Genomic DNA, 140,238 nt, shown 5'->3' with positions numbered 1-140,238 from the left:
ATCTCACAAACACACCAAATCATACTGAGTAAATTTTTATTCTGTTTCCAATAATAAACTTTTAGCATCAGTAACATGCAACGTAACAGCACTAACGTAAAATCTCTTACATTAAAAATTACAATCTGAGACATAAGATGAGGATGCTCCACTAAACACGTGCTACGTTAACTTTAAAAATACCCTTTGGAGGGTTTCATTGGCTGTATGTTACTGTGTGCCAGTAATATATATATTCTTAACTAAAAATGTTTCCTATCATAACTTTGTCAATCGACTTTTTACTTTGTTTTTTAGGATAATGGGATATCGTGTCATAAACACATTTATGTATGAGGAACAGAACCAGCATTGTTACCGTGGATATTTGATCGGTTTTCTTCAAACAGTAGTTTTGGGTAAACTTTTAGGGCTCAGGCTTTCAGGTGAAGCGCACAACAACCTAAACCTCTCTGCTGTTCCATGTCCAGTCGTGGATGCTCTTTGTAATGAGGTCAGTGTACGTACCCGAAGCTTCAGACGGCTCTTCAATCATTCTGAGGTTTTTCTACGTCTTGGGTCATAAAGGCTGGCTTTAGACACAGAATGCACTGAGGGGCTGCAATGAGGCCCAGTGTCATATAAAGAAGGATCATTTTGAGTCATGCAAAGCTGTTTTTAAAAGCCTAAAGCTTGAAATGTTTCAATGGAATAAAAAACCTGAAACATGAGCGTTTCTGCTGAAATCCTTTATTTAATTTTGCTGACAAATCGAGGTGATGTACAATACAAACCTCAAACTTAAATATTTTTTTGATCACCTGACCAATTTATTCCCACAGAAGGCTTTGAAGAAGAAGAAAAAAAGTAGTGGGGACATGAATTTTCTTGAAGCTTTTTTGGGGGCTGTTTCATGAAGAACAACTCTGGATTTATTCAAGATCCCTGCAGCCAAATAAAAGCCTGGTGCAATGACAGACCTCAAAGCCACCAGTAGGAATCCAAGTGATGGTGAAAGCGGGACTTATGGCTTCAAATAGACATCTATTCCAACATTAATACTGAACTTAAGAGATTTTGCTCCAAGTGTCACTTTTAAAGGACAAATGCAGCCTTCGCCGTGCTATCAGCCTCTTAACTTTAGGGAAACCTGTTAAAAGAAATTCAAATAAAAGTAAGCATCCCTCCCCACCCCCACCCCTCGGGAATAAAAAGCTGCAGAGACCTATACGCAGCGCCGGGCTGGCGATCGCTCCAGGCTGCTTCTTGTCGGGAATCTGATTACATGAGAATTTGCTTTATGAGTACAGAGAACTTAAGTGCTACGGCGTGGCCTTAGTTGGTGTTGTTGGAGGAGCTGGGCCACGGCTCAGAGCTGCGCCTGCTAACGGTGGGGCCCCACATGCTCCAGGGGTTGTAGGTCCGACTCATCTCGGTGGAAGCCACCACGGCTGGCGGTGGCGACGGAGCGGAGCTGCTGACGAGATCCGTCAGAGGTGTCGAGGTGGTGGTTGGAGGGAAAGGGTTTAAGGCTGGCTCTGCACTCGTTGACCAAATGGAGCTGCCGAAGGGTGTGGTTGTAGACCACGGGTTGCGGCCGTTTCCCAGGAGTGACTAAGGGGAAAAAAATTTAATAAAATCATGAACAGGAAGTCGGAGTATCTGCGAACTGCATCATATCACAGAAAAGATCTCACTGTGGCTGAGGTGGGCGTAGAGCTGGGGGTGCTGGTCCAGGAGTGCAGGGGATCAGTGGGGCTCGGTATGTCCCAGATGGAGGAGGGGACGGTGGTAGTGAACTCTGGCCAGCTCTGCTGAGGCTCAGATGGCTTTTGGAGACTCATTCCACTGAACACTAAAAACAACAGACACCACACACATTTTAGCTGGAAGGCTGTGAACAATCTGAACACGAGGCTCTGCGTCCGTCTGCTTACCTCCCGTCAGGTTGAAGTGGTTGTTGGAGCCAAAAGCGGAGAAAGCGTTGGCCGACTGGTAGTTTGGACTGCTGGTCGTGTCGATTGGACTCCACAGTCCAGAGCTTTAAGATAAAAAGGAACGCTCAGTTAATAGAGCTGGCCCTGGGACACCGATCCAGAGTACTGCACATTACTGTCAGGCCACGATCGCAAGAGAGTGGAAATTTGTGCAGCAGTGTGCTGATCTACAAACAAGGACACAGCCACTTCCTTTCAATCCAATCCAAACATTTGTGGAGAGAACTGACGAGTTTCAGGACAGAACCGAAGCCTTGGCACCTGTTCGCAGCTTTGAGCCATTCACCTGCGCCAATACCATCCTCATAATATCTGCTCTGTCATTCCAAATAAATGAACACTCCTTTGGCAGAGCAGAATATCACCTTGTGCTTATTTCAACACTAATTTCAGCTCAATTTGCAGTAAACTGCCTCTAAAATGAGATATTTGTACTGGTGCACACTTTCCTTCCTGTTACCTGTCTGAGCTGTCGCTTTCAAAGGATCTCATGTGCTCCAGACTCTTGCCTTGGCTGTCAGTTTTACCTGCACCAGAGCCACCTGAGGGAGGCAGAAAACATCCCGTAAACAAAGCACAGTGGGAAAAATGTTCCCACTAACATAAAGGACTGATTCAGCGCTCCATATTCACCTGGGCTTTTGTCATAACCTTTAGTTACAGCGTCAGCAAAGGTGAGGTTCCCGTTTTTGCCCGGCTGCGGGAGGGCTGCAGGCAGTTTATTTCCTGGGGCTTTCTTCTGGTTTATCTCACTGTGAATATACAGCACGTGTTCAGTACTCTTGTTAGAATTGCAGCATGCTTTATTCTGACAAATCAAGATAAAACATGTCCTGTCTATGGCCTTGGCGCCTCTCACTGTTAACAAGAGTCCTAAACGACTGACTGTCCTGCATGTGAATCACCTGTTGCTGCTGACCACACTGCTGTAGGTTCCTCGAGACAGTAAGCTGGGGGAGGTGGGTGGAGGGGAGCAGGTCCCAGCTGTGGCCGATCGCTTCAGGAAAGGATCTGCATTTATCGTCTGCAGGGAGATCTGCTGAAGACTGTCAGCTGCTGCAAAAGGAGACGGGAGTAAAGCAGCTCGTTAGACTCGTCGAAGACCGGTCTGAACGCGAGCTGACGCCACCGATTGGGTCTGGACTTACGGATGCTGTTTTTGGAAAGAGGGACGTCCCACTCAGGTGAAGCGCACTCCTTCTCTCCTTCAGAGCTGCTGCTGTGTCCCAGCTCTGACGCTTTGGGGAAAAAGGAAGGCCGCCCGTCCTCCAGCTTTCCGTCTACTGTGAAAAACACGCCAAAACCACCAAGGTCATTCTGTGGAAAGTGCCTCTTAGTTGCCTGCTGGCCTTAGTGGATCCGACTCTAAGAATCAGCTGATTTTTATTCAGCATGTTACATGACGCCATGCAAAGTTTTACCTTTATAATATGACTGAACTTTGGCACTGCTTATTCGTGTTATTTTTACTTCCTCGTAATTTCGAAGACAGACACATGAAATCTATGTTTGTATAAAGGTATAAAGGAGACGTTTAATATCCTGTAAGTTGTTTTGAGCAGCCACCCAGCCCACATGAAAATATGACCCCGCAGTGAATTTTCAGAAACAGATGAGGGCACTAATGCTTTCTGATTCTGCTCCTCTACATCACAGACATTAAACTGCTGCTTTTTATTCAAAGTATGAGCCCATCATAGTGACGCTCAAAGAAAAAAAAAACCCATAAAGAACAAAAACATGATTATATCTTGGCTTTAGACCATCAGATAGATAGATAATCAGGTGCTACACCCACTAAAAGTTAAAGGACTGAGCGTCTTTAAATGTGTTTTTCAGCTCTGGAAATTTCATGTGAATATCTGCTGTATTTATGAAGCCTCAAAAATGGCAGTAAAAACAACGAGAAACCCCTCATGTACTTCGAAGGCCTGTAATACTGAAAATATTCACAGTATGAAGGTCAAATTCTGGATGGCATAATTAAATAAAGTTATTGTATACAAAACTTACATCTAGGTTTCTGTAGAGGTCTCGTCTTTGTGATGCTGGTGAGAGGATGGAGAGATTTGGAGGGGAAGTTCTTCCGCTGCTTGGTCTCCAGCGGTGTTACGTAGGGCAGCTCGAGAGAACTGAGAACACGAACGATTTGTTCAGGAAGAGAACAAAGTGGAAGCAGTGGCTTGTAGTTTAACTTGTAGGTGACTGCGTGGAGTCACACTGAGCATTTCTATGTGCCACTGATGTTTTTGGTCAGATATCAGACGCAAATAGAACATTAAGAAAAGCCTTCTGTGGAAAATGTGAGGTCATAAATGAGTCCACTGTGTTATTTTAGTCACTTTAGGATGAAAAGTAAAAAAGAAAAGGAAAAAAAAAAAAGACTCAAACCTGGATTTTTCTGCTTGGTTCTCCTTCTTTGTGATTACTTGTTTCTTCATTTTAGGTTTTATAAGAAAATTTGATGTTTCTTCTTTTGCCATTTCCGGGGTTATTGTCCTTCCTTTCTTTTTTACTGGTTCCTGGAAAAAGTGATGCATATTTTTAGCAAACAACAAACAGAGACCATGTGCTGGCACATACTTTAACATTTTTTTACCTCTTTAATGTTTGTCTCCACATCTGGATTGGAGGTCTCTGTAGTCGTGGAGGAGCTGTCGTCGTTGTCGGCGAGATCTTTGAGCTCGTCTCCCTGAGTCTTTACTGTTGACTTTTTCTCCTTCTCTTCCTTCTTTCTCTGGGCTTTTGCTTTAGCGCGCAGCTTCCCTTTGGATTCCAACCCTGCAAACGATATCAGCACACACTGTAAAACGCTGTGAACGACCACAGAGAATTTCTCCTCTCATTAAAAGTTGTGTCTGTACCTTTGCTTGGTATGGACTGAGAACTCTGCTCCTGAAGAGTTTCGGGACTGAGCGGCTCTGGACGGTCGAGGTCGTTGTCCATGGCTCCAATGAGGTTGGCGAACTCGTCGTCGGGGCAGATGCCTCTGAGAGGCAGCGACGGGCCGCCTAAGCTTGGACTCTGGAGGTCAGGCTGTTTGGTGCTGCGACCTTTGCGGTTGGTTACCTGGCAGGGAGCTGGAGGGCCTTCGTTGCCAGAGACTGAACTTCCTTTGGTGAGCTGGGAGGAAGGAGGTTGCATAGGTGGGCGGGTGAAGCTGATCCTGGACCTGTTACCCTGGCCGTCGGAGTCTGGCGAGGGACGGCTGCTGTTCTGTCGGCCTCCCCGAGCTGACCCGTTGGTGGATGCGTATAAACCTCTGGAGTTTTGTGGTGGGTCGCTATAGATGAGTGTTCACAAAGAAGTCTGTCAGTAACTCTGTATATGCACATTTATAGTTTTAACATTTAAACTGTCTCTGGGCGTTGATAAAGAGCGTCAAACACGGCGGTTCAAATCTGTGAAGCCCCTGCTCGCTGCAGGGAGAAGCACCTCATCCTCTGAGTGACACACTGAGCACTAAGTGAGCATTAACAGGAACGACGGTGACAGAAGCTTAACTTTCAGGGGAAAAAAGCTTTTCAAAATCTTATTTTGTGGCAAAATCATCAAACCTTCTCGGAGGTTTGACTGCTGAGTCTATAGATTATTTAAAATAATTTCATAATTTCTTGAAATAAATGCTCAAATAGGCTCCCAGAACGCTTTAAAGATGGCTGCCGAGTGAGAAGATTTGCATGTAGAACTATTTGGTCTTGATTTGAATTCTCAGCTGTACTGAGAACAAGCACAAGATAAAAAAAGTTTATCCGCAACCATAAAGTTTTGCTTTGTGCTCCATCTCAGTGCGCCTCCGATTAAAATTCAAATCGACTGAATGGCCGGCGATAACGGCCAATAAGCTGTTTCAGTGCCAGATATGGTAAAAACTGCAGGAAGCGGTTAGCCACAGGCAAACGGCCATCAGCAACCTTCTTGGCGCGTCAGAGGCAATTAATCCAGTTAAAAAACAGCAAAAATCTTCAAATGTTTGGACATTTTAATGACTGAAGCCTGAAGTTTAAGGAGTGCCTGATTATAAGGGCCAGATCTGGACTGCAGGTCTAAATTTTGAATGAATGAAAAATGACATTACAGAGAAATGATGCTCATTGGAGTAACTACTCAGTGCACGTAGAGCTGTGGGATTAACATGAATTTATTAATCTGTGAATTCTATAAATTTCAATGATACCTATATGAGGAGAGCTCACATGGACGCATGAATGTGTAGAGCTAAGGATGTTAACAAATGGGAAATGCTGGGGTACCCATCATGGTCGTGGTTCAAAAATGTATTTTAACTTCAGCTGCCAACTCTACAAGAAAGCAGCTCTTAGTCTATAACTAACACACACACACACACACACACACACACACACACACACACACACACACACACACACACACACACACACACACACACACACACACACACGCACACACAAAAGGCTTCACGCTCCCGGGGAAGAACAGCTGGAGGTGATGGACAGTCGGTTTCCAGGTTTGGTGAGATCTGAACTATGTGCGAACAGCATCCTAATAAATGACTTCAACATGCTGAAAAGGACTGAAAAGCTGGCTACGGACGCTTGGACGGGCTTAACGTGTCCAGGTGAGAGTCACGCAGGTAAGTGTGCACATGTTCTTTTTGTGGTTAGGAGGCTAGGAGCCAAAAAAAAATTTAGTTTGGTGTGAAAACGACACTAATAATAATAATAATATTACGTTCACCCTCACATTCAGATGTTTAGAGGTTGGACACTGATCCTGTTTTATCTTTAAAAATTGTTCTAAGTTCTGCACACAAACATTTGAAAGGATAATTTTTATTGTGCGTTTGCTGCACCACTTTTACGTCCTCTTTCATCTCAAAAATCAGTTCTCTTTACCAATATGTGCTCGCACCTTTGAACACACCCGCTTGTGCCACGTGATCGGGCTTTGCCCAGGTTGTCACTGAGCATTTACACTTACTTTGAATCAGTGTGAATTTGCACAATGTCCCTGAGATTGAAGGGTCTCCCAGTCTCCAAGGTGGAGTTGGATTCCACGGACACGCGCCTCTTGAAGGGCTCCCATATGCTCTGAGCCTCCAGGTAGGCCGTGGTGATCACTATCAGAAACATGGAACTGTAACACAAACAAACAGCACACATGAACCGTTTGTCAGATTGAGATCAAGCTTTCTGCTAACTTAGTTTAATCTGTATTCCAAAGCCGTTGCTATACAAGCATAACTGAGGCTTATAAACAATCCCATGCAAACATGTGACCTATCTGCAGAACTAGATTAAGTATCCTACCATTAAACCTGAGTGTAGGGTTACAGCGTGAGCGTGACAAGGCTGCTGCTATAACAACACTTTTTGTTTCAGGGTTTTAAACAAACATCGGGCTCATTAATAAAAGTGCAGCTCTGTCTCCAGGTAAGAGCACCTGTTAGCCTTGAACACCACCCTGTTCCCTTTGGGTGTGTGAAGGTGGAGCTGCATGAATAGCTGAGAGCAGAAATGCGTGCACACAGATCCTCTCTGCTGTTTCCTCATCCTCATCTGTCTTTAGTGAGCATACAGTCTTTGCTGTTACTTTTCTGGCAAGCAAATAAAGTTTTATTTAAATCTAATCCTGCTTTAAAATAAAAAGAGCAATCCCAGTGATAAAGAAAGAAGAGCATTGGTTATGAGCAGGAGAATTAATATTAATATTAATATTAAAAGTTACATTAAGGGTAACATAATCTTGATGGCCTAACTGCAGAAATTCAGGTTAAAACCCTGAAGTCAACTCTACAGCTACTCAGTTTTTTGTAATGAATTGATTGTCACATAGAACCGTGTTCTGCATGTTTTGCTTGCGTTGTGCGGCGACACCCACCTCATAACGATAGACACAATGATGTAGAGCTGGAGCTCCCAGGTGGGCCTGGGCAGGGTCTCTGCACATGTGGCTAACATGTGATAGGGCAACGAGGCATTGAGGACAAACACAAATTCTGAGCCGCCGCACGACACCAGCTTCAGCTCCCGGATCACTCGAGAGGAAGTGAAATCGGGTGTAAACCTGACAATAAAGGAGAGAGAGAACACTGAGCAGCCTGTCCTGCGATCCACGTGAAACCTGCTCATGGGAGGAAACACCTGGGAGGTATCTTTATGAGCTAATGAGTTATTTATATACACAAAGATATGTACAGTATAAAGATGAAGGGTGTGTCTGGTTTCAATGTTTCTTTGCCTATAATAAACATCTGAGAGGCTTTTGTCTGAACGTACACGCCTCAGAGGATCCAGCCAAATTTCTCTCTGTGTCCAAATCTTTAAAAGCATCCATTGTGTTTCACCTGACAGTCCTGATCAAAACAAATTATATTTACAGCCCAATATCACAGGTAAACTCTCACCGAGGCAGAAACAAACCAAGGACAGCAAGAAGGTTGCGTACATATAAAAACTACCAAAAATAAAGGCTTGTTATTCAAACTCATCAAATAGGTGGGCAAATCAGACAAATACACCAGTTAGACACGAGATGCATTCAGGTGTGTCAGCACCTGGGTGTTTCTGTGTCTGCACAATAACAACAGCGCCCTGGAAAAGTACAGGAATTCAAACGAAACAAAGCCATGAAAACACATTTATGGAATTCACTCAGCTTATTCTTTTCATATCACACACACACACACACACACACACACACACACACACACACACACACACACACACACACACACACACTCTTTGTGTCCAAGTGCATTGTTCCTATTTGGAATATTCGAGTCATGACTTGCAGGAGTTTATTCTGGAACCCTTTTCACTTTGAATACATTTTCACTTCATTCAAATATATTCTTTTATATTCTGATATCCGTCCGTTTGTACGTTTTCACGGGTGGTGCAACCATAAACAAAACTTATCATAAAGCAAAAAAGGAACAACAGTAAAAATGCTTCGTCATTCAGAGGACCCCCTGAGGTTGAATATGGAAAGATTAATTGCACAATAAAATGCACACCAACGACCCTATAGAAGAGATTTCAAAGTGCTTCTGAAGCAAACTTTTAATGAAGCCTTAATCTTTGAAATTTACAAAAAACAAAAAACCCAACAGGGTTGACCAATCTAGCTTCAACTGTAAACATTATCAAAAACAAAAAGGTTGAAAGCTGATCTATAAAGCAGCTTTAAAGAGAGGGCGACCACAAAGAGCTAGAAATGAGCAGAATAGATTAGCTTTAGCATAAAGTAAGCCTCAAATACGAGTGAAAAAGCTTTATAAACTGTCGTGCCCTAATAAGTTTGATAAGTCATTGTCATAGTGTCCTATATTCCCACTCTTCAGTCTCACTGCTATGTGGGTTTGAGCACTCTTTTCATACACCTGTCAGGGCAGAGTAAAGAAAGGCTACATTTCTGCCTCAGGGCTTCTGCAGCTGTAAATCCTTCTCCAATCACAGCATGGCTCTCCTGGCCACACCGCTGGGCCAGATTCTGACACCTCTTTGTTACATTTTATTTTACAAATTTAGGGAAGCAACATTTCAGTATCACTGACTGTGTTTTTGTAGCATTACTGGAAAAAGTTGAATTAATGCAGGTGTTTCCATTATTGATTCCCCTGCCTGACAAAAGCACTTTTAACTACTCCCCCGTGAAGCTAACTTTCTTCAGACTGGCTAACACCAACAAAGAGAACATTTAAACAGCACTTAAATGAGCTTCTGCGCCTCAGATGGCCATATTAGGGATGGCTCGTGTGGCGAAGGGGGGAATGCACGCACACACGCACAGGAAAACCACTGATGATGGAGGTGTGTGTGTAGCAGTGAGTCCTTACAGTATGACGAGGTCTTTCGAAGCATTTGGCTTGAGTGCAAATTCTTGACAGTTGAGAACTTTGAATCCGAATCCTTCGCAGGCTTGTCCATTGATTTCTGCCGATTTGATGGTGATCGGGAGCAAACCCGTGTTCTCCACTCTGAACGTCCTTTTCAGAGTGAAGTTTGGCTCTTTCACTTTTGTTTCTGAAACAAAAAACAGGGACAATCAAGATTCAACTTAATGTTTCAAAAGAGGAAAAATTAGATAGAACATACTGAAACACACACACACACACAGTAAATGTACTGGAATAAATCCTGTTAACAGCAGGGCTCACTGCGTGTTTGGATATTTTCATTTAGGAAGTTTAATTAATACATAATGTTGTCTTTTTCTCTGTGATATTTTACATGTCTAATCTGTTTTATTTCATTGCATTTATTGAGCTTTACTTTGCACATCTATGAGTTCTCGTGGATGGGGCTGCCTTTGAAATTGAACACTGGCAGATTTACTGATCTTTAGAAAAATAGACCAGCAGGCCAATTACTAACATAATGAGTACATATTCCTGCCAACAGACAGTTGAACTTAAGATGAACCTCTACAACATGACTGGCTCACATTGATTGGGTGACACCGCTCTCTTGCATCGTTTATAAACTCACTCTCTGTGCAGTCTTTCAACAGAGCTTCAGTCATTTTAAACCTCAGCGAGCTGCCTTGTCCTGGAAGCTTCCCTCCGACCTTCAGGCTCTCTGTCGTGCCTCGTCCGTGAAGTATGATCGTGTCGATCACCGTCAGGTTGTTTCTAAACAGATGCCCCAGTAAAGTGATTCATTTCAATGGAGGAGTGCATTTTTGTTTTAGTTTCTAACATTAAAATGTGGTATTACCTGACTATGAGGAGGGAGGAGACGCTGTGGTTTCCAATGGGAGTAAATCTTATGTTGAAAGACTTGACTTCTCCAGGCAGCAGGAGGAGGTTGTACACAAAGGGCCTGGTTGAGCCTTCTACAAAGCCTGTACTGCTCCTCATTAGCGATGTCTGTCACACAAACGGAGAGACTGTTAGAGACAAACAGCTTCCACATGCTGTCAGATCCACGGACAAGAGGACAGTGATTAGCAGCACAATAAGCAGCCGATTCTCCGATTTCCTGAAAAGCCACCAAATCAACAATGGACTTACTTGATTTCTGTGAACCTGGAACTCAAAGGTGTTTGTGTTTATATTGATGTTGGATAAGTTTCCTAAAGGAAACCTGAAAAAGAAAAGTAGTAAAGAAGACTGTCAGCGTAAGCTGAGGGAAAAAAGAATAAGCGGGAGTTTAGTTGTGACTTCTTACCTGTCGGCCAGTTTTCCAGAAAACACAGAGGGGTTTGGTAAAAGCGCCAAGGGGAGTACTTGGACATAAACAGGGACATCTGCTGGGTTCTGCAAAATCACCTCCTCGTCCTGCGGACAAACGATGTCATGCCTGAGTTTGAAACATGTTTAAAACACGCAAAACCTGTGTGCCGTGTCCTAAACACCGACTTCTGTCGGTGCTGTGCTTTTTTGGAAATCGAATTTCCCAGAGGAACCCACCCGAGGGATTAATAAAGTTCTATCTAATCTATCTAATGGGCGAGTACTCACAGAGGAGCTGTTGGTGTTGGTCAGGGGGAACGTGATTCTCTGTGAAGAGTTGACCAGCGAAGGCCACGTCAGGTGTGCGGTTATTTTAGCCTGAACGTTTTTCTGGAGATCTGTGTTAACTTCAAAGACAGCTTCGATCCTTTGGTGAGAAAAGAAGTTACATTTTTACTTTATTTTATCCTGGAAAGAACTTTTATTTCATAGTGCGCTTTGAATGCACAACGTGCTTACTTGTGCACAGAGCGCTCCTTGAGCTCTTTCCATCGTCTGAGGAGCTTCTGGTGAAGATCGACATCGGCGTCCCAGATATCCTCCTGTAACGCCAGCCCATGAGGTTTAGCCTCAGCTGTGGAAGGAAAAAAATAAATAATAAATTAACCACTGAATTCTCAACCATGGGCTCAGACTAGATTTATATTTTAGGGATGGGACTCGACCATAAACCCACATCTCTCGAGGATTAGGGATGCCACGTACTGATGATACTGTGAGATTTAAAAATGACACATCGGTATTATCTGTCTGCTATGCATGTATAATAATATCAGAAATAACACTTCAGTTGTTCTTTTTATATATTTCTGAGCCGACTTCACTGCTGTTGTTTACAGACACCTCACTTCTCCTTTCCTTGCTCTCGGTCTCAGTGTGTACACCTCACATACAGAGTGGAGAGATCAAATAATATTAATGAAGCTGCGATGAAAGAGTCCAAATAAACTAAATAACGAGAGATTGAAGCTGCTGCGGCGGAAAAATCATCGTCTGACCAAAACTTGCAGTCGTTAAAAAAAAAATGACTGCAAACAAAGAATAGCTTCGTCATGCTGTGTTAGCACTCCTGCAGCTAACTTTTATTAAACACAGAACAATGAAATCAACTGAATTGACAGTATCAGACTCAATATTCAATCAAGAGTAAATCCAAATTTACTCTGAATCCTCCAGTTCTCACTTAGCGACATTAGGGAAGGAAAAAAAAAAAGTCACTTCAAAATGAGCAGATGTTGCTCCAGATGGAATTCACCCAAAAGGGCTGCAACGAGTTTGTAAAACTGTATTAAACAACAGTTCTATGGCTACTGGTACTGCTCCATCTCTCTTTAAGCAGATAGTTGTTCAAGCCCTGCTGAATACCTGGACCCCATCTTACCCAAAAAACTACCAGCCTGTCTTCCAGACTTCCATTTCTTTTAAAAGTCTGGGAAAAAGTCTTTCTTCATTAACAGAATCCACTGATAAAAGTTTGCAATGATCTGCTCGGGCTCTGGGGACTGTGCCATCCTCATCCTCCTTGGCTTCACTGCTGCATTTAACAGCACTGACCACAACGCGTGCACATCAGTGCTGGCATCTGCACTACGCTGGTTCATCTTATACCTGAATAATAGATCCTTCTCTATGTTTACTGTAAACTATTCTTCTTCACCAGCAGCACTGTGCTGGTGTAGGGTTCTATCTTAGGTCCCATCCTGTTCTCTCTATACATACTTCCTCTGGATCAAATCATCAGTAAACATCAAAATTTGAGACACTAAAAGGATCCCACCTCCTCACAGAGGCATAAGTCCGGTCTAAAGGGTTTGTTGTTAAAAACACCGACGTGCACACAAACACAGAGTTTAATAACAACTAAAACTTACATTTAAGCACAAATGGCAGGCCCACATAACAGTGATCACCACACTGCAAGCCGGCGTCAAAATAAATGTTTGCCACCTGTAAAACAAGTAATAAAAATACGTTTGTGTCTCAAAAGAAAGCGTGACCCACTTTTTGTGTTGTTGAGGACTGGGAGGATTTTTGTACCTTAGACTTCCGTCTGGGCTCCAGCTCGTCTTTGCTGTTGCGGAGACGTTTGTAATAAAATCGGATGTCTTCTGTCAGGGAGCGGATCTGCTGCAGTCTCACTTTCTGTGTGAAGGAGCTCTGTATGCTAAAGCTTTGGTGAACTACCTTCCCCTAAAGAAGAAGACATGTAACTCAATCCAACACCTCAGGCATTAAACAGGAAGCTGGCTTCTTCTTCTTTTCTTTTTTTTTTTTTTTTAACTTAAACACTCATCTTCTGCATGCTGCCAGCACATGATGGCTGTGAAATCAATTTTGTGTTACTTACTGGAAATGAAGGTGGCAAAATGATGTGTTTGGGAGAGCTGTTTAATGTGCCCACTGCGACGACAGCTTTCACCGGGATGGTTAATATCTGAGGCCAAAAACAACACCAGGTTATGCTTTTATGTTGAAGAAACTGCCTGAAAACTACACACCAGCCAGCCTACCTCATAATCTGTGGTGAGGTGTACAGCCCCGTCGTACGTGCCCTCCAGAGCTTTGGCCACTAGTGTCACTCTGAATGCTGCGTAATATCCAGATGCTAATATAACCTGTGAAAACAAAAAGGTTTTCTGTCTCTCAACACTTTGTGAACAAGCTACAGTTTCTCTAAAGTCCGTCCCCTCTTGTTTTGTTTTCTTTGCACACATCATCAAATTGCTTGGAATAACAATGTTTTATCTCCGATCTTGACACTGTGGTTGAAGAGCTTCCACATCCGAGACAGCAAAACACACAGGCAGTAAATTTCTTTCACAGGTTTCATAGCCTTCCCTTTAAAAAGGAAATGAATACTGAAATGGTTCTCTAAAAGCCAAAAACAATCAAGAACATAGTTTCAATTTGGATTTAAGATGATTAAAATGTTTAAAAGCAAACAACCAAATGACAGAAAAGATTATCTGAGTAAGAAGACCTCTTAGATTCAAAATGAGATGCTGCTTAGAAGGAAAAAGCTTGAAATCAAAGAACAAACAAAACTTAATTATTTGATTTTTTGTGACATGCATACTACTTGAACAATATGATGCATGTCACAGTTTATTATTTTATTTTCATACTTTCCAAACTCTTTTCCCCCTTGAGAGGTTTCTTTTTTTATCATTTTGTTTCATTTTCTGATTTGTTTAGCTGTACGACACTGCGGTTCACGGAGCTTTTAGATAAATTGACTTGAGGGAATCTCTGAGTGCTTCAAACGGTAGCTAGAATGGCTTTCAGGGCCTACTTTACAAGCTCAGCTGGTCTGACAGCCTCAGTAATATGAGAAGATGCTTCTTCATTAATCAGCAGTGGTTCTGCCAACTTCTGCTCAGCGTCTCTCATTTCTACTTTTAAACAACTTCCTGTTTTGTTGTGATCTCTGAAGTACTCACAGTAGTGTGAATTACTAAAAACAACATTAAGTCAGCCAGGCAGCAGCCTGATCTGTGTTACAAACCTCATTCCAGATAAAATCGGTACAAAGAGAGAAACCTCTCAACTTAAAGCACAACTGCAGCAGTTTAATGCCTGTGACACAGGAACAGAAACAAGCGGCAGTGCGCTGTGTGTTTGATCTGTTTCCTGATAACTCTCTGGAGAAAACCTGAAATAGTGCATTTTGGGTAAACTTTCAAGTTTCACATCACCCTGTGGACGAGGTGGGACCTCAAATTACTTGCTAAAAATACAAAAATCTTTTGTACTTGAGGTTTTATAATGCAAAGAGGTAAAATTCTGCATTTTGCATTCATTAAATATACTAAGGTTAATGTATGAATGTGAGTCAGCCGTTTGTGAGGATGGGGGGGCACTGACTGGAGGACACCAGGCCCAGCTAAGCTGCATCTTCTTTAAGCCTTCATAGTGCATTTATGGTCAGCATTGAAAAACAGAACCGGGAGCTTCAGATTAATGAAATACTTTTGCTTATGTTAATTATTAGAGCCAAAAAAGTCCAAATTGTAAACTGTGCAAAACAGTTATTTGTTATTTATTAACCTTTTCATGTGAGATTCATGCTTTTTCTCAAAAAAAAAAACCATGAACATAGATATTTATAAGCTGTCACAATTTTTAAGTTTAAATTTTCACAATTAAATACAGAAGTGGTGACCTTGTTCATGTGTCTCACGAGAAACTCCCGTCCTCACAAACTACAGCCACAAAAGTTGAAGTGAAACTCATGTCGTAGGATTTCACTGGACTGATTGCATCAGACTGAAGCTTGCTCTGCTCACTCTAGCTTCCTGTGGGGATTAGCGTGATGGCGTTCGGGCTGTGGAGGTCTCACCGTTTTATGATGGGAGGCTGAGGTGTTCTGCAGCTCTTCCAGGTGACCCTGGGCCACCGTTGTGTTCCCTTTTTCGGTCTTCAGCAGCTCCATGGAGAGACTGTCTCCTGTGACCAACCAGGACTTAATCTCCAGCTGGAGGACAGAAAAGAACAAAGTGGCGCTTTTTCACTTTTGCCAAGCAGCATTAAACTTTACATGGTTTACACTGTGGAAACAACCTAACAGCCTAACCCTAACCAGCATCCGTTCATCTACAGTGGAGTTTTTAACCAACAAACCGCAACCAGGTTTATCTGAAGATAAGGACACGACAGCTAACTCAGTTTTACTCAGCACTTTGCAATCTTATGAAATTGAGCACGTCCATGGGGGAAAAGCTTTAGAAGCCTAACGACACATAAAGGCCTGAAACTTTCATCCCGAGATGCCGAGCTATGACAATTTACAATCGATCACTCCAATATCAACTTGTACGGCTTCTCACCTCTATGGGGTTACTGTTGACCACTACAAATATGATGCTGCTGGTGTCTGTTGCACTGCGGACACCAAAGTCCAGCAGGTTCTCCTTCAGACTGGGAGGCAGAACCAGAGGCTGTAAAAACAGGCAGTAAAAACAGCATGTTACACACTCTAAAGTAGATTTAAGTACCAGATTCAACAGCGATGTATTATGAAGCTATAATGCAGTCTGGTATTAGTGAACCAAACCACTGAGAGGCAAGAGCATCTATAACTAGTACAGGAGCTTTCAGTGGATATTATTTTATTGTTTAAGAGTAAACAATTGTATTTACAATGATAGACCGAGTTCGCCCGTCTGCACCCACTTCATGTTCACTGCGTACCTCCAAGAAGCCGGTGTAAGCCCGAACAGGCAGGTGAAACTTTGATGCGTTTGTGATGAGCAGGATGTTGCTGTCTATGTGGATTGATGGTCGAACCGGTCGGAAGAGGAGGGAGAAGATGTAACGCGACTCGTGTGGGGGGATGAGGATGGGCGTGCTGAAGTTCTGCACCTAAAACAGAAAGAAAAACATAAATAAATGAAAGCGATGTCAGCGCGATGCTGGAAGATCAGACTTCACAGTCGGGTTGACCTTGGATGGGTCGTTCCAGAGAAATCAGTGAGTATCTCCAACCCGAGACCCGACAAGCAGGTGATTGTTTTACTACAATAAACAATGATAAATTCCATGAGAGCATATGCACAATGCACTTAGAGGCTGTAACGTGGAAAATATTCATATTACGAGGGTAACATTTTACATGTCTATTCTAATTATTTTACCCAAAAAGATTCAGTTGAACTTTTCTCAGCTTTGACTGTTTTACGTTTCTTTGTTTAATGCATTTCTGCTCACATTAAACATTGTTTTGGCCTCTTCGGGGAGGGACACGTTGTGTATCCGGATTGCGAAGCTGAAGGCATTCGTGAGGAAGATGGGTCTGTCCACCGGGTCCACGGGGCTGTCCCTGATGTGGAACAATGTGGCTGTGTGGTCAAAGCCCAGGTAGCTGCCACAAGAGGAAGCACACACACAGCAGTGAAGCTTCAAATTAACTCTTACAGCAACATTTTCATTTGTCTCCTTGTTCATCCTCAGAAAAACTTACCCGTCTAAAACCTCTGCTTGGTATGGGATTTCAAGCTTGGAATAACTCTTCTCTTTTGCTTTAACTGTTATTTTTCCAGATAACTGATATGGTCTTCTGGCTTTTGAGGCTACAGGGGAAAAAAAAAAGATTCAGAGAGCAGATAAGACACTGCAAAACACATCAAAGGGCCTGCAGGAGGAAGCTGCGCAATAGAAAGGAAGGAAATGGAAGGAACTTCTAAAAACTAAGTCAAAGGAGAACAACTGAAGCTTTTGATTATTTATACAGATGTGTATCTTGAAGGTGACGTTATGTTACTTAACATAACTTTATAAAGAAAGCTGCCAAAGAAGCATCATGTTCATGAGTTTCCTCAGGAGGAAAAAACAGCTGATTCAGCTGAACTCTTATGAATGACCACGTCACAGGTCAGTGTTAGAGACGGTGACAAGTTCAGCTTCCTGTGACCTGTCAAGTAAGAGAACTGAAGTAAAACTCAACTTACCATCAAAACTAATACTTGCGACTTTGGTATATCTGTTCTCTCCAGCTTTGAGTGTAACTGCTTTGAAGTCTATTGTGACGGCTTCATTTGACGGTGTTGTACGTACACTCTGAAAAGCAGCATGAATACAGTCATGGATTCTTACAGCCTTGAGATACTTGTTGTGTTCATGCTTTATTTTGCTTTGGATACGCACCGTAATGGGAACATCTTTTGTCCCTGAATTTAAAAGGTGTAGATTCAGCAGCTTTGGACGATCTGCAACACGAGGAAGTAGGAGGCAGAGATCAGAGGGAGGAGTCGGGAGGTTGGTTTGACAAAAGAAAATACTGATAGATGTCGTTTCTTTAAGGAAAGCAAACCTTGTGATCTGAGTGTGCCAAAGTCGAGCATCTCTGTGGAGGAGTATATACCAGGGGCTGCAAACAATGAGTGAAACACGAGTGTTAGAAGGGAATAATGATTAAAAAGAACTGTCGCACAAAGGTTTAGCAGCACACCTGATGTGACCTCCACCTCTACGGGGAGGATGATGAACTGGTCCTCATTGGGAGCATTGGTTTTGATTCTGATGAAAGCCGTGTGGTTGTCCACATCTCTGGACGAGAAGCTGGCTCTCATCACCCCTTTTGTCTCAAATGGGGGAATCTCCTGGAGGAGGGGAGGGTTGGTCAGCGTCAGTGGGACCGCCTACTGTCCTTTAAAAACCTCACTTTGCTCTTATTCCCATTTTACTCTAATCTGTATGATTCATGGGTCAAAATAATCCTTTAGCTACTCTCGCTTTAAGACAACTTTTGCCTGATTGGCTTTAACAGCGTGTGGGTGGGGTTTCCCACATCACTAACAGCATACAATGACCTCATTGTTGGAAACACCGGCCATGTTTAATGTGAACAAGCACAACAGGTCCATAGCTTTAAAATCAAAAGGAGGACTCACCCATAATTTTATAGTGCCTCCTTGTTGGCCTGTGGGAAGCTCCAGATGCAAATCCCCACCACTGGAGTACATCTCAACCACCTGAAGCAAAGACAAGAAGCAGACCAAATCAATCATCAAAGAAAATGTGCAAATAAAATAAACAAAGGGTACAATGTGTCCGTATTACCTGCAGTGGTTCACTGTACGGGTTGTGGATGTTTATAAGAGGTGAGAAGCTGCTGTTTACTGGGACTCGGGCCCCAATGAAGGGTCGCAGTCTGTAGGGGTTTGGTATACCAACCCCGAAAACCTTCAGTTTCAAAGACAGATACGCAACATTAATCACATGTTTCACACAAAAAAAATGAGAGAGAGAAAAAAAAAGGTGTGCCACTTCATTTGTACCTGGTATGTAAACACTCCATGATGTGATGTATTAATAAATAAAGTATTTTCTACATTCCCAACTACTCGAGCAAGAAATACCACATCAAATGATGTGTTCCCTCCTGGTGGTATTATCTGTTGGAAAAAAAAAGAGACATTATAAAAGACATTAATAAAGAGACGCCAAAGAATACAAATCTGTAAAAGAATTAACCCCCCCCCCCTTGTTACATTTGGCTAATTGATGATGATTCTGTACGCTCAGTTTTTATGCTCTAGCACAGGGGTGTCGAATTCCAGGCCTCGAGGGCCGATGTCCCTGCAGGTTTTAGATCTCACCCTGGGTCAGCATGCCTGACTCAAATGATTAGTTCATTACCAGGCCTCTGGAGAACTTCAAGACATGTTGAGGAGGTCATTTAGCCATTTAAATCAGCTGTGTTGGATCAAGGAGACATCTAAAACCTGCAGGACATCAGCCCTCGAGGCCTGCAGTTCGACACCTGTGCCCTAAGCCTGCAGAGGTATGTAGGTGTAGGTGAATAAAGCCTGATAACTGGTTAGTGGACCATCCTTAAAGAAAAACCCCCCCCCCCCCAACCACACACAGGTCAGGACAGAAGAGAAAATACTTCATATGAATATGGCCATGGATCTGTGTCTACTATTTTCTAAATTATCAGATGCAGGCATTTATTTCACTTATAAAAAAGAATATTTTTAAAGACTGAAAGTCGACTGAACACCAGCTTATTACAGATCTGTCACATCTACCAGAGTTCGTGGATTTGAACATATTTCAGCACTTTGTGTGTCATGTTTGTATTCATCTGTTCATCATGTGGCCCTTCACTTCAGTAGCTAAGCCACTCTGACCCTGAAGGATAACGTCACCAACTCCAGCTCTAAAAAGAGAACCCAAACAGATCCCATAAGGTTATTCACATGCACTGACCAACAAACTTCTAACCTCACAGATATCAACGCCCACTTCCACACCACCTGATCGTAAAAAGGTCCAGTGCTATGAAAACATCACAGCTCCATGGTAACTTTAGCATTTTGGTGGGGACGGTTTTTCAGTGGGCGATTGCTCAGGGGGATTTCTGAGGTGGATTCCATCCTGCTGCATTTATAACAACATGAGTAATCCACAGCATGAGCTGCCTTTAAAAAAAGAGGAATAAATTATCTATGTTTGTATACTAAAACCATTCTCAAATATACTCGTATAGACTTCAGCCAAAGCAGAATCTCCTGCTGTTGGAGGTTAAATGTTAATAAAGGGGTGTTAGATGATACGTAATAGGTTAAATAATAAAAGCCCGATCAGAGATTAATCCAAAACGTGCACTTTAAAATGTGCATTATTCGTTTATTATGTGATCAAGTTTTTAACTCTGAACCTTCATCAAACAGGAATTAAGCAGACTTAACAATTTAAAGCTTTTTGTGCAGAACAATCTCTGAACATAGTCAGCTTCTTCCCTTTTGCACAGTGTAGTGGCCTATGGCCATGGAGGGATACCAGATGAAGAGGTATTCAGATTAGGACATTACCCAGATCGTCTTTTCAGTCTACAAACCTTTTTCTGGTTTTGGTGTGTGTAAAAAAATTAGCTAATATACCACTAACCTAATGTTAGTAGGATGTGAAGAGGAAAAACAAAATTTGAGTCCAAAATCCAAAGGTATCCATTCACGTGCAACGAAAAACAGTAACAAATGATTGGTGTTGATCGCCTGACTAACAATTCAACTCTTCCTCAAAACAAATAAATAATAATATGATGTTCTGTTCATTTTTTTTTTTTTTAAACTGTAACTTCCTCTGTGCCGCGTTCAAAGAGACAATACTAAGAAAACAAAAGTGAGGGTGATGAAATATAGGATTTTGAAAAAATGTACTCTACAATATATTCAAGTGATAAAGGCACAGGTAGAAAGTATTACCGCATACCTTAAAGCAGAGACTCATGAGGTTGGGACCTTCTGGCATTCTCTTGTTAGTAACTAAGATTCAAAGTAGGGCTGCTCAATTAATCGAATTTAAATCACGATTACGATCTGGGCTTTCAACGATCATTAAAAATGACTGAGCCGATTATTAGCCCCTCCCTCATTTATCCGCGACACCTTAAAGGCCGGTCCGTGAAAATATTGTCGGGCATAAACCGTCCGTGGCGCAAAAAAGGTTGGAGACCGCTGATTAAGAGGACCCGAGGGAAGCTCGGAAAGCTAAGCAGAAGTTATTTGGAGAGGAGAGTGACTGCTGTTGGTTGAAAAGAGAGGTAAAAAAACTTCAGTGGTGTTGCACACTATTTTATATTATTTTTTAAAGTCATTGTTAACCCTTTAAATCCGGTCAGAGCAGCACGCTCCGTGTTGTGTAACTATTTTTAAATCCCTGTAGAACCTGAACCGTGTAAGCTAGCGCAATAATTTGTTTTGCATATGAAACCGGAGGAGTTGTACTTACAACTTATGCCATCAGCTTGTCCTCGGTCACGGTTTCCTTCCACATAAAGCTTTGCAAAAACTGCATAAAAAGCGCTTGCAGGAACAAAAACATAATACTCCAGAAACACGCTTTGCCGATCCATCAGCTGTTCGTAACACTTCCCACAGTGAAATGATGCACATGCTGTTTTCTTTGCAAATTTGCATCATAGGATTGTTTTTTGTTTTTCCTGCAGTATATAAAAACTGTATCTCCAAAATAAAACTATGAAGACACTCAAAATAAATTTCCTGTGGTGGGAAACTATTTTTTGCAACTTTATTGTATTTAAAGTTTTGAGGGATAAACCTCTTAAATTTCTCCAAGTAGAAATATATGTAAACAAAACAAAAGCGATTTTCAATTTTTTTTGTAGTTTATTGCACTTTTTTGCAATTTATGTAATTACTATGGACTTAATGCATACATATTATTAAAATATGGGCTATAACAGTTGTATTGATGTATAGCAACTTGAAATGCTCCCACAAATGGCACTACAGCATGTACAAAAAAAATAATATAAGCTCTGGTGGACTTGGTTCTATAGTAGGTCTTAAAGGGTTAAATAAATATCGTCAAATAATCGTGATCTCAATTTCAGTGAAAATAATCGTGATTATCATTTTTGCCATAATCGAGCAGCCCTAATTCAAAGCACATGTTGAACTACAGCATGTGATCAGAGGAGGGATCCCCAAACATATCTGCTACAGCAGCACATACAGGCTAACCGCATACAAGCTCGTGTGAAGTTTGTAATGGTGCAGTTGTCCTCCTAAGCTGTCAGATTTCACGTTTAATAGCACAGTTCCCAGCAAGCTCTAACAGAAGAGTTTGCCTTTATCTCAAAAACGTAAAGACTCGCTGATCTCAGTTCACATGTCGTTTCTTGAGGGAAACATAAAGCATAAAGTTTACGCTGCACTATTCTGGTTTGTACATTTGTCGCCCTCTCATCAGACCTGCTCGTCTCCGACCTGCTGATGTGCGCTGCGTTATTAAAAGAAAGTGAGCTGCGTCTTCGGTTTTTGCATAATCTTTCACTCCCATCGGCACATTTCTGCGGTTGCAAGCTCACACCAACTTGCCCCGTTAATAAATATGTTCAAAATGCGACACTTTTCCTGCAGAAAAAAACTAAACAAAAAACCCAAACTTGTTCCTGATTAATGGACACCACAAGAAAGCTACAAATATGAATGAGCTAGAACCTCTCACTTCTGATTTTTTTTTAAATGAGTGGCATCAATGAGTTCAAATCCATTTTAGACACAACTTTAACCAATCAGAGCAATGACATGTGTGACGTAGAGCTGAACGGGAAACGGCAAAGAAGGCAGTGATTGTTGAAGAACTGCCACGTTGCATAAACAGTTATGACTGGCCTGCATGAATAAGGGTGAGTGGAAAAGTCTGGCTGAATGGGAGGGGATGGAATGCACTGAAATGTGAGCTCTCATATTTGTGTGGTTACCTAATTCTGCCTAATTCTCTGATGGTTAATAAAAAAAATAAAATAAAATAAAATCTCCCTGGAGGAGTGAACCTGTCTGGCCTAGAATCAGTAAGCCTATTCAAACAAGCCTTAACGTCGCCTTAAAATCTGCCCTGGCTTCAGTCCCACAGAGCGACTCGGTGTTTCTCAGTTGTACTTCCATTTAAATGCAGCTATTAAAAGGACTTTGATCTTCCTGCTGACTGCTCAAACATACTTTTGTACTCTATGGAAATATTTCCTCAGGTTATGATGCAAGATAACAAAAAAAAAAAAAAAAAAAAAAAAAAAGCAAGCACATTTATCTCAGCAAGGCCTCACTCCATGACAGATAGGATTCTTAAGAATGTGTGCATTCACCAATTCAAAGAATTGCAAACAAAAAGATCTGACTCAGATCCCCCTGCTGCACACCTGTATAGGCTGTTGTCACCACAAACACCTTGTTCTAGAAGATGATTCACTGACAACACCTTAACAGCGTCTCAGCCTCTAAGACACAAACTGCCTATTGTGAAGCCACAGAACAGGTTTCTCATATAAAAGGGAGGACTCTAATGCAGCACAGAAAAGCATTCAAAAAGCACGTACACATGATGCACACACCTTCTTATTCATGGGCTATTCTTTCTTTTTCTTTTTACCATTTTCTAAACACCTAAATACAGCAAAACTACCAAATGCCAAAAGCAGATTAAAAAAAAAAAAAAAAAAAGTGTAAACAAGTCAAAAGTGTCCCGTTTGCCTCAATGACATCTCTGAAAGGTTAAAGTTCCAGCAGCACGTGCCCAACACATCTAGACTTGTAGTCATCATAAAACATTACACACACATTTTAAACAGGACAGGTATGGAGCAGGAAAAACATAAAACAACCAAAAATATGTAAATACACATAGAAATTTTTTATTTTATTTGTAGCATTATTTTTATTTATTAAAATTAAATGTAATTGTTTTTTTTACTCAATTAAAACAAATTATTTACATTTCGGTTGAATTTTTTTTTCTTTTTTTTCCCCCCTTTGTTTTCCCCCCAACTCTATACCAATCTTATTTTAAATGTCTGGAAAATGTTTGATGACGAGTCAGACGAAGTCACCAGCCAACCCACTCAAATAACAACTTATGCTCTCTGCACTTTGAAGCCGGTAAAGGCATGGAAGACACAGTCACAAAGCTAGGCAGTCACATGTAGATCCAAATGGACCCTCACCCTCACTAATGACAAATAACGTCACTTATACCCAAGCAGACCTGAGCATAGTCGAAGATGTGTGAAGTATAATAAGACATGTTGGGCAGACGGTCCCAGACCTTTAGATTCAGATACTGGGATGAAACTAGCTCATAGGCCGCCTGGTAAAGGAACACCGAAAATTCCCACTGCTGGAGAGATTAAATAAATTCATTAGACTTCCCTCCCCGAGAAATAACCAAATCACAGCCCCTCATATTAAAGGCCACATCCACATTTCTTCAAGCAGCATCAACTGTTGGGACGAGACTCTATGACCAGATCCTGCATACAAACAATCTGTGAGGAAAAAGCTTTCTGCTGCTGGAAGTTTTCAGATTTCTGATCATGTTGGAGCAGGCATTGGTGTGCATACAGGAAAACACAGTCCATGCAGAGTTGTTTGTGTCTACTATCATAAAGGGGAAATCACAAAAACATGTATAAAAGCCTGCCTTCAGCTTAAGCCCTGCAGTGAAGAAAAAGTCATAAGGTACAAAGAACCTAATAGAGGAGTTTAAAACAACAAAAACAACTTTGCCACTGCAGACACTGTTTGTGCTTTTCTTTAATTTCTTGATCTTTGGCATTTTCTTTTTTTGTGTGACTCTTGTTATTTGCAGCAACCCCAGGGCTTCCCTTCTCGTGGGTAGCCTCTGCATTGATCAAAATCCCATAATCGTTCTCTCTGTGCAGATGAAAACTCCCAAAAACAACTTTTTGTTTTCCCAGCAGGCTCTGTGAGGGCACAGTGATCATTTTTCCACACTTTACTAAACTATGTCTGAGCGCATGATCAAATCCAAGACTAACTTTACGAATAGCTCATAAATATCATCATCATGATCTTCAGCCTCATCTTGCTCTTCTCCCATATTTTCCCTGCAGGATGATTTCCCTCCCCCTTTTTTCCTAGTTGCAATAGAACAACATTTACAGGCTAAATGAAAGCAGATATTCATGTTTCATGAAGTGGTGATCATTCAAAGTTTTATTTAAAAAGTTCCTGAAAATGTTTAACAAGAAAAGAGACTTTAATTTGGTTAACATTTGTTTTCATTTTAGGTTTGAAGGATATTTTGGTACCCTGAAAACATGACATGTTCTTGTCTTTTGTATGAAATACATTTTACTGATGATTGAATTTCAACTGGATTTTTCCACTCAGTGTGGGAACAAAGTCACTGCATCTGGTTTGGTATAAGTCAGAACGGCATGAACGCAACTCTAAAGGACTGAGCTCATAACACATAACAGATATTTTGCTTTGCTTACATAATTTGATGTGTCAATAAATAAGTTTGATGGCTTTAATTTTGATTCTACAATTTTAAAAAAGAGAGACAAAAATAAACACATTAAAAACTCCTCACTGCTTCCGTATGTTGCAGAGCATCACATTACCAGTGACAACCAATCAGTAAAGACACTTCATGAGAGTCACAGGTCTATCCTCGCTCCTGTGTGTTTACTGTGCACTACCATTCATCCATGCAGTCTGACTCGTGTGTATGAAGACACACAAAATGATAATACTGATAAACACAAAGTCAGTACACTGAATTCATTTTCAAGATTAAAAGCGATCAACTTGCTTACACACAGCAATAACACACACACGCGCACAAAATAAATGTGGTTTCAAAGGTTTTAAAGTGACAGCTACTTACCCTATTCTGGAAAAAGGATGCGTGAAAATGTGCTGTTGTTGCTGATATTGATATCAAACTAATTTCTTCAGAGCTAGGGTTATGTAAATAAACTTTTTCCATTTTTGGCATTCCAACGGGCCTGGAAGGAAGAAGAGAAGGCTTGGTTAGAGTATATAACAATATATGTAAAATGGAGCTATAACTCACATCTCCAGCTTTCCATTTTTATATTCTTGGACTGTATTACAATAGCTTTGCATGATTCATAGCTCAAATTAATAGTTTTTGCATTATCCTAGGCTTCGTGCCTCTGTGTAAACATATTAGCATATTAGGGATATCCCCTCTCACTGAGATAATACAGATCAAAGAGATCCAAGACAGGAAAATTTGGACTACATATGCTGACCCCAATGTTTGCAACCCTGGCCATGTTTAATATGAGCATCCACCATGACGCATTCAAAGAAGAAACCGAGCAGCACCTATAAACATGCCATGAAAATTAAAGGTTTATGAGCTTGGGGAACTGACTGGTTTAGACTGTCTTACGTTAACAGATACTTCAGAGATTTTTGGACATTAACCTACAGGTGTAACTTTCCTGTGGGGACAGGATTTGACATTCAAAAGAGTGACTATCTCTGCATTGTTAACCCAACACCCCAAGCTCATCATAAACTCTTTGATTTCCAGCCTCAGAGTGAACCTGCGGTTTCTGTTATATCAGTATGCTATGAAAATCAACTCGCAGATACACGGAACTCGGCGTGTTTATGATTCTCGTTACTGAGTGAAATAAAATTGAGGGAAGTTAGTTTTCAAATTCTGCTAAAAATATTTTGTCTGCTGGTTAAATCTGAAATAATCCCCTGAATGCTCTTTGACACAAAAAATGTAGTAAATACATTTTAAAAAGTCATCATTCTAAAGTCGAGCCACCATCATCACAAGCTCGGTGACACAATTTTTATGCCCTTAAAACAATCACAGCTGATAAGCAAATTGTTTACTAAGAAAGTGGGACAGGCGAAGATGGGCCGCGACAGCCGGGTGTCTGAGTGCGAGTGACCCCCGCTCCTCCGAGCGCTCCTGAACCTGCACCCTGGTCGTGTAAAATTTAGCCACGCTGGGTGGGTGTGCCTGACTGGAATGTGACATATTAAGTCCAGCGTAGGTGAAGCTTGGGTCTGTAAGAGCTAAAGCATATGTGGTTTGTAAAATGAATTCCACAGATTGCTCAAATATTTTCTTAGAATTTATTGTAGACATGCAGGTGCACTCTGAGTGGAGGTGCACTGCAGAATGACTAATACCTAAGAGCTGTATGAGTACAGCTAATACTGGTTAATATTATGATCAGTTATTTAACATGTTTACTCTCAGACCCACAGAAACAAACAGTAAATTTATTAAACTTTTTAAAAAAGAGGAGAAGAAGAAACTGGTCTTTTTATCTTTCGAACGATTGAATGGGGTCAGCTCTATATTTCCATGTACGGTTATAGCTTCTTTTTTTTGGGGGGGGGGGGGGGGTTGTTTACCATGAATTTGTCAACTTCTCCTACAACCTTTGATATGTATGTTTAATTATACTTGAGCTTTTTTGATTGTATGTTTCTTTATAGGCTACACTGGGATGTTTTGCAGTGAATCGTGACATTTCCTGTGGCAGATGTCTTGATTTCAGGAGTTGGAAAAAGTACGTTTCTGTATAAAATATGACTGAACAATGAAACAGTTTGGTTATCTGAGTGAGAATTAAGTTAATTTCCTTGAACTATGATCATATTTCAACTCCGTAAACTCCATAAATATGTAAACGTGGCGTTAATCAAAACTTCCACAGCCTGGTGGGGACTAACGTTTTAGTGAAGGATGTGGTAAAAAGCAAAAAAAGACTTTGGCACGATACTGGTTTTATCTTTTAAAAATTGCCGTAAGGCAAATTGAAGTCTGATCCAATATTCACTCAAGTGCAAGTTCAAACAGGACCATACAAACAATGTGAGAATCAAAGCGTAAATCACACCACTCCAAAGAGAAAGAGACTCACTGTTCATGAAAATCCAACATTGGAGGTTCAAATCGTATAGGTCGACAGTTCCCACGGTGTGTGGACGTGCTGCGAGAGACAGGAAGGTGTGACAGCAGCAGAAAAATCAAAATAGGAAAAACAGCCTCCATGTTGGTGTGCATTTCAAACAACTGAGAGGTCAAAAACATGAGCGCACGGTCAGTCTTCAGACTTTTTTTGTGAGTGCGTTAACCAGCAGTGTGACCACTCCCATTGGCAGAGCATGATTTCCATATGTAAAGTCTCCATGAAAATCTAAAGATTCACAGGAAAGGCAAAAAAAAAAAAACCCCAAAAAAAAAAAACCCCAACAACAACAAAAAAAACCACCTCTCTCTTTGTGTCACCCTTGGTGTGTATCACTCCCCTTATAATAACAACTAGTTTTGAGAATCGGGTAAAACTGGCCCCGTCGCGCAGCTCACCAAACCTGTTTGACAGCAGGTGTATCTTAACAAGAGAGAAGCCCGTCCCTAAATACAGGCAACTCGTCTTTTTGGCCTTTATGCAAATCGCATGAAAAGAAAAATTCATCAGCAATGCAGACGTGGCACTCAGCGGAGCCTCGGGTAAAATATGTAATGTCACCGCCTTTACAAACACCACAACAAACAAGTGAAAATGTTTCATTGTGATTTTTCAAGAATCTCTCACAGGTAACTGCTCTAACACTACCTGGCAACTTACAGGAGATCAGTTTCACCTTTTTACTACCCAGACAAAGGAATCAGCAGTGAGGAGACACGATGAGCTTCCCGCAGCACACAGCAACGTGGCGGCCCTGCCATCGCTTCTGCCATCGATGAAACAACTACTGACAAATTTCGTGACATTAAGGAATCAAATGGGTCCTGGCTGTGAATCCTGTCACTGGGCTCAGCGCTAATGTGCTGAATGCCAGCATGTAACTGGAGCAGCCTGAGGAGGTCACAGTTAGGACTGGGGCTGCTGGCCACAGATCTCCATATGTGCAGTGACAAGTTAACATCAGCATGGCCAAAGACGTCACCGCCAGTTTTTTAAAGATTCTGTTGGTTTCATGGTACATCACATTATCATTAAAATCATTTGTGCAGGGGAGTCACGTGGGACCGCCGAAGAAGATGGCCGCACACTAGAGGCGCTCCTAAAGCCTGTTGATTAATGTTCTGAATCTGGAAACATACACTCCAGCTGTAGTCGTAAATTGGACACCCTTTGTGGACTTTGAAGCTTTTCAAGGATTACCGTCTTTGGAAAATGGCAGGTAACAACAAAGCAAACTTTTTTAAGGGAGCTACCACGAGGAAGAAGCAAGCTAGCATTAGCCTCGCTCCGGAACCACCCGAAAGTGCATCTGCATCTGAGGCCGCCTCTCCAGTAGTTGAGGACGGTATAGGGAGCGAGAGCAAAAAAGACATTTTTGAAGAAATTAAGAAGATGAACGCTACTCTTCAGGTCGTAGCAAAAGATGTCACCACTATTAAAGAGGCCACTAAAGAATTGAAAGATTCGGTGGAAGATATAAAAGTGAGGTTAGGGGAGGCGGAACAACGTATATCAGACATGGAAGATGCCAGCGTGCTTACCGAGGCAAAAGTGGACAAATTCCAGAAGAGGATGGACGCGTTGTGGTCGCGAGTGGAGGACCTTGAAAACCGTAGCAGGAGGAATAATGTACGGATCATTGGACTCAAAGAAGGGGTGGAGACACCCGGGAACGTGGACAAATATGTGATGGAGATACTGGCCAAAGCATTTGAGCTTTCTGGAAGTGAATTTGAAATTGAACGTGCCCACCGTTCCCCGGTGCCAATGCCGGAACCTAACGAGCCTCCCAGGGTGATACATGTCCGCTTTCTACGTTCATCTGCTAGGGAGAAAGTGCTTCGGGTGGCCAGAGAGAGGCGTGGAGTCGATTGGCAAGGCTCCAAGCTATCCTTTTTTGAAGATGTTACAAAGGAGCTGGCGGAGAAGAGGAAGGCATTCAACCCGGTGAAGAGGCGTCTTCGGGAGCTACAAGTGAAGCATAGGCTGATGTATCCTGCAACGCTCGTTTTCACGTGGAACGGACAAAAGAAAGCATTCAAAGACGGAAAAGAGGCCGAGAAATTTCTGCAGGAGTCGACTTAGAGGAATGCGGGACATGATGTAACAGATCGGAGTAGTGTATGTGGATTTTGAAATAAGGTAACAAACAAACAATGGGCACAATGGGGCTGTGGCGGTGGTGCTGCTGTCGGATGATTAGCGTGTCTCACGGACCACGAGCAGTTTGGGGTCTCAAGCTAAAGTTAGTTAGGCTTGGGTAGGAGGGGAGGGAGGGGGCGCTTAGCAACGTTGTTCAGAGTTGCTATGCAAAGAAGGGTTTTGGTTTTGTTCAGGTTTGTTTGTTTTTTTTGTTTATTTTTAATGACGGCTAGTTTGATAAGACCAGATGGGTTTTGTAATATTGAGTGCCTATGCATATATTTGTGTTGTGTTGTAAAGCGCACAAGGTGTGCCTTACCCCATTTCTGTTAGAAAGCGATGAACAGGTATACTAAAATAATATCGTGGAACATAAACGGATGTGGGGACCCAATCAAGAGGAGGAAGGTTCTAACATACTTAAAATCTAAAAATGCAGATATAGCGTTTATTCAGGAATCCCACATTGCGGGGGAAGAAGAGGCGAAAAAATTTAAACGAGACTGGGTGGGCTCCGTTTTTCATAGTTCATATTCGAGTAAACGAAATGGTGTATTGATCCTTGTTAATAAGAAATTAAGCTTCGTGTTGCTGAAGAAGTATAATGATGACGAAGGACGCATTATATGCTTGGAGGCCTTAATTAATGGGGTTCGAACAGTTTTGTGCAATATTTATGCACCTAATAAGGAAGAGCCAGTTTTTTTTCACAAAATTAATAAGATAATAGGGGATCATGTGGGGCAGGTGATATTGGCTGGGGATTTCAACCAGGTGATGGATGGGATAATTGATAAGAGTAATCCTAGGGGTACATCTACACCCAGGGACAGAGAGGCTGTTCATTTACTGACAGAGGATCTTTGCTTAACGGACATTTGGAGGTTAGTTAATCCCAGTTCAAGGGAATACACGTTTTACTCCAACTGTCATAAAACATATTCGAGGATAGATTTCGCCTTAATATCAAAGTCTCTGGTCGAGTCAGTCGTAGACTGTGGGATTGGTGCCATTGCTATTAGTGATCATGCCACAGTAGAGTTGCAAATTGACTTGAACACGGATAGAACGAAGAGGGGCCGCTGGAGGCTTAACACGATGTTGTTGCAGAACAAGAGTTTCAGTGAGGAGTTAACAAAGGATCTCAAAATTTTTTTCGAAATCAATATGGGTTCCACAGACAAAGTAGCCACAGTTTGGGAAGCGTCTAAAGCATATATAAGAGGAAAGATGATTGCATACGCATCAAAAGTTAAGAAAAGTGATCTAGAACGGGTAGAAACCTTGGATAAAGAAATACGGGAGTTGGAGAAGGACTTAGCGAGTCAATATTCAAATTATAAAAATCAGACTATATGTAAATTAAAATGCCAGTTGAATGACATTTATAACAAAAAGGCGGAATATGCCTTATTTAGGCTCAAAACAAAATTTTATGAAGGTGGCGAAAAGAGTGGAAGACTATTGGCAAGACAACTGAAGCAGCAAGATAATTTGAATAATATATCTATGATTAAGAAGGACGGCCAAGTGATAACCTCATCGAAGGAAATAAACTCAGTTTTCCAATCATTTTATCAAGATTTGTATACGTCTGCTGGTGTGCTTGATGAAGGGGAGGTGGAGACATTTTTTTCAGGTCTACAATTACCTACTCTCTCTGGGGAACAGAAAACGAGACTGGATGAGCCTATAACGGAAGAAGAGGTCAGGGCTGCGATCTTATTAATGAAGAATGGGAAATCGCCAGGCTTGGATGGCTTCCCGATTGAGTATTATAAGAAATATATCGATATTTTAGCCCCAGTCCTGCATAAAGTTTACCTTCAGGCATTGGAGATAGGTTCCTTGCCGAGTACGTTTAATGAAGCACTGATCTCCCTTATTCCTAAAAAGGATAGGGATCTGTCGGACCCAGCAAATTACCGGCCTGTAAGCCTTTTGGGCGTTGATTGCAAAATTTTGACAAAGGTTTTGGCCTCCCGCCTGGATCAAATATTACCAGATATCATTAATGGTGACCAGGTTGGCTTTATTAAAAATAGGTCCTCAGGTGATAACATTAGAAGACTTCTTCATCTCATGCACAGAAGCGAATCTAATCTAACCCCGGTTGCGGCCTTCTCGCTAGATGCTGAGAAGGCCTTTGATCGGGTGGAATGGGGCTTCCTTATGACGACCCTCGCAAGGTTCGGGTTTGGGCCTGGGTTTTGTAATTGGGTCAAAACTGTATATGCAAGTCCAAGGGCAGCGGTTTTGACAAATGGATTGGTGTCAGGGGTTTTTCATCTTACTCGCGGGACCCGACAGGGGTGCCCTTTGTCCCTGTTGCTTTTTACAATATTTCTGGAACCGCTGGCCTTGGCTATTCGAGCAAACAGGGGTGTCAGAGGTGTTCATGCAGGGGGTATGGAACACAAGTTGTTTCTATATGCTGATGACATCTTAGCAGTATTGACGGATCCCATGCAGTCTCTACCAGCGCTACTCACGTGTGTTGAGTCATTTTCAGGGTTGTCAGGTTATAAGATAAACTGGGACAAGTCAGAGGGCATGCCATTGTCAGCATCATGTCATTCTGCGTTACTCCATTCAATTTTAAGTACTCACCTTCAGGTATGAAGTATTTAGGAATATTATTAAAACCCGACTTGGAGGATATTATGCTTTCAAATGTGGAACCTCTCCTCCTAAAGATAAAAACAAATCTGGATAAATGGGGTAAATTGAATCTTACACTATGGGGTAAAATTAATGTGATTAAAATGATGGTGGTCCCACAGTTCAATTATGTTTCCATGATGTTACCTGTACGGATTCCTTTGCACATATTTGGTCAAATTGAGAAGTTAATCAAAGATTTTTTGTGGAATAACAAGAAGCCGAGAGTGAATATAAAGAAAATGTGGGCCTCTAAAGACATTGGAGGAATGGCCCTCCCAAATGTGAAGTTGTATAATTTAGCTTTTGAATTGTCAAGACTGGCCAAATACTGGACAGGATCGGGCTCTGAGCTGAGCTGGATGAAGATCGAACAGGAACTAGCGAGCCCCTTCACACCTTTGGATGTTCTCTGGCAGGGCGCGGCAACTAATGGACAAGACTCTCATAACCCAGTGCTCAGGTATTCCAAAGCTGTCTGGGTGGAGGTGCACAAGTTGTGTGGAGAATCTCATCTAAGACAACCTTATGCCTCGCTATGGAACAATATTGCTGTAAGGATTGGGCGGAAAACTGTGTTCTGGAAGGAATGGCTTGTCAAAGGCATACGCAGGATAAGTGATCTTTACTCAGGGGGAGTGTTTATGTCATTTGCTGAAATAACCCGAAAATACAGTTTGACAAGAGAAAATAATTTTTGGAAATATTTACAAATAAGGGATTGTGTTACCAAAGGAAAATTTGCTCAAAGCTCGAATATGGTTGTGGAGTTTTTAGAATTGTCCAGTACAGCACATAGGGCGGCGGTTTTCTACAAACTGTTTAACAATCCAAAAAAAGAGATATGTGAAAACTTGAGGGTTATATGGCAGAGGGATCTGGGTTGTGCAATTTCTAAAGAAGACTGGCGCAGAATTTTGTCATTCTCTGATAAATATATAAGAGAGGCCAGGGGTAAATTTACTCAGTATAAATTAATACACAGGTGGTACTTCACTCCATCCAAACTTTATAGAATGGGAATTAGTCCCAGTAATGTATGCTGGAAATGTAGTTCAGATCCAGGGACATTTATACATGCTATTTGGGAATGTGGGAAAGTTTATCCCTTTTGGCAAAAAGTATTGGACAAAATAGGAAGGTGGATTGGTTTGATGATACCCCTGTCACCAAGACTGTGCTTATTAGGGGATCGGTCAGTATTACCTGGGGTTTCAAAATAAGACTTTGTGGTTATAAAGGTGGGGGTGATCGCAGCGGCTCGAGTTATTCTCAGTGTATGGAAGGAACCGTCTCCTCCAGAATATAATAGGTGGAAAGAAACTATGCTGAAAATGGTGTCGTATGAAAAGCTCTTGGCTAGGATTAATGATGATAGGGAGGGTTTTGACGAATCGTGGGGACGTGTTTTTGGCTGAGATGGTTGGAACTTATTTGGTCAGGGCAATTATCTTTAGTCATGTTGTACGCTTGCTGCACTGTTTGTTTGTGTAGGCACTCAGTAAGGGAATGACTTAAAGATTTGAGTTAACTGATTTGAGTTTTTTTTTTAATTTTTTTTAATTTTTTAATTTTTTTTTATTATTATTATTATTATTATTATTATTATTATTATTATTATTATATTTTTTATATATATATTTTTTTCTGTTGTTGTTTGTTGGTTGTTTTGTTTGTTTTTGTGTTGTGAAATGTTAAAAACAAATAAAGACTTCAATTATAAAAAAAAAATCATTTGTGCATTTGTGGGTGTTTTTCTGTCAGGAGAGCGTGTATTTTATTATTTTTTTAAAGTAAGGTCATCATAATAAAACAAACTAAACACAACTAAAATACTAAATATTATCCTCTCTGGCTCTTAAATACGGACCTTAAGAAGCTGCCAGGGGCTTGGCTGTGATCAAGAAATCCATCATCTTTCCGTCACCAGGCTTCGCTTACTCTAACAGTGGCTAATCTTAATCTCGCTAAGTGGTCACAAAGGTGGTTATCAACTGCATAAGTCAACACCAGGTTTCCTAATGTGGCGATAAGCACGTTCGCATGAAAGACGTGGTGTTCTGACGGATCAGTGGGTACTTGTTGATCTCTTCTCTCAAACACAAGCTGCTCCAGAGCAGAACAGGGGTCCAGCACAAGTTACAGTGGTTATTTACACCAGTAAGAAGTGAACCACATTCACAACAGTGAAAGCACCTACTCCTGCTTACTACACCAGACCTCTGGCGTTCTGTGGTTCTGTTGTACCACTTTCTGTTTTCAGTTGGCGTTTCATTTCCTGTGACTTCTGTGCTCCCTGGTTACTGTTAGTTGGTGTTTTAGTATTAGTTGTTTATCTTTTGGTTACTTCCTGTTTTACTTTGTAAGCTCAGTCTCACCGGTGTCTCATTCCCGTTTTACTTCCTTTTTTTTCTTGCTGGATTCCCTCCCTTATGTTTCCTTGTGTTCTATTGCTGGGTTTCCCCTTTTTTTTTTTCTCTCTCTCTGACTAAGTCAGTTTTTTTGCCTTCAATGAATAAAGACTCCTTTTGTTGCTTACCTGCCTGCCTCTGCATTGCCACACCAAATATACAACACCACTGTAGCTGTTTGTTCACCAGTACAGAGGTTTATCTGGCAAATACATATCGCAAACAGACAGGTTTGAAACCACACACACACACACAGAAAAAAAAAAAGGGGAAGTTTAACATCTAAAAAGGACTGGAACACACACACTGACCTCAAACATAACTGTCTAGGGAGTGGTCACGCCATGCCCCTAAAGATAACCTTTGTATGGTTTACATGCTGTCTGAGCTGTATGCTGGACCCTGATAAAACATCCATCTGAAAGGTATGCGAGCCCTCTGTGACGCTTCAGAACCGCTATACAGGAACATGATGCAACCAACTGACTTTTTACACACTTCCTGTAATGAAAATAGTCCTTACTTGTTTGAGCACTTCTGCCTGTTGTTGTGCCAAAGCTGGGATAAAAAGAGCCTGAAGCAAATAATAACTTCCTCAAAAAAAACAAAAAAAACACTTCAGTCACATTCGACTGCATGAAAGAATCCTGCCTGCTTCTAACAGCTGCTGCAGGCTATAAAACCAATGTCACTGTGGACTCGACTCATCCTAGAACATGTGGCCAGAAAAGCGCTCAGGGTGACACAGACAGAGAGGTTTCTCTGATGATCAGTGGCACAGATATTTGCCCTTTTTCCCCACAATCTAATTTTTTTGTATAATTTTACCCCCTAAATGATCTTAACATGCTGTCACAGCAGCCGCATTGAAGCAGTAAAACTTGTTTTGCTTTAACACAATACACTTTGCGTTTGCTTGTTGTCCAGGCAAGTTAATGTAGAAGCACACGGTTTAAAAATACAAATACAACATTTTATTGAATTCATGCTAGTATAAAAAAAGGGAGGATTTCTCATACCTTTGTTGATGATATAAACTAAAATCGATGTCAGACTCTCCCTGCAAGCACAACACAAACATACAGTAAGAATTAATCACAATATCAAAAACCAGGGGATTAATTTGGTAGTTGAGCAGGGCTTTAGCCTCTTCTTGCTCTGTGAAGGTCCGTTACAATACCATTTTAATGGCCTTACCTGTAAAAGGCTGCCCTCGCCAAAATGTAGAACTTCTAGTATTGTGTCTGACTGAATGAATGCTGCAAAGAGAAAAATAGGAAGATCAGAGAGAAACACATTTTTACACTACATAAAAGAAAGCTAAAAGGGGTAAATGTTCAATAAACAAAATCATAGCATACTGATGTGTGTGAGCTGCTGATTGTGTTACCAAAACCAACTAACGCTTCATTTGCATGGCAAAGCACCTTTTTGAAATCCCTGAAAAGGTACAGACTGATTTATGGACTGGAGATGGCAGCAGCTGCTGATTGCTGTCGAATTTAACGAAATAAAAACCAACTTCAACTTCAATCTTGTGTACTTAACTAGAGACAAGAGAAAGTTCAGCCTCCAGATCTGTGCTCCTTTTCTGCTCCATGTGCGGTGAAAGAAGGATCTAATCCAAAGCTACTTTCACCAGAAGAAATTCCGGCTAGGTGATGAGCCTGATCTCAAATATACCGTAGTAGAAAAGCAGCTCATTCATTAGCTAAGAGATCAGATCAAAACCGGATTTTTGAGTTGGTGTGAAAGTGATCTGGTTGCAGTTTTTAACTGATTTTAAAATGTGCTTTTCAGCTCTGAAATTTGAAAACTTTCATTAAGTATATAAAAAAAATAAAAAAAACGTAGAAAAAGGAAACAAAACAAATCAAAAAATACAAAACATCTGAATTAAGAGTGTAGAGAGGGAACAGCCTCACCCCAGTCTCCAGCTAAAATGTGCTTCAATACTGCATTTAACTGACCAACCCAATAAACCCAGCTATCTTATTTTACTTTCTTAGTTTGATTCTAAACTCCAATTTTCATTCAGATTTCATTAAACTAAAACATTCTTTCACACTTTTTTTGTGTTTAAGTTTAGTTTGAGTTAGGTGTACAGGTTTTGCCACCAATAGTCTCGGGAAGAGGGGTGTACCGGGGGACAGTGCCAAAGTATGTGGTACAACCAATGTGTTCCAGTTGTGTTAGTCAGCCACGGAGAGAGCGAAGCTCTAACATTCAAAGAGCTAAAGAGCTGAGCGTTAAAAATAATGCCATGTCCACTGCAGCCACCAGTTTTGTTTTTGTTTTCTTTAACGTTTTTTTCTGTGCTTCTCCCACTCTGGTGAACTTCACTGTTAGTCTCGTCTCTGATCTGGCACATTCATCAACCAATCAGCATATGAACGATGCGCAGCGCCACACACATTGAGCAATATGTAGTTGGGATTTTGGAGGACTACACCAGAGCATTTTTCTCCAAAGGCTCTCTGTAAAACATAAAAAAAAACAAAAAACGTGCGCAAACAGACACAACTGCGGGAGCAAAACCTGAGCATAACCCAGGTCTCAATCACTGCTGTGAACACAGAGCAACTCTGCACGTCTGTTTCAGGGTGTTATATAAATGCCAGGGTGGGGTTAAGTGAAGTGAATCCTCAGCAACCACCATTATCGACATGATTTTAAAAGGCCGGATGTCCCTTCCATCATCTGCAGAGCTTTAAATTTTGCCTTAAACTTAACAGATCTCACAAGTTGTGCTACTAGATCGACCTTTTTCTGTGTTCACAGCTCACTGTCGGCAAGCGTAATTGTTACGTTCAACTAACTGCTACGTTTAATAACACCCTGCAAGCTACAATGTAGGTTTTAAATTCAAATATCTGAGCAGAATCAGGGGATCTAAGCAGTTAAGAAACATTTCACAACTTCATTGAGCCGATGAGACACAGCCAACATCAGGCTGAGCAGAGGTGTGAAAAAGCTACACTTCCTGCTGTACATCACGAAAAAAAGCTAACAAATAATGAAAGTCTCAAGCTCTGAATACACGTCTGCACAAAATTAAACCGAATCACTCAGATGTCCTGCATCCTTTAAGTCCTAAATAAAAAATGTTAAGCTCAATCCCATCTCTACAGCAGAGTAAAACCAACCTCAGCTCAGTATGCCGTGCTCACTGTCTGTTAAAATTATAGGTCTTTACAGTGGCTTGAAAAAGGGGTGGATGTCGCCATTTGACTGGCAGGAATAGCACCGGCAACACCTCTGTGGGTGTTTCATTATACAGTGTCACCAGTCTGTGGTCCACAAGGATGATGTGGCATTGGTAGAGATGCAAGACTCCATGGCATCAGATTTTTACATGAAACTCCACCACTTTAGTTCTCGGCGTCCTAAGCTTACGAGTTTGTCAGGAGCTCTTGAAATCATCTCAGAATGGACACCCGGAGAAACAAGCAGTGAAACTGGTACGAGAGTGAAAAGTACTTTGCAGGCAGACATGCTGATGTTTCCACGTAGAGGACGCCAGTCTTTAACAAAACAAAAACACAACAACACTTCTAAGCCATTTATGTAAATCTACATGCAAATTCTGTCTTATTTGCTGCACAGTGACATTGACGTGTCTGTCATAGCCACTGCCTCACCACCTCCAGATTACAGACAGATCAATGTCTGAATCGAGTAGATCGGTTAGATAAGAGAACATGAAAGCGAGCAGCTGTCGAGTATTTTTTTTCCCCTCTCTCAACTTTCTTACCTAAAACAGTCACGATAGAAAGATAACTTCTTAGCGTTTAACTTTAGCTACAAAGCTCTCGTTGTTTTTCTTGTGTTGTTATTCAATCGTGTCCGTTTCTCTCGCCCTAGGAGCTCAAACTCGCCGCTGTTTAGTTCAGCTCCAGCTAAGGTGAACAAAGGGTCAGGATTAGATCCATCCACACCAAAACAGCCTATTCAGCCTCATGGATGGTGTACAAAGTATGAAAAAAACTGCAGTAAAGACAGCAATTACTCAAACCTTTCAACAAAATGCATTTCTATCTTTGGTTTGGAGATGCCAGCTTTATTCCAGAGGAAAGAAAATCATTCCTCAAGGTCATATTGTAGCTCACCTGATTGAGCAGGTGACTCATTTTCCAGAAGCTATTGCAAGGGCTGGGGTTCAAGTCCCTGCATGGCGTTACCCACTACTCTCCCTGCTTTCCTGTCTCTACTGATGTGTCATGCAAAAAATTATCCTTAAAAATCATAATTCCTAGATCTACACCGGGCGTTTGAATCAGAAAGGTAAAATTTCACGGCCACTTCATCTGTGGAACAAACAAAAATGATCTAAAGGTAGTAAAACTCAAAGGTTTCTGTGGATGACCCTGGGGAAGGACCATTTAAACCTATCCAGAGCTTAACTGTCTAAAAGATGATGCTAAATAATCATGAATACTAAACAAAGGGTAAAATTATTACATCGTGAAGTTTGTTTTTGATGCAACGCTCTCACTTTTGCTCCTGTTATAAATCAAATCACACCCTTTTCCCCTCCCTAAAAATTAGGGCTGCCACAAACGATTATTTTGATAGTCGACTAGTCACCGATTATTTATGCGATTAGTCGACTAATCAGATCATCATCCACTGGACATAAAACTACAGCTTATTGCACCAGCAGCATCTGCTCTTATATAACTATCATTAGCTTACAGCTTTAAGCTTTTAAGGTGCTAACTAAAAATAAAGACAAGATGATAGTTTATTCAATTTTAATGAAATTTGCAGATTGTTTCGGTAAAGTTTAATAAACTCCTTGCAATCTAAAATATAACAGGACACCCGAGTATATTCTCCAGCATCTCACACTTCTGATAATCAGCTGTCTGCTTGACGTTTATTCAGCTGTGTAAAAACTATAACTTTAATCTCAGCCAAACCGATTTACTCAGGAACAAATAAAATACAAAAAAAAAAAAAAAAGCCAGACAACAACATTTTTAATTTATCTAAGTGACTCATATATATTTAACCTGAGTCGCGAAAGACGGCGGTGGGTTTGAAAACAATTTGCCGGGAGTCCGGTGTTCTCACGGCGCTAGTGACCTAGCCCCCGGCTAGCTATCGAGCTAGTGGGTAACAGACGTCTCCGAAAACGTCGGAGCGCTTTTGAAAATATGTGGTGTCCTGATAAACTGAGCCGATATTTGAGGTTTACACAGCTACATTCTCGCCTGAAAATATGTTAAACGTTTATTTTGTGACCCAGAAAGAATAATAAGAGTAATATTAAAACTAACTAGCTACCGCCATTGTTGGAAACTAAGCTGGGCCGCGCTATGAATTCTGGGACACAGCTGCTTCTTCTTCTTCGGGGTTTAACGGCAGCTGGCATCCTTGTACATGCTGTGCTGCCATCTTCTGTTTTAGTCCGTTATTACACCCTTAAATCCTGCTATTATTCCTGCGTCTTTTGCGATCTTACAAAGCTTCAAACGACACGTCGACTATTAAATCAGTCGTCGACGATTTTGATAGTCGACGTAATCGTGACTAGTCGACAAATCGTGGCAGCCCTACTAAAAATGCAAACTCACTGTTGAGTTCAGCTGAATAAAAGAGAGCGTTCAGTCAACAAGGTCGATGCAGAGGAAGTAAAACTCAACATTTCCTCTGTGAGGATTAATGAAATGGTCGCCTTTGTCTCTGGATCACTCGTAGTCTTCAAATCCCGTACAGGCTCTAACTCCCAGCTGGACGACCCCGAACCCATCGCCACCCTCCGTTTTTCCTCTTCTTCTTCTTCTTCTTCTGTTGAATTATGTTTAAAGTTTGAGGAAATACTCGGTAAAAACTTGCATGATACTTATCAAATTAATGAATAATCATAATGAAAAAAAATTCGATTACAATATCTACCGAAATTGAGATTCTAATATTGTCACGATCGAGCAGGCTTACTCCAATTTTAAAAAATGTGATTGTGAGTCAGTTTGACCACAATAATGTTGTAGTGAACCTCTGATATGCGAACAGCCTAAATTTAATCAGCTGACTCAGTTTGCACTGTTGGTAAAAAGCATGACAAGATGAAGTCAGACTCTAAGAGTTGCTAAATAACTCGTGAATTCATTCAAGTGCATTACTGGAGTGTGAGGCATTATCACAGATCTATAGGAACATTTCAGGCAGCAAAAAAATAATTAAATGTTAGTTAGAAATTCATTTTAGTTGAACTACAACTTGTTGGTGAACAAATCCATTATTCCCCAGAGTTTGTAGTCACAAATCAAAATCACAACATCAACTAAAAAAAAAATGGTGGATTATATTTGTTAATGTGATTGTAACTGTGATTCTGAATCATTTTAACCAAAATAATGTTGTTACAGGGCGAGCCCAAATCCAGTGCCGAGTGTGAAAACTGCAGTGAAGTCATTGAATAAGCAAAACAGCAACACAAATTATCTGTAAAATGTTTCACACGGGAAAACTTTTAGTATTTCTAGATTTCTCGACCTAGACGAGCTGATTGAATTACAAAGACGTTAAGTACTTGTATTATTTATTTATAAAGAGTGCAATATACTGTAATATACAGAGGATGACTCGTGAATTTGGACAGAGATACAAAGCTCAAATTGTCCCCGGGGAAAACGGGTCTAAAAGTACACCCGTTTTCTCAATACATCATCCATGAACTACAAAAAATAATAATATAACAAGTATCTACCAGTTTTTAAAATAAGTGGTGTCTTTCGTTTGGGCTGTTTTTCATAAAGCCTGAATATTAACATTACGCAATGTTTTTTTTCTTGCTTGGTCCATGAACCACTGTGAGTCTGACACCTCTGCTCTGAGAGTTGCTCAACAAGTAACACAATCACCTGAGTGCACTTCTTGTGAGGTCCAGGTTCATGTGGACTAATTCACGGGCGCGTTTCAGGGCTAGCTCGGACCACCTTGGCCCTGGATGACAGCTGTGTGCCAGTCATAGTGACCTGACACGATCAGAAGATCGATAACAAGCGGCTGGAGCCCAATCAAACAAACAGTCGAGGCTTTTCCTCACTGAGCCCGGTATGAGGAAGTACTGCTGGGCAGCTTGTCCCCTACAACTCCCCTCTGTCTGTGCTTCAAGCTCACCCAGAGGCTCCTCTGAGCCAGCTCTAGGGCTAGCCGAGGCTGTAAACCCTGTCATATCTCACAGGTAAATTATTAGCCCAACTAAGCCATATAAGGAAAGAATGACAACATGCTACAGACGAAGCTAACGTCCAGAGTAAGGCCAAATACATTTGGCTAACTAACGGCAGTTCTTTGTCAGTTTAAACACAGCCTGCTCTCTGTTAGCGTTTAATAATAATTCAGCACTGCTGGGTCGCTGTTAGCACCGAGCTGGTGTAAAGTCGGCCCGCAAAGGTAGCGCTAACCACAGCACACACTTGGTGAGATGTCTGCGGAAGTTAGCTCCTGCTAAAGCTAAGTTCCAAACCTTGTTTATTCGCCCGCGTCGTGTGAATAAAAGCAATAAATAAGATCCTCAGGAGCCCCACGCAGGCAGCTCTCCGTCTCCTCCTCTGGCGACAGCTCTGGGCTCCGGCTTCAGTCGCCATGCTGCACGTCTTTCTGTTACGATAACAAACGAGCAAGTGTGCGGACATGCCCGTGTAAACCTCTGCTGCCTCTGTCAATCATAGCCGTGAAGAAAAAAAAACTCCCGAGAGCAGCGGCGGCGGCTAACTACCAACAGGACGTCGGCCTCTCTCTGCTCCCGCTTCCTCTTCCGCTCCATGCGACGCGTCACCGGCTGCCACGGACAGCAAGCGGTCATTAAACAACCTTATCACCGGGATCAAAGCCCAGCGGAGACCCTTCAGACAACACAAATTAAACGCTAGAACAGAATGACACCGTAAACTTATAAAACTAACTACACTTAAATTGAAAAACGAGGAATATTTGGTAACAGAATCTGTCATTTTTGGAATATATACTTTAAAGCTTCATTCATTCATTCATTCATTCATTCATTCATACTAGACAGGTTAGTCACTTTAACTGCCTCAATCAGAACATAACATGCAAACTCCACAAAGAAAGGACCAATGGTGACCTGAGCACCACCACAGCTCTCATTCTTCTCACTTTGGTCATATTTTACATCTTGTTTGTGCAGAATATATATTTCTAATATAAAACTGTCTCGAATTTTGGTCTTTATATATAGGGTGAGACAGAAGTGCTCAAAGCAAAGAGAATGCTCCTCCAGAACATGCTGTCAGCTGCAGAATCCCTCAGTGTCCACTTAGACCCAGACCCAGATAAGTGGAAAAGGATGGATGGACTATAGTTGAAAACGAGATTGCTGCATATAGTCCTTCAACTTTTTTTTAAAATGTAAATAAAAATCCAATTATTCTTGTGTTTACAAAGGAAATGAAAATAGTAATAATAGTAAACGCTGTCAGTCCTGTGTGTGTTTAAGTCGACTTTCTGTCATTCTCCTGCATTTTTGTCCTCTTTGTTAAAAAACGTATGATTCTGAGGTTTTCCTTTGATCTTTCTTAACCACTTGAAATAAAGTTTATTGGAAAAAAAGAGACTTTTAATTGCCGTTTATGTGCTGTAATCATTTAAATTATAAAAAGAAAAACTGGGTGCTGAAGTTTTTCAGCTCTTGCTTGTAGACATGGACTGTGGACACGGATTGTCCTTAGCAGGAGTCCTTCAACATGCACAGCATACGATCTCTCTGCAAGAGGAACAAGAATATAATGTGATGTATAAAGGTGAAAATAATTCCTTAGTTACTCTGGCTTCTGGGGTTTCTCTATTAAATGGTTCCAGTTTGCATCTATGACTTGGGTGCAGTAATAAAATGTGTTCCTAAGCTGTAATGTTTTCATTACAGAATTATTATTTTTATTTCAGTGCTACAAAAGACCAAAGTCACTTGTGTCAGACAAGTGTTTTAGACAAATGACATCTCCCCTAATTCTTTGCCATTTACATCAAGGAATTATTTCTAAGGCAAGTAATTTCTGAGCTTTACTATTTTTTGCTTAAAGCGAAACACCTCAACCGATGTCACAAACAACGCCAGTGTGTACACACTGAACTATGCTCGTACATGTGCTGTGATCTTCCTTTGGTCCAAATATTTTCACTAAAGCAGAAAAGCAGCAGTGAACACCCTCCAAATACCGGCTCCACCGAATTTACTTATATAGAAAAAACATTGCCTATAGATAAATGTAACTATGGAGTACAGAGGTTACTGATTGACAGAGAGTGCTGACAGGTACTCAGTGAATCTTTTAGAGGTAAAAATGGAGATAACACGAGGTCGTGGAGCCTGAAGACTGCTGCTGCTGACACAAACCTGCTCTGCTTGGTGCTCTTTAACCCTCTGATGTCCGTGGATCAGTGTTTACTTTCACTTCACGCCTTGTCTAAGGGTGTAAACAAATGTTTCCTTGAACTGTAAAGTGTGACTTTCATCACTGATGTTGTTCTAACGAAACATAAGAGAGTCTCTTGTACTGAAAAAAGCAGAGCAAGAGCTTTTACAGGACAGTGACTATCTGCAAAACTTATAGTAAGATAACACAAAGATTGGACTTGTTTCATAACAAGGACAAAGGTTGGTGATTTACTGCTGGCTGCAAAGCTTCTTGTTATCGTCAGTAATTTTACCCAGGGGATAAACTGTATTACTCATTTACACTATATGTACATCAAGTATTGATATGATGCAAGCACAAATCTGTGAAACACAGATTTTTTTTAAGTTAGTTAGTGTTTGTATAGGTTTATTTGATTTATTATCAAGCAGTCTTTGTATATTTTTAAACCCGGTAAAAAAATTCAATAAAGTAATCAACAGTGTGTCTACAATTTGTTAATTTTTTAATATAAATGTGAGGTTCTAGAAGCCTGTCTCAATGATGAATAAAGAAGTTATGATGCAATTAGATGTTTTACTTGCTTGTGAAACATAAAAGAGGAATTTCTCCATGTTTTCCAGGCATTTCTGTAATATCTGAACTAGAACTACAAGTCACTAAATGAGATCAGTTCCATTGTTAGTGAAACAGAGCAGCTGACATCTATATTGAGGTAATAGTGCTGTGTCACTGACAAATAACCATCTACATGTGTCACCATGTGATGTGTGCCGATCCAAATGTCAGATGCCTGAAACAGAATATTCCTAGGAACGATGCAATTTAGTATCTGATAATCAAATCCAAAAACAGCAAAGTCGAAGAGATAAAACACAATCCAAAACAATAAGAAGCCACAAAAAAATAAAAAAATAAAAATTCCAAAGTGGAACACGGGACTATATATACACAGTGGACTGATTACCCAAGAGAGGAAAAAAGTAAAACTAAAAAAGGACACAACAGAAGTCTGACCTTCAAAGTAAAACAACCAAAGGATAGAGAGCAACACTAACAGATAATAATAATAATAATAATAATAATAATCAGATACCTCCTCTCTCATTTCCTAGATTGCACACCGTGGACTTCTTGCCAACTCATCTTAAGCTTGATTTAGCCTTCTGCAGGAAATTCCTTTTATCCCTACACCGCAATCCTTTAATGTGATGTCAGTAAAGAGTCATTTGGCACATTTGTGATCTCTGATTTCAGATCTAACAGTGCTGATGACATTTTTTCTATTTAGGGTCACTTTGAATTAAATTCACAGCAGAGTGCAATGTGACAATATCTCACCTATTTTAATCACACTGAAACAGAGAAGCGCAGAAAGTTGGTTCATCTTACAGAACTGAAACAACATTTGAATAACAAAAGACTGCTGCTTAGTTGAGTCCTCCTTCTGCCTTGGCTTGTATATTCCAGCTTTCATACATTGTAGATAGAGAGAGGACAGAGAAATATCACCCTGAGAGAGATAACACAAATGAAAAACCAAAAACTGAAGGTCAGCATTATAGGGAAGATAATGAAATCGCAACAAAAACATCAACCGAGTTAAAAAACAAAAAAACAAAAGCAAACCTCCAACCAGTGAATGATGCAACAGTCTGCCACATTTACAATATATATAAATATTTGTTTATGAGTGCATGATGTTTCAAACTGTTATCCTTGATCTTCAGGGGCTTTAAAGCAACTTTGCCCATGTCATGTCTTTAGCACATCCAGAGGTAAAATTGTATGGAGTCATGGAATCACTCAGGTTTTAGATACATCATCCCGTTTAAAGCATGAACGTCTGTCCCAGGCAGCTCAGTCTCTGGGCAATGTTTACTTTTAAGGTAACTGTATTGCATTTTGTATATTAATTTCATTTTCTTCTGCCTTTTTAAACATACTTTCACAAGTTTGTAGTTCAGTAAATGTCAGATAAGGGTAGCAACACTCACATTAACTTTGACTATGCAAACATTATGTAGGAGTAGGTAATGGATAGTAGGTGCTGATTTATAAATAACTAGACATGAAAAGCTTGAGCTTATAATATAAGTTATACTACAGTATGTTTCTAACTAACTAGGCAGCTCATTCGATCTCTCTTCACAATACTTTCTTTAAAAATGTAACATGTTTCGGAATCAACGTGTTAAATGTGGTCAGTACAAACATGGCAGTAAGAAACAGTTTTAAGTAGTTCTATATAGCTTTAAATATCACTTTGACCTTAATACCAGTCTGCTGACCTTAAAAGACAGGTCAGAGGTCAAATGTGACATGATACTCTAAATGTTGACAATATTCATCACACAAGTAAGAATCGTCAAAGTTATAAGGCTTTTTGTCAGACCCTAAAGACCTGGGTGGATGTAAGCCAAATGTTAATGAATTTTTAACATGACCCTACTCTGCACTTCTACAAAGTCAGAATTCATTTAAAATGTTTCGAGCTATCGTGTTTAAAGACAGACTGGGGACACACATTCATGCATGCATGCAAAAGCTACCAAAACATAACCCCTTTGGCGGAGTAACAACTGTCACTTTGGAAGTCAGTGCCAAATATAGTGATGATGATCTTGTTACTGTTTTCCAGGCATAAAGAACCATCTGTTTTTAGTAAAAAAAACAAACAAACAACAACAACAAACTACAACAAACATACAAGACACACAGGTTCAGTTTTTGGAAATGCAAAACATCGTGGCTCAGCGTCCTTTTTTCCAGGCACAGAAGCTGGTATTAGTGATTTTTCGAGGATTATTTATCATAAAAGTATGAACTATTAGGTAATTTATTATTTAATCAGCTTCTGGGTGATTTAATTTCATAGAGTTAGAGCATTAATTTTGGCTGTGCTGATTCAGTTACGTTCTTGTTAGTGGCCATGATTTGACGGATGAAACTCTTCTGGAGGTATTCTTTGCAGCAGGGCTGACACATGGGGGAAAACACTGTCACAACTTCCTTCTATAATAATAATGGATTGGATTTATATAGCGCTTTTCAAGGCACCCAAAGCGCTTTACAATACCACTATTCATTCACTCTCGCATTCATACACTGGTGGAGGCAAGCTACAGTTGTAGCCACAGCTGCCCTGGGGCAGACTGACAGAAGCGAGGCTGCCATATCGCGCCATCGGCCCCTCTGGCCAACACCAGTAGGCAAGTAGGGTAAAGTGTCTTGCCCAGGGACACAACGACCAGGACAGAGAGCCCAGGGATCGAACCGGCGACCTTCCGGTTACAGATGCGATTCCCAACCCCCTGAGCCACGGTTGCCCTCTATAGAGCTCCAATATTGAAATGCTGTGTTTCATAAGGCAACACCTTTACATATATGCAGGAATGTGTACCTTCAGGTTTCTGTGAAGCATATCCTAAAGAAAAATCTGTTCATTTTAGATCTGATTGGTCACATCTGCCTTGTTGGAGCGCCTTAGATATTTAGCGTGACACAAAAATGGCGTGACTTTGTTTGGGTCTGTGCTATTTTGATGCTTTGAATGTTTTAGCTCAGAGAAACCTGCAGGACCTGCTATCGGAAAATCGGAAGCAACACTGTAAATATTTGGAAGTTTTATTGGCAATCTTCTGACTGTAACAATACTTCACAACTCACAGCGTAAGTCATGCGTGCATGGCTGCAATTACTTATGCATGTATTAATGTTTTGGGCTATTTGCAGTCCAAGTGTTAGATTTCTGATGTATCAAAACATTCTTATGCAAAGTTTACGTGGCATTATGTGAAATACAGCTGGACTGGAAATGACTAGTGCAGTTACCATTAAGTAAACCTGCTAATTTTTTAGATCCTCTCCCAGTGCCTCACGTGCACAACTAGAATTTTTAGAAAGCAACAGAAAAGGGAAACTATCCAAATTATGTGAACTGCATACGTGCAGCAACTGCAGGCGTTTCTATAAATACACCTGGCAAGCTTAATGTGGAAGAGAGAGACACGCCTACCTGAAAATATGTATATATGCTACATTTATGCTTATATTCGCACTCTTTCATTCCCTTTTATTTGGTATTCCAACTCTGTAACATGCAAGTTCCAATTGTGTTGTGCTACTGGAAACTGAATTTCCCCACCTGGAACCCACCTGACCGATTAATAAAGTTTTATATAATCTAATCTAATGTAATCATCAAATGAGTGTGTTTAATCTCACAAGCCTCCAACAGAGGGCAGACGTGTAATACCCACAGCTCCATGAGCTGCTCACACTATGAGAGTAAACAGGGTCCTGAAATCATGTCATCACCCTTATTTTCCCTACAGAAAAACTGTAAACAAAAATTTAAGATGAGCAGGGAAGAGCAAAAGCTTTTAGGCTAAATCTGCATAAATCTGATTAAAATAAGATGTGAAAAAGACTAGCACTGCATTTTAAAGGCAAATGACATTCTGAGCCACTGCATTTCCACTGCATACATAAACCTAAACCACTATGTGTAAAATTACAAACACTAGATAAAGTTTTCATTGTAAAACCTTACTAGCCTAGCTTAGGCTAGGCTGGATATCTGACGCGTGTGGAGGAGATTTGAGCACAGTGAACTTATTGTCAAGAAACTAGCTTAAGATATCAGTTTTATAATACTTGAGTTTTGTGACACGGTCTGTTATCTTGCTGGAAGCAGCCATCGGAACATGGCACACTGTTGCAATTAAGGCACGTACACTCATGCAGCAAAAGCCACATCATGAAGTGCCTTCCCTTTCCCTCAAACACCCTCCAGTCTTCCTGTTCAGGATGCATTCATTCCTGTGACTTTCTAGTTCATGTTGACATGATTGCAAAACGTTCTTTAGAATTTTTAGACCGAAGTCTTCATTCTCTGTTTGTGAAATCAGTGTTGTCAAGGAGCTCAATGAATGAAATTCTCTCGTGATTTTGATGTGAATCACGTACACAAACACTTGTGTGGTCCACTGATTGTGAGTGCAAACTGAATAAACAGCAGCTGATTGGGGCACAGGTAAAATAACTGATTATGAGTGGATTATAAAACAGCATCTTTAACCTCCTTGAGCCTGGTTCTGCTAGAGGCTTCTTCCTGTTAAAAGAGAGTTTTTCCTTCCCACTGTCGCCAAGTGGTTTCTCTTCTGGGCTTCTCTGAGGGTCTTTCCTTTACAATATAAAGCCACTCGAGTTGACTGTTGGTGTGATTTGGTGATCAGAGAGCTTCAAAGAGGATCATGATGCCCTCTCCATACTATTTTTCTTTTGTATTACCTCTTAGAATTACTATTTACAACTGAAAGTCTCCTGAGAGGAAGGTCAGAGGGTCAGGAAGGTCTCTGTGCTGCCTCTGAATTCTGTTAATCTGCATTTCCACAGCAATGTGCAGCTGTACTTATTAATGCAGCCCTAAAGGCCCACACAAGTTTCCTTCAGGTTGTCATAGAAACTCTGTGTAGGCTAAGTGCTTGGAGGAGGATAAATCATCTCCTCTGTTTGGTATGAAATACAGATGAGTGAAAGTACTTATCTCCAGCAACTGATAAACAGGCTGCAGCTAATCAGAACAAGAGGGCCCACGGCAGCGCCACGGACACTTGAGCTGATATCGGCTGCCGTGACACATCTGAGGCCCTGCTTATTGTATGCAGATGGGCGACGAATCAAAGGAAGGCGGACTTCATTTAGTCTAAATCTTAGTAGAACCTTGTAATCCCACAAAATGTTGCTCTTTTTTTGTTTTTCCTTTCTGAAGTTTATGCTTGTGCCATAATAAGTAAATAAATATACCCAGTAGTTTGATAAGATTTGTATATATGTGTACATGCAGAGCATTGCAAAAAACTCTCTCTATTTTATGAGTCTTAATTTGTGCATTTGTGTTTAATTTAACACCCGAGTAGGTGGACATTGCAGATGCTAGCAGTATTACTTGTGCTGTTGTTTTGGCAGTGACATCTCTGCACCATTTTACCACCAAAACACCAAATCATCCATTCTCTTCCAGTAGGTTAAAAACAAACAAACAGGGGAATTAGAAGTAGCTGGAGAAGCACTGGTGGAAACAGTGGGACTCAACAAACCATACAGCGGCAGTGGTGGATGTCTGGTTTTGGTGTGGGTATCTATTGCGTAGACTGAAGACAAAAATATCAATCTGATCCACAGTTTTTAACTTGCTGCCATCTTTTGGTCAAATTTGTTCAACATTTAACCTAATAGATAAAAACACTCTCATAATCTTCAGCTATATTGTAATTTGCTCAGTATATATGATGGTTTTATATGGCAATAAACCCAAAAACATCAGCATGTTTAACATGAAAAGCACCATTTAGCTCAAGAATAGCCTCAGGGGGCTGCTGTCCTTCGGTTTCTTTATATTAGCCCAATCTTGTTATCCTGTTGCAGGCCCCGAGCTCAGGCTAACGGTCCTCAGCTTCATTCTTCAGTGATACTGTTCATTCAAACTCACGTATTTTCAATTAGTATGTGCTGAGATTTATTCATAGTCTATTTAATGTGGACAACAGATAAGAAAACCTTGAGAAAAAGGTCTGGGCTGTGCTGTGCTGGGCTGCCGAATGACAGCTGGTAAATGGAAAGAATGGAGAGTAACTTAACAAGTACAAGGTACATGTGAATTAAAAACAAATGCATCCATGGAGCGTATGCAACTGTATTCGTTAAAATAACTAAAGTAATGGGACGATAATGCAAAACATAGTAAAATAACTAATGGCAGTGGAGGCCATAGAAATGGCTTCATGTGGTTTAAAATGGATAAGGACACAAAACGAGCCACAAGAAATGGAAACAAATGTGTGTTGTGTTTTTGTGACATGCTGCTAGTAACAAAGTGCCAGAAGATACCATTTAAAATGGGTTCGTTGCTAAATTAGATGTTATGCGTAAAAACAACATTTGTTTATTCCTTGAGTTTGGTCCCTTTTCATGTTTGCTTAGGTCATTGTTTAAATGAGTTTGCAAATAAAAGACATTCCATTGAAAATGGTCAGAGGACCGACCAGTTTCTTTGCTGAGTTTCATGTTTTTATAATGAGAAGCACTTAAAATCAGGTGAAATGAATCAATCTGGGACATGAAGATGTTGATGGAAGCTGATGGTCCTGGTCAGGCTTTGGGTCAGCCTAACAAAAGCTGCTGTATACCAGCAGTTTGGCTGCACCACTCTCCACGGGTCATCTGATCCTCTTTATTTGGGACTGTTCCCCTCTTCTTGTTTAGCTCAGAGCGAGCGTGCTGCCAGCTGGTAATCAGGTCTGATTAGAGACTGTTCACCTCAGTTTATATTCAGCTCGTCGATGACTGGCTGAGGGCTGTAAATGAATTTGATGCCTGTCTGATTGACTTGGAAATGCACAGTCAAGCCAACATGCAAGAGACAATTGCACTCTGACAGGGTTTAGCATGCAGTAATTACCATGTGCCTCCTGGCAGAGAACTAAAGACGCTTTTCACAGATCCCGGTGCACCTGGACAGTAAACCTAATGAGGCGTGCGGACCGAGAGAGTCACTGCTCGACCGGTTCACCACAACACTGAACTGGAATCAAACAAAAAACTAAGTTTATGTTTGGTCATCTGTGAGACTTAGTGAAAGTAATGATCCCACTTGGCCAGCCCCTCTTTGTACACCATAATCACCTGTTCTGTGTATCTGGATTGCCCTAAAGCCACTCTAAGGACAATCCCAAAGTCTATTACATAGCTAAATCCCTGTGTTTCTTCTGGCAGACGAAACACAGCAAAATCCACAAGTTTTTCATCTCTGCTGTCCAAATGAAAATATTATTTAACAGTTAAATTATATTTAAGTTAACTAACAGTTAAAAATAAAACAGCTTTAAAATCTAAAAGATCTCAAGTTCAATCAAGCTAAATGTGATGACTTTAAAAATAATTATAATAACATGAATTATAATTTAAAAATAATAATTTTAGAGGCTGAAAATGTGTTGGCAGTTCACAAATGCTTTTGATGAGACACAAATAGCACACAATACACCGATAGTTCTCTCAGCTGAAATACAATTTCGCTGCATATGTCACATATGCGTATGTCACGTGTTGGTTAAAATACACAAACATATGTCAGTTTTTAAAAAAAAGTAATATTACATTTTTATCTCTAAATTATTCCCATAGAAGATAAAATGTTCCCCTGCCCCAAGGGAGCATTAGCTGGCTGAAATAGGTGCTCAAGTCTAATCTGGGATTAGAACTGAAGCTCCGTATATTGCCAAGGGATTTTTCTTTTAACCTTATGTGTGCAGGTGATGTATGAGTGGAGGCGGGGCTATGTGGCAGAGTGAGCATAACGATGCCTCTCTCTTTGTTCACCCACATTATTGTTCATCAGGTGACAGACTCCCTGTTCATTTCTGTATACATATGAAAGTCATATCTGCTCCTCTCATTGGGGATACCTCAAGGCTCTGACCTTGGACCACTTCTGTTTTTCTGTAGGCATTCACAGCTGTAATATTTGGCTAAACCTTCAGTAGCACCTCCTCCCTCAGCAATTGCTTCACTGATATTACTTTAAATTTCTTCCTTCCCCTAGGACCCTGTGATAATGTCACCATGGAGTCATCACATGAAGCCCATCGCCAATAACATCTACCTGTATGCTACCTGAGCACATGAGTCCATTTTTGTCTGTGGTTCACACCACTGGTTGCATGTATACCACAAATAGTTTAAAAGATAATTGTAGCTACTGTGATGTCACCTATTGATGAGTGAAGTTTACCAAGGTTTGATCTGAATGTTTTCACCTTCGCCATGTTCGTTCTTTGAAATTTGAAATGTGATACTGAATGCAAATAACCTTACTTTCCGACAATGACGGAGAAGTTACAAAACAGAAATAAGCTTTTTCCCCTGAGATGCATGCCTCCACATACAATGATTCCTGTTTTATCGCAAAAGTAACGTGATGGAATTTGTGAAGCAAAAAAATGCCATAAGGAGGAGGTCTGTGTGGATGGGCTAAAAACAAAAGCGACTTTAAAGCAGGAGACCTCCCAGTTTCAGTCTGTCAGTGTTTTGTTTTTTTCTTATCATGAGCATCATGATCATTTGTTCATCAGTTTGTGCGGCCCTTTGCCATGTTTGAGCTCAGTAAACTGCAAAGGCAAAACTTCAGCAGCACTGATGACATATATGTCACACCAGTAACAGAGAATTTTCTACTGTGAATTCGAACTTTTAATTCTGACGATTTTGCAGCAAGCTTTTAATAGAAACAATAAAACGTTGGCAGCTATTTTTACGAGCACTGCCTGGCCCATGAGCACTGTGTTTGCCGTGAGCAGTGATGGCAGCTGGAGGATGCACGGGACTCCTCCCCTCTCCTCTCATCTCAGACCTGCCCGCTCAGTGTGCGCCGACTTCGGACAGCAGAACCTCAGGGGTCAATTATGGACGGCCGGTATCGGTATTTTTAGCGACTTTTTCACGGGTCAGAGCGTTTGGAAATATTTCTGTGGATTAAAAGAAGAAAGAAAGAAATCTTCTTTCTGTGTGGGAAGATGGGATTATATCGGAGGAATCGTATGAGAATTGCTGCCTCGCAAAAATCTGCGTGAAAAGGCGTCAGACAGGTGACTTTTTCCTTCTTCTATCTCCAATAATTTGACCTTTAGATCCAGTTTATATATTTCAAAAATGCATTAAATATTTCAATTGTGCATAGCATTTCAGGGCGTTATAATAGATATAGTGAGTTCAAAGTGAATTTTTCCGTTAAATCTTGTCTTGTGTGTAACTTGTAACCCTCAAATAATCAACTTCAAAGGTTTATGTTTGGTTCTAATAAAGGTTTTGGTAAAAGATAAAGACATGTGCATCTTAAGGAATGGGATATTTTAATGAAAACAAACACGTGAGATTGTTTTGACCCTTGCAGAGCAATCCATTTTGCAGGGATAAAAAAATCAACCCATCAGTATGCGTTGTATGATTTCAATGAGTTCCTTCACCTCGGTCAGACTGTGTACATTTATGAGGGTACAGGCAGGCTAGTGTGGATTTTAGTGTGGAAGTTTCAAGCTATAAGTGATGTTTATGTCCTTTATAGCCTTCCAGAACTTTGCAAGCATTTGTATTTCTGTGTATTTTTTATGTTTCTATTTTTGTTTAGTTTATTTTCATTTGGTGTATTTTTATTAGTTAATTTATATTTAATTTCCTGATATATAAAACTTCTCTGTGTGGTGACTCCCAGTAGAAACCATGGAAGCAAGACAATGCAGATTAAAACTCATCCCCTAAAACACATTACGTGATTTCTGACCCTCAGTGTTCACCACAGTGTCAGAATATGATGTAACTCACACTCACAGACGGCCTGCCGCTTTTACCTTTCGTCACCCTTGGAGCTCTCGGCTTCTTGGTGAATGTCAGTGTCATTTAATTTAAGTGGGGACTGCTTAACCCCCTGGTATTAGCACTAATCTACATGAGTGCACGTGTTACAAACATTGCTGTTCCCCAGAGATCAGTGAGTCAGTATTGACCATCATCACCACTAAAAAATAAAAATAAACACAGAGAAACATACATAACAACAAAGTAATTTAAACCAAAAAAGGATTTAATCTCACACCTGTTACCCTCTTTTTGTTTTTGGTTATAACTTTTTAAAGAGGTCATAAAAACATAAAAATAAGAGTTTTTTTTCTCTAATTCATTCCAAAACATCCTGGAGAGCTTCTACACACTCCTGCAGTTGTAGTCTACTTCTTGTTCAAATCTTTAACGTGCTGCACACCAAAGAACATTTGCAGCGTCCCTGTAAGCCATAGCTTAGTTATTTTAAAAGCAAGCTGATGGTTCACAGAGAGAGCGCACTGATCCTGTTTAGTGTTTAAGGTCATTATCGGGATGTATTTTTAGGTGCCACTCTCAGACAGACAGTGAAGAGTGGCGTTCGGTAAACACATTAACACACGAGTCACTGTTTTGCTGATCTTTGATTTCAGGCCCGTATGACCCCATCACATTTCACTGATTCTTCTGTGTCCCAGTGTCCAGGCCCGCAGAGCCAGGCAGGAGAAGATGGCGAAAGTCTGCAGTGAAAACTCCTTTTCAGCGAGAAGGCGGCTGTCCGCCAATGACGATGAGCTCGGTGTTATTGAAAATGGGGAGAGCAGGTCTGATGTTAGCTTTGCTGATGATTTTTGGGAGACTTTTGGATCCTTAACTGACTGAAATGAGACATCTTGACTTGTTTTATGAGGTCTTGTCAATATAATCATTCCCCTCCTGCTGTCTTTCAGAGTTCACTCTCTTTGTGGGGACAACTGTGACAGAGCACTGCGCTCAGAGTCCCACAGAGACTCATTTACAGGTGCCGGGGCAATGGCCAGGTAAATGCCAGCTGCAGTGCTTAAATTAGCCGGTATTTACCAAAGGTGGAAAGAAACGATTCTGAAGTTTCTCCTAAGCTATTCTGAAATGCAATATGCTGCTGATGAGCAAACCAATGGTTATCAGGTGGTGATAAGTTAGAAGTACTGCCTCAAACATACACATGCACCAGCCAGTCTGTCTTTTCGTTTATAGGCACATCTGCCCACACAAATGAATAGCTTCATGTTTGGGCACCAATTATTGCCGTCTCCAATTCGGTATTTGACCAAATGTCAACATTTTCTCTTCTGTTCCTGAGTTATGACTTTGAAATTAGCCAGAAATTAAAAAACATAAATAACTAAAAAAATAAATAAAAATTTAATGTTAATGCAAAGTTGATATATTTTGGATATAATGACTTCACCAAGTTAAAGACACTACTGTAAAGGGTTATTCCAAGAAAGACTTCTCAAATGATGCTCCTCAGAAACAGCTGATTTTGGTTTGTACAATAAGTTATATTTACTGACGAGATTATATTAGAATAATTGAAAACAAAACTGGCACTGAAACATATGAAAACTAAACATTTTCATCCAAAAGAAATATGACAAGACCAAACTTAGATTTGAAAACTAAATGAAACTAAACATAAAAGTTCACTTAATTACTGAAATTCATCATCTGACACTGAAAGAGCATGAACCACAGTTTGAAAAGTCTGAAGTGCTTGAGGCGAAGGAAACCGAGTTCTTTCCAATTCACCTCTCAGTCTGAGGGGTTTCTTCAGACGTTGCTCCACTCTACCATCATGTGAGTTGTTAGAGTCGCACAGGTGAAGGTGTGAATGGTGGTTTGATCACCTGGAAGGGGACCTCAGGACTAAGTTTGAAGTAGCTGATAGTTGGTGTTATAGACCACCACCTCTGGCCAGCTATGGCAGTTGGATGTAGGTGGCCTCCTTTACTCCTCTCTCAAGCCAGCTGTCTTCTCTGTGACATGTCTGATGTGTTGGCTTCCCCTCTAAGGTGAAGACCCAGCAGGAGGTTAAATACCCAGGACTCCCAGTCAGTTTTGAGTCCTGGAGAGGATGAAAGGTCTTCAGGAACTAAAAAGAACTCTGGCTGCCTTTTACTCAAGCACTTTAGACAACCATGGCCTGGATGAGTGAGAACCACTGACAGACAAACCAAGTGTCTAATGGTAGATGCTTTATTTTACGGATAGCCTCCAAGTAAAGGATCTGAATGTTTCTTCCACTGTGGGTATTTACCTTTGACATGACTGTTGATGGTTTCTAGCCTAGACTGGTGTCACTTTGTGCTGTTTTTACCTCCCGCTGACTCTCTAGACTGTCTTACTTCTTCTTCATGCTACGGAATTGGGCGTCTCACAGAGTGAAGCCTGAACAAGAGAGACACGACTCGTTCCTCGACCGCTTCAGAGGCCCAGAGCTCAAAGACACGTCCAGTCTACACAGCAGTGCTCAGTCTGCGGGGCATCACGACGCAGTCCGTAAGAGAAAGTAAGCGTGGTGTGGTGAGAGCTGCTGTGGTCAGTTTAAGAGTTTTGTCGAGTCATAGCAGTTATGGTTTCTAATGTTTGAATGATTTAACACAAAACTGGACAAACAGGACACTTTACTCAGGGCCCTGTTTCCAAAAAAGTTTCATATTGTGGCTAATGTTTAGTCGTTTAGCACACAGACTCTTTGCTTGGAGAGCCATGTTGCTGTAATAACGTCCACATTGTGGTTCAAGATTCCTGTGGAAATGTGCACAACTTTACCTGAAAACTGAAAGCATGTTGCTCGACCCGATACCTGTCGAGGTTGAGCCCGTGGTCTTGGAACGTCCAAAAAAGAATTCAAAATTTGTATTGATTAGATCACTGAACAGTTTTATAGGCCCAAAGAAGGCCAGAGTTTCTAAATGGATGTTCTTTTTTCTTTATAGAAAAGACAGCAATTTGTTTATTGAAAGATGTGTTCCTGAGCCCAAGCACGCATCTCATTTCAAATTATTTACAGTATAATTTAGCTTTTATTTTTTTTTATGAACGGTTAAAACAATGCTTTAATATCTTAAACAAGAAAGTTAATGTCACAGCTAACAGTGGGGAAGCTAATAGCCAAAAGCTAGCTCCCCATTCCCTTTTACCCCATTCAAAGATCAGGGTGAAGATAGATCATAAACAATTTTTTTGAACACCCTCCCAACCAATAGGAATGTGTGTAACCTAAAAGAAAAGAGGGGTTTTGCCATAAAAATATCACATTTATATGATGAATGAGAAGCCTCGTGCAAAAAGAAAGTAAAAAGAAAAAAAATTGTCTTTCTTTCCAAAAGCCTTGCCAGTAAGTGGCCGCTGGCTACTTACAACATGAATAACTGCAACAACACAGACGAGTAAGTGTGTGTCAGAAAATAGAAAAGAGTTTCCTTTAGAAGTGGACATTATCGATATTTGTTGTAGCTACAATGGCACGTAGCATAGCTATGTTAGCACCAAACTCCTTGAACCATGTCTTCACATCCTCCGCTTCTCTATGCTGTGCCTCCCACCCCTTTACCCACCTCAGGGGTTTTGTTGGAAGTCATGATGTGGATTATTTTGATCCAACTTTGGGGAAGTTCACATAAGGAACTGTAAGGTCATAAAGTGTGCTTAAAATAACAGGGACTACCTGTAGTATGATGCCATCTGCTGGACAAACGTATGACCTGCACCATGAATCCAAATGAATTGTCGCTGTAGACTCCTTTCAAGGTAGCTTTCTAGTCTTCTAGCAGTCCTTCATAGACCACCTCCGTCCTTTTTCACCACTATAAAAACACTAAACTTGTAATCCGTAGCAAAAAAGAGGACAAAAAAGAGGAGATTAAAAAAGATGAGAAAAAGGAGGAGAAAAAAGATGAAGAGAAGAAGGCTGGGGACAAGAAGGAAGAGGAAAAGAAAGATGAGAAAAAAGACGAGAAGAAGGATGAGAAAAAAGACGAGAAGAAGGATGAGAAAAAAGACGAGAAGAAAGATGATAAGAAAGATGATAAAAAGAAAGAAGAGCCACCGTAAGTACCCGTTAAATTCAGAGTCTGCGGCAGCTGGTAAATTTAACTACAGAAACCACATCTGTCACTTTTCATCTCTGTGCAACATTAAACACCTTCTGATGCTTTGCTGGTTTCAGGAAAGAAATCTGGATTATGGATCCCGCTACAGATCAGTACTACAAGTGGCTCTCCGTCATTGCAGGCCCCGTGTTTTATAACCTAATGATGGTCATAACGAGGTAGGCATCCTTCACATATTAATAATTATTCACTTAAAGGAGCATTGATTTATTTGTTCTCCTTGTATTTTAGGGCCTGCTTTAATGAACTCCAGGAGTCGTATATACATTTATGGCTAATCCTGGACTACACCACAGACCTCATCTACTACGCAGACACATTTGTCAGAGCAAGAACAGGTCAGATTCCTGACGGCATTTACAGAAAGGATGTTTTTGTACACCAATTAGGCTGTACTGTAGCACAAGATCTGGCTTCTAATTTGGTGTTTGTCCCTCAGGTTACCTGGAACAAGGCCTGCTGGTAAAAGATTCCCAAAAACTGAGAGATAAATACAGAACAACTTCTCAATTCAAATACGACATGATTGCAATGATACCCACTGATCTGCTGTTTCTGAAATATGGAATCCACAACCCGGAATTCAGATTAAACCGCCTTTGCAAACTGCCAAGGCTTTTTGAGTTTTTCGAGAGGACTGAAACCAGAACCAGCTTTCCAAACATGTTCCGTATCAGCAATCTTGTGCTTTACATTCTTATTATCATCCATTGGAACGCTTGTTTATTCTTTGCCATTTCAAAAACCATCGGATTTGGGTCGGACACTTGGGTTTACCCCAATATCAGCCACCCAGAGCATGGCCGCTTGGCAAGAAAGTACATCTACTCCCTATACTGGTCCACGCTGACCCTCACCACTATTGGAGAGACCCCCGCACCTGTCAGGGATGTTGAATACCTCTTTGTTATTGCCGACTTCCTCACTGGTGTGCTGATTTTTGCCAGTATTGTCGGTAACGTTGGCGCTATGATCTCCAACATGAACGCCTCTCGCGCTGAGTTCCAGGCGAAGATTGACTCCATAAAGCAGTACATGCAGTTTCGAAAGGTCACCAAAGACCTGGAGGCCAGGGTCATCAAGTGGTTTGACTACCTGTGGACTGAGAAGAAAACCTGCGATGAAAAGGAAGTTTTAAAAACTCTCCCGGACAAGCTAAAGGCTGAGATTGCCATCAATGTCCATTTGGATACGCTGAAGAAAGTGCGGATTTTTCAGGACTGCGAAGCCGGTTTGTTGATTGAACTGGTGCTCAAGCTGCAGCCACAAGTGTTTAGCCCTGGAGATTACATCTGTAAGAAAGGGGATATTGGCAGGGAGATGTACATCATCAAGGAAGGGAAGCTAGCGGTGGTGGCTGACGATGGAGTGACTCAGTTTGTAGTGCTGAGTGATGGCGCGTACTTTGGTGAAATCAGCATCTTGGGTATCAAGGGCAGTAAAGCGGGCAACAGAAGAACGGCCAACATCAGAAGTGTGGGTTACTCTGACCTCTTTGCCCTTTCTAAGGACGACTTGATGGAAGCCCTCACCGAGTATCCAGATGCCAAGAAGGCTCTAGAAGAGAAGGGGAAAGCCATCCTGATGAAGGACAACCTGATCGACGAGGCGGTCGCCAATGCCGGCGCCGACCCCAAGGACATAGAGGAGAAGATTGTTAAACTGCAGAGCAATCTGGACACCATGCAGACCAAGTTCGCCCAGCTGATGGCGGAGTTCACGTTCAACTCGACAAGAATGAAGCAAAGAGTGTCAGCGATGGAGGACAAAGTGAAATCCATAAAACCAGAGGATCTGTCTGAGGTGGTGGCCGACAAAGACAAAAAGGTCCAGTAACGCAAGAGACACTCGAGAACTTTACAGCACACGAGGGAGTGTCACTTTTTAAAGGCCCACATTCATATCCATTTATACAGCATGTTTATTATCAGTATAATGTGTCAAACTGTGTACAGCAAATGTATATTTCTGTGTGTATGCTACGACTGACAGCCAATTTCTTATTTTTCATATATAAAACTACTAAGCGTGTTGGAAAAAAAAAGGATTTTCATAATAGTAGAACCATTTTTGTCCCAGAAAATCTTTTTCTTCCATATTGATCTATTTGTGAAGTAAAAATGCAGCTGACACATCCATTTTACACTGCTTAAAAATGTACAAAGTGAAATGTCAGTGCTGTTGATAAGTTACTGTCGGCTATTGGCTGTAAATCTAATATGTGAATAAACATTAAAGTGTTCATATAACATTCACTTTATACTGGTACGTTGTCATGTTGTGGGTGAATGAACACGGGGAACTCACAGTTTTTTGTTTGTTTTTTTTCAGCCAAGCTATGTGATTAAAGGCACATAAATGTCATGCTTTTCCTGTTCTAAAGTTTTGTCAGTAGCACAAATTTTGTGTTTTGGAAACTTTCTTTTTTACCATGTTTCTATGACATAATGAAGAAACAAGCATTTCACAAGTTTCAAGTTTAAGTTGGAAATAAATCAGCCTTGATCTCTGTAATTTCCTCAGTTCTATAAGACATCCTGAATATCTGCTTCCAAATCATGGCTGATAATGATCCTTTCCTGGATGGACCACACTAAAAATATTCTCAAAGATCAGCTTCATCGCTGATCAACCCTTAAAAAGTGGGTGGATGATGGATGCAGAAGCTGATAACCAGCATGTCATAGAGAACTGCATGAGTTATGAATCTTTCCATGAATGTGGTTGCCAATAAAATCTCTGAAATTTTGATCACTCTTTACAGAAACATGAAAAAAAGAGAAGTTTGACAAAGAATATTTGTTTAACGTTTCCCCTCAGAGCTGAATTGCCCTTTAAAAGTCTTACATCTACTTTGACTACTCAAGTGCAGCAGAAAAGCAACTCAAAGGTCAAGTGATGACACATCATCTCTTATTTAACTGCTCAGTTCTTCTATTTCTCATAGATACACATAAATGTGATCTTGCATCACTCTCGACTGAACCATTATCACCATGTTTTGTGAAAAGTCTGATTTTAGCTTCATCAGCAATGAAGGAAAACCAGCTCCTCTTTAAGCGAGTACCCCGTTGTGTTCATCAGCTATGTGCTAACTTATTCTGCTGCGTGTTGTCGAGCTGCTAAAATCTGATGGCAGTTATTGAAAGGAGAGGTGATATGCTGTGGCGACCTCTAGAGAGGTTTGAAACCAAATTTTCCAAAAGTAAGAACAAAGAAATGAATCTGTGACTGTGAGACAAGCCGCAGTCATGATCAGGTATTTATTTGAAAAACAGAGTTTCAGCTTAAAGTCTTCCAGTGAGTGTTAATGTTGTTGTTTTTTAATTCACCTTTATTTAATTTGCATAACAGAAGCTTTACAAAAGAGTTTCACGTTATCTGCACGTTCTGTGTTTTTACCTGAGACATTTGGCAAAATAAAACATGGTGTGACTCTTTTTCTTGTGTAGGCCTTGCACATTTGGCACCTCATGACTGTGCAATCAGTAAGATTAGCAAACAAACCAAAAGAAAGAGGAAGTGAAAGTCTGAACCCACCAGTCAGGAAGCATACTCTGAAACCAAACTGTCAGGTCACAACACAAAACTGTTAGATCGTAACCAGATATAATCACATCTGGATATAACTTTTTTTTTTTTTATTTCTGGGTAAAGAAAATGTTTAAATATAAGCTTCTCTATGAGGTTGTTTTGACTTCAATAGCAGGAATTAAAAAAGGCTTCAGTTCAGCATATAGTAAATGACAATCATACCCAAAGAGCACCGTTATGCCCAGAGTGTGTGCACCGAATGCTGCTACATTACGACAACTGCAGAAAACACACAAAACAAGTCAAACTAAATGCAAAAAATATCCTGAATGTGCTCTGTGTAAGTGCACTTTCACAATACAGTTTGATGTTGGCTCAGAAACGAAACACGCGTGAAAAAATTTAAATATTTAAGCGCCTTTCAACTCTGGGAAATCTACAGACTGTAAGTAAAAGATGGACACAACCGCAGCTAAACTAAAGTAAAAGTAGGTGTGACAAAAACATTTCAGTTACTGTGGTAAACATTGAAACTAGAATTAAAAAAATACAATATTTTGTTCTTAAAAAAACAAAAATAAAATAAAACCTTTTTTGTTTTTAGTCTTGAGGAGCGTGAGGAGATACTGCTGCATGTGCTTGGTGAGGCTGGGACGTCCATGTGTTTTAATGCCTAATGTGAACTTCTTAAATTTGCACCCGAAAAACAGTCCTACAGACTAAAACGGATAAACGGATAAAAAATGAAACTAAAAACATGCAATAAAAACTAAACTGAGACGAGCAAACCCAGTCTGGAAACCACACTGATTAAAAAACAAAACATCAAAGTGAAATACAAATAAAAATCCATTAAAAATACAAATTGGTAGTAATGCTGAACCACGCTAATGACATCGACTGGTTCATGAGCTCCCGCTGTGAAGCCTCAAACTGAGTGTCACACCATAACTGTTACATCTCCTGACATTTAGGTTTCAAAATCCAGTTTCTTTCTTTAGTTAGCTAGCTAGTTTTATGTCTAAAGATGTTCTAGTACTGATTTGTACAGATTTATATTTTTTAGGTTTTAAGGAGCACTGGTTTAAACTCTTAAACTGGTGAGGGAGCCCTGTTTTCTTTGGAGTAAAAAGAGCTCAAGCAACAATGACAGATGAGCACAGCTGTGCACGCACTATATTACTCTGGCTGAAGTGTTGAAATGATGTGTACCGAATTTATAATTATTCATAGTAAAGGTTGTGCAAAGGATGGGAAACAGGAAAATGGGAGGCCTCGGAGGCCAATATCTCGTCAGTCACAGTAACGCACAGCCTCCTTCTTGGCTTTAACAGGGGTTACTTGAAAATACTGACTCAGACCGTTAACTCATCGCGTGCACAGACGTCACCGGTGACGGGAGGTTTACAGATGTTTCCTGTGGACGTTCAGCCACCCTATTCCTTGTTCACTACACTGACGACCTCTGACAGCTGTTGTGCTTGTTCTTTTCATCACACTTGATAAAAAAAAGCTTACATTGTATTTCATTTAGCCTTATTAAATTATATTTAGCTCTTAATTACAACAATTGACTTTTTACTTATTTCATATTCGCTGCGTTTCGGTTATATTTTCTTTCTCTGCACTGATCTGTGAACTTTTTACATATATTTTTCCATTGTTCCACCTTTTGAGATAATGACATCTCATTCCACCAGTGGAGTCTCCCCCTGCTGGTCATCAGAAAGAATGCAAGTTTAAGGCACTTGAGCTTCACTTCACCAGGAAATGGCGTCCATCTTTTAAATACAGTCTGTTGGGAAATCTAATGCATATGAAGTGTGAAAGGCCAGCAGTGGACTGCAGTAGTTTGGTTAGGCACAGGGTTATTACAGTATTTTTCTCCACTGCATTTCCCTATCCACTTTCTTAATACTCCCTTTTTTGGCTCTGATAACTTTGCGGCTTCGTCACAGCATCCCAAACCCTTTGGCATAAGTGATGGCCTTGAGAAGTCTCTCTCTCAGCTTTTCCTTGGAGGAGTACTCAGGGAGCAGCAGTGCATTAAAGCAGGTGTGGGAGGTTGGTAGCCTGCAAGAAAAATGGCAGAAGTGGGGAAATCTGAAATCAGCATCCACAGAGAGCTTTGAGTTACGGATCGTTTTTTTAAGATATGCTGAGCGTTTCTTAAATCTGGCCAGAGCAGCACCTGTCTGTGTCAGAGCCGTTCTTCGCAATGATCATTTTTAATTTGCCGAGCCCGCCAACAGGCGCCCTGTCTGAGCCCGTCGTGAACTGAAGAAATAATTTTTTTTGGTCTTCCCCAAATGAGTGGACGACTTCCCAGAAATCTCTGCGCGTGGATAATTGAATAAAAACATTAAACTGATGAGAAAATGTGCATAAAGTTCAAGTACTTCCAAACATGTTTAGACTTTATCAGACTCACTTGATAACCTGACTGTCTTTGCTGTAGCCGCCGTCATATTCCGTCGTCTTTTCGAGCGCTTCAAAGTCCAGTTTCTGTGTAATGATCGGAGACTGTCATCAATGCAGCACCGAACACAATTAAGATATAAAAAATATAAATGGGGATGCGCTCTCTCACCCTGCTTCCACAGATAAGCAGCTCTACTTCTTCTGGTCTAAACAAATATTTCAGCGGGGACTCATTTGTGACCATTAGGAAGCCTTTTTTGAAGGCTTTGAATTGTCTCTCCACACTCTTGTTCAGGATGTAATCAGCATACAGATCCACAAACTCCTAAAAAAGGAAGGAAGTTAAATATATCTGAAGCAGTTTTTCATCATTAACTTTTTATAATCTGTATTTTTAGAGAGCAGACTCTACAGATTGCTCTGTCAAAGAATGCCGGCCGTATTGCATAACATACTACTTCGTCTTCATCGTGTGTTCCTGTTTCTGTACTTGTGAAATATACATTTCAGTCAAAAGAGGAACAGCAGAAGTGTCAGTTAGGGCTTCCTTATTTGTGTAGCGACACATTTGGTCTAGAATCAGAATTCCATCTTAACATATTATATAGCCACAGAAATGTCTAATTTTTAGGTAAGCTTAAATAAAAATGATGCATGGTTTTAAAGGAACCGGAGATAAATTAAAAGAAGAGACCAAAAATCAGAACAAGATAATAAACCACTGCCTCCCCTCTGACTGCCTCAGAATTAGGGCTGTGCGATATGACCAAAATCTCATATCCCGATATAAGAATTCTATCGTCAGATAACGATATAAATCACAAAAATGTGTCATTTTCTGTAAATTCTGTGAATCTCGTGCAGCTCGACTTGAGGGAAGTGTTTCCAGCTGCGCGTCATGTAGCTGGAGTCGAGTGTTTTAACCGATGTATGAAACTTTACATTTTTAGACATAAGTTGTAAAGGCCGCCGTTTTCTTTGTGAGTATTTATTACACGGCGTGCTGCGGGGAAAAGCCTGTTCTAACGTTTGAGTCTAAGGTTTATTTTTTAGCACCTGGCGGCTCTTTTTTACTTCTCATCCGTAAATACTCTGCTCTTTCACTTGATTCAGTTTTTTTGAAAAGTCTGAACAGGATCTTGAGCTTTATTGTGAAAGGTTTATGTGGAACATAAACAAGCGGACACGCGATGCTGTTACCGTCTTGTTGCTAACCACAACGCATAAAAACAGGCGCTTGTCCGTCTGTAGTGTGGTTATATAAAATATAAGAGAAAGAGAGAACTTTAAAAAATTAATATAGCCACTACAAAAAATATTGCCGTAAACGGTTTATTTTAAGATAAGATAAGATAACCTTTATTAGTCCCACACGTGGGAAATTTTGCGACACCACGAAACAAACGATAGCGTAAAATGAAACAATGTTTTTATATCGTCGTCTGATATATATCGTTATATCGAACAGCCCTACTCAGAATCAGCTGATTTTCTTCTATAATAACTTTACTTATTACATAAATGTTAATAGAATATCTAATGAAGCAATGCACAATGGCTGTGAGGCTGGTCACTGACCTCCTGCTAACCCTGGTCACCAGGGAAAAGTGTGTATTCCTTGACTGGCTGGCAAGTGGTTACTGGAGTTGCTGAAATCCTTGTGATTGCTTTGATCACATAAAATACTGGTTTGTCTGAAAATTCACCTACTCGCCAAGCGGTAGTGAAAAGTTCGACACAGACGTTCATAACTTTTTGGGGTGTAAGGTGCAATATTTTCCATTTTAAATGAACTCAGAAGTCATATATTTTTAATCCAGTGGATTATGGTATACCACTCAAAACACAAAATCTATTTGTTTGCACTAAAAGTTCTCCTACACGATCCAGAGTTTAACACCCATATTTGGGACACAGATACATCTTAGGCCATATATTATGACTATCGTATATTATGATGTCATCATATTGCCTAGCAATCACCTACCAATGGACCAAATGACTCATCCGTGGCCAATAATACACCAATGAAATCATAATTATATACACAAAACTCTCATTATTCATGATAGAGGACATCCCCACCACGTTGACTAGCAACCCCCTAACAACAGACTAAAATCACAGACCAAACAACACAGTAGCATGGGGATTTATTAGTAAACCAAAAAAGGACATATAAGGTGAATTAAGGAGCTGTAGCTGTAACACGGTCCAGCTCACACCTCACCTGTCGGTTCTCCTTAGTAACGGGAATCTGGTCTCCTTGCTCCTTTAAGTCGTGTATTACTGGGTTTCCAAAGAGGTCAGTGTGTGATATCTGGAAGGTCATCATCATGTCTTCTTCCACATTTCCCATATATTCAAGTACTCCCTTCAGACTTTGATAGAGAACCTGGAGCACAAAAAAAAGACAAGACTTTCTTTGCACAGGTGCCACTGATTTGATTACAGGGATGTATAACATTTTAAAACTACTGTGAATTGTAGTGATTCACTGTGAATGAGCTTTAGAGGAAGTTACTATACTGGATGTGAGTCTGACAGGTCCAAGTAGGTCCCTTTCTTTCCCATGAGCTTCCTGTAGACAACCATTGGAAAGTGGACGTCCAGGATGCAGTTGTTGTAAATCGCGAGACCGAGGACGATTCCAATAAGAGTGTACTGCGCTTCAGTCTCCAGAGAAGATGAATTAAACCAGAAAAGTTTGGTGTCGTTCTCGTAGGTGAACATTCCTGTTCGGAACATCAGGCACACAGGAAAATGGACATGGAAAAATTAAATGCATGAAGCAGCTCTGCGTAAATGACAGTTCAGAGTAATCCTTATTAATCTTAAGTACTTAAATGTTTTATAGGTCAGTTTTCTTTTGATTGGCTGCCCCTTGTAAACTGAAGGTCTGAACAGCAGGTGGGTGGGGTTACTGTGCCTGGGCTTGAAGAAAAATCCTCTGAAAGTTGTACAGGGATTAGACTGGAGATGTCCAAAGAAACCTTTGAAAGATCTTTAGAAAGCCCGGAGAAGTGTTGCTCTTTAAAGACCACTTTAAACGATCTAGCTCCTTGGATTCAAGACTTTTGAACTGCACGGCATTATTTTATTAAGTTTCTAGTTCTCATGCTAAGATGATCGTATCCTGACTTCAGCTTGCTGCATAATTAATAAAACATGACACTCATCTCAATCCCCTTGTTCGCCTGTCAAATAAATGTGTTCTTTTGTTCGGATACAAAACAACATTTACATAATGTCCACAGTCCACTTGGGCTTAAAATTCTCACCTATGTCAGGATTGAAGATTTCTTCAAGAACCAACTGAAAGAACTCCTTTGAAACGCCTCCCTCATCTACACCTTGCTCACCCTCAAACTCAACATAGAGCTGTTTCTTCAAGTCGGACGGGTTCTCCATGGAGATCATCTCCAGCTGCAACACAGAGGAGGTTTCACTTTTCAAACTGAACAACACTGATTTCGACATCCTCCAATTACCCTAAGGCAGCGCAACTCACTCTGACGAGAGCGTCGTCGATGATGTGGTCTCTGCGCACTTTGAGCTTGAGGTAGGGGTTGGGCTGCTGCCCCTGGACCATGCTGAAAAGAGCCGTGAGGCGTCGCTCGCTGTACATTCGGATCCTGTTGTCGTAGTACAGCCCTTGGTTCTTGGTGATGACACTGAGGATGAAAGGGCAAGTCTGGAAAGAAAACTTTGTTTCTGCATTGACCTTGAAGAAAGTGAAGTCCTTGTCCATCTCGATGACATCGTTAAGCGATTCGTTAATAAAATCCTCGAAGGGGATGAGAGGCTTTATGCTGTCCATCGGTCGGACGCCCAGTTCTTTCTCCAGGGGATTTATGCGGGGGCCTTTCTTATAGAGCCTTTCCTCGCCAAGCAGCTCGTGCAGCGTCAGCTCGTCTGAGTCAGAGTCTTCCTCGTCCTCCTCGTTGTGCTCTACGTCCACGTCACCTCCCAGAATGCTTGCAAAGAAGACGACCTGTAAACACTGCGTCGCAGCCACCACAGTCTCGTCGTCGTTTACCAGATTTTCGCCGTCGTATTCGTTGCTAACAACTGTAAACGTAATGAGCTGCTGGAAGGTCTCCATCATACGGCGGATGTGCGGGAGATCGTACTTTGACCAGAGCTTCGTCAGCCTGGCAAGCGCGGTCACTGGAAGTTTGCTCATTGCTTTGCAGAACTGTGGTAACGCCACTTCGAGGTACTCTGGGCTGTGAAGGTTACTATTCTCCATGACGATAATGAAGATGTTCAGGTAATCTGGGTTTGTTTCGTATACGTCAAGATATTCCAGGTCAAGTTCAACATTTGGAGTGAGGTAAATGAGAGCATTCACCAGGGCCACCTGCAGCTGGTCGATAGACAGAAGTCTGTCGTAGACTCTCCTCACAGCGCCAATGTCCACTGTAACCTCACAGGCATCAAACACTTCATTCAAAGCCTCACCTGGCAAAGAGGCTGCAGAAGAAGCACCTGTCTTCTCTGAGCTTCTCTCACTCTGTTTCTCATCTTTCTTCATATCTGCCGGTTTACAAGACTCAAGGTTGTCGGTAGAATTGGATTCATCTTTCCTGAAACTCTTCATCAGGGCTTCTGCATTGGAGAAGACCCTGCCGATGACTCGGACGAGAGCAGAATAATCCCCTTCTTCTTCACAGAAACCCAAGATCGTACAGACTGTGTTCTCTGTGAGGTGATGAACCTCTGCAACAGAACAAACTAATTTAGGGACTGGTTCAAAGTTAGCATCTGCAAGAGTCCAGAGCTAGCCATACAGTACCTGAGAAGTCCTCCTTGGTGAAACCAGGGTCTTTATCGCTCATCTCACTGCCCTCCTGAGTTCTTCCGTCAGCACTGGCCGTGATGGAGGGGTGATAATCACAGAGTTTGGCATTAATCTTAAACAGCTCGAGCGCTTTGGCAGCTGCTGAATTGTTATCCAAAGGTTGAAAATCACAACATGATGCGCAAAACTCATTCGTGCAGTTGCCATTTCCACAGCCTTCAGTTAACTGCCGAAAGTAGCGCTCAATTAGAAGCTTTGCAGTCGCTCTGTTCCTGCGTAGGACATTCAGACAGAAGTCAGACTGATGGTAACAAAACCTTCTAGGGTTAAAAAACAACAACAACTAAAACACAAACAATGAACTTTGGTTCTGTATAAACTGAGTTACAGGCCCTTCAAGTAAATAGGAGTGGGTGAAACTTTGGCAGGTATTAGTGATTTTTTTCCAACACTTTTGAGAGTTCATAAAGTACAGGAGATAACCACGTCAAGTATTCAGAGCAGAAAACTCATTTTAGCTCTGTTTCTTATTGTTTAGACTGATTGCTCTGAAGCATCAGTATGATTTGCTCTTTCATAGTCTGAATAAACTGCAGCACTTTTATGTCTGTGATGTCGAGGAACAGAAATGAGAACAGATTCGTTTTCTGAACAATTCCTATCTCATTTACTGGAGAAGACTTTGAAAAGTAATTGATATTATCATCACTTTCTAGGGTTAGAAAAATAAAAATTAACTTTTTTTCCTGTACAAACTATATTAACCACAAGCTGTATATAAAAGATGGACACAGACAACATGGGGTCACACATCCTGTTGCGAAGCCATAGGCTGAGTGCCTTCCACATGATGGATCTAAAAATGAGGGACACTGGTGGCTCACAGGCAAATGACTTATCCATGGCATAGTAAATCATACCCTGCTTTGCTCTGCTTTTTCAATCTAATGGGACAATAATTTAGAAAAAGAGCATCATGTTTTATTCAAGATGACTTAAACTAGTGACTGAACCCAAAAACTTTTCAGGAAAGTGTTTACTGAGCTCGGTTCAGTGAGCAGTGAGCTCATTTTCTCATAGAAGTCACTGCCTCCTACTAGACATTAAAAAGATGTCAGGTTTAAGGCACTAAGTGTTGTTTATACTTTTCAGATCTGCAAACCATGTTCATCTTTTAGATCCAGTTTATGTATTTAACAGTCAATTTATACATGTTCTTGCTGTGAGAGGCTAAAATATTATCATCTATGAACAGTAAAGAGGGAGTGCAACTGTGACCAAAAACATCAGTCTAATGAATCATATTAGCTTAGCTTGTGCCAGCTGAGGTCCAGATTATAGTCGGTCTTACATTCGGCTGGATTCAGATTCCCCTCTGCAGGCCCGGTGAACAATGCTCTGAAAGTAGAGTTTAAAAGCACTGTAAGATCTTATTTGCAGGTAAAAGCCTTTAAATAAAAGCTTAAAGTCTTAACAACTTAAAGCAACAACAAAAAATAAATAAATACCATAGTTATTTATTATTATTTCTGCTCCTTTTATGGTTTTAACTCATGGTTTTATTTGTTTTAATTTGTCATTATCAATATAATGTGCTGGAGCCTCTACTCTACTCCACTGTTGTGTTTCTAGCTGGAATAAAATCTTTTATATAAATAAAGTTTTTCTCTTTTGAAGCACCACAATCTAAGGCAAGATCTACAGATCTAAGGCAATTGATAATGCACAAGTTAGCAGGTTTATCAAGCTCAAATAAAGGCTTCATCATCATCATCATTATCATTAGCGCCCATCCATTTAGCCCAGTCATCAATGTTCAGTCTTACAGCTGCAACCCTGGTGATGTAAATGATTTTGAAAGTATTCTATTCTATTATTCTATATTAAAGGTGCAGTGTGTAAAATCTCACCACTCGATGTCAGAGTTTTGCAGTTTTTCTGAGCATGGCATGATCTGACCATGGTATGAACTCGCTGGGAAAATTGTGGCATTGTGTTAACACACGCCTAAATGCGTCAGAGCAGCAAACTGCCAAACATGGTGCTCACGTTTACTGATCATCAATTAATCAGTGCATTTGATTAGCAACTCTTGGCTTCTACTGCTCCTCTTAATTCATATGGAAACAGGCCAACAGAGCCCCGTGAAAACTTTCTTTTTCACATGACCATACTTCTAAGAGTATAAGATTCTTTCCTTTGTATATGAATATAAATATAATGTATACTCTTCTTCTTCTTCCTTCGGTTGGACCTTTAAAAAGTCACCACAGCTATACACGACAGCAGGTGTCACTAAACCTTCTTTTTCACTTCTGCTTCTATTCTTTTGCCACAAATCACCTCTGAAACCTTGGGTGGTTGACCCCAGTTATTAAAACTCATCTACCTTCTAAATCTCTACTCCTTTCCACCTGTCTCCCTCTCATTCACATACATATTCTTATTTCAGCTGGCTTTTTTCCCTCTTCTCTCGTGAGCATACCTCCACCTGCTCCCTACGCTTACCATGGATCACAATGTCATCTGCAAACATCACAGTCCACAGAGATGCCTGCTTGTATCATCTGTCAGCCTGTCCATCAAGGACAAGGTGCCTTGAACTAAAAACATTCAAATATAACAGAAACTATTTTTTTGTACAAGTGGCTGGTTGATGAAATTTCTTCTTCCTGCAGCTTTTTCATTCACCTTCATGTAAGTGTGGATGTTGCTATACACATATAGATATATTTGTATACACACATATCTATATATACACATGTATATATAGATTTATGTGTGTATACATATATATACACACATATATATGTGTATACATATATGTGTGTGTGTGTGTGTGTATATATTTGTGTATATACATATATGTGTGTATATACACATATACATACATACACACACACACGTATATACACACATACATCTATATCTAAATATATCTATATCTAAATATATATACATACATACACTATTGATCTACTTATAAACTTGTCTATTTTACTCAATTAATTTAATATATTTAAGCTCTGTAATGTCTAATGTTTTGGTTGCTGTATGACAGGAAGTATACAACTTATAAATATATAAATAACATTGCACAACATAAAAATATAAATAATATTTTCTAAATTATCAGCGTTACTGGTAATTAGGCTGTGACTCTGCTTTCAAACAGCTGTCAGCGTTTCAGTTTAACAGACTCTAAATCGCTTGTTTCAGAGTAAAAAACGTGCAGTGAGCGGTGAATCGAGTGTCGTGTCGTGTCCTGTCTCAGCACCGACCTGTGATTTGAAGTCCTGTCTGTCAGTGACAGTGCAAAAAAAAAATCTCTTCAGTCACTCGGACCGCGGTCACACCCACGTCACAAAATAATACACTTTACAGGGATATTAATGCTTGTTAATAAGGCCGATAGAAGCTGACAACACGCAGAGCTCCAAATGATTTTAGTTTGTTGAGTCACAGCGAATTTATTTCCTCTAACAGCCTGTAAACAACGGCGCCATATACGCTCTTCTTCTCCGCCTGGTTTCCTCCACACAGCGCAGGCGCAATGCTGCCCCCTACTGTTCACCGTGCTGCTAAACTCTTTAATTTAACTGGCTGCAGCTACAGCCACATCATCCAGGATCAGCAAGTAGAGTGAAAACAGCAGAAACAAGTTTCCTGTGGGCAAAAGATTCACTAATTCAATAATTTAATATGTAAAGAATATTCCTCAGTCATTAAGGATAATCATAAAAACACAATAATAATAATAATAATAATAATAATAATAACAATAATAATAAAATAGTGATGATACTACTACTACTTTTAATAATAATGATGATATTACCACTACTACTACTACTACTAATAATAATAATAATACAATGTTCTCTCCCCTTCTTTTTCTTCTTCCTTAACATTCACGTATCTGATATCAGTGTCTGTTTGATGAAGAACATTCAAGGAAGATCACCATATATAGGAAAAGATGTCAAGATTTAAAATTTACTGGGGAAAAAAAAAGGAAAATTAGGTGTGGACTGGTCCTCCACAATGGGTCACTTTAGTCAGAAAATTCTGGTAAATAATCAGAAGTTGTCTGCTTGTGAGGTAAAATATGACATTTCTCATGGATTTGAATGGGTTGAATTCAAATATGACAGTTAAAATTGGTGATTAACTACAGTTTCCATGATATTTACTTAAGGCTGCTTAATATGATGATATTTCGCCTTTCTGTGCAAGGTCCTGTGTCTCACTACAGCTGAGGTGAGGAAAACTCTACGCAGAGTCAACCCACGTAAAACTGCTGGACCAGACAACATCCCAGGCAGAGTGCTCAGAGAATGTGCTGATCAGCTGGCAGATGTTCTCACCGACATCTTCAACATCTCTCTGAGCAGTGCCGTCGTTCCCACGTGCTTCAAGGCCACCACCATCGTCCCCGTGCCCAAGAAGTCTTCTGTGTCCTGTCTCAACGACTACCGTCCTGTTGCACTTACACCCACCATCACGAAGTGCTTCGAGCGGCTCGTCATGAGACACATCAAGACCCTGCTGCCCCCCTCACTGGACCCACTGCAATTTGCATACTGCCATAACCGCTCAACGGACGACGCCATCTCCACTGCACTCCATCTTGCCCTGACACACTTGGACAAGAAGGACTCACACATCCGAATGCTGTACATAGATTTCAGCTCAGCATTCAACACAATCATCCCCCAACAACTGATCGGAAAGCTGAGCCTGTTGGGCCTGAACACCTCCCTCTGCAACTGGATCCTGGACTTTCTGACCGGAAGGCCTCAGTCAGTACGGATCGGGAACTGCACCTCCAGCACCACCACATTGAGCACTGGGGCCCCACAAGGCTGTGTGCTCAGTCCTCTGCTGTTCACACTGCTGACTCATGACTGTGTAGCAACACACAGTTCAAATCACATCATTAATTTCGCTGATGACACGACCGTGGTGGGTCTCATTAGCAAGAACGACGAGTCGGCGTACAGGGAGGAAGTGCAGAGACCAACGGACTGGTGTAAAGACAACAACCTGTCTCTGAATGTTGACAAGACAAAAGAGATGGTTGTTGACTTTAGGAGGACACGAGGCGACCACTCACCGCTGAGCATCAACGGCTCCTCTGTGGAGATCGTCGACAGCACCAAATTCCTGGGCGTCCACCTGGAGAAGGACCTCGGCTGGTCCCTCAACACCAGCTCCCTGCACAAGAAAGCCCAACAGCGTCTCTTCTTTCTGAGAAGACTGAGAAAGGCCCGGCTTCCACCACCGATCCTGACCACCTTCTATAGAGGAACTATCGAGAGCATCCTGAGCGGCTGCATCACTGTCTGGTTTGGGAACTGTGCCATATCGGACCGCAAGACCCTACAGCGGATAGTGGGAACAGCAGAGAAGATCATCGGGGTCTCTCTCCCCTCTATTGAGGACATCTACACCACACGCTGCATTCGCAAAGCCACCAGCATTGTGGCTGATCGGACACACCCCTTTCACACACTCTTCACACTCCTGCCATCTGGAAAAAGGTACCGAAGCATTCGGGCACACACATCCAGACTGTGCAGCAGCTTTTTTCCACAAGCCACCCGTCTCCTCAGCAAAAAGGGACTGACTGATAAACACGCACGCACGCACACACACACACGCACGCACGCACACACACACACGCACGCACGCACACACGCACACACACACACACACACACACACACACACACACACACACACACACTCTATCACTCAGGTTAACTCAACTACCTGAAAATATTGAGACTGGACTGACTAATCAACACAAGCGCAAACACACTGACCTACACCACCAAACCATCGTACACACCAACCTGTAAATGCTCTTTTGCACAATATTATTACTGGACTTTTTGCACTAACTTCTGTACTTCCTAATTTTTGCTGCTACACTAAGGAATGTTTACTGTTCCTCCACTACCTCAACTCATCATCACAAAACCTTATTATTATGTTACGTTGTGTTTTTCTATCATTCTGTCACTTTGCTGCTGCTCTTGTTTGCACATTTGCACGTGCACTTTGTTGTCTGCTGTCTGATAACAAAAAAAAGGTCTTCCTTAGATAGTTAGATAGTTAGTTTTTTTTTTTTTTTTTTGTTAATTTATGTTGTAATTTATGTTAGGTCAGTCTGTCTTGTCTCTGCTAGCCAGCTAACTAGGCCTCTTAGTTAGCTAGTTTAGTGTTTTCTGTTAATTTATGTTGTAAATTTATGTTGCATGTAGCACCTTGGTTCCTGGAGGAACGTTGTTTCGCCTCACTGTGTACTGTTAAACTGTATATGGTTGAAGTGACAATAAAGCCAACTTGACTTGACTTGACTTTCTTCATTATGTACCAGAAGAACTCTACATAGAGAACACTTGATATAACAATATATAGTATAGCAGGATTGTTTAGAGCCTGGCCATGTTGTGTCCAGTTGCCCAAAATATTACAGCACGAAGATCTGTTGGTTTACACTCAACTCAGCAACAATACTTATTTAAATTATTTAACATGAAGATCATGCATTAGTGTGCTTCCAGTATGTATAATCTTTTCTCCAGCTTGTCCTCAGCATACATTGGGCTGACTTTAAGGTGTCTATTCTGTAGGTTTTTTTGGTCTGCAACCTTGCAGTCCATTCCTTGTGATTGTCTTCTTTGAGACTTCAATTCCAGACTTGGCTAAATCACTTGTTAGTGACCTGGCTGTTGATTCTTCAGACACATCTTTCATTGGTTTCTTTTCAGTCTTTGAAATCTTTTCTTTTCCCACCTCTGACAGGCTTGTTCTTTACTGTGTGACTCACAAAACCTCGCTGAAGTTTTTATACTGTGAGTAAGTTTTTATTTGATTTTGAAAGCTTTGAGCATTAAAAAGTTAAATAATATAATTACATGGCAGTGGTTTGCTTTTTGGGTAGTTTTTGGAGGAGAAATAATTCTGTTATGGTGCACAAAAAGAAATAATTTATGCTTTCTAAAGAAAACCGGTGTTTTTAGAAATTCTATGTTGAAAATCCCTCACTCGAGTATAATCATGGGAATGATTTTGCTCGACTGAAGAGACGAAACAGAATATATAGCACGAGTCTGAATACTCTCAGAGCTGATGTGGGCCAGCACACACTGCCATCTCGTTCATAACCTCTAAATCATATTCAGCCACCATAAATCAAAGCTGACACGCAGAGCAGGTACAGTCAAAACCGCCTTGTAAATTATGCATTATCTAATCCATGTGCATTGCTCTCATGGTGCAGAGGAGATGTTTGTTATTCTGTCAGTGTTCAAACCTGATATACAGTTTTCTTTGTGTGACATTTGGTTTGTGTGCCTATCAATCCCCTGTGTCACACTGCACAGCAAGAGGCCTTCATCTCCTAAAAGTGGGGGTCAGAATACAGCCAATATTAGCTCGGCAGGAGAGACGTAACAGAATTACATTCTTACATTCATCAGCCTTCAAGCTACATTTCAAATTACATCTGTGCTAAAATGAGCTCTGAGCGATTACACTCCAAATAAACATGCCGTCAAGGACACTTAAAACAGCAGATCGTTCCATGCTTGTGTCTTTCTTTGCACCAGGGTCTTTTCTAGGACTGTACATCATGGCCGCAGTAACCCGCATGAACACTGGGAGTCACTGTGAGCACACAAAGCACCTCATAGACACCAGTGCGTTTCCAGGTTATACTTCATTTCAATCACCAAAACTGGAGCTCTTTAGATGAGTGTTAGCCGATGGCACACAGCAAAGCCGTATTATTACTCAGATAACTACATTTAAAAAAAGAGGTAGAGGTCCTCTTCAATGAGTCAAAGCAGTGGAGATGAGGCACCAGTATACCTGTCAATCAAGGTGACCACACCCCTAACTCCAGTATGGATATGGGTTAGTTATAATGGGGGAAATGTGTTTGCTGTAGACATGTTTATTTCTGCTCTTCCAAAAATCAAAATCTTAATGCTGAAGCTTTAAAGTTTTGGGACTTTATGTCTTTAAGCTAAATCAGAAGAACTGCTTTAAAATACCCAACCAGACCTACTTTCAAACAGGTCGCATGTGTGCAGGAAACTTCTTGTTATGGCCCCTCATGATTTCTGTCTCTCTCTTTGAAACTATGTTTGGATTTGAATGAACTCTCTCCGTCTAAAGAAACTGTTGTATTATGCAAAAGCTGAGGAGTATGCAGTATGGAGAAGTACTTTAACCGCAGTGGCAGGTCCCATAACCAGGAAATGATGGGTGTGGTCAAATAGTGAGTTTTGTTTTGGACGGTTCAGCGACCCAGAAGTAGCCATAATCAGAGATGTTTGAACTCTCAAGATATGCAGGAAAGACAATTTACAGCCTTCTTTATTTCCTGCTTTAGCAGAGTAGACACTGGAGCATCCTTTATGAAAGAGGCGATAATACTGTCCCACAACACATAGATTCAAACCCTCAGTGAGAGGCTACGCTAAACTGAAAAAGCTGAGCTCTGAATATTACTTTCCTTTTATAAAAAAGGTTCTTATCTCTTATGTGAATAAAATAGGTTAGCGTGGGAAAGCAGGAGACATGTAAACAGAAAAGCAGATGAGTGATTACAGATTTTCCCTTATTGAACTTACGCATTAGCTTCACTAGTTCCCAGAACTTAAAGTTATGCAAACTCGTTGCCTCATAAAAACTAAGTAATGTTTAGGAGCACGTATGCAAGCACGTGGGGGTCATACAAACTACCTGAATATCATTTTGAAGCACACATCATGGCACAGGGAGGCAGACCAAGGGAAGAGAAAGGATGGGGGGGGGGGGGGGGGGGGGGGGGACAGAGTTGGCAGGATTCACCAACCCCAACTTAACGACCGCCACACCACTGTCAATCTCCACCCCACTCAGCCCATCAAAGTAAGAGGAGAGCCCCTAGGCACCTATAACATCACTGTGCACCTTCTATTGTATTGCTAGCCTTCAGATCTTCAAGTGGCCTGTTACTCTGTGATCAGCTGCACCATCCTGCAGGTTCCTTGGTCTGTTCGGTCTTTATTATCATGACACAAAAATAAAAAATGAGACATCAGCTGAATATAACTCAGTAAGACAAGGGAAAAATACTTTGTTTGAAAGAATTCTGCAGTATTAATAGTAGTCATCTGTGGGAAAATGCTCTGTGGGCTGCAGGGATTTGGGGTTTTTTTGGTTGTTTGTTTTGGGGATTTTTAAATGACCACTGACAAAAACTGGCAGTAAGGCTGAAACTGTGTCCAGATCATTTAATTAATACACCCACAGGAAATGAGCAACTGATTGATTTAGAAAAAAAAAGTTACTGAGATTTAAGTAAAATTTAGAATCTAAGACTTTTACTTGTTACAGAATATTTAACAGATTATTATTCTCTCTACTCTCTACTGTGTGTCAGAAGGAGTTTTTAACTGCTCATTAACCTTCCCAGTTATCGCATAATCGCTGAAAGAACAAAAGCAGAAACACGGCAATGAAGTTCAAACTAAAAAAAAAGTGTTTGTGTTTTTAGCCTCTGCGATGCAGACTGGGAGTGAGACTGCAGGGTGGTCCAGAGTTCCAGAGAAGATGCTGAGGACTGCATGCAGGGCAGGACGTAGGATGGAGAGGATCGTTTTATATCACGGGTATTAAGCAATTCCTGGAAATGTGCCAGACAGCAGGCAGAGACAGGGGTCACCGAGGCGATCACGACGGAGGTGATGTCTCGCGCGATCGGGATACATGTACCTTAGAGACATCCTCGGAGCTGGATCATAACACGGGCTCATCAGCGCAGGGGATTTTCAACACTTCAGCAAATGTCGACATTATCACAACACGCTCAGGCAAACGGGCTGCTGAACTGCTCATGAGGCAAAAACAACAAAATATGCTTACATAAAGGTTTCTGCTTCACACTCCATGGCACAAAGATCCTCTGTTTTAGAGATGCCCCCAATCAGTCGGAGTGACGAGTTTGGTCTTTATACCAACTAAGCATCTGGTCACTTTCTGAAATACTTTTTCAACTTTATGTGTAAAACAAAAAGCATTTCCAATACATTACTCATAATACTTCTTCATAGTCCATTTTCCTAAATTTGTCCTGTTTTGTAAATAAGAAAATTAAATTACCAAGAAACATTAGTGTCTGCTATAAGGCACATTTTTAGGTCAGTGGGGGTTTTCCTGGCTATAGGTGAACATTTTCAAACTGTAGCACTGTTGCCTCACAGCAAGAAGGTCCTGGGTTTGATTCTAGCACCTGGCTGGGGCCTCTGTGTGGCGTTCAGACTTCCTCCCACACTTCAAGACGTGCAGTCAGTGGGGTTAGGTTAATCAGTGATTCTAAATTGGCTGTAGGTGTGAATGTGAGTATGATGGCTGTCCGTCTCTGTTTTAGCCTTGAGAACGATTGGCGACGTGACCAGGATGTACCCTGCCTCTCGCCCTATGGCAGCCGGGGTAGGCTCTAGTCCCCAAATTGGATAAGCGTAAAAAAAATAAATAGATGGATATCAATTATGATACTGCATCATTCTTAGCCTGCCTCCTCAACCAAGACGGGATTGCCTGGAGAGACTCTACTGCCTATTACTACTCTATTACACAATTCACGGGGAGTCACTGTGGCCACGAGTTCTGAGTAATGACTAGAAGAATTAAAGCATCTCAAACACAAGCACCCCTCACTAAGGGACAAGTGAGGAGTCCTGTCATCCGGGAGGGGCCCCGAGTAGATCAGCTACTCCACGCTGATGTGAGCCAGGTGGAGAGGTTCAGCATCTGACCCTGATGCCACCGTGGGGCCTCTGATGTAAGATGCTTCTGGTTGTCCGAGTGAGAGGAAACCCTGGAAACCCTCTTAAACATATGCTTCTATGACCCGGACCCAAATAAAGGTCTGAAAAATTTAAGCATGAATGGAAAAATCATCCAAAGGACTTTTCTAAAAACTACTATTAAAAGTGTAAGAATTAACCCATAAATAGGTTTCTTAGTCATGTTTTTCTTGTAGTGTTTCCTCACACAGTTTACTCTCAGGTGAACCAAAGACCCTGAACTACTCGTAGGTGTTTGTCTATCTCTGTGTGGTGTTTATTGGTGTCCCTGCTGTTTCGTTTGGCAGGCTTCCTGTGTCAGTGGGAAGTTAGACTGAAAAAGTGCAATAATGCTTTTTCTGAGCCACTCCTACGTGACAGAGCAGAACGGAGCCTCGCAATGCCTCCACCAACTGGAAGACAGATGGCCCTGGCTCACAATAAAAAAATTTTTTTTTAAAAATCCTTCATTTATTATTTGCGACCAGAAATGATGCATTGCATATCCTCACTGGTGCAAATGAACAAAACATCTATGGAAGAAAGGAGTGGAAAAGGAGAGGCTCTTAAAGCATCATCACTCCCACGATCCAGGTCTCTGACTGCTGAGGACCACGTTATATATACGAGGCAGCTAGGGAAATTGAAAATAGTCTGATTTAAGCTCGTTAAAACTATGGGTCACGCAGAGGGCCTGGGCCTCTTTAATGGCCACAATCAATGGAGCTCCTTTATGATAAAAAATCTAATCAAACTCTATTAACTTGCGAATGAGCATCGTTGTGCAGGTGATTTAAAAAGTAATTAGAGTAAGTCTTCAAATCCAAGTGGAGCTGTTTAATGATAATATCAATCTTTTACATTAATTATCATCATAAAACTGACAAAAGTCAGTTTTACTGTACATGGATTGGTACTTCTGTGCTTTTCTACTCTATTTGAACACTTAAAGCACTTTCTTACTACAAATCTTATTCACCCATTCACCTTAAACACGTTTAACCTAACATTCACACACTCGTGGATGAATCAGGGGAAACTCGGGGTTCAGTATTTTGCCCAAGGATATGAGCTGGGGAACGAAACACAGAGTGGAGGACCCGCTGTACCTTCTGATCCACGGACACCCATGTTACTTATCAGCAATCCAACCCAAAAAAACAAAAGCTTTGCTCAAAGTCACACCTTCATGCGTAGGCAGAAAAACAAACAAACAAACAAAAAAACAGCTGATGAGGGAAGGAGTCATCACTATCTCAGTGTCCGAGGAGAAAGTGCTGCGACGGTCATTAATTTGAGGACACTGTACAGCACATGGATCCAGAGAAGGAAACGGAAGATGAGCTTTAAAACAAACAAACAAAAAACACACAAAACCCCCAACAGTCATGTTTCTGAGGATGACTGTTAGACTCTACTTTGAATCAGGATTTTCCTACCAAAACTACAAAGGTAGAATAAAAAGCTGGCGATGCTAATGTGGGAGTACCTGCATTCTTTCTAACGGCCAGCAGGGGGCGACTCAGGTTATACAAAACTTGAAATTGAATTGAAGTGTAAGGGGAAAATAGTGCACATCTCCCTCAGTCTGGGACCCCAGTAAACACTTTCCTGATGTCCTTATGACCTCAGTCAAAAGTTTCAGCTTTTGTTGAATAAAATTTAAACTTAATTTAGTAAATTATGGCAATTATGCAAGTCAGAAAGGAGAATTATCTACGGTATGATCAATGGCTCACTGGTTTCACGTTTATAGTGGGCAAGCCTGCTATACATAATATAAGTCAATGTATATTAATAAGACCAGGAAAGCATAAATAAATTCTTTAGCATTTTTATTTTGTTCAAAAGTAGCCATGTACAGAAACTTTCCAGTTGCACAAAGGCCAAAGAACTGATAAAAATGTGGAATATTAATAAAAACCTAAAACAGTTCTTCTACGTTGGTGACCGGGTGCAGCTTTTCAGTGTTTATCCCAAAATCTCTGATCAATACCTTTCAATATACTGATCAGCCACAACATAAAAAACAGATCTGAATGGTAGAAACACGGCTTCACCAGCTGGCAGTGGCAGAGTTTAACACCTTGAACGCTTCGATGTCTTCCTAAATTAATTTAGTGAAAGTGGAGCGACTTGCTGTTTTTCTGGTCTCGGTCAACAACAATAACCCATCTCACATCCCATTAACCTGGCAGCTATTTTAACATGAAGACTCAATGTCTCATTGACTTTTCGAAAACTACTGTGCTTCAAAATAATTGTGGTTTTTAAAAAACGTTTTAATGCTGTGGCTGATCAGCATTGAGAGCAAAACCATTCAAACAGTGAAGCTCACATTCGGCCGATGCAGCAACCAAAAGAAACATAAGGAGAAAAATATTGAATATGCTCAGATACGCTGTGTGACAGTGTGTGTGTAGGATCGCAGAAACACTTAAGCTTCAGCCTGGCACACAAAGTGCAACACCCCAAATGACAGAACCTCTGAAACAAAGCGAACAGACTGCAGACAACAGCATGCCAATGGAACAAGCACCATGTGCAAAAGGACAGGTGGAGAGAAACCACAGAGCCTGCAGCCTCCGAATATATGCTCCATCATCATTAAACAAACAGAATCAGCATCACGAGCACATTTCTCATTTCTTATCCAGTGTTAAGGCACGTAGAATATATAGATGACCTTTGGCAAAAGTTGAACTCTTTACAAAAACATCCTGGAATGAGACACGCCCTTCAGAAAATGTTAAAAAGGTGCTGCTGCTTTAAATGCTCAACCATAAACTGGAGGAACGCATCAAAGTGTCTGCAAAGGTAAGAGGGGTGCAAAGCTCCCGCTCTCCTTGCAGCACCGACGACACTCAGCGACTGAAAGCTTTCAAAGTGCAAACTTAAAGCAGTCTCTTTAAGATCTGGGACAGACTGAGCCCCGAGGATTTGGTTTACAGCTTTAGGAAAAAAAAAATTAAAAAACCTCAGATGGGCTTCAGATAAACTAAACACATGACATGAATGGAAAAAGGGGACTTGCACAGACTAAGCGGTGCCTCTGTTATGCTCAGCTTTATGTATTTACTATTTCACTCATTAGCGTTAGCCTAGCTTTTCATGAGTAAAAGTTCAAAATAATGCCCCTTTTTTCTTATTCTGGGCATCGATCGCCCAGTTTCTACTCTGAAACTCTTTCCAACTGGCTGTTTCTCACAAACAAAAGAAATTTAATCCTTCTCTCTCATGTTTGTGTTGGAGTCAGGACACTTGCACAGGCCAAGACCTCCTGTTCTGAGTACTGGTCGTTGCTTATGAAGATATAAATCTTTGTCAGAATAATTCCAGTTTTAAGATCGCATTTAGTTAAATGCTACTATGTTACTCGCACAGGGCCAAAGATCAAACATGATTAAAGTCAGACTAAAAAAAAAAACAAGACAAAAAAAAAAAAAAGCTTACGGTAGCAAAAATCCTGCTTCTTATGATAGCGTTAGCTTAGCTGTGTATAAAGTCGAAGAGCAGAGGGAAACAGCTTAAGGTAAAAATATCCAACTGTAAACGTGGTGTTTAAAAACTGAAAAGCTAAAAGCAAAATGGGGCTTTTAAAGTGCTTCCTAGTAAAACTGTAAAGGATGCAGATGAGAAGACATCTGCAAAACATCTGCGCAGACACACAGAGGAGGGTTTTCACTCGGATGGAGGCTGACAAGTGACGGGTTCAGTACATGAAGGTGAAGACAGAAGCAGCTAACCGCTAGCAATGATACATACATTATCTTTATGATATGGTGATTACAAAAATGAAAGAAAGGAGATGTTATGAAATGTTAATTAATGAGCTTTAGAGATGCTGGAAAGCAGGTTTTAAAAATTATTATTATTAATTTATTTTTTTTTAGAAAATAACGCCTCCGACTTCAGCTTTATATTTGACAGAGTCATGGAAACCGGATTGACCTCAACTCTTGGCAACAGTTAGCAAATCTACATTTATGCGGAACTGGCTCTTAAAAGAGATCCAATGAGTCATTGGATAAACACACACACACACACACACACACACACACACACACACACACACACACAAGAGTTTTGCTTTTGCGAGGATGTAGCGTATTCCATGGCCCAGCTAAACGTCTAACCCGAACCCTAATCTGAACATAATCCTAACGCTAACCATTTCAAACCAAGTCTTAACCCTGTAGAAACAAACACACACACGCACCCACACATACACACAGCATAATTCCTGGTGGATTCTTAGTGCATAAAGACTGAAATGGCGATTTCTTGGTCATAATGCACAAATAACTTTACAGCCAACAGCTCTAATAACTATAATTTAGAAGAATTTACTGTGCAAGAGAACAGCTAGAAACGGACCTCTATGTTTCCCGATCCAACAAGAAGAAGAAAATGTGCACAGAGCCAGCACCACAACTTGCTGCACTTGAATATAAACCTTTGGTATCATCTGCATGGAAGTCCTCACAGAAATATGCTTCTGCGTGGCCATTAAGTATAAGTAAAGTACGGGAACTTCTTTCCTCGTCAGCACCGATTCGAGGCCACGAACGGCTCCGATCCCGGTTTTGGTGCATTTACAGGCCAAGCTGAAAGAACGAACTGGGTACCATATCACGGTGGAATCTCTCTGCTCTTCTTTTCATGAAGACCTGACAGAGTACTGAGATGTTTCTGTGTGAACTTTAAGTTTCCCAGTATCAGAAAAATAAATCTCCCAAAAGGCAAAAATATCTCTGCTTTAGATTTACATCCAAAATATAAAGTACCTCTTTGCATGTTTCATAAAAGAATCTGCTTGAAAAATATAATTAGATCTTTAAAAAACAAACAAACTATTGTGCAATTGAATTCCTAGTTAAGACTGAAGGAAGCGGCCTGCAGCGGCCGTTCTGTCGGCGGCTCTGTCCTGTGTGCCGAACTGACGGCGTGCTCAGATTTGAGTCTTTCCTCTGAGTTCCTCGTGTATCTGACGCACTGCGAGGCTCCGTCGGGGGGCATGCTCAGCTGCACGCTGTCTGCCTGAGCGGGCAGAGGTGTGGAGGTGACACAGCTGGACAGATTGACATCTGACGGCTCTATAGTCTTATTGAGATGCTCAGAGTCTGCGGCAGAAGAAGTCTGCAGCTCCCCTGACAGGGCGGGGTTGTCTTTGGTGTAGGGAAGGGTGTCTACTTCTGACGGAGCTGGTGTATAGAGATCTGAAAGGTGCATATCGCTGTCTGTGGGCTGCAGCGGGCTTCTCTTTGCTTCATCTGTTTGTAATAGAGGCCCCTGTTTTGAGCCAGAGACGCTCCTCCCATCCTTTTTATAGTAACCTTTAGGCGAGGCCTTAGCGAGGGACAGGAAAGGAAGCTTGGGGCAGAGCGGCGACCCCACCTTGACCCGACTCAGGCTAAGGATGTTCCTGCGGATGTCAGCGGGGAGTTTATCCAACTGCCTTCCAAGTTGGACTGGGCTCGGGAACAGCGTGCCTTGACACGCCCTGTAGAAAAATCTGAAAAGTAAAACAGAGACTGACATCAGCATCGCTCCACCGAAGATCGCCAGGCGGCTGGGATAAACATGAAAGGCATCTGGTATCAATAACAGACGCAATTCAGCACTCGGATCATAAATATTTGAAAAACAGGCTCGTGTTTTCACTCATCCACAAACTGAACACGGTGTACCGAGGCAGCAGCGCAGCGATGGGCGTGATGAAGCACAGCAGGTAGAAGAGGGGCTCCTGCAGCAGCCTCTGCATGGTCCAGTAGGGGTTGGAAGGAGAGTAGCAGGCGGGACAGGAGGCGTTGTAGCACAGCGCCACGGTGAAGAATAAGGCGATACTGAAGGCGATCGACATCCAGTTCATCCACGTCTGCAGGGGGAAGGACACGAGGATGAGAAACAGTAACAGAAACTTAAAATCATAAGACGTTACACACCTATTCTTAACGCAGGCGTTCACACCAACCATGTAATTTTACTGTCGTTATTTTTTCAAACAAAGCTCGATTTTTCACATGCGAATAATCAGATCTCACCAAGTTCGCTTGTAGCGCAGAACACGCACCGGTACTGAATATACAATGACACGGAAATACTAATATAACACTGTTTTTATATAAGACTCTCAATTTCTCTATAAGGGATACACAGTGATTTGATTTACTGCCTGCAAAATATTGTTAACATATATATTAAAATGAAGGCAAACGTGACTGGAAGCTAAAGCTTGCTGTACATTTAGGCGACATTAAAGAAGTTTCCTCCAGGCGGAAAGACAGAAGTGTGGATGCGAAACCGTCTTCTCGTGCCCTAAAATGAGTTTAGTCAGCGAGGGGAAAAAACTCCTCATGTTGCATCCTGGAGATGATTGGCTGATGAGACGTCTGACACAGTGAATCGTGTACGATGGCTCACTGAAGTGTTGTACTAACACACGTAATTAATTACAGCCTCACAGCTTCTGTATTTTGGGGGAGGAGGGGGGGCTGCTGTCACCTACCTACCTTTAATTGACTTTCACACCAGTTTACCAATCAGGCATGCATTATGTTCCTGAGCAGTGAGGAAATGAAGGGCCTGCCATCCGAGTGTGTGGAAGTGTACCTTCCATCGTGCTCCTTTTAATGAAAGCGCCTCTAAATGAGGGGCAGTCATGTCCATGAAGGCAGTAAGTAAAAAGGACACTCTTCCCACGTGTTTAAAAAAAAGAAAGAAAAAAAAAAAAACCCTCATCAGGCTGAATTTACAGCCACAGAGATGATGGAGAAGACTCGGACTCAGGGCAAAGTCATAAATTTCAACAGTTTATGAGCATCATGTCTGAGCTCTCTGGCGGTGTAAGGTGTTGGCACGCTGTGATGAGTTGTAACTGGAGTTTATAGCACTCCAAGTCTAAGCTCTGATCTCTGGCTGCCTGGTTCAGTTTCGAGCGAGGCTGGTCTCACCCTGGGAAAAACATGGGGTTTGTTTCTGACGTTTTCTAGTCTTTGTTCCATCTTCTGCACAACTTCAAATCTCTGCTTAACCTCCTCGGACCTGGCGTCCATATATGTGGACATCACATTTTGGGTTACTTAGACCAAAATACTCAATTTTGCTCTATATCCACCTCCTGTACAGACTCTACCGGAAACCCAGTTTGTTTTAGGCTTCTTTTGCCTTTCACAATAAAAGTCGTAAATATGTACACTACGTGATTAATGTGGTCTTGGTGATAAATAACAGAATTAAACGGGTTAAAGTAGTATGTTAAAGCTACATATGACAGAATCCAGGAATTAAACTAAATGTCAACTTTGTTTTCACAAGTTATGAAACAGAAGTTTTCAAAAATAAATCAATAAATTGTTCATGTCTGGCAAATTTCTATGATGCTGATTTTCCAATCCATGAAAAAAATGGTTACAAAATATGGAATTTTATGAATTTTTTGCATAAAACTATCATTTTTATAATTTATTACAAAGGTTCCTGTAATGTGTTACCATTGAATGATAATCACAGGCCAACAGTGAGGTTTTGGAAACACCACTCATGTTCCACCGCAGAGATTTTGAGCATTACAATGCTGTAACCATCCAAAGCAGACTGACTATGAGCTTAAAATTGTTTTTATTTTTAAATAAACATCAGGGATCGCTGCTGTCATCTGTTGGCTTTATAATCAGATTTCTTACCCATGTTTTGGTCTCGGTGCCCAAATGCAGCAGAATAGTGAATAAGGCGAGGGTGGTGATGGGAGTTCCCCATGTAAACAGGTCCACGTCAGAGTCAGCGTAGGCCTGGGTAGCATAGAAGAACATTTCATTAAAAAAATATATACAGAAAACAGATTTTTGTTCTTTTAGTCAATTTTTTCCCCAACACAACATAAAGCGACGTGAATACACGTGCTTGCTAGAACTGATAATCGACCAAAACAACATAAGACCACACCTTACATACCGATAGGAGGATCTCACTGAATTTCTGTATTTTTAAGCATTTTTTGTGCATTTATTGATATATATTGAATATATTGCAGTTTTGTATAAATAAAAATGTGAGCTTAGCAATCACTACAACACTTCCAGGTTCATGCATTGTACTGAAAACATTCTTTTTAAATAAAATTTGAAGAAATTAATAAATAAATTGTGAATTAATAAATTTCATTGCTGACGAATCCATTTTAACAACCATGTAAAGAGGATAAAACATTAAAATCAACACTAAAAAAAACAAATCAATACAAAGGTAAAACTCTAATAACTTGGTGAAGACGAATGGCAGACGTGACACTTACAAAGTAAGGAATGAAGAAGCAGACGAGACTTTGGTAGAAGGCATCAATCATGTTCATCCAGAACATATATGGCTTATATTCCTGCAGGATAAACACAGACACTCAGCATCAGTGTGACTGTAGAGAAGAAAAATGTTAAAAATGTAAATATTCAAAACACATATAAAAATGTCTCTATTACCTACATTTGATACCAGAAGCAGTTAACTAGTCCTGATTAATTCTGGGTCAGAAATAAAATTAATGACCCATCAAAACAATGAAGAAGCGCAACAGTTTTAACCTTTACGCTAAAATTTATGCTAGAAATCGAAGGTTAATGACAGAAATCATGGCATATTATAACATAAATTCATTTTATTTAGGAAAAATGTAGATTTCTAAACTGAATGGTATCTATGCAGCATGCAAAATGAATTCCAGCTTATTCTTGACTTTTGAGTCAAGACTGACAAACTGGGTTTTCTCTGGAGCAAAGAGTGAAGTCTTTCACCTATGCCAGGGAGAGGAAAAAAACCCTCATGGTAATACCAAGTTTAATTCTTAGACTAAATCGTGGAGAACTTTGCATGATTAAGAGTTTAGGGCTCACTGGAACCCCTCATTTCAAGCCAACTTGCCTTTAAGCTAACATCGTTCTGATTGGCTGCCTCTCACAAACAGAAGGTGGGGCTTCTATGACAGAGATAACTACAGTAGGGACATTTGTTCTCTCATATGAGTCAACAGTAGTAGTGTGAACTGAGCGTTTAGAGCAGTCTGAGCTTTTGGCTCACAGATAACTCAGCACCTGAAACAGCCGCAATTTGTGTAAACTTACTACACTACAGAGCTACAAACATCCTGCCTTAGAGTGATGCTGAAAAACTAGTTCATGCATTTTTCACTTCTAGGTTGGTGTACTGTAATTTCTTCTTATCAGACTTTTGTAAAAGCTCTCTAAAAAGCCTTCAGCTGATCTAAAATGCTATAGAGGGAGTATTAACTGGCTGTAGACGCAGCGCTCATATTTCTCCCATATTTGCTTATCTTCACCGTCTCCCTGTTAAATCCAGAATTAGCACTTCTCCCTACCTACTGCACCACCATGGGAAGCAGAGCTTTCAGCTGCTCTGCTCCCAGGCTGTGGAACTCTCTTTTTTCCCCATATTCTTAGTAAAAATTTGAAATGTGCTGTCAGATCATTAGGAGGGAGCGCACCTCGGAGTTCTGGCCGTTCACGTAGAGCTGAGGTAGTTGTTGGAGAGTCTCTGCTGACACGTCTTTGTCCAGAGTGCCAGTAATGAGTTGTGGGAAAGCAGAGAACATCAGGTTGAAGAAGATGAGATACCACTGGTCAATCATGGCTGAACCTGAGAAGCCACAGTAGAACTGATACCAGAAGATGAGCGCCACAAACATCTGAGGGAACAAATGGGATGGAAGCAGTGAGAAAAAGCAGAACACCTCATCCTTTCTGACTCAGATCTGTGTGCGCTGGGAGGGGCCTTACTGCATTCTTGTAGAAGAAATACAGGATCATGTTAGCCAGGCGGGAGTAGCACCAGTGCCCGTGTACCAGCAGGAGCTTCTGGAGATACCGGAAACGTGGGAGGGCAAAATCGCTTGCCATCACTGCCTGCAGAACACCACAAGAACCAAACGTTCAGTCTCCTGCCGCCTCTCTCCTACGTACACGAGACGAGCACACATTAGGCAGTTACTCGTTGACTGTTCTCGCCTCTTCTTAATGAATCTTTAGCGGGTATAATCTTTCCAAAGCAATAACTCGTAAACGAGTTGGCCTCCCCTTGGATTCACCGTTAGCGCGGCAGGAAGCTGTCAGTCTCATCCATCACCGTGTAAAACACTCCCAGTACTGAGCCCTGCTTTTACATCATAAACACCGCCGCTAACCCTTTACGGCACCTCTCGGCTGTCAGCAACAGAAACAGCAGCAGGCCTCTCGCTTCTGCTGCGCTCCAATAACCCCTCCTAACGACTACACAGGGAGCGCGTCGCTAATAGACGAATGGTCCGCTAATGATAACGCAGCAGCGCGTGCAGGCTCGGGGCGCAGTAAAGAGCGTCTCAGCACGTGGTGTGCGGCGGAGTCCCCGAGAGTGACCGCTGTCTCATTAAGTGGCAGTTTGATTAACGGTAATTAATGCAGCGGATTGGTTAAAGACAGGATACTGAGGCTTTAGCAGATGTGCTACACAGCAGCGTGCCAGCAAAGCCTCCCCTGGAAGTTAATTGGGAATCTCCATCATAAGAGCACAGCTCTGGAGCAGGGTGCTGCAGGTAAATGAGCGGAGGGGAGGAGGGTTTTCTTCGTGAAGATGCTCTCTCAGCTGTGGCCTTGGAGCTGAGCGTCCACGCCGCGCTGCTTCTCTGCAGGACACAGGGCCTTCCTGCTGACTCAGCACAGCACAGGCAATCCTATTTAGAGGATGGTCATGGATGTGGGCTAAAAACCGCACTTAAGTGTAATGAAAAGCCATTAACAACCCTAAAGAATGCTAGTGTCTCCCCCTCTTCCCAATTCCCCAATCTTTTATCTGCAGCTCTTCTCGCTCTCAGGAGCTCTCAGGCTGCGCTGCTTTTTTTTTTTTTTTTTTTTTTTTCCTACAGCCCACCGTAAATCACCCACCTCTCCTCTCCGCCCCATGTGCCACTCTATTCATCACCTTACCTGCATGCCTTCCTGTCCTGAGATCCCCACACCCACGTCTGCGACCTGGATCATGCTGACGTCATTGGCCCCATCTCCTGTGATTAATGTAGGGAAGTGAAAGAGAGAAAATAGACCGTTAGAAGGAGGAGGTACATCAGTTTATAAGAAGGGGGGGGGGGGCTTTATTGAGCGTGAAGATGACAAGATGGAGAAGCCGGCGTGCCCAGTGTTTGCGAGAGGAACGTGAAGCTTTCACAGACTCCTCAGCCGTTATACGAGCCGCGCGCTTGCGGTGCCGTTCGCCACCTCTGCAGCTCGGCCTCCCGTGAGGCGGAGGCCTTCCTGCTGCGGCAGCCGACAGGCGGTGTCTCCGGATGTGTGGATAAATTTGTTTTCCCTTCTTTTTGTCACTACAGGTGGTGGAGTGGGAGGGGAGGAGGATTTTGTTGTCACAATGGCACCGCAGTGGCAGCACAGACTGATAATGAAAGGTAGGTGGTGAGAAGAACTCAAATAGAAGTTGGCTGGAATTTTTTTTTCCTTTTTTCCTTTTTCACTGAGAATTCACAAGGCTGGATTTTTTTTTGTGAGTGGGATGGAACAACGTGATTAATGTGCCATCACGACTTTTTCAGAAAAGTATAACCAGAGTGCATTTCGGCTGCTGCCATATCAGTTTTTCTGGAGCCAGACGTGACCATGTTTGGATGTTATTGTATCTGCTTATTAGTGATCAGCAACATCCAAATTAAATTCCTGAATTTTTCTCACCAGAACTGGACAGTGTGTTAGTATAATTAACCCCAGCGCAGCGATATTATTGGTCAGATACTTGCATTAAAACCCTAGAGTGGCCCGAGGAGGCCATGATTTATTATTATTACAAATAATGTGAGTAAGGCTCCGTACCAGCTCGTGAAGTGTGACACGTCTGAATAATAAGACTGAAGTACTGAAAGATATTAAAGCTCAAAAGCTAACATAGCACTGACTGAAAAAAAAAAAACGCCCCGCTGGCAAATAAAACCTGCTCCTCCTGAGCGCAGCTGGACCAAATAAATGGAAAACAGAGAAAAGACCAACGCAGGTCACCGTGACGTCCTCGCGTCGCCTCTTTGCTGCTGCAGCTTCAGTAGGGAAAGTGTAGAAATACTAAGAATAACTCAGAGCGGAGGCTGAATGATGAATGGTGCAGCTCCATCTCAGGCAAATTTCAAAATCAGCTCACACGGAGATCACGGCAGGAGGAACATACAGGAGTTTCACTGGAGCCGTGCAGCAGCCAGTTGGCTGCACGATGAGGTAAAGATGCAATGAATAAAGTAAATAAAGTGAATGTTCAGGGCTGGCAGGTTCAGGTGTGCACACTGCAATTAAAATATGGCATTCATGCCTTTGTTAGAACAGCTAAAGAGTAAGATGAAGATGGGGAAAGTCACTTGTACACTTGTCTGGAAGAGTCTGTGTGTTCCAAAAATGTCTTTCAACGCTGAGAAAAAAAAATCCCTCATCCAAGCTCGTTAATATTTGGGAACAATTTGCGAGCAGGTTAGCAGCTGTGCTCGAGAGCTCAGGCACGTTCTGATCTGTCCGGACGCTGCTGGGATCTTACATACTGGGGATAGCCTGAAGGTTCAAGACAACAGCTCACAGTTTACGCCGTTCAAAGCTAAGGAATGCTTTAACACAACGTTAGAGCCTAACAGGCCTCATTTTTATATCTGCAACTATAAACACGTGTAAGCGTGAGATAGGACAAATGTTTAGTTTTTACTCCGGGTGAGGTCAGTTGTCTTTAAGTCCAGCAGTGAGCTTGTGACGGGATTTTAAAAATCAGGCCCATCTGTGTCTGAATATGCTCACCCGGTCCTTACCTATGGCCAGAGTCATGACCTTCAGCTTGTTCCGCACCAGTTTGACCACCATGCTCTTCTGCAGCGGCGTGGACCGGCAGCACAGCACGGAACGGCAGCTCCGTGCAACGGCCAGAAACTTATCCTCCAAACTCTTATCCAGGGCGTAGGCCAACGTCCGCCCGTCTATCACCAGGCCCAGCCGGTGCACCAAGAAGGGAGTGGACTGGGAGGACGGAGATGAAGAGGAGTAGATGTCAAAGGGTGAGAAGTTCGTGTTGAAGCTCTTGGTGGTTGGGCCTGATGGGCTGCAGAGGAATTTGGCCTGGATGTAGTGTAAACTCTCCTCCAGCAGCAGCGCGCACGCCTCCTGGGTCACAGAGAAGTTCAGCGTCAGGACGGCATGTTAATTCAGCTGCAACAATCTCCGGAGCTCTAGAGCTTGGATACTTTAAGATCAAATATGAATTTAAATCCTGTGTAAGGCTTTACTGTAAACACAGTAAACGTCTGTAGTAGAAACACATGATGTAGGGTGGGTCAGATCAGACACAAACATGAGCGATCTCCATCTTTTGGAATGAGGATTTATTCTGATTTATTCCAGAAAGGGACAAGAACGCGACACTAAAGATCAACCTGTGCTCGGTCTAGAAAACAACAACACACAGCTGTGAGTCTGACAACAAAGCTCTACAACAGCAGCATGCTAACGCTGTGCTAACGCTTTACACACAATCTATGATGCCAACGCAAAACTAGCTGTTTGTCATCCCACCAGCGGAGCCGAAGGTTGATTTGACACATGTCGTACATTTCCACCCGACTCGTCACCACAGGAGATTCGCGGCCAGCACATTTTTTCTGCGCTGTGCTCTGTGGGGCGTTTTTCACCCATTCTGCTGTCAGTTTGTGCTAAAACTTTGGCAACTAAAATAAAGATCTCCTGCCTGTCCTCGGGTCGGTCGGGTTTAGAGCAGATATTTTAATGCATTCAGCAAGTTTTAGTTTGCTTTATGAGCCAACTTTATTCCACAACAGTACACTCAGCTTGTTACCTATTGAGCTCTTTTTTTTCTCTGTAATTATACTTTATTTATGCTGTTTTGTTAAATCTTATGTTCAGTGTTTGGATGCTGCAAGACACAATTTGCAATTTTTGGGATAAATGAATTAAATCTGATAATAAATCTAATTATTTGCTGGCAATTTCACAGGCGATGTTCTTGAGCAATGCAAAATGAATGCAGTAAGTTGTGCAATCAGTTATTCTCTTCAGGCAGCCGATCACTTTTGTAGAAAAACATTTAGACTGTGAATAAGAATCCAAATGGCTTGAGACTCCGTCCTCTGAAACGTTGTTAGGCAAAGACGACCGGGGTCGGTCTTTACCGGCATTTCAGTGACTCATCACTGCAGGAGCTTGAGATGCTCACATGACAGAGGAGTTTCCTCTTCTCACCCCAACTGGTCGCGGCACATAGCCGCCTGGTTCTGCTGGAGGTTTCTTCCTGTTAAAAAGGAGTTTTTCCTTCCCACTGTCGCCAAAGTGATTGGTCATAGGGGGTCATATGATTGTTGGGTCTACCTTACAATATAAAGCGCCTTGAGGTGACTGTTGTTGTGATTTGGCGTTGCTGATTGCAGCCACTTTTTCCGTTTTCACCTTTCTAATCTTGGGTGGCACACTGATTGTTTAGACCACCACTGTTCACACAGGAATCTGCTGCCATTTGATTAGCTCAAGACTATAGCGTACACTTTGCAGTCGGTGGCTGCAGAGTTTATTTGTGACCAAGGAAGTCACATGTGCCAAAACAAATGGTACCAAGGGGGAAATGAGCAAGAATCCAATTACAGCGTGCAGGTGTGAAAGCGCTCCACGTTTAGGAAACCAGAGTTTATTAAAACCTGGCTGGTGCTACTGCTCACCTGAGAGTCAGCGTTCAGTGTCAGGAGCTCCTCCTCGGGGTCCAGCAGCTTGCACGCGTACGCGATGTTCACAGCAGTTTCCTGTTTGTCCCCCGTCAGCACCCATATCTGTAGGCCCGCCTTCCGCAGGGAAGCTATAGTTTCAGGCACGCCGTCCTGCAGCCGATCCTCAATGCCCGTCGCTCCTGAAGGAGAAGGCAAGTCTGTGACAAACTCTCCAACATTAGAGTAATTACATTCGTAATAACAGTTTCAGCTGTAACTGAGAGCTACCCAGAAGATGGAGGTTCGTCTCCAACTGCAGGGCCGACTCAAAGAGCAGCTCCTCCCTTCCCTGAATGGCCGTCTCAGCCGCCAAGTGCCGCTGCAGCCAGCAGGCGTACTCCTCTTTGCTCAGAATCTGACACACACACACACACACACACACACACACACACACACACACACACACACACACACACACACACACACACACACACACACACACACACACACACACACACACACACACACACACGTGTCAGGATCCTCCATAACAGAATGTGAGACCTTGACAAGGTGTTTTATCGCTTTGCTTTGGTGATGGCGCTGCACAGGCAGGAATATAATGAGCCCAGCTTGTGAGAGCATAAATTAACAGCCTGGGAAAGTGGCACAGATTGCAGCTGAGTCACGAAGAATGTCACTTGTGGAAGGGCTGGTCCATGTGATCATCTGCGCCGGGCTGCAAACACATCCTGTCAAGAAGCCACTGAGACACACCACCTCCGTCCCCCTTTTAAAGCAGTTTAATGATGGAGGGCAGTTGTTCAGGTTTACAGATCCGTGCTTGCATACCTTTTTTGCTATGCACAGCGTGCGAAGTCCATCTGCAGCGTACAGATTCAGGTAGTGCTGGGTCCTGCAGACAATCTTTTTCTGACGTTTCCCTTTGGAGTTTCCTTAAAAAACAGAAAAGGACAGAAATAAACGGAGATGGGATTTTCTCGCTTTGGGGGAATTTGCATGAGTGGTTCAGCATTTTAGTTCCAAATTACAAAAGACTTCATCCAAGAAGCCATCTGTCCTCACACCTAAATTAACCATGCATGCTACACCTCAACGTAAAGCCATCATATTGCTCACTAAGCGGCATCTGGGTTATGGCGTTCGCAAATATAATTAATCTATTTCAATTTTCTGCCCAAATGATTTAAAAACGACTGAACATTCGAAGTTATCTAAGATGTTTCAAAGCGTCTTGCTGGAGCGCCTCTCTGGCAACACCTCGGCCATCTTTCTGGCAGGGGAGCGGCGCACAAACAGATTGGCCTTATGGGTCTCCTGACACAGATGCACCAGCCAACACTCTGATTGCCAGCCATGAAATCTCACTAATAACACAACAGCTTGGCAGGCACAGCCTCACATGCACCGCCACGCAAAATTATTTTTACTGAAAGGAACAAATTAGCACAAAACTGGCAGCGATCGAACAGTTCCAGCTCGGAAAGTCAGGAAATAATCGAAACTAAGTGCTTTTATTCACCGCTAAAAGCGAGTTGTGTTATGAAGAAGTTATAATTACACCAACAGTCTATTTTCTCTTTGGCTGTGGAGGAAAAAAACTAAAGCAAAAACACAGCGTGAGTTCTGCTTTTCTGATGAACAGCTGCTGGGAGCAGACAAGCTCCCAGACACAGGTGGAAATTCACATCATGTTTCGGTTTCCAGTCAGAAAACTGAGGTGCATTTTTCCCCTGTCTTTTATATACAGTTCGTGTCACAGACTGTATATAAAAGATAGACAGAGCTGCTTTTGAAGAGTAAAGCCAAAGCTGAAGTGCCTTAAATAGCACCATATATGGTTGCAACAAGAAGCCCGGCTGTGTCAAGCCTGACAACATGATTTTAATGCTCACCTCATCTCCGACCACTGTAAACACAAACAGGCTGTTTTCTGTCAGATACCAACGCCATAGATCGATACTGTAAAATATATACTTTAACAAAACTATTAGATCTCTATGAAACAAATACTTTCAGAATCTAAAAGGTAGTGCAAATATATATATGCATTTCAATCTGTCTGATGTAGTCTGATCAAAGTTACTAATGCAAAATTATTTGTGACTTTGGAAACAAACAACTGTTAAATTAACAATTTCTATTACACTGTTACAGATGGGCAGGAATCACAGCGTTTGCAGCCTCGCTCCCAATTTAATGTCATCATTTAATTATTAGCCACAGTTGCTAGCTGCTACCTTAATGACCCCTAAACAGATGGCTAGTGTGGCTATCGGATAAAAGTACTTTTGGCTGCGCCCTCATTTCTACAGCGGATGGATCCACATGTTTGAACTGGCAGAGATTTTATGCCTGATGGCCTTCCTGATGCTTGATTAGTTTTGATTAGTTCTATATATAATATATCATAAAGAAATCGATGTTTCTGGGCTACCGCATGAGTGTAGACCAGTGAGGTGACAGGTGATCATCTAAATGTCTGCAAGTTAGTTGACTGAACATCCGTTATCGTCCGCTTTTCTGAAGTTGGGCCACGTTGGCAGAAAACTAAGCTGCTTTTCTTGATGTCTCTCTCCTCAGCAACAGTTTCCAGTTCCTCCTGGAAGACACTGAGACATTCCCAGCCCAGATGAGATATAATCTACCCAATGGGATACGGATCTACCTCTGTGTCTCCTCCAGGCTGGAATGTACACCAACTATTAAATTGACAGTGACTCTGCCTCGTTTTCACCACGAGAGTCCAATATACCTGCTTTACTGCAGACACCACACCAATTTGTTTATTTTAACTTTACAGTTTCCTCGATTTCAGCTGTTTTCAGATCCAAATCTGGGACCTACTGACAGGGATTGACACGCCCTTTTTTATTGCTGAAATGAATTATTCATTGTGTGAATAAATAATAAATGTAGTTTCACAGTGCAACTACTAAACAGGAGTCTGCAGGCACACTTTCATCTCCAAAGGTCTACAGTCTGTCACCTCCACGTGTCCTGTTATTAGAATGACACTGAACAACTCCCTCATCCCCTGAATGGAGCTATTATGGACATTCTGGGTTATGAGAAGGCCCGGTGCCTGCTGAGCTCTAATTGGCTGCTTTTGCCCAATGGGGAACCAAAGTGTGCACGAAAACACACGCAACCCTGGTCATTAAAGCTGCTCAACTGGGACACTAGGCTGTATGATCTGTTTTTGTGAGCAACTGAATTTTAAGTAAGCGGAAAAACTTGTGCACCCAGCACTGTGTGCAGGACTCAGCACGGGATGCACGATGGAAAATCAATACAATTAATCATACTGTAATTCAGAATTCTCCAAAGGATAAGATTACATGTCAGCAAGAAAACATGCCAAAACGAGGTTTGGGGGGTGGGCTCATCTCCATTTGTCTGCTGCAGTTAACAAGTCCTCATTCGGCGTAGGAGGATCATTTCAGCTGGAGAGCCATTTTTACGCAGCCGTGTTGAGATGCCTTTAATGAACATGAGGGAGCCACTAAGCAGGCACGTGAAAGAAATGTATTACTCGCACAACGTGACAGCATGCTCTTACTGAAGGGGATCCAAGACAGTTTGCTGCACCGACTGATTCAGTCCATGAAAACAAAAGCACTTCAGAGCACTTTTACACTTCTGAGCAAATGATGCGGTGAAGGAATTGTGCCGTAATAGGAAAGCTTGTATAAAGTGTGGTAAACACTGTTGCAGGATACACACGCAGTCCACGATATGCCAACATCTACTGACACAGTTACGACTCGATTTATTCACTTACTACTCGTGCTTCCCACACATAGTAGACTCAGTGTATTTAGGGGCTCATTATAACATTTTTCATTTTGTTTTTCATCTTTGTGAGAAGTCGATGCCATCTGTGTCCAGATGTGGAAATTCTGTGTGAACCAGTTAATGTCAAGGACTATTATGACTCTAAAATATTAGCGAATTATAATAAGTGGAATGAAATGATTGCATTTTTGTATGTGTTTTTCTCTGCCTTTCACATCATCTGTCAGAGAGTTGCACCAAAGATGAATCCTAGCAGCCAGCCAGCAGTCTGCCAATCAAAGCAGCCACACCCAGTGACTACCTCACTCCAGTATAAAGATGAATGTATCTGTCTGTTTTTATAAAAGAGGGACACATTTTTTTGTGGCCGAATAAAAACATGTTTATTTCTACTGTAAAGTTGGATGTTTTAAAATGTGGGTCCTTTCTGAAGCCTCTGGTGGATGTTGGAGGAACTGCAGGTTTTAATGCTTTAGTAAATCTCAGGGCCCAGTTGCTGAAATATAATCTGGCAGGATTAATCCAATCTGATAGGACCAAATCCTGAAATCCGGTTGTGCAAAAAGTAAATGGAATTACAGAATCGTAAAAGATCTGCTAACATTATCCAGTTTTTTTATCTGGATTCAAAACATTTGAATGGGAAGAGGATTTCTTTGCTCCAAAATATCACAATTACGGAGATGCCAGCAGAGATCTGGATTCAGACTGGATTATGGTAAGGAAAGTTAATCAAACAAGAAAACCGGAACTGATAAACAGAGTTTAAAGAAAGACAAACGTCAAACAGTTTGAAAACTCTGTATGTAAATGCGATAACTGGAGATAACTAGATCTGTGCGATATGACCAAAATCTCATATCCCGATATAAGAATTCTATCGTCTGATAACGATATAAATCACAAAAATGTAACATTTTCTGAAAATTCTGTGAATCTCGGGCAGCTCGACTTGCGGGAAGTGTTTCCAGCTGCGCGTCATGTACCTGGAGTCGAGTGTTTTAACCGATGCATGAAACTATAGATTTTTAGACATAAGTTTTAACCGCCGCCGTTTTATTTGTGAGCATTTATTACACAGCGTGCTGCGGGGAAAAGCCTGTTCTAACGTTTGAGTCTAAGGTTTATTTTTTAGCACCTGGCGGCTCTTTTTTACTTCTCATCCGTAAATTCTCTGCATACTCTTTCATGTGATTCAGTTTATTTTGAAAAGTCTGAACAGGATCTTGAGCTTTATTGTGAAAGGTTTATGTGGAAAATAAACAAGCGGACACACGATGCTGTTACCGTCGTTGTTGCTAACCACAACACATAAAAACAGGCGCTTGTCCGTAGTGTGGTTATATTAAATATAAGAGAAAGAGAGAACTTTAAGAAATTAACATAGCCACTACAGTCACCATCAAAACAATAAAAAAATATTGCCATAAACAGTTTATTTTGCGACACCACGAAACAAACGATAGCGTAAAATGAAACGATAGACGTTTTTATATCGTCATCCGGTATATATCGTTATATCGAACAGCCCTAGAGATAACAATAAAATATTTTCCCAACAAATAACTAATATCCAAGAAACTACGGTGAATTTTAAGAAAGGTTAAATTTGGCTCAGGGGGTTGGGAAGCGTATCTGTAACCGGAAGGTCGCCGGTTCGATCCCTGGGCTCTCTGTCCTGGTCGTTGTGTCCTTGGGCAAGACACTTTACCCTACCGCCTACTGGTGTTGGCCAGAGGGGCCGATGGCGCAATATGGCAGCCTCGCTTCTGTCAGTCTGCCCCAGGGCAGCTGTGGCTACAACTGTAGCTGCCTCCACCAGTGTATGAATGCGAGAGTGAATGAATAGTGGCATTGTAAAGCGCTTTGGGTGCCTTGAAAAGCGCTATATAAATCCAATCCATTATTATTATTATTATTATTTGAGTCAGTAAACAGTTTCCAGTTCTTTATAGATTTCTCTAAGATGTGGAATAAAGATGTTAACCTGTTAACTCTTTGACACTGTCATGGGAATTTTCTAAACTATTCTAAAGCAATAATATCATTAAAAAAGGTGACGTAATCCCAGGCTGCAGACCTCCACACTGCGTGTTGTGTCACGTGTTCCTGTGGGTTGAAACAGTCTTTGCTAAGCACCCCTGGACAGATGTCTGGTACAGGTCTGTGTAGGTCTTTGTGTGACTGGAATAGTAAGACCCTGCTACACCTTTGCCTTTAGGACATAAAAGAAGCTGTAGAATATGGAACAAGGAAAAAAAGGAAAAAAAAAAAAACACAGGGAAGTTTTCTTTTTTAAGACCCTAGTCAAGGCAGGCTCTGAGTTCAGCAGCTCTAAAAATAAAAGTCCTTATATAACATGTGACCTTATCCTTTCACCTGAGTAGAAAGCATAAGGGTTTGGGGAAGTATCAGTGAAACCTCGAGTGTTTATAAAGACCAAGACCACAGACCTCCACAGACTGTATACAATGAACCACTCAAACCTGAAATAGACGATCAGATATAAAGCACCAATTCATGAAGTCTGTCATCTCAATGCGTTTCATATTGTAGCATAAAGACTCTACAACAATTACAGACAGTATACAGTGTTCACTTGTTCTGTCACGTTACAGCCTTATTCCAAAAGGGATTCAAAGTTACTATATAAGAAAAAACAAAATAACACTGTCGTCCCGTTTCCACATGTGTCTGTCCACGTTGGACAAAATGTGAAGCAGGTAAAGTGTGGATACTTTAACCACTGTAGTCACATGACATACATGCACTTTCAACATATACATAGACACAACAAAAGCAAACAGTCCTAACTCGTGGTGTTAATTTCTTCTAGATCACAGCAGAGTCTCGCCTTATAGCGGTCTCTTGACTACACACAGCTACTTCTAGAGTCAACCTGCAGTTAGGGCTGTACGATATGACCAAAATATCATGGTAAATGGCCTGCATTTGTATAGCGCTTTCCTAGTCCCTAAGGACCCCAAAGCGCTTCACACTATATTCAGTCATTCACCCATTCACACACACATTCACACACTGGCGATGGCAAGCTACATTGTAGCCACAGCTGCCCTGGGGCGCACTGACAGAGGCGAGGCTGCTGGACACTGGCGCCACCGGGCCCTCTGACCACCACCAGTAGGCAAATACGGGGTTAGTATCTTGCCCAAGGATATTTGGCATGCAGCCAGGAGGCAGCCTGGGATCAAACCACCGACCTTCTGATTAGTGGCTGACCTGCTCTGCCACCTGAGCTACAGCCACCCCTCATATCCCGATATAAGACATCTATCGTCTGATAACGATATAAATCACAAAAATGTAACATTTTCTGTAAATTCTGTGGCTCTCGTGCAGCTCGACTTGCGGGAAGTGTTTCCAGCTGCGCGTCACGTAGCTGGAGTCGAGTGTTTTAACCGATGCATGAAACGATACATTTTAAGACATAAGTTGTAAAGGCCGCCGCTTTCTTTGTGAGTATTTATTACACGGCGTGCTGCGGGGAAAAGCCTGTTCTAACGTTTGAGTCCAAGGTATATTTTTTAGCACCTGGCGGCTCTTTTTTTTACTTCTCATCCGTAAACAATCTGCTCTTTCACGTGATTTCGTTTATTTTGAAAAGTCTGAACAGGATCTTGAGCTTTATTGTGAAAGGTTTATGTGGAACATAAACAAGTGGACACGCGATGCTGTTACCGTTGTTGTTGCTAAGGACAATGGATAAAAACAGGCGCTTGTCTGTCTGTAGTGTGGTTATATTAAATATAAGAGAAAGAGAGAACTTTAAGAAATTAATATAGCCACTACAGTGACCATCAAAACAATAAAAAAAATATTGCCGTAAACAGTTTATTTTGCGACACCACGAAACAAACGATAGCGTAAAATAAAACGATAGACGTTTTTATATCGTCATCCGATATATATCATTATATTGAACAGCCCTACCTGCAGTCAATCGAGCTAAAGCCTCACTTCACCTTTAATGACAGAAACTGATTTGCATAACGAAGCAGAAAAGTATAAAGAAATGTCAAAAGCCAGCTTTAGAGCGGAAGTGTCACAAACTAGGCCTGGGGCCAGAATCAGCCCAGCAAAGACTCCAAACCGGCCCGCAGGACAGGTGTGAAAAATGTGAAGGAGGGCAAATGTTTAAGACTTTGACAACTTTTCTACTGATGAAGACCTCCCCCATGCTCATTTATACTACACTGAAGTAAAAGGGAAACAATGAAATGACAGAAAATGTCCTGTTTTTCCACCAACTATGATAGAAATTTATATTTTTTTGTTTTAATATATTTATTTAACAGTTAAAAACTCAGTCTGGGCTACTGGAGCTTTTTACTGTAATTTTAAACATTTATGTCTTACAATTTAAAGCCCAAAGAGTCATCCTGACAGATTTCTTTCAGTTGCTACTGCAGAACGTCTTTCTTATGTAGAAAAACTGTTAAATGTTTAGCAAAATGTCAAACTGCGACTGGCACTTTCACCAGTTTGGTCGATCAATGACATAAAATGAGTTTCACATCCCTGATTTAGAGGAAATGCCTGCTTTTTGAAAGTCATCTGTTAATCAGTTCCCTCAGTCAATAATTCTTTTGGGAGAAATTTGTTATGTTTGCAGTTTCAGTGGACCACAGAATCAGCTGCAAAGATTAAATGCTGTGTTTTGAGGCTGATCTCCATGTCTGATATCTCATGCTATAATGAAACTGTAATTTCACTAAACAATGCTTCATCTTTCACATAGCACTCCAAACCACATCATGATCACAAGCCAAAGCAGTGCCGTTGCTTATTATCCCCATTAACATTTAAAAAAAAAAAAATCTCACTGGTCACAACGGTCTGCAGAGATTTCCCAAACAAGTGTTTTCCTACCTGTGTCGGGGGGTTTGATGAGATCCATGATGACAGAGTCTGCTCCTTTAGTGTAGACGGTGATCTGATCAGTCAGAGGGTGTCGAACCACCACAGACATGCGTTTCCTGGTGGAGTCAAAGCCAAGTGTGTGCAGCAGCTCGAAGCTCAGCTTCCCCAGGTGAGGCAGCTCCACGATCACCTGGTCGGGGAGGCGTCCGACCAGGGAGCACTTGTAGGCCCGGGCAGCGTAGACCAGAGCGGCCTCGTCGGGCGACTCTGCCTCGTAGCGCAGCTCTCCTTCGTCGAGGTTCCAGGAGGTTTTTCCATCGTAGGATGGCGGGATGGGGCTAAAAGCCTGCTCCAAACCTCCCGAGGGCTGCTCCTCGTGCAGCTTGGTGAGCGTGCTCTCTGCCGAGGGCGAGGACAGCAGGCTGGAGCAGCCCTTATTGGAGGATCGGTTGGTGATGAGACTGGAGGAGCTGCTGCTGTTGGAGCCGGAGGTCAGTCGGCTGGGGGTGAAGCGTTTGATGAAGTCCTCGATGGTCTTCACTGGAGACTTTAGCTCGAACCTCATCCTGACCTGCAGGAGCAGAAAGTGTAGGCATAAAATAATGTTTTTATAATCCAAGAGAGAACAGACCCTGATTCCATCTTCATTTTTTTCTCCAGGTGCTCTTAAATCTAACACAGACCACTGAAAGTGATAAAAGACACGAGACAACCCATCAGGCTCATTTTAGGGCAATAAGAGTCTGACGCAGAGAATGTGACACAACAGTGTTTCTCTCACTTAAACAGACATTGGGACAGATTCTTCCATAAAAAGAACCAACACAGTAAAAAACAGCGATAAAAGCCAAGTGCTCTTTCTATAGATTGTTAAATAGTTGTGTCAAAAAAAAAAAATCATTTATGCTCATCAGCCAGTACAAAATACCTAAAAAGGTCAAATATAAAAATCGATTTTGTGCATAAGTGGATTTAAGAAAAAGGCCAGCAAGTTAAAACGACTTACGCAGCACTGCGTAAATAATCCAAATCGGGCTCTGAGGCGAGATTCTGTCACTGGGTGGGAATCGGTGTAGATCACAGACTGTAAATAAAAGATGGATGTAGCCACTGTCACATCAACCACTGTTGTTGGAGTGAACAGCTAAAGGCTTCAACCCATTTGTGTTGCAAAGTCAGAGATGTTAATGTGGCAATCCAGAGGGACTGACTCATTTCTGGAGCCTCCGATGGACGTTGGAGGAACTGCAGCTTTCTGCAGGGGAGACTGGTACTTGGTTAAAAGAGATCCTGAGGTTAAAATACTTGATATTAACGTAAATAACGATGAATTTAGCCACTGGCCTCTGGCTCTATGACTACTGCAGCATATGGCATTACTAAGAAAGATGCTCAAATGGATGAAATGAATAAGAAGTTGACTTCCGAGTGAATTCAGGTGCTGCTTTTGGGGGAATATTTCTTAAGGTTAAGAAGCTCATAAGATGGATGTTCTACATCGTTTTAGTCCTTAGAAATGTTTGAAAAGCTCTGGTACTACAGAGGACTTTATCTCTGATGAAAAAGCTTCTCCTGGCCATAATCCTTCGGCCAATCATTCATCCCAAGGTGCCGCAGTACAACAGAAGAAAAAGCGACTCACTTTAAGGTCTCCTGGCAGCGGGAACCACAGTTCTCACATATATATACAAGAATAAATCATTCAGTGGCCCAGCTACGCACAAGGGCTTCATAATAAAAATGTGAACAATTGCTCTGGAACACGGGACAGCAAAACAACCGATAAAAACCGAAAGAAAAGTCAGCGCTTCTGTGCAGACGTGCATCTTATCAGATGACCTCCAAAGAGAAACACAGACATACATAAACGGTGTGCCACCGTGTACAGTTTCATCGAGCAGATTTGTGCTCTGACAGTCGGGATCCATTGTGAGCCAGTGCACGCCGCGTGAGGCGAGGAGAGGATATCGCCTCCTGACAGGAGGACCACACCCATGCCCAGAAACAAAACGCGGATACGCTAACAGAAAAAGTAGTGAAAGCTACGTGCAAGCGCACACTTTCAGCGTCAGATCTGGAACGTTTTTTTAAACTCGTAACATGCAGCTTTCGCTCAAAAGGTGGAAACTACTCCCACATGGATCAAAAAAACATAAACACAAAACACAAAGCTCGTTTGTTAGCGTGCTGGAAGGACTTCAGTTGCATTTTTCTCCACTGATACAGACACAGCTTTAAGATATGAATCTTCTTTGGATCACAAAGGATTTGTGAAAAACCTGAAGTTCACCTCATGAGTGTGAGCTGTATGAGAACGAGGTCACCTGCAACCACAGGTGGGAGGTAACAAAGTACAAATACTTTACTAAACCTAGGCAGAATTCTGACAACGTTTTATTTTACTTTACTCCTCGCTTAAATACATATCTGTGCTTTCTACTTCTTACATTTTCAAAACAGGCTCGTTAGTATTTTTTAAGCACAGGATCTGTACTTATTTCACTGTAAAGAAGTCAAAAATAAATCTACTTCTACAGACAGCAACACACAGCAGACCCATGCTTTAAACCACTAATGATTGTGCAACCCCATAATTTTCTGAGCAGGTCGATGGGCTCTGAGATCCAGAATGCTCTTATACTCTGTCTATTATTGTTTTTCAATTAAATGTTTTCCACCAATACTACTTATAATACCTCCAGTCTGTACATCTAATAGTTATATAGATTACAAGGAACCATCAAAGAAAGTAAAGTGTCTCCATGGGAACTAATGATTTGGAGCATTATATGATTGTGACCTCAAACTACATGTCCACTAACCATCAGTGCAACTGTGAACCAAACCAGTTATGTATGAATTCTTAATGATACTTTGTAGGGCTGTGCGACATGACCAAACTCTCATATCCCGATATAAGAATAAGAATCGTCCAATAACGATATAAATCACAAAAATGTAACATTTTCTGTAAATTCTGTGAATCTCGTGCAGCTCGACTTGCGTGAAGTGTTTCCAGCTGCGCGTCGTGTAGCTGGAGTCGAGTGTTTCAACCGATGCATGAAACAATACATTTTTAGACATAAGTTGTAACAGCCGCTGTTTTCTTTATGAGTATTTATTACACGGCGTGCTGCGGGGAAAGGCCTGTTCTAACGTTTGAGTCTAAGGTATATTTTTTAGCACCTGCCGGCTCTTTTTTAATTCTCATCCGTAAAGTTTATTTTGAAAAGTCTCAACAGGATCTTGAGCTTTATTGTGAAAGGTTTATGTGGAACATAAACAAGCAGACACGCGATGCTGTTACCGTCGTTGTTGCTAACAACAACGCATAAAAAACAGGCGCTTGTCCCTCCGTAGTGTGGTTATATTAAATGTAAGAGAAAGAGAGAACTTTAAGAAATTAATATAGCCACTACAGTGACCATCAAAACGATGGAAAAATATTGCCATAAACAGCTTATTTTGCGACACCACGAAACAAACGATAGCATAAAATGAAACGATAGACGTTTTTATATCGTCATCCGATATATATCGTTATATCGAACAGCCCTAATACTTTGTAAATCACAATCCCAGATATGGAAAAACTCCAAACGCTGATCTGCTGCCACTGCAGATTACCCTCCTTACATCACTGACAGAGGAGACTTCACGTCACTTTGCAGAGACGAGTCTGTGGTGTGATGGTTAGCTGTGCACATGTCGTGCTGGTGTAAACAGAAGGCGTGCAAAAAGAGGCTGAACAACAGCCCAGTAATGTGCATGTGGTGACACATGAAACTGTCATGCGCTCTGGTGTTTATTCTAATAAGTCATAGGGAGCTGCTTAAGCAATGAACCGAATCATGGATTTGGACTATTATAATATCCTGCCATTTTGAACATATACAATCTAATGCTTCCTTTTTAATTCATGCCTATAAAACCTTTCCTGTTGCCCCTGCCAAGAACCTGACTTGTTCTACAAAAACTTATTTCGATGAAGATGGAATAATGGCAACTATCCCACCATGAGCCCTAAACATTTACCCACAATGCACTTTAGGTTTTCCCCAGTGAATTCTCAGAAAAAAATAAGCATGCAGGGTACCAATGCTCTTCAATGTCACAGACGTTAAATCGGTGCAGTTTTCTCACACTATGATAGATCCTGAGATACTGACGCTCAGAGTCGCTTAAGAGAAAAAAAAATTGTTCTTAACAGAAAATATATTTAGGCTTTAGACTTTTCTATCTCATCTACCTCCTGTACTTATGAAATCTGAACCGACCCCTTTGCACACCAAGGGCCTGTAACTCTTCTGTCTTTTTTAGGCTTCATAGTCCAAAAAAACCAAAACAGATTTTATATAAATAATTTCCCAGAGCCGACACTTGCCCCGATAAAAAGCTAAGATGCTTTCTGATGACTGCAGCAAGTCAGGCACTGACACGCTGTCAACACTTTATTATGAGCTTAGTGTCTTTACCAGCTGCACACATGCACCTATTAGAGGAATTAAAGGGGAGGCTTGCTTCACCTGCAAGTCTCTCTCTCTTACACACACACACACACACACACACACACACACGAAAGTCAAAAGAGAAGAAATCAGGAGGTGTGGAATGAAGTTGAGGTAACATCATTGTGCGGCCCAGTCCACAAACAATCCCTCTCTGACCTGACAGAGGTTTGACCAAACTGATGTTTCTGACCTGAACAGGTGAGTGTTACCTTGTGTCTTGGCTGGTTGGGGGAGGACACGACCACCGTGTTGCAGATTGTGAGAGCGATGAAAAAATCGATGATGTCTGAGAGGTCAGAGGGCAGCTGGGACATAGGCTGGCTGTGGAAGCGCATGAAGTCCATCTGACTGCTGCAGTCATTGACTTTGTCCAGGAGCTTGGGGTCGGGGGTGATGTCTTTCTCCTGCAGAACAGACGGAGGTTTGTTAGGGTAAAGGATGCAGGATGAGGATTGTAGAGCAGTAATGAGGACCCACCATGGGGCTGCTGAAGGCCGTGTGCTTGGACAGGATGCTGGCTCTCTTGGCCTCGGCCCTGCTGCCTGTCCTGCGGTGGGACTTGGTACTCTGGGACCGCAGCACCACGCGGGCGCTCTGGTGACTGGTCACGCTGTCCCGCCTGGGGAGGGTGCCACCGTGAGACATGCTCTCTTCCTCCTCTGAGTCCATTTCCTGGTACATGGCAAGTCTTCGAGCTGAAAAACAAACACACACCGTTAGTGGTGACTTAGAAGATGATGACCGCTTACTGTTTCTTTAAGGGAGCGTGTGAGAGGGTTGGCTGGTCGTCTCACCGTTGGCATCATGGGAATACTCCACCCCTGCCACAGTGCAGCGCCGGAACACCATCTTATTTTCCGTCAGCGTGCCTGTCTTGTCAGAGAAGATATACTGCATCTGGCCCAGATCCTCTGTGATATTAAGTGCTCTGCACTGCAGGTGGGAGTCTGTCTCCTCGTCGTACAGATCCATATCTTGATGGATGAAGTACACTTGGCAGATCTTGACAATTTCAATTGACACAAAAAGGGAGATGGGTATCAGGACCTAGGAGAGGAGAGAGGCAGAGCAGGCTGTCATCCTGGAAACTGATGGAAAGATGGTGTGAACGTCTGAACGTGAAATCAAATCAAATAAAGAGTGAAGATGCAGAAGAACAAATAGCTAAAGATGTAAAAAAGTTTAAATGCGTTAATGAGGGACCCCCCCCCCCCCCAAAAAAAAAAAACAACCCAAAAAAACCCAATGTAAGTTAAAAGTGAAGCTTAAAAATAAAACAGGTAAAAGAGATCAAATAGATCGACTCAAATAAACCTCAAATGGTTAAAGGGTTGAAAATATGAAAAGAAAGGATACACTGAAATTGCAGGGATGTGCTGGTGCAATACGTAGCTAAATGCAACAAGAAAAGTCAGTTATGAAGTTAAATGGATGAACAGTAGAGACAGAAAAAAGTAAACTGCAGCTAAAAAAAATCAATTCATATAAATAATTAAATAAATCTTGTAAAAAAGAGATTCAATTATTGGAAAACCCAAAAAGAATATCTTGAACAGTCAAATATTAAGTACATTAATTAGTACCGGTAATACTAATTTAAAGCAAATTTTAAATGATCACACATGGAAAGCCTGAGGCCAGAGGCTGGGGAGGAAGCATGAGGGTGGCAGCAGATGTCGCATTAACCGAATATTTTACAGATATTTATTTTTTAGTGTCTGTGACCTCACACAGCTCAAACTGCTCAGTTCACAAGTTCGGGATAAAACCAGTACGTCAAACACGTCATAGCTCATCCGTCTCACAATCCATCCCAGTTCACAGGTTACTGGAATGAGTGAAGTACAGACAGAAGGCGAGCTTTCTTCTCATTGGCTCGCTGTGTCCACTGAGAAGTCACAGAGGTTCTCAAGCAGTCGTAACCGGGACGATTTAGCAGCGAATGAAAGGGTTTGGGTTCAGCAGTGCTATGACTACATGGTCAGTAGTAACTACGGTAATAAAAAGCACGGAAACGAGAGGACAGGAAGGCCCAGTCACACCTTCTTAATGTGGAAGTCAACCAATAGGACAACTCCCTCCATGACCATAACCAGTAAGATCATCATCACCAACATCTAATAAAATATAAGTGCTATATTTCGTCATTTGGTGGCTCATTTTTGTATCATTCTATAACTTTCCTCTTGCAACTCATTACATATTGCACATATTACAATGCTTACACTGGCTACACATGGTGGCTAGATATATCTAAAACAGTTAACAAGTTAAAAATGGATGAATAGGAACAGATAGATGCCTGAAATAAGAGGAAAGAGTTCATCTGGGATTTCTGTGGGGCTATATCTGACAAAAAAACAACAACCCCCAAACCAAAACATCATAATTAAAAGAATTATTGCTTCTTAGTTCCAAAATGCTAAACAAGTGATTTTTTAAGTACACTGGGCATATGCTGGATTGTTTAAAAAATGTTGGTGTAATCCAGAGTGGAACATTTCCAGGCAACGCTTATGGAAAGTAGTTCCGGAGAAATGAGTCATAGCTTTGGGGAAGGCAGCGACGTCTGCACACAGTCCTCGTGTTGCTCAACAGTCATGTGTTTATTTCAGAGTGTATCATTTTTCTGGCATTACTGTTACTATTTGCACAGCGAGACCAAAGAACTGCCCTCTGTGATTTCTCGTTTATTTTGAAAGGCCGACACCGGGGCGGCTCGTCTGCTGCTGCTGTGACACGGGACACGCCGACATTTTCCCTGAAACTTTTTGCCTAAAAAAAACACAACCAGATCAATAACTGTTGGGTCTCACTTTCTCTCCTTTTGAGCTCAGATTAAAGAGACTGTCTTGCTGCTCGAAGCAACACATTTTTCATCTTTGCTTTTCCAAACAAACAGAGAAAAAGATCTAGAGGTCACACGCAGAGGGAGGCTGAAATACTGCCACGATGTACAGCAGAATAAAACATTCCACAGTCCGTGATATTGCCTTTATATCTTTATCTGTGCCTTTGCTTCTTTAAGCTGCTTTCTTTTTAGTACCTGAAAGACGATGATCATGGTGAGGAAGAGATAAATGGCCGACATGATGGGCGATAAGTTGGTCCCCTCTGGGCTAAGAACGTCAAACACGGGTCTGTTATCTCCATACTGAAACATCCACAGCCCGTGACCTGCAACAGCAACAGCACAAGGTCAGCTCATGCAAACAGTGGAAGGACAGGAGAGAGAAGCAGAGGAAGCTCTGTGTAAGAGTTTTGTTATTCCTTGTTAATATTTAGATTTATTTTCTGACGTTTCTGTGATCAATGCTCATATTAAATGCGGTCAAAGATGAATTAAAATTAGGTAAATCCCTGCAAGGCAACACATTCGCAGGTCTTAACCTAGTATTGTTTAGAGCAGGTTTCAGATTTCAGACTATCTTTCTACTCTTGGCTCTGTGTGATGTCAGTGGGGGTCATCTCAGGCACAGCTCTGGCTACAACTACAAAGCCTCCAGCGCCTGTTGATCGAGCTGCTGTGGCTCCAGGTTGTTAACAATGACTGTTTCAGATTCCTGAGATGGATGTGGATTTGCAGTCTTCTCCTCCTCATCTGCGCTCTTTTGGTGTGTTTCTCTGGTTTTCTTTAATCTGGTTTCAAGAGGTTTGCAATAATTTTTATGGTACTTCAGCTCTGTGAATATGGACTCTCAGGAGCGGAGCTCAGGGTAACACAAAAAGATGGATGTCTGCAATCCCTAAAATATTTAGATGTCCAGTCTCTGCCTGCAGGTTTGGAGGCCTGTGGAAATATTCTTTAACACAGGTGAAGGTACGGTGGCCATGAAAGATCAAAAACAACCACAAATAGAATAACGCAGCAAAAGCACACAAAGAAAAACAAAAAACTCACAAAACAAAACGGAAACGTTTTTGGGGAGGTGAAACGTGACGGAGCAGCTGCACAAGTGACAAGCTAACAGTAAATGGCTAATGCAAACACTTTAATGTCTCCACAGAAACTTTTCCGCTGTGTTTTGTGACATTTTACAGCATTTTTTAAAAATTTGCTGGTGTTTTCTTAAGTTGCAGTTTGTTTGACCTCTCAGGGCTACCGTACGAAGGGTTTTCATTAAAGATCGACTACGACAAAGTCACGACAAAATATGTTTTCCCAGGTGTGACGCTAAGTAGCAAATCCAGATTAAACAAATTCATTTATCTTTTAAGGAAAGAGCAGATTTCTGTTATTAGAACCAAAAGATTCTGACAGTTCTTCTCATTTTCCCTGTATGCATTTTTAAAATATCTTATTTTAATATTTATTTATATACACAAATAAGGAGAATTTTGAGGTGTGGATGATACAAAGCTGCACCACTCCTGAGGAGATACCAAGCAGCTGGAAATGAACACAATAGGTCGCCTTAAACTTCCAAACAGCTGTTTACATACCAACAGCAGCAAACAGGCACATGACCAGCAGGATGATGACGCACCAGAACACGTCTACATTCATCTGCCTCTCCAGTTTACTGCGCTTGTAACGTGGACCGTTGTTGTTCAGCATGGCTTTGGTCTCGTGACCTGCAGAGTTACACGGCGGGTTAGTCAGAGGTGGGATCAGCTGCGTGGCAGCCGAGGTGTCATTTCGGGGGCCGACCTGCATAGATGACAATTCCCACGGCCTCCTCCGTGTTGCGGATGGTGCAGCCTCGCAGCAGCAGGTTCTCTTTGTAAAGCGCGTCTCTCCTGCCGCTTCGATGGATTCTGTCAGGTGAGAGGAGGCGTGAGAATGACAGCCAAAGGATCACAGTTACACTCAAGTGAGAAATACTGAGAGAAACAAAATTACCGGTCCAAACACAACATCGATTTTTACCGCCGAGCACCTCGGTCAATCAATCACTCCTATCCCCGCACCTCTCCAGAGGAGTCAGCACAAATTCCCTCTGATACTGGAGCAGTTACCAAGCAGCACCCCCCCCCCCCCCCTCACTTTGAAACTCAAAGTGATATTATGAGGGAGGTGCTGAGCTTTTAATGTCAGCATTAATCCTATTACTAAATCAAGGATTACAAGCACGTTAGTTTAACAGCCCAGCAAGCTTTAGCTGGAGAGCCGCATTTAATCATCTCTGTTGTTGCCGGTTTTAGAGTCACAACTATCGGCGTGTTTACCAACAGGAAAGTCCAGCGCTTGGCTTATGACTGACACGTCATAGATTGATAACAGAGCCGTCACTAGCAGCTCAGACAGTGGGAGAAGCCGATAACAGCACGTGATACGCAGAGAGTGCTCTAAGTCTGAAATTAGACTCGTGTCAGTGGCTGTAATATAATAAAACTCTGGTGAGATGAGGCTCTGTGCCCAACGCTGCACTGTAGCCTGGCAACTGAATACCCGCAGCATCTGGTCTCCTTCTGAGAGACGAACACAAGTCATAATCACATGTGCGCAGGTCAGCCCGACTGCTGCCGAGGACGCGTCTCATCTTCTGTCTCTCACACACAACACGTCTCACTGAGGGGACACGCTGGAAGAACAGCTGGCGTGAATCCAGCTGTCAAACCACACTGACAACACCTGGAGAGGCATGATGGTGGTAAAAGCAGGGGGTGTAAAGACAAAACATCTGAACTCTGTTAGCTTGCGTTTCTTGTACTGGAGGACATTTTTCAGGGGAAGCTCAGGACAGGTTTTATATGATCAATTAGCTCACAGCACCAAAGCCTCCTCAGGCTGGCACTGCTGACAAGTCTGCCCTAAAAAAAAGAAAGATGAAAACTAAAAGACGTTTCTTGCACGTTTTAATTTACTTTAATTTTAAATGTGCAAAATATCATTTCAGTTTTCTTTCTCAAAGGTGTACACTACAACAACTATAACAGTTTTAACTCAGATAAACATGTTCCTGAGAACTAGCGAGGTTAACCAAGGTTACTCAGCCTATTTCCCATGATCCCCGCAGTCATATTTTAGGAAAACTGATCCAGCGGAAGACTGAAATGGTTTAAACAATCCAAACCAAAAGAAGGGCTGGGACTCCCAGATTTGGCGTCTTACACAACCAGCATCCTCAGCATGATTTATGCTTCAGTTAAGTAACACATAAAGTGTTAAACATGTGTATAAAGCAGTGGGGCACAACTGGCACAGCAAAGGATCCAGTCCAGCACAAAGTAGGGAAACTGACTGAGATCTTTGAGATGACTGAAGATCTTTAACAACTTCAGTGTTCCTCACATGCCTGAAAATATCAAGTATTTCCAGATCTTGACAAACTGTTTAAGTCATAAAGAATCAAATAACACAACTGCTTATACCTTCTGTAACCGCATGTGATAAGACATGCTGTTGAGACTGCACTGATATTAAAGACAGGTCAGATATAATGCATTTGTTTTATTGGGACGGCTCATTTAGGAACAGATTGGGCTTTATGCTGCCGATCAACTAAAGCGGGACTCGACTCCTGCTCTAAAAGGAGCAACCTTTGTAAAAGATGGAGTTACTCCAAAATACTCACTGAATCTAATTAGAATAAAGAGCCACGAACTCCAACAACACTTTATGACTCATAGAGCCAAAATCCAGAGAAGCAGCAGTCGGCGTCTGGGGAGAAAGACTGCATGATTTGTTGTTCTCTAAATCCTCAAAGAACCTGCGCTGTAGTGGCCATATCTTTGCTATTTATGTACCTTTGCTATTATAACTTGTAGCTGAGAAGATCTCAGAGCCGATCCATCAAAATTTGAAAAATTGCACACGCTGACAGCATTAGAAGAAGCTACAAAAACAAGACATGTTTTCACTGAAGCAAAAGGAGAAGCTAGAAACAATTAAAACTACATTTCCAAAGTTTTAAATGAGGCAGTTTAAATTAAAATTTAAGCTTTTGTGTCAAAATGACATCAAAATATTTAAACTTTCAAGCTTTAGAGAAGCTGACCAGTCTAACTTTCTCCAAAACAGAATCTCAGATTCTCAAAAACCAATACTTTTGAAAGAAAATCACCCGAGCATCCGTTTCTCAAGGCTGGACTTCTGCAGCTCCCTCCTCTCTGCTATAAATCAAACATCACTCTCTCACAGTTCTAGCAAACAGCATCACGTCAGCCCGATCCCTGCGTTTCACCTCTGGCTCCCTGCACTTTTCACAGCTTTGTACTTAAAGCTTTAAAAAACACATCTGGGTCTGGGCCTGAGCTACACGAGCTACACGAGCTCTTAGGAATCAGTTCGTAGCCTCAGATCCTCAGCGTCCACCTGGCTAATCACCCATGTATCCTATCATCTTTCAGGCAAGTTTTTGCCTGGTGTGTATTTTTAACCATCACATTATAACCATTTTGCTTGGCTCTCTGTTTAACTTCATTAGCCTGTCTGTTAAAGCTCTTTATAAACTCAGAGCCGCTATAAAAATGATAAAATAAAAATAATGTTGTTATTACTACATGGTGTTTCACTGAGGAAGTACCCCTGTATTCACACCACATATTGCTATCAGCAGTAGCTGAGGTCTGCATTGCTGTGAAGAGTGGTTCCATTTCTGCTAAAGCTACAGTGCCAATTTACTGCAGTACTATAAATAAAGAAAAAGTCAGAGTCTGCAGGTAAAGGCAACACTACCTGAGGTTAAGTGCAGGACCATAAATTGGCACCCATTCTTCTACTCATCCCCAGGAAAGTCGGAAAATTATTGGAAAGACGTATTTGATGCCTTTAACGAGTGTTTCCACTATGATATTACAAAAGATCCAAAAATAGCCTGAGCAGACACATCCAGAAGGCTTCTCGGGCGAGGGGTGCCATATATTTGAAACAAATCCAGTTAGGAGGTCCCATAAAGTGTACTTCAATTAGACGGCGGAAACCTGACCCCCGCGGCATTTACCACCGCGGGTAAAAAGAGTGGGAATAGATATGCGTTATGACCTCAAATGGCTGTGTGAGATGTTCAATATAAACCATTTTGTCCAACATAATGCAATTAACAGAAAAGTGACCAAGTCTGACCCACACAGGAAGTATTATGTAACCAATAGCTACAGGCAGCATGAACACAACTGCACGCATCAAATATCCAAGCGCTACTGCAGGACTGCAGACGCGAACGGTCCTGACTCATTCTGAGGAACGTCGAAAGGTGTCTCGAGCTTCGCCTTGGAAAACGTGCGTCAAAATCAAAGCAGCAGAAACTCACATATTCTGACTTCTCGTCTCTTATATGAGCAAAGCTCAAAAAGTCCCAGAGAGATGCTGCAAATGCAACTCTGCAGCATCTTTCATCCGACTCCGTCACGATCTGAGAGTTTGGTGCATGAATATGAATGATCTGTGCTTTTCGTTTTTAGGTTGTTCCAGGATTTGAAGCTTTGTGTTTGCCCAATTTGTCTTACTTGTTATCGTTCGGAGTTTTTGCACTTGTGAAATCAAATCCTGGCGATGAAGTTTATTTTTGTGAGTTCGTGCCTTTTCCTCGCTCATGTTTGCCGTGCGTCATCTCGTCTCCGTGTTTAGGATGTGTCTGTTTTACTCTAACACTCGGGCTGTCACTTGTGTCTATGTTTTGGGCTTTACTTCCCGTTCGTCCGTCTTCACCTGCGTTGATTACTTCCCGTTTCCTGTTCTGTCTACTCTTTGTCCACTCGTCTGGTTCACCCATCCTAGCTTGTGTTTTGCATTTTTTCTCAGTGTGTTACTTCAGCTTTAGTTTAGTTTCTTGACTCTACTTAACTTTTAGGTTTTCTTTGCTCACTTCTTGCTCATTTTGTAAACATTTAGTTTGTAAAAAGTTAATCGGCATCGTGACTTTCAGGTTCTCTATGTCCTGAAACATTAGCCTGTTAGCTAAGTATTTAGACCACCTGTCACAACAATTATATTATTTATGAGGGAAATTAACAAATCTTTTTCCTAATGACTGCAATTTAGCATCTTAATCATTGTTATTTTGTAAAATAATACATTTTAAAATTCATTGATAGAATTATTCATTTTGTATTTGCCAATACTGTTAATTTAGAACATCTGTGGCACAAACCTTACACTGGGTGACCTGGAGACAAATATACTGTGGAGATGACACACAGAGGGTTTTAAAATGTGAAAATCTGTCATCTCACACAGTGATGTGCTTTCCTTTCCTGGTAGCAGTTAAGGAAAAGTGGAGATGGACCAGAGTTATTATAGTTCTGCAATTTTTATTTATTTTTTATTTCATGTTGAATGTTTTTAATTCACTTTCCCTTCAGTGAGATTCCAGAGTGGGTTTTGTTGTTTCAGGTTTTATTCTCTGGAAATGTTTCTTAGTCCTTCCTTTCTTATTTCTTTGTTGTACATCGTGCACACACCATTTCCGCAACAGACAAAAGAGAGTGAAAACACACACAGGGCTCATTATCTGCAGGTTCTCCTGGTCACGAGACAGCACATACACCTTCAACTGTTCAAACCCTGCGCCCTTTTTCCTGGGAAAGCAAATTTTAATCTCGACTTGGAAAAACCGTTTGAGTCATAATTACGAGTTGGAAACCGCTGGCTTCTCAACAAACCACAGTTTCGCATTATTTCCAGTCAGAAGCCAGCAGCAGGCGATACTCCAAACAACACTGCATTCATTTACAGGGAAACGAAAACAAGACTTTGATATCACTAATACACTCGAGCATTAGAAGCTGCTGTGTGGCAGCTGCAGCCTCACGGCAGTTGCGTAGAAAAGGCGGGACTCACATGTAGCCTCTGAATCTGTTCAGGTCGTTGTTGGGCTTTTCACATTCGATGATGCTGTTGTACTTTAGAGGGTCAAACTCGCAGTCCTGCAAACAGAAAGCAAACAATACTCAGGTAAAGAATGCAGCTTCAGGTGACAGGTGGAATATTTATCCTTTCCCCAGGAAGTACAGTTACACAGCATTACAAAACACTAATGCCCAAACAGCCCATCCGAGATAGGATAAAGTGAAGGAAGTGAGACTCCCACCTGCACTCATTCTATTATTTCCTCTGTTAGTTGGCTAAAGTTGCAGCTAATGGAACGTATTAGTCTTTAATAGGGCAGTTTGCATATTAACTAGATTGATTAGGCTGCACTGTTTGAGCTGACTTACCCTTCCTCTAACCACCATAAAAAAACTCAATGACTTTCAACTCAGAAACCACCCACACAAGTTATTTAATAAATGATCAGCTTGTCTTGTTGTTAAACAGTTGCTTTTGGACCTGAGGAACTTTCCCAAAATCAAGTCCTCCTAGTTGTAAATCAGGCTCCGGGCGATTAGCGCCTGGTTTTTGCTTCCCACGCGCACCAAAAACAGCAGCGTCACAACTGCTGGCCTGTTGCGCTCCAGCTGGTCGTGCACCTCTTGCCGGGTTTGAAGAAGCCTCGTTTAACCTCTCCCACCTCAGCAAAAAGATCAGCATTAACCTCCCTGCTCGCTGCATTCTCTCCTAGCACGTTTCTCAGCTCGCAGCTGTTGCGCACCTGTGGGCCAAAATAGGCTTGATGGCTTTGACTGTTACACATGTGAAATACTACGTTAAAAATGGCTGATATTGCTGAATATGTCTATACTGCTTCATTTCACAACTATTGCTGGTGGGCAGGGCGCTCGTGTGTGACAGCTTTCAAATACACGAGTGCAGATTTGTACATGAGTGCAAGAAATGTAGCTCTAGATAAAATCTAGTATGACCAGTGACAAAGTCCAGGCCTCATTAAGATTTTATAGAGAACAAGACATGAAGTTCAATTTGCAAAGAGAAAGACTTTCTCAAATATTAATTAGAATTAAAATAAAAAACAAACAGCCATGGATTTTAATTATATCTTATTTCGAGGGGACTTTTTACAACGTTAACTCCCCCGCCTGCCATAAAGAGACTCCTGACAACGAAAAGTTGGAGAGAACTCAAAGTTTCAACCTGTTAAAAGTTTTTTCTTCTGACAAAAAAAGAGAAAACACAGCAGAGAGGAAGTGAGAAGCATCCATCTCACCAGGTCGTAGAAGCTGCGGACCACCTGCCTCTGCTTCAGGTTGGTCTCTCCATCCAGGGTGGCGGTCTCGATGTGGCACAGGCGGTCGGGGTCGCTGGAGCTCAGCAGCAGCACGTCAGCGGGGAGGATCTCGTTGCATCGCAGCCTGATGAAGTCTCCCACCCGCACCTCCTTCCAGTACTTCTCCACATAGCGTCTCTCTGCTCTGGCGGAACAATAAGAGGGCGAACCGTGAAAGATGCAGAGCTATTGTTTTCCACAGTTCAACAATCTAAAAATGGAAACTTCAGCCCGTCCTCCATAAATCTGGACAGCAAACACGTTCCACGCAGAAACAGGACGGCCTGTTTGTTGATGCTAAAACTGGTGAAAGCGACTGCGACATTCCTCGCGGTCAAGCACATTCAGCTTCACTTCTTCCTCAATATGTCAGTCAAAGGAAGTACATGATGCCACTATTATAAATAATGAATTACTCTGAAACTTTTCACGTCAGTAAAGCTTATTACCGACATATAAACAGTCCCGGAGCCTGAACAACAGAGCAGCATGACGGGATGCAGCTTTACGTTTACCCCTTGAAGAGGCCTCATAGTAAGATCTGCCTATATCTATATCTGTCACATAGTTTCAAGTCACGAGGAGCCACTGAAGATGGAAGAGGCAGGTTTGAGACCCCCGGCTCAGATGAACATCTTCAGAGAGTACTTCTTTCCATTTAAAGAAATGAAAAAGTCTTTTTTTTTAAATATATAAGAATTTTTATGCAGTGGTTTTACTTGTTTGGCATCAAACCGGGTTGTGTATAACCCATGAAATATAATGAGTTTGATTAATCTGTCTTTGATAAACATTACTGATAAAACACAGGTTGCGAGGATCGGCTTCCTTCCTTGCTTTTTTCCTTCTGGCTCCAAGCGATCCGAACAAAATTTTCTGGTTAGAAGCCTTAAAATAGAAACATATTTCAAAAACAGGAAACTTAGGCCTTGTGTTTGTTGACCTTATATAAAATTTGCAAGTCAGCTGACTAACCCTGCCGGGCAGAAAGGGTAAGACTGAAAATGTCTGAAAAACACTTACATAAAGTGCACTAATTTAGCTGAACATAACATTTGTTGTCATAGGGACAGCTTCCTGTGTCGTAATGAAAGTGGTCCTGTCCGTGTCTCTGATTGGTCACAAGATGCGCCTCTTTCGTGCGAAACATGCTTGTAGCTATAGTGATAAATCGTGGTTTGATTTATCGAGCTGATAACCACCTTCTTATGACCTCTGAGCTTGATTGAGGATTTTAGGATAAGCGAAACCAGGTAAAGAAAATATATTGTGGATACGTTGAACTCCATAGTGCAGAGCCTAGGAGTTACTAATTCATTACGACCCTCCCTACATTAATATGAAAACATTCCTTTCCGTGAACTTTGACAGTCAAATACATTCAGTGCCAGCAGAAAAAAATTACTTTTAGCTCTAGTCTGCATTCCTCGTCTGACAAATAAATCTTGGAGTGAACAAAAACACAACGAGGACGATAAATATTTGCAAAACCACATGAAAATAAATTTATTATTGAGTGAAAAGAAGCAGGAAGATGAAGGAGGAGGAAATAAGAGATGTCTCACACTCTAGAAACGAATACTCGAGTGCATACTTTGGATATTAGAAGCAGTGACATTGGCATCAGTCCGTTAATAAAGGGAAAAAATAGACTATGACAAGCTGCAACTAATCAACCTGAAGCTGATTCTAATCCAGAATTCCTCTGACTCGTGTGTGCTCCTATAGAGGAATCCATCTTTGACCTGGAGAGTGGAACAAATGATAAGAACTAAAAGGATTTGCTGGTTGTGAAGCCGTTCCCCCACCCGTGCCAAAAACAAAGAATGACTGTATTTGTTACTGTGGGGAACCAGTTCCTGTAATCCACACTGTTAACAGATTCACACATACCCAAAGCTTTCCGCGAAGCGCACCGCCTGATAAAAAGTACGCCGACAGTCACAGGTGTGTCCTGCGGCGCTGCTTAAAATGTTCAATTAATCTCCACACTTCAGCGATCGCTTATTCATTACTCAGTTATGGCAGAATTTGCCAGCCTTAAAGAGCTGAGGTCGAACTGGTTGAGAGACTCGGAGTGCAGATGGTTTCCAGCTGTTGGCACCCTGTGCAGCAGATTAGGTGCAAACTATTTACATTCCACAGAACTACATTTATTTGCACCGATCTTCAGGGATTGTATAACACAGCCAGTCCCAAACTTTACGCAACCACAGCCCATAAAAAAAACAAAACAAAACAAAAAAAGCTTCATGACTGATCATCATGTGAGCCAAACACTTCCGTTTCTTTTTGCTTTTGTTATTTTATAAATTATGCTCATAGCTGATTTTTTAGTGAATGCTCATTGGCTAAGGCCTTGTCAGGCACAATTTGTTAGTGTATGACCACGCAAACACTCAGGTCAAGTCTGTTTGTTTGGTCCATCTGTCACATACAGTCTATAGTGCCAAAGGTAAAAAGTTTTTAGAGATATGCAGGTCAGCACTCTTTACATTTCTACTCTGAATGTGACGATTCCACACCGTGTACTACACGTACGTTGTAAACATAGACTGGAAAGAAAAGATGGACACGACCGCTGTGACGTTAAATCTCGTTAACAAGCCTCGAGCTGAGTGTTTTCCCAGTCGCCGTATATTTGGGAACTGGAGGTGATGAGCGAGGGGAAGATCTTACTGAGATACCGTGTGGATAATCCTCCTTTCTGACTCTAATAATGAAAAATAAAAATATTCATGACCCCATAAACTCATCAGGTAAGTTTCAGAGGTGAAAGAGAGCCATAGATATATTTATCGCAGGAAGTCTTTTTGTAACTGGAGACTCGCCACCTGGTGGCCATTACACAGAATACACCTCCACGCTGACTGATTTGTAGTTGTGAACAATGGAGCTGTTGACAACACTTTAAATGAACAAAGAAGAAGAAAAAAATCCGGTCTATGCAAAACATCTCGTATAACCTTGTATATGCGGATACTAATCTCAGAGATAACCCAGTATCAGCCGAGTGACATACCAGTCAGGCTCTAGCTGAGAAAGGCAACATTTTTCACAATGTTGCCACCGCAGAAAAAAAGTTCACTCATGTCCAGCCCTGACACAACAACTTAGGTTCAGCACTCAGCTAAAACTGTGGAGTCACTAAACACTGAGCCTTTTGATGACGGTGAATTATGCTCTGTGCATGGACCACAGTGCTGCTTTTCATTAGCAAAATACAGTCTGCGTACACACACACACACACACACACACACACGGAGTCAGGAAAATGGTCAGAAACAGGTCATCAGGTTGGCTCATAATAAGCAGAAACAACACAGAGGCAAGAGGCTGAGCTATCACAGTTTCATACTCCTCTGAAACCGAGGTGACCACAATATTCTGGACTTGCATGAAGGGACGTCTGTGTGCACTTAATTTGCTTTTTTTAGTGAGGGGGGGCACAAAGCTTTTTGTGTACCTACTGTAACCTGTTGACGGTTTGGTCACATCATCAGCAGTTATGGTCAAGATGACTAACAGGTTAAGAAACTCCTCTTTATGCTTAACTACTTAAACTGAATCTCCACACGATTAAATCTGCAGATATTTTATTTGTAATTGAAATTGTTCACAGTCTGGCTGCTCGTCCTCTCTCCGTGACTTCATTAAACAAAATTAAAGCGCGTACATGTGGAGCAGAGAGCTTTTGGGCAGTCGAGCGTCACATACCTGGAATGCTTTGGACAGTTTGATAAACTGTGCCGTCAGAAAGTAGAATACATACTGAAAAAGCTTACCATTTCTAAAAGAGGAAAAAAGGTCTGCATAGCCACGTCTTTGTTTCTGTGTGCTTTGAAGTGTTTCTGGAACACCTGTGTGTGACCCGCTCAGAGACAATAGGTGTAAATTAGCAGCAGTGCTAAATTCTGCCTTGTTTACATCCTAAATTATCATATTGAAATCCATTATCATGCGCTGTGCCTGCTATATGAAACAACAGCAAAGGAAACACTGCATCTCTTAATGCTTTGTTTAAACCTGTAAATCAGTGCCTACCTACTGGCTGGATACTAGAGGGGCGTGTGTGTGTGTGTGTGTGTGGGGGGATTTCATGTGATACTTTGTATCAAAGGTTTGCCTGATGGGTAAAGTGTCTAACTTATCAATACAGACAGCACGCTGCCATCAGTCTGACTGAGTCTTTGTCAACGAGCACAACACGAGGGGACTCGACTCCACTGGCTGCCAGCTGACTGTATCCGAATACTCTAGTATTGTAATATTCTGTATTAATACAATTTGCTCTAATCTTTTTCTCTTTTTTAACCAAATTTATTTGTACTTTTCTTTGTTTTGATTTTTAAATCACTGTTGCACATTTACACTTCTGCACCTTCTCGCAGTATAAGAGCTTACTGGGAGCCTGCGGCACTTTTATTTTTACTTTGTTGTTTATTGTAGACTGCACTAGTTTTATCCTTTATCCTGCTGCTGTAACACAACAGTGCGAATCAATAGCTGTAATAGTTAAATGTGAGTTTCTGTCTGTGAACAGCAACAAATATGTGATTTTCAACAGTTATCACAGTTAATTGTTGTATTATCAGAAACGGACTGTGTGGAATTGCCAACTGGTTGTGCTGACAGTGTTGGTACTCTTGACCAGTTTGTAAAACAAACAAACAAACAAACAAACAACTGAAGTGAGAAAACTTTATCTTATAGGATAAAACAGTTACTGACACAGTTGAAAAGGGTGATAAATCACAGTATATGTTACTGCAAAATGTTAAAAATCCCTATAATATTGGACCATGTGTGAACATTAAGATAAACTACTGTATACTGTGTCACTGTGTTCCTGTGCTGTGGTGTCTGTGAGCTGGTGCTTTACACTCTGTTCTGTGTATATTTACATATTTGGGTTTCCTTTGAATGGCAGCAGCCTGGCACGAGCCTGTGTGGTTAAATGTAGCACATTTACAGCAGGCCCTTGTTCAATGATGTGCATTTTCTCCTCTTAAACAGCAGAAAGTACAAAGTTAGGGAGCTGTGGACGCCATGAATGAATGTGTGTGTGAGTGGGGCTTAGCAGAGAGACGCTATAAAAACACATTCCCCCAAAGTTCTGCGCAGCAGCTGGACACCGCTGGCTGCAGGATCGAGCCGAGGCCCAGCTTACCTGCTGTAGACCAGACAGTCCATGTGGTTGATCTCTTTATCGGACCTGTGTCTCCTGTAGTCTTCCCACAGGTCTTTGATGGCGGTCACGGACAGGATGAAGACCACGGGAGCCAGAGCGAGCTCGGGCTGGAACGCGTTGACAACCGGAACAAAGTTGAGCAGAGCGATGAAGACGAAGTAAACATTGGCGAACCTGTGGAACTGTTCGAAGAGGTTCTTTGGCAGGAATGACAGCACGGTGTATTTGGTCGTCTTAATCTTGTTGTTTGCATAGTGTCGGTTGGGGTTTTCGTCCCCTTTGGCGCAGTCGTGCAGGATGTTTGCGTGGACAGTCCTGGTTTTGTTCTCTTTGGGTTTCTTCTTTCTTTGCCGTGCGGCTGGCGGAGCTTTGGCCATCCCGGCGTCCTCCTCGCTGTGCCGCGCCATAGCCAGCTCCCCCCAGCTTCAAACTTTCCCACAGTTTACTTGACACACGCGCACAGGAAAAAAAAGCCGCGTCCCAAAGTGGTGGCTAAGTTATCATTCTTCCACGGGGGTCGGGAGTCTCTCCGTGGGGTCACACTAGCAGTTCCATTTCCTCCATGTCGACTCCTCTTTTCCAGAGTCAGAGGAAAACTTTTGCTTGTTGAGCGTCTCCGCTTTTTTTCTCCTGCTGCTGGAAAAGGATGCTGAGGTGGGGGGGAAGGGGAAAGGGGGGACGGCTCGGATCTGTGAGCCATGCGGATGGGCTTAAGCCGCTGGATGTGCGCAGCTGCGGGGTGTGCAGATCAGCCCGTGTGCGCAGGCTGAGCGCAAACAGGACGTGCGTGAAGGGTTCAGGGGGTCGCACTCCTCTGGAAATCTGACCCGGAGGGAGGTCCCTTCTCGAGCCAACCTGGGTGTTTTTTGTCTGTAAGTGCCACGCGGTAATATTGGGTTTGCACCGGCCCACAGGAAGCAGCAACACATCCAAACTCGGTGTTTTTGACTTTGTTTAAAAAAAACTGTGGCGCTTAAAAGAAGAACTCCACGTGGAGAGAATCTGTCGTGAGAGTGGGATGTTTGTTTTTTAAATGCGTGTTTAAATAATCCTTATTATAGAATTTCTCTTTAACACGGTGTTTGTATAATACAGCAAATACAACATCACCACGCCGTTAATCATCCAAAGAGAATAAATGTATAAAATATAGTTGACACAAAAATATAAACGAACATCAGTTTGCGCGCAATCGTTGTATACTCTAGCAGTGGTTCCCAAACTATGGGCGACCCCGCTGCTGGGACAAGACACACTGCAGATGCAGGTGGAGTAAAACATAAAGCCAACGTTTGTCTTTTATGGACAATAAACAGCCTCGTGACTTATCCACGGGCTTTCTACGACCCTGAACTGGATATTAGTTTGAATGGATGGATGAAGGCTAAAAACTGTGGGGTGTGGGCAAGCCAGCAAAAGAGAACAGGCAAAACAACATAATTATAGTGCAATGGTGGAGAGTGAATGATTTTGTGTCACAATGTGAAAGGTGTGCACAACAGCACCTTTTTTTGATGTCAAATTACGTTGATGTTTGTGGGCTTCTGATTGGCCAACATTTCTTCATGGTTACAGATACAGTGCCACCTGTTTCATTAGCATGCTCTTTCCAGTGCTTGAGATGATTTTCTGCCTTTTAATATTGATGGAGTTATTTTTCAAAATGAAATCCCTGTTTGAAAAATCCCTGTAGAGAATAAAATTGAATATATCTTTATTGTCATTGCCAAAGGTATATTATGGATGTTTGGACAGTTTTTGTTTATCCTTGCTCGGGTCCTCTACCAGAGCCCTGGGAGCTCGAGAGTCCTGGGCAGTATCTGTCATGAGTGTGGCAAGCAGGATGAAGGAACCAAACGCACGACTCATACACAGAATGTAAACTTGAAGTGCCAGCTTTATTGCTGGACAAGTTCTTCATAAAATAAACTCACCAAAAAACAAAACCGGAACATGAAACTAGAACACAAGGAGCACAGAACAAGGAAACTAGAGACACTTACAATGCACAGGGTGGTACGACACAACGAAGGGCAAAGGAACACACAGGACTTAAATACAAAAGGAGTAACGAGGGAATTGGAAACAGGAGGGAAACACAGCTGGGACTAATTGGGCATAATGTGACAACGGGAACCAATGCTAGATACACGGCACACAGGACAAGGACTATCAAACTAAAACAGAAACATTCACAAAGACGCTGACTTGACACAGAGACATAGAGACGCTACTCACTGGGGAAACAGGGGGAACATGGAGAGAAGAGTGACTAGATGAGGAACACAGGGAAGGCAAAAATGACAGAAACCTAAATCCTAGGAACTAAGAATAAACACAAGCAAAAAACATGAATTACAATAATCCAAGAACATAAATAAACCCATAAACATAAAACACTGTGTCAGACACAGTACTGTGACAGTATCTTTGCTGTTCCTGGGACTGCGCTCTTCTGGACAGAGATCTCTGACGGTTCTGCTCACCCAGTTTGGGGGTCGCTGTCCCGAGTGCTGTGATTACCACGGGGACCACTGTTACCTTCACCCTCCACTTCTTCTCGAGTTCTTCTCTCAGCCCTTGGTACTTCTCCAGCTTCTCATGTTCCTTCTTCCCAATGTTGTTATCATTCAGTATAACTACATCTATTACTACAGTCATCTGCCTCTGCTTGTCCACAACTACTGTTAGCCATCACCAGTTTGTCCATCTATATCCGGAAGTCATCCAGAAGTCTCACAGGATCTCAGCTCAGTGTGGTCATTAACCACCCAAGAGGGCTAACCTAAAAACCCTATCCCATTTTGACCTCGGGACTTCCATGCCATACTTGGCACTAGTGTTCCTGTATATGATGCCAGTCACTTGGTTATGGCGTTCAATGTAAGCCCTGCCTGCTAACATCTTGCATCCTGCTATTATATGCAGCCTGCACCAGGGGTCTTGCCTGGAGTGGTAGACCCCAGCCTATATGTATCTTGGGCTGAGAGCTTGTTCCTGTGCTGCCATGATTAGTGTCTCTCTGCCGTTTTACAATCCATCTTTGTGCAGCCATTGGTAGGATTTTTTAAATATTAATACATGTAATAATATATAAAAAAGCAAAATAACACCAGTAATCACACAGACTGCAATGATGATACAATAATATTATGCAACAGTTCAGCAGGATGAGTAAAGTGCCATGTGCAACAGCATCTGCTGTGAAAATGAATAGTGGATAATGTGTACAGAACAGTGCGTTGTACTGCAAGGATATTTCAAGTATTACAAAGCTATTGTATGTGTGTATTCTGGCCTGGTCCATAGCAGTCACAGCGCTGAGGAAAAAGCAATTGTTCAGTCTGATTGTGGGTATGAATGGCTCTGTACCTGTGTCATCATGTCTTTTACAAGCTCTTCAGACAATGTCCTTAAAATTACATTAATTTGCACAAATGCAGGACTTGAGTAGATCTGTCTATATTTAAAGGAAAATCCAAAATCTAAATTTAGGACTTTGTAAATATGACAACATGTACAGCTTCTCCTGCACCGTAAATCCACAAGCTGCAGCCATTTTGACCACAACAGGAAGTAACTGACATTTGATTTGATAAAGAAATATTAGCAAGTTTATGTTAACAACAGACTTTATTTCACAAGTCTGACCAAAAATCCATGAATGAGATCCACTGACCTTTGAGATGAGAGAACCAGAAATACAAAACTTCAAACTCTTTTGCAAATTTTGGGGCTCATTTCTGTTTTGGCCTATCACAGAGTGCACACAGTGGCCGACTAATATTTCAGTCAGACTCTGATGAACTCATGAAGATTTCTGATGTAGGACAATAACAGAAAAGAGGTTGGTTAAAAAAATGGTTATAAATAATCCCACTCGCTTTTCTGACGGTTAGGTATTTATTATTAGTGAGGGTTTCAGGATGATAACAGTGATTTCTTTACTGGTACTTTATTATTACATATTTTTAAAAACCAAATAGTCATAAATTCATGTAAATACTATCCCAGAAAAAAGTGATTTCATGCAAGCTCTGGCTTTTAATATTCATCCACTTGTAGTCAATAAAGTCCCAACAAAAAATCCTGCAAACTGGAGCTTTCACTTGGATGGCAGGACTGAAAAGTCTAAGTAAAACTATTCTAAAAGAAAAGATTAACATCAATACGCTGCAGCTCTGAAAGATTAGTACCCCCAGAGGCTGACTGGCCCCTTAGCCAGCAGGTTCCCCTGAGGTGATAAATCACAGGCCTGTTCCAGGGCAGTCTGCAGCAATTTGCTACAGGAGCATCCAGCTGTTGGGCTAAAAACTAATGGCTGATTGTACGCTGTGGCATCTTGGCACAGAGAACAATTCAATTTCCACATGATGAATGAGCAGAGTGAGGTGGATGTGAGACGGCGGCCTCAAAAAACCAATCATGGCTCAGAGGAAACAATAAGAAAAAAAAGACTAAATCAGGTTTAGCTGAAAATAAAATCATCCTTAACTTTCTCTTAAAAATAAGATTACGTGTGTGCAGTGTTTTTAAAAGGACCATCATGACATGAGTGTTATTCTGTATTTTCCTCTTCCACACAGCGCAGTGAAACCTTTTCTTTATTATTAAAACTGCTCCTGGAGTTTTCCTTTTGTCCGTGGGATTAGGATATATTGAACAAAGGAAGTTGAAGATGGAGCTGCCAGGCAGGAGGAAAAGACCACAGAGCGGATTCGTGGATGTAGTGAAGGAGGACATGCAGAGGGTAGGTGTAACAGAGGAGGATGCTGGGATAGGGTGAGATGGAGGCAGATGATCCACTGTGGCGACTACTAAAAGGAGCAAAAGAAGCAGAAACAACTTGGAAAAATGACTTCATAAAGGGTGCACATTTACATTCAGCAAAAAGAAACAGCATAATAACTACAGCACTCTGAAGGACACATCCAAACAGTCAGGGGATGAATGTGACAGGATTTGAGATCATTAAAGAAGCACAGAAAGAGTAAAAAAAGATTTGTATGAATATCTAATAAATACAAATTCAGCATCTCCTTGTCTTCCATTATTTAAATGGCCTTTGAGTCTAAATAATAGTTGTGTAAATCATTTTGAGTGCTCAGAGTATAAAAGCGCTATATAAGAACCTGTCCATTTACCATTAAAATCTTTAACTCTAATCATGTTCGCATATTTTAGAAACAGTGTATTATGAATGCACTTAAAGTTACAGTGTGCAAAATCTTGCCACTTGTTTAATAAGGAGAGATCATTTGGAAGAACTGACATGATTTACTGAGATGGAGAACTTAATGTATTTAGTGATTAGATCCCGATGAACCATCACGGCAAAATGGATTGAGGACAGGACCCCCCTGGAGTTTAGACGCCGCTGGTGGTGAAGATGAATACTGAGGCTTGGATGGAGCTCTGACTGATTTGTGTGATGCTGAGGTGGGGAGGAGGAGGGCTGCACAAAAAAAGAGTCTGAAAGGGAGAATGACAGAAAACCCAGATATCTATCTGGTACTACCACTTATTGGAAAAACCCTAAAAACCAAGTTAAGTCGAGTCGAGCCGACCTGAGTAGGTACTAGTGGAAAAAAGGGCTAGGTTTGAAGTGGAGCTAACTTTGTTGGACTTTGACATGGATAAACTCTCATACGATGTGAGAATGTAATCAAACTGTTTATCAGAGGGTTTAGCTTGTCAGATATCCACAGATGGGAGTGTCACATGTCTAATCTGTTGACAATAAGGGGATCTGCAACTGTATCAGGAATAAATAAGCATGTTTATGCAGGTTTTATGTGTTAGCCCTTCAGAAGATGAGGCTTGAGGTGAGGATGATGGGTGGCATTTATTTAAGATGCTGATCATGCTGTTTTGTCACATTTTTTGTGTTTTTCTCAGATGATAAAACAAAGGTATGAGCCTTCATATCTTGAGTCTGAAGGTACAGACATTAATTAAAATTTGCCTTCACGCCTACGAGTTCTCTTCTCTCTGTTGTACTTTGTATGTGGCCAGTCTGGAGCCATGTACATAGACACAGGGAGAACGGCAAAGTCCAACTTGGCCACTGTATTCAACATAGCGAGCAGCACGGCAGCTTCTGCAAACTGGCACCCAGTCCTTTGTATTATTAATGGATTAATTCTAAAATTATGAGAAGGCATCAGTTTGTAGGAAGATAAAATTACTCATTAATCAGTTTGTTGTGTTTATGTTATGTTTATGAGTACAAAACTTTTTTTTCTGTTAAATAATGTCAAAAATGACAGACTTTACCTTTAAAATCTTACTCAGAAACCTAGAACGAAAACAGAAGAAAAGAAGTAAAATTGAAAAGTACAATATTTGGTTTTCAGACATAGTAAAGTAAAACTACAGAGCACAATAATGTGGCGAATGATGAAGAGAAATCCTTCAAATTGTATTTATTACAGAAAAGTACAAAATTAAACAGATGAAAGCCTCAGTGAAGACTGTGCGAGCAGCGTGAAGGTTAATAGATCATCTCCATCAGGGACAGAGAGCGGCCTGCCAGAAGAGGGCATGATGCTCCAGTCAGTCATGCTGCTCTGAACTGAAACACAGTGTTTGCACTGCAGGCATAAATAACATAAGGTCAGCTGGAATAACTGTGTACTGCTGTTGTTCAGCTATTATAGTTTAATGTAAAGATAAGGAAAAGAGCTTTAAATCTTATTTGAATAATGAAATCGTTCACCAAATTGGAGCATAGGCATTTTGGATGGTCTGTCCCACACTGCATGGCCTAATATCAGCCAGAAAATGCATTTTAAATGCTCCAAAGGGCACAAACTGCAAACTCACAGTGAAGAGGTCCAGTTCAGTGACACCGACCTGCTCCAGTTTCGTGTCTGCACACCTGTCAGTCAAAGTGGCCACAAAGCTAATTCTGTATCCAGATGCTTCAGCAATCCTCAGATGTCTGCAGGGGGAACTTTTTATAGAGCCTGAAACTTTTGTGGCATACTGGACATTAGCATGGGAGTCTATGGGGAAATTTTGGACGTTATAAGTATTGCATGTGTTTGCACTGAAGTGTGGGTTTCATTTTTCAGCTGTCAACATACACTGAGAAAAAAAATACAAAACTAAAAAGTGTAATTTTGACACACAATATCCCACAATATTTTCTGATGTTTTTTGACTCCTACACTATGTCCAAGTGTGAAGATTCCTATTAATAGAAAACTACTAGAGGAATATTTTACTGAAGTTTGTTGTTGGTGGAACAAAAAAAACGATGTTTTCAGGAAATGTGCCCAGCTCTCTGATGAAAGCTCATATACTGAAACATGTCGGAGCTTTTTAGGTTGAACATGACCAAGGCATCAAGTTAGAGGCATTTGAATTCATTTGAATTAAATTACAGTGCCTACCAGTGTTGGTCAAGTTACTTGAAAATAGTAATTAGTTACTAATTACTTCTCCAAGAAAGTTACTTTACTGATTACTTCTTTTCAAAAGTAATTAGTTACTTTATTATTTAGTTATATAATATGTAATAAATATGTAATAAAACAATAGACCTTTCAGCCCAATTCTATTTTTTCTGCATAATCCATCATATAAAATTGAATTTAATGAAAAAGTCTCTTTTTAGAAATAGTTTTAATCTTTTAACTTTATGCACATTGCATCAACCAAAGATGAAATTATATGCAACATTCTCTGACTTGAAGAAATTCTGTAACATTTAAACCGATTTTCTGCATTTTCCAGCATACAAAATAAAATAATTTATCGCGTTTACACTCACGCTTTCAAACAGATGCAAGTAAAACACAGCAAAAAATAGATAAAATCAAAGATTGAGCGACACGAAGTCCTGTCCCCTTGTTTTCGCTGTAGAAAGAAGTTTTCTTCCCTGGCAGAGTGTACAGCGGACACTAATGTTTTTGCCACTTTTTATGGAATCAAACTCAAAGTAATGTAAGTACTTTCAAGCTTTAAACGCTGCACGGTCGTACTCTCTACCGCACTCCACATTATTGTTGATCCACACATGTATGTCGCTGCCACAGACGCCGCACACTCATACATCATTGTCATGAGACACTCTCAAAAACAAAATCACGGTTCAGTAACGCAACGTGCTTACGGGAAAGTAACAGTAATCTAATTACTTTTTTGCAATATTAATCCCTTACTTTATTTGTTACTTGAAAAAAGTAACTGAGTTACAGTAACGTGTTACTTTTACCGCATTACTGCTCATCTCTGGTGCCTACACACATCACTCACTGCATTCAAGAAACATTTGATGGCGAGTCTTGCTCTAAACTGGAAATAACACTGAGTGCATGTCTGTACTGAACAACTCGTGCTGGTTATACAGGGAGATGTTCAACACATCTATAGGCGTCTACACAGCGATGCAAATGCAAAGAAACATAGGGGATCAGCTACAAATTCTTTCATGCCTCTCATGTCTGTATCTAATAAATCACTGGATCTTAAATCCCCTTCTCATCATGAAAGCATGGGATTGATATGATGTTTGTCACACAGATGAGCAATAGCCGCCGAGCTCGATGATTTCCAGGTGAGCCAGGAGGTAACCTGCTGATTGTGTTGAAGCTGCTGATCAATCTGCTAGAAAGATGTACTGTTGCTCAGGGCCATTGGAGCTCTGGTAATCAGTTAATGCACATCATTGAGAGCCCAGGAAAAAAAGCCCCAAAACTCCACCTCTGCCACATAAACAACAAAAAAATGATTCAAATCTGTCACAAGTTTAATGTTTTTATGCTGAGATAATGCTTCAGTCATGCTCCTCGTCACCAAACGTGACAATGATATGGTAGCAACACAATGATATATTTGTGTGCACACAAATACAAGTTGGCTAATTTCAGTCTAATTGGTGCTGTGGCTGCAGTGATGCTGATGCTGTACCAGTCCGTTGTGATAAAAAGAGATCTGAGCCTAAAATTTAAGCTCTCAATTTACCAGTCGAGCTACATCCCAACCCTCACCTATGGTCACAAGGTTTGGGTACTGACTGAAAGAATGAGATCATGGATACAAGTGGCAGAAATTAGCTTTCTCTGAACGGTGGCTGGCTTTTCCTTTAGAAATAGGGTCAGGAGTTTGGCCACCCAGGAGGGGCTCAGAGTAGAGCCACTACTCCTCCACATCGAATGAAGCCAATTGAGGTAGTTAACGCATCAGACAAGGATGCCTCCTGGGCATCTCCTGGGTGACCCAGGACACGCTGGAGAGATTATATCTCTCGGCTAGCCAGGGAACACCTATGTATTCCCCAGGACAAGTTGGAGAAGGTGGCCGGGGAGAGGGAGCGTCACGGCTGCGGCAGCAGTCGTTTGGTGTTGTGAAGGATGACCCAAATACTGGCAAAAGCTGTGCTGCAAGTGAGCTTTATTTACAGAGTGGCAAAGTGGCAAACAGGAAATGAGGAATGAGCTAGACATAAACTAAACTGGGAAAACTAGAAACCAAACCTGAAATCATAATATACAGAGACACACGTGATGAAGAGCAGAGAGACGCCGGGAACACCAGGTAATGCAGACGGAGCGACAATGAACACAGGCGAAACCATATTATATAAACACACAAGGTAACAAGGGAATGACACACCAGAGGAGGACACAGCTGAACCTAATTAGACATGAGAGACACAGACTTTCAAAGTAAAACAGGAAATTAAAACTGTCTTATAAACACAAACTCAGGGACACTAACAGAGCACCAGGGGAGGACACAGGTAGATACAACAAAACACTAAACACAAGAACCCAAACCCTAAGAACTAACAAAAACACATCATGAAATTAGAGATTAATAATGTAAAACAGAAAACATTGGGTCACCAACCCAGGACCGTTACAGGGAGGCTTCTCTGCTTAGGCTGCTGCCCCCATGACCCGGCCCTGGATAAGCGGATGGCTGATTTTACCTTATAATATAAAGCATCTTGTTGCAAAAATAGGAAATGTCTTCTCTGCAGCTTCAGTATCCATGCACACCATTTTTGGATTCCCCCATAACAAAGATTCTCCAACTACTGTATGGCCTCATATTACTCTGGGAACACCAGGAAGGTTGCTTGAAAATTGAGTTGAAATCATCACCACAGCAGGGGTCCAGCAGGCATTACCTTCATGTGCTGGCAGGAACATCAGATTAACAGCTTGAAATGAGAATGAATAAAGTCACGTATGTCTTTTGGCTGTTTATATTTAAAAAATAAACCCTGACAGGTGCAAGACTAGCTCACTGGTTGAACATGTGATACCACATATCTGAAATGCAGTGGCCTGGGTTTGATCCCTTTGTTGCGTGCCTTCCTTCGCACTCGCTCCCCTCCTTCCTGTCTACTCTTCACTGCTGCACTGTTAAACAAAGGTGGAAAATGCCACAAAATAAAATAAAAACATGACACCGAAGCTAAAGCAACTCAAGAATCAAGTGAACGCCTGTGTACTGAGCATTAAGTGTGATGTGTGTTTAATGAATAGAGCTCACTGAGTTAACATTTCTCTTGAGAGTTTGTGAAGTTGATACTGGCCTGCTTAATTAAAAAACGTGTTGCCATTTTGATGAAGATGACTTTAAAATTAGTATCTCCCTCAGCTGCGCCCGAGCATCCTAATTATGAATTCTGCACGTCGGAGAATGTGGACTGATGTGACACAAACAACAGAGTGGAGTGGGAAAAATTCATTAGGGCAAAAATTAGCAAGATGAAAATGACTTTGAGACATAACGGAGGAAAGAAGGATTTGAATGACGGTGTAGGGCTGTCTTGGAAAGCTTCATTTAAGGACCATTCAAAGATAAAGGTCATGGTGTAAATATATATGTATATTAGTATGTTTCCTATCTCTTTCTAGAGGAGTGTCTGAATGCCGTTGAACCTTTGCATAAACGTTGCCAATGTGGTGTGTATAAATCTCACCATCGTATATATTTTTACATTTGAAGGTTAAACCTGAACGCTTAATACTGACCTTACGACTGTGTTCGTCTTCCACACGTTTGTTGACATGTGTGATGCACGTCCTATGTTCCCTATGCTACATTTTTTAACAGTCAATGCAAATTGTTTAATCTTCCCTATGCAGCTGAGTGAAGGCTGATTATCGATCAACTTGTGGAAATAAGCCACTATAGCACAGCAGAGCATACAACAGCAATGTGGGGGATAAAAAAACGAAGTCATCATTGTGTCACGAGAGACTTTATTAAGCAACTCACTGGGTATTAAACTTTCTATATTTATATTTTGATTTTGTAGACAGTTAATGTTTGACCTGTGTAGTGTCAAATTTGCTAGTTATTTTGAATTATGCAGTGGATTGTCTTCATTTCTTGAATCAGTTAGTCTTTTGGCTTTTTGATCACAGTTTAAACTTTACTTGAACATAATTTAACACCTGATGGATGCTTCGAAGTGACAATCATGATGCCTAGAGGATACACAGACATTCAAAGCTCTCAGGGGATTCAACTGTTGGGGAAATGCATTAATAAAAGCCTGAATAACTCTTCAGTTCTTTAGAAAGATCACGGACATTGTTACCCAAAAGTCCAGAGAACTTTGAGTAAAATCATCTCTTATTTGATGTTTTTCTTACTGGATGCTCCGTGTGGATAGCTGTTAACCTGAAGGTCATTGTACAAAAGTCAGGAAGTAACACCGCTGGCAGCCCAGTGCAGCATGGTGACAGGCCCACTTATCACTGTTAAGTTTGGAGTGAAGGTCTCCTATTAACTGCACACCCTCCTTAATCACAGTTGTATTCAAATATGTAAGAGAAAAAATTACTCATACCTCAGTCACACTGTAAAATTTAAAAAAACATATCACAAAATTAAGCTAGCTAGCCAAATAGCATTCTTGGAGAGCCTCACCCCCCTGCAGTCTATTAAAGAGCTTAACAGATGCATGGAGGCTGAAGCAAAAAGGCAGCTTTATGCGCATGTTATATATCGCATGTTATATATATATAACTCTTTAAAAAAAAAAAAAAAAAAAAAAAATATAAAAAAAAAAAACACCCAGCACGCCCCTGCAGGCGGTTTATCCTTCAAGCTCGGGTCCTCTACCAGAGGCCTGGGAGCTTGAGGGTCCTGCGCAGTATCTTAGCTGTTCCCAGGACTGCGCTCTTCTGGACAGAGATCTCCGATGTTGTTCCCGGGATCTGCTGGAGCCACTCGCCTAGCTTGGGAGTCACCGCACCTAGTGCTCCGATTACCACGGGGACCACCGTTACCTTCACCCTCCACATCCTCTTGAGCTCTTCTCTGAGCCCTTGGTATTTCTCCAGCTTCTCGTGTTCCTTCTTCCTGATATTGCTGTCATTCGGAACCGCTACATCGATCACTACGGCCGTCTTCTTCTGTTTGTCTACCACCACTATGTCCGGTTGGTTAGCCACCACCATTTTGTCCGTCTGTATCTGGAAGTCCCACAGGATCTTAGCTCGGTCATTCTCCACCACCCTTGGGGGCATCTCCCATTTTGACCTCGGGACTTCTAGGTTATACTCGGCACAGATGTTCCTGTACACTATGCCGGCCACTTGGTTATGGCGTTCCATGTATGCCTTGCCTGCTAGCATCTTGCACCCTGCTGTTATGTGCTGGATTGTCTCTGGGGCATCTTTACACAGCCTGCACCTGGGGTCTTGCCTGGTGTGATAGACCCCAGCCTCTATGGATCTTGTACTCAGAGCTTGTTCTTGTGCTGCCATGATTAGTGCCTCTGTGCTGTCTTTCAGTCCAGCTTTGTCCAGCCACTGGTAGGATTTCTGGATATCAGCCACCTCCTCTATCTGCCGGTGGTACATACCGTGAAGGGGCCTGTCCTTCCATGATGGTTCCTCGTCTCCCTCCTCTTTCTTGGGTTTCTGCTGCCTGAGGTATTCACTGAGCACTCGGTCAGTTGGGGCCATCTTCCCAATGTATTCTTGGATGTTCCTTGTCTCATCCTGGACTGTGGTGCTGACACTCACCAGTCCCCGGCCCCCTTCCTTCCGCTTAGCGTACAGCCTCAGGGTGCTGGACTTGGGGTGAAACCCTCCATGCATGGTCAGGAGCTTTCTTGTCTTTATGTCAGTGGCTTCTATCTCCTCCTTTGGCCAGCCTATTACCCCAGCAGGGTACCTGATCACGGGCAGGGCGTATGTGTTGATGGCCCGGATCTTGTTCTTACCATTCAGCTGACTCCTCAGGACTTGCCTGACCCTCTGCAGGTACTTGGTGGTTGCAGCCTTTCTAGCGGCCTCTTCATGGTTCCCATTTGCCTGCGGGATCCCCAGGTACTTGTAACTGTCCTCTATGTCTGCAATGTTGCCTTCTGCAGCTGGATAGCGTAGTGGTTAAACTACACGCCTTTGGAACAGAGGATCGCAAGTTCGATTCCTGCCTGGGGCGTCTGTATCCAGTAAGGGTCCTAAGGCTAGACCCCCTATGCTAAGCAAGCCTACCGCAGACATGAGCGAGACAGATAAATATGAAGGCATGCCGGCTCGGACGTCGCCCGGATCAACAAGGTCCGCGTCAGGTGTTGAGGAACCAGGGCACCCTGACGAAAAGTGGGCTACTGGAACAAGAAGGCATCGGTGGGCAAGGGACGAAAACAGGGCGTTGTTGGAATGCTACTACGCAAGTAACCCCGGCGGAAGGGGCTACATGAATAGGATGAGGGACCTATGGATTCTTCGATACCCAACATCCACAATGACGGCGAAACAACTAATAGCTCAGTGTTCCAACATTCGAAAGAAGGGACTGCTCTCACAGCTAGAGATTGACGAGGTACAACACAAATGCTACGGCAAGGAGGAGTCAGGACGCCAGGTCAGGGGGGAGATATCATCACCCCCACCCGAGATTGGGTACATAGCCCCAAGTGCGATAGGAGAAGGATCGTTGAGTGCGAGAGGAACTGACCTGAAAAACAGGATCATGGCCAAGCTTGAAACCTGGATCCCCCGTAGCCGGTTACCAAGATTACGTGAAGTACCCTCAGAAGGTCTGCTAGATGATGTTAATGCAGCACTATATATATATATATATATATATATATATATGAAGAGGCCGCTAGAAAAGCTGCAACCTCCAAGTACCTGCAGAGGGTCAGGCAAGTCCTGAGGAGTCAGCTGAATGGTAAGAACAAGATCCGGGTCATCAACATGTACGCCCTGCCTGTGATCAGGTACCCTGCTGGGGTAATAGGCTGGCCAAAGGAGGAGATAGAAGCCACTGACATAAAGACAAGAAAGCTCCTTACCATGCATGGAGGGTTTCACCCCAAGTCCAGCACCCTGAGGCTGTACGCTAAGCGGAAGGAAGGGGGCCGGGGACTGGTGGTGAGTGTCAGCACCACAGTCCAGGATGAGACAAGGAACATCCAAGAATACATTGGGAAGATGGCCCCAACTGACCGAGTGCTCAGTGAATACCTCAGGCAGCAGAAACCCAAGAAAGAGGAGGGAGATGAGGAACCATCATGGAAAGACAGGCCCCTTCACGGTATGTACCACCGGCAGATAGAGGAGGTGGCTGATATCCAGAAATCCTACCAGTGGCTGGACAAAGCTGGACTGAAAGACAGCACAGAGGCACTAATCATGGCAGCACAAGAACAAGCTCTGAGTACAAGATCCATAGAGGCTGGGGTCTATCACACCAGGCAAGACCCCAGGTGCAGGCTGTGTAAAGATGCCCCAGAGACAATCCAGCACATAACAGCAGGGTGCAAGATGCTAGCAGGCAAGGCATACATGGAACGCCATAACCAAGTGGCCGGCATAGTGTACAGGAACATCTGTGCGGAGTATAACCTGGAAGTCCCGAGGTCAAAATGGGAGATGCCCCCAAGGGTGGTGGAGAATGACCGAGCTAAGATCCTGTGGGACTTCCAGATACAGACGGACAAAATGGTGGTGGCTAACCAACCGGACATAGTGGTGGTAGACAAACAGAAGAAGACGGCCATAGTGATCGATGTAGCGGTTCCGAATGACAGCAATATCAGGAAGAAGGAACACGAGAAGCTGGAGAAATACCAAGGGCTCAGAAAAGAGCTCAAGAGGATGTGGAGGGTGAAGGTAACGGTGGTCCCTGTCGTAATCGGAGCACTAGGTGCGGTGACTCCCAAGCTAGGCGAGTGGCTCCAGCAGATCCCGGGAATAACATCGGAGATCTCTGTCCAGAAGAGCGCAGTCCTGGGAACAGCTAAGATACTGCGCAGGACCCTCAAGCTCCCAGGCCTCTGGTAGAGGACCCGAGCTTGAAGGATAAACCGCCCGCAGGGGCGTGCTGGGTGTTATATATATATTTAAATATTATATATATATATATATATTATTTTTTTTTTTTTAAAAAGAGAGCCTC

General features: G+C 41.7%; 4 protein-coding genes across 12 annotated transcripts; 1 reads left to right on the top strand and 3 right to left on the bottom strand.

Moving 5' to 3' along the window:
- Positions 1-713: 713 nt before the first annotated feature.
- tmem131 (transmembrane protein 131) lies at positions 714-42,963 on the bottom strand. 2 transcript variants are annotated; one of them, XM_026157938.1, is made up of 41 exons: positions 42,632-42,963; positions 36,352-36,413; positions 36,174-36,214; positions 27,893-27,961; positions 25,855-25,975; positions 18,969-19,085; positions 18,751-18,873; positions 18,582-18,662; positions 18,140-18,290; positions 18,002-18,058; positions 17,836-17,897; positions 17,640-17,748; positions 17,153-17,261; positions 16,900-17,053; positions 16,384-16,554; positions 16,020-16,130; positions 15,533-15,667; positions 13,704-13,808; positions 13,541-13,627; positions 13,231-13,383; positions 13,065-13,140; positions 11,653-11,767; positions 11,422-11,560; positions 11,129-11,238; positions 10,972-11,044; positions 10,676-10,827; positions 10,448-10,590; positions 9,796-9,982; positions 7,836-8,021; positions 6,936-7,091; positions 4,841-5,259; positions 4,576-4,757; positions 4,368-4,498; positions 3,990-4,108; positions 3,125-3,259; positions 2,882-3,032; positions 2,610-2,728; positions 2,437-2,518; positions 1,917-2,020; positions 1,677-1,834; positions 714-1,593 (listed from the first exon to the last, which is right to left on the bottom strand). In XM_026157938.1, the coding sequence occupies exons 1-41, from the start codon at positions 42,798-42,800 to the stop codon at positions 1,315-1,317; spliced, it is 5,403 nt and encodes a 1,800-aa protein (XP_026013723.1). In that variant the 5' UTR covers positions 42,801-42,963; the 3' UTR covers positions 714-1,314. The 2 variants fall into 2 exon arrangements, with proteins under 2 accessions (XP_026013723.1, XP_026013724.1); XM_026157939.1 differs by lacking the exon at positions 27,893-27,961.
- An 11,006-nt stretch (positions 42,964-53,969) lies between these two features.
- cnga3a (cyclic nucleotide gated channel subunit alpha 3a) lies at positions 53,970-63,157 on the top strand. 7 transcript variants are annotated; one of them, XM_026158635.1, is made up of 9 exons: positions 53,970-54,193; positions 55,619-55,744; positions 55,871-55,960; positions 57,343-57,471; positions 58,295-58,354; positions 58,802-59,014; positions 59,134-59,235; positions 59,309-59,415; positions 59,517-63,157. In XM_026158635.1, exons 2-9 carry the CDS (start codon positions 55,650-55,652, stop codon positions 60,911-60,913), a joined length of 2,193 nt encoding a protein of 730 aa, XP_026014420.1. In that variant the 5' UTR covers positions 53,970-54,193; positions 55,619-55,649; the 3' UTR covers positions 60,914-63,157. The 7 variants fall into 7 exon arrangements, with proteins under 7 accessions (XP_026014420.1, XP_026014418.1, XP_026014419.1 ...); XM_026158633.1 differs by having other exon boundaries at positions 57,298-57,471; XM_026158634.1 differs by having other exon boundaries at positions 55,574-55,744; positions 57,298-57,471.
- Positions 63,158-63,167: 10 nt separating this feature from the next.
- Positions 63,168-73,401, bottom strand: ube3a (ubiquitin protein ligase E3A). 2 transcript variants are annotated; one of them, XM_026158631.1, is made up of 11 exons: positions 73,118-73,401; positions 71,188-71,234; positions 69,831-70,108; positions 68,544-69,754; positions 68,314-68,458; positions 67,562-67,767; positions 67,263-67,427; positions 65,202-65,357; positions 65,043-65,116; positions 64,803-64,946; positions 63,168-64,684 (listed from the first exon to the last, which is right to left on the bottom strand). In XM_026158631.1, coding segments are annotated over exons 2-11 (2,502 nt in total). In that variant the 5' UTR covers positions 71,190-71,234; positions 73,118-73,401; the 3' UTR covers positions 63,168-64,563. The 2 variants fall into 2 exon arrangements, with proteins under 2 accessions (XP_026014416.1, XP_026014417.1); XM_026158632.1 differs by having other exon boundaries at positions 69,831-69,904.
- Positions 73,402-82,500: 9,099 nt separating this feature from the next.
- atp10a (ATPase phospholipid transporting 10A) lies at positions 82,501-125,975 on the bottom strand. Its single transcript, XM_026158503.1, has 21 exons — positions 124,831-125,975; positions 119,601-119,805; positions 118,337-118,422; positions 113,264-113,370; positions 113,056-113,187; positions 111,659-111,789; positions 109,407-109,659; positions 109,090-109,307; positions 108,822-109,016; positions 104,111-104,672; positions 96,254-96,357; positions 95,690-95,816; positions 95,417-95,601; positions 93,506-93,854; positions 91,650-91,726; positions 90,468-90,593; positions 90,176-90,376; positions 88,976-89,056; positions 88,368-88,472; positions 86,373-86,560; positions 82,501-86,197 (listed from the first exon to the last, which is right to left on the bottom strand). Exons 1-21 carry the CDS (start codon positions 125,256-125,258, stop codon positions 85,555-85,557), a joined length of 4,503 nt encoding a protein of 1,500 aa, XP_026014288.1. The 5' UTR covers positions 125,259-125,975; the 3' UTR covers positions 82,501-85,554.
- Between the last annotated feature and the right edge of the window lie 14,263 nt (positions 125,976-140,238).

This window comes from Astatotilapia calliptera, chromosome 23 (genome assembly GCF_900246225.1).
Source record: "Astatotilapia calliptera chromosome 23, fAstCal1.2, whole genome shotgun sequence".
Classification (NCBI taxonomy): Eukaryota; Metazoa; Chordata; class Actinopteri; order Cichliformes; family Cichlidae; genus Astatotilapia; species Astatotilapia calliptera.
This window is presented reverse-complemented; position numbering and strand designations above follow the sequence as displayed.

What these genes read in the sequence shown, in the direction of transcription:
- tmem131 (XM_026157938.1), bottom strand. Translation starts at nt 42,800, where the DNA reads ATGTCCGCACACTTGCTCGTTTGTTATCGTAACAGAAAGACGTGCAGC. An exon ending in AGAGGTGGAGGTCACATCAG is followed by an intron (nt 18,059 to 18,139) that starts GTGTGCTGCTAA and finishes CATTGTTTGCAG; the next exon opens with CCCCTGGTATATACTCCTCC. An exon ending in CTTACACCGGCTTCTTGGAG is followed by an intron (nt 16,131 to 16,383) that starts GTACGCAGTGAA and finishes CTGTTTTTACAG; the next exon opens with CCTCTGGTTCTGCCTCCCAG.
- cnga3a (XM_026158633.1), top strand. Translation starts at nt 55,650, where the DNA reads ATGGCGAAAGTCTGCAGTGAAAACTCCTTTTCAGCGAGAAGGCGGCTG. An exon ending in AACTGCAACAACACAGACGA is followed by an intron (nt 58,355 to 58,801) that starts GTAAGTGTGTGT and finishes TGTAATCCGTAG; the next exon opens with CAAAAAAGAGGACAAAAAAG. An exon ending in ATTTGTCAGAGCAAGAACAG is followed by an intron (nt 59,416 to 59,516) that starts GTCAGATTCCTG and finishes TTTGTCCCTCAG; the next exon opens with GTTACCTGGAACAAGGCCTG.
- ube3a (XM_026158631.1), bottom strand. An exon ending in TCGACGACGCTCTCGTCAGA is followed by an intron (nt 68,459 to 68,543) that starts GTGAGTTGCGCT and finishes TCTGTGTTGCAG; the next exon opens with CTGGAGATGATCTCCATGGA. An exon ending in AATCTTCAATCCTGACATAG is followed by an intron (nt 67,768 to 68,313) that starts GTGAGAATTTTA and finishes TGTTCCGAACAG; the next exon opens with GAATGTTCACCTACGAGAAC.
- atp10a (XM_026158503.1), bottom strand. Translation starts at nt 125,258, where the DNA reads ATGGCGCGGCACAGCGAGGAGGACGCCGGGATGGCCAAAGCTCCGCCA. An exon ending in GACTGTCTGGTCTACAGCAG is followed by an intron (nt 119,806 to 124,830) that starts GTAAGCTGGGCC and finishes TTGTTCCGCCAG; the next exon opens with AGCAGAGAGACGCTATGTGG. An exon ending in GCTTCTTCATTCCTTACTTT is followed by an intron (nt 88,473 to 88,975) that starts GTAAGTGTCACG and finishes TATGCTACCCAG; the next exon opens with GCCTACGCTGACTCTGACGT.